At 33.6% G+C, this 120,178-nt stretch overlaps 16 protein-coding genes and 1 pseudogene across 27 annotated transcripts; 10 read left to right on the top strand and 7 right to left on the bottom strand.

Annotated features, from left to right (window-relative positions):
* The first annotated feature begins 5,092 nt into the window (after positions 1-5,092).
* LOC140842377 (uncharacterized) lies at positions 5,093-8,286 on the top strand. Its single transcript, XM_073210230.1, has 3 exons — positions 5,093-6,028; positions 6,140-6,259; positions 6,762-8,286. Exons 1-3 carry the CDS (start codon positions 5,576-5,578, stop codon positions 8,046-8,048), a joined length of 1,860 nt encoding a protein of 619 aa, XP_073066331.1. The 5' UTR covers positions 5,093-5,575; the 3' UTR covers positions 8,049-8,286.
* Positions 8,287-11,649: 3,363 nt separating this feature from the next.
* On the bottom strand, positions 11,650-12,872 carry LOC140803860 (CASP-like protein 4D1). The gene is made up of 3 exons (XM_073159715.1): positions 12,619-12,872; positions 12,402-12,537; positions 11,650-11,924 (listed from the first exon to the last, which is right to left on the bottom strand). The coding sequence occupies exons 1-3, from the start codon at positions 12,765-12,767 to the stop codon at positions 11,709-11,711; spliced, it is 501 nt and encodes a 166-aa protein (XP_073015816.1). The 5' UTR covers positions 12,768-12,872; the 3' UTR covers positions 11,650-11,708.
* Positions 12,873-16,672: 3,800 nt separating this feature from the next.
* LOC140842375 (transcription factor E2FB-like) lies at positions 16,673-20,605 on the bottom strand. 4 transcript variants are annotated; one of them, XM_073210226.1, is made up of 14 exons: positions 20,280-20,605; positions 19,178-19,292; positions 19,007-19,072; positions 18,763-18,848; positions 18,592-18,680; positions 18,412-18,466; positions 18,288-18,340; positions 18,146-18,196; positions 18,027-18,075; positions 17,882-17,947; positions 17,709-17,785; positions 17,340-17,562; positions 17,147-17,213; positions 16,673-17,071 (listed from the first exon to the last, which is right to left on the bottom strand). In XM_073210226.1, the coding sequence occupies exons 1-14, from the start codon at positions 20,451-20,453 to the stop codon at positions 16,929-16,931; spliced, it is 1,314 nt and encodes a 437-aa protein (XP_073066327.1). In that variant the 5' UTR covers positions 20,454-20,605; the 3' UTR covers positions 16,673-16,928. The 4 variants fall into 4 exon arrangements, with proteins under 4 accessions (XP_073066327.1, XP_073066328.1, XP_073066329.1 ...); XM_073210227.1 differs by having other exon boundaries at positions 17,709-17,767; XM_073210228.1 differs by having other exon boundaries at positions 19,205-19,292; positions 20,280-20,604.
* Positions 20,606-25,002: 4,397 nt separating this feature from the next.
* LOC140803551 (probable aspartyl protease At4g16563) lies at positions 25,003-25,849 on the top strand. Its single transcript, XM_073159462.1, has one exon. The coding sequence runs from the start codon at positions 25,132-25,134 to the stop codon at positions 25,747-25,749; it is 618 nt and encodes a 205-aa protein (XP_073015563.1). The 5' UTR covers positions 25,003-25,131; the 3' UTR covers positions 25,750-25,849.
* Positions 25,850-26,626: 777 nt separating this feature from the next.
* Positions 26,627-30,399, top strand: LOC140803658 (internal alternative NAD(P)H-ubiquinone oxidoreductase A2, mitochondrial-like). The gene is given in 10 exon segments (XM_073159559.1): positions 26,627-26,631; positions 26,848-26,998; positions 27,580-27,793; positions 27,885-28,045; positions 28,168-28,233; positions 28,864-29,027; positions 29,444-29,558; positions 29,836-29,926; positions 29,929-30,014; positions 30,104-30,399. Coding segments are annotated over 10 exon segments (1,206 nt in total). The 3' UTR covers positions 30,257-30,399.
* Positions 30,400-31,083: 684 nt separating this feature from the next.
* On the bottom strand, positions 31,084-31,950 carry LOC140803659 (NDR1/HIN1-like protein 1). Its single transcript, XM_073159560.1, has one exon. It carries the CDS (start codon positions 31,892-31,894, stop codon positions 31,268-31,270), a length of 627 nt encoding a protein of 208 aa, XP_073015661.1. The 5' UTR covers positions 31,895-31,950; the 3' UTR covers positions 31,084-31,267.
* Positions 31,951-33,481: 1,531 nt separating this feature from the next.
* LOC140842374 (uncharacterized) lies at positions 33,482-36,205 on the top strand. The gene is made up of 4 exons (XM_073210225.1): positions 33,482-33,757; positions 34,791-35,047; positions 35,204-35,655; positions 35,823-36,205. Exons 1-4 carry the CDS (start codon positions 33,627-33,629, stop codon positions 36,105-36,107), a joined length of 1,125 nt encoding a protein of 374 aa, XP_073066326.1. The 5' UTR covers positions 33,482-33,626; the 3' UTR covers positions 36,108-36,205.
* Positions 36,206-36,614: 409 nt separating this feature from the next.
* Positions 36,615-42,352, bottom strand: LOC140842373 (transcription factor LHW-like). 4 transcript variants are annotated; one of them, XM_073210221.1, is made up of 12 exons: positions 41,728-42,352; positions 41,501-41,604; positions 40,503-40,685; positions 40,342-40,423; positions 40,181-40,222; positions 40,047-40,106; positions 39,748-39,919; positions 38,179-39,647; positions 37,991-38,092; positions 37,696-37,842; positions 37,438-37,563; positions 36,615-37,147 (listed from the first exon to the last, which is right to left on the bottom strand). In XM_073210221.1, exons 2-12 carry the CDS (start codon positions 41,593-41,595, stop codon positions 36,983-36,985), a joined length of 2,643 nt encoding a protein of 880 aa, XP_073066322.1. In that variant the 5' UTR covers positions 41,596-41,604; positions 41,728-42,352; the 3' UTR covers positions 36,615-36,982. The 4 variants fall into 4 exon arrangements, with proteins under 4 accessions (XP_073066322.1, XP_073066324.1, XP_073066325.1 ...); XM_073210223.1 differs by having other exon boundaries at positions 38,179-39,614; positions 41,501-42,351; XM_073210224.1 differs by lacking the exons at positions 41,501-41,604; positions 41,728-42,352 and adding an exon at positions 41,060-41,128 and having other exon boundaries at positions 36,616-37,147.
* Positions 42,353-52,620: 10,268 nt separating this feature from the next.
* On the top strand, positions 52,621-54,038 carry LOC140803647 (E3 ubiquitin-protein ligase PUB23-like). The gene has a single exon (XM_073159549.1). It carries the CDS (start codon positions 52,656-52,658, stop codon positions 53,892-53,894), a length of 1,239 nt encoding a protein of 412 aa, XP_073015650.1. The 5' UTR covers positions 52,621-52,655; the 3' UTR covers positions 53,895-54,038.
* A 2,339-nt stretch (positions 54,039-56,377) lies between these two features.
* On the top strand, positions 56,378-62,410 carry LOC140842378 (protein IQ-DOMAIN 5-like). 2 transcript variants are annotated; one of them, XM_073210231.1, is made up of 7 exons: positions 56,378-56,574; positions 57,294-57,388; positions 57,972-58,220; positions 58,783-59,007; positions 59,886-59,999; positions 60,792-61,308; positions 61,708-62,410. In XM_073210231.1, the coding sequence occupies exons 2-7, from the start codon at positions 57,305-57,307 to the stop codon at positions 61,848-61,850; spliced, it is 1,332 nt and encodes a 443-aa protein (XP_073066332.1). In that variant the 5' UTR covers positions 56,378-56,574; positions 57,294-57,304; the 3' UTR covers positions 61,851-62,410. The 2 variants fall into 2 exon arrangements, with proteins under 2 accessions (XP_073066332.1, XP_073066333.1); XM_073210232.1 differs by lacking the exon at positions 56,378-56,574 and adding an exon at positions 56,683-57,048.
* Positions 62,411-63,658: 1,248 nt separating this feature from the next.
* LOC140842372 (glycosyltransferase BC10-like) lies at positions 63,659-66,312 on the top strand. Of its 3 annotated transcripts, none has more exons than XM_073210219.1 (2): positions 63,659-64,974; positions 65,820-66,312. In XM_073210219.1, exon 1 carries the CDS (start codon positions 63,883-63,885, stop codon positions 64,960-64,962), a length of 1,080 nt encoding a protein of 359 aa, XP_073066320.1. In that variant the 5' UTR covers positions 63,659-63,882; the 3' UTR covers positions 64,963-64,974; positions 65,820-66,312. The 3 variants fall into 3 exon arrangements, with proteins under 3 accessions (XP_073066320.1, XP_073066318.1, XP_073066319.1); XM_073210217.1 differs by having other exon boundaries at positions 65,814-66,312; XM_073210218.1 differs by having other exon boundaries at positions 63,659-64,978; positions 65,817-66,312.
* A 2,944-nt stretch (positions 66,313-69,256) lies between these two features.
* On the bottom strand, positions 69,257-71,390 carry LOC140842370 (protein FAF-like, chloroplastic; annotated as a pseudogene).
* Positions 71,391-83,755: 12,365 nt separating this feature from the next.
* Positions 83,756-92,446, top strand: LOC140842369 (ubiquitin carboxyl-terminal hydrolase 8-like). The gene is made up of 13 exons (XM_073210216.1): positions 83,756-83,981; positions 84,609-84,854; positions 85,220-85,361; positions 86,105-86,164; positions 86,252-86,347; positions 87,039-87,368; positions 87,702-87,842; positions 87,968-88,138; positions 88,607-88,864; positions 88,983-89,131; positions 90,364-90,924; positions 91,381-91,654; positions 91,940-92,446. The coding sequence occupies exons 1-13, from the start codon at positions 83,845-83,847 to the stop codon at positions 92,063-92,065; spliced, it is 2,691 nt and encodes an 896-aa protein (XP_073066317.1). The 5' UTR covers positions 83,756-83,844; the 3' UTR covers positions 92,066-92,446.
* A 3,080-nt stretch (positions 92,447-95,526) lies between these two features.
* LOC140842367 (protein STRICTOSIDINE SYNTHASE-LIKE 3-like) lies at positions 95,527-98,832 on the top strand. The gene is made up of 4 exons (XM_073210212.1): positions 95,527-96,031; positions 97,282-97,557; positions 97,832-97,999; positions 98,242-98,832. Exons 1-4 carry the CDS (start codon positions 95,703-95,705, stop codon positions 98,642-98,644), a joined length of 1,176 nt encoding a protein of 391 aa, XP_073066313.1. The 5' UTR covers positions 95,527-95,702; the 3' UTR covers positions 98,645-98,832.
* Positions 98,833-98,960: 128 nt separating this feature from the next.
* LOC140842368 (E3 ubiquitin-protein ligase RHF2A-like) lies at positions 98,961-103,588 on the bottom strand. Of its 3 annotated transcripts, none has more exons than XM_073210215.1 (9): positions 103,347-103,588; positions 102,272-102,403; positions 102,145-102,191; positions 101,669-101,731; positions 101,464-101,572; positions 100,828-101,210; positions 100,628-100,735; positions 100,034-100,394; positions 98,961-99,298 (listed from the first exon to the last, which is right to left on the bottom strand). In XM_073210215.1, exons 2-8 carry the CDS (start codon positions 102,401-102,403, stop codon positions 100,082-100,084), a joined length of 1,155 nt encoding a protein of 384 aa, XP_073066316.1. In that variant the 5' UTR covers positions 103,347-103,588; the 3' UTR covers positions 98,961-99,298; positions 100,034-100,081. The 3 variants fall into 3 exon arrangements, with proteins under 3 accessions (XP_073066316.1, XP_073066315.1, XP_073066314.1); XM_073210214.1 differs by having other exon boundaries at positions 100,057-100,394; positions 100,628-100,738; positions 103,347-103,587; XM_073210213.1 differs by having other exon boundaries at positions 100,628-100,738; positions 103,347-103,586.
* Positions 103,589-104,631: 1,043 nt separating this feature from the next.
* Positions 104,632-105,255, top strand: LOC140842365 (protein CHLORORESPIRATORY REDUCTION 42, chloroplastic). Its single transcript, XM_073210210.1, has 2 exons — positions 104,632-104,924; positions 105,027-105,255. The coding sequence occupies exons 1-2, from the start codon at positions 104,686-104,688 to the stop codon at positions 105,127-105,129; spliced, it is 342 nt and encodes a 113-aa protein (XP_073066311.1). The 5' UTR covers positions 104,632-104,685; the 3' UTR covers positions 105,130-105,255.
* A 117-nt stretch (positions 105,256-105,372) lies between these two features.
* LOC140842366 (uncharacterized) lies at positions 105,373-108,885 on the bottom strand. The gene is given in 11 exon segments (XM_073210211.1): positions 105,373-105,866; positions 105,950-106,154; positions 106,249-106,266; positions 106,268-106,432; positions 106,524-106,628; positions 107,207-107,450; positions 107,524-107,669; positions 107,750-107,840; positions 107,959-108,163; positions 108,292-108,526; positions 108,678-108,885. Coding segments are annotated over 10 exon segments (1,884 nt in total). The 5' UTR covers positions 108,506-108,526; positions 108,678-108,885; the 3' UTR covers positions 105,373-105,375.
* Between the last annotated feature and the right edge of the window lie 11,293 nt (positions 108,886-120,178).

The following is a 120,178-nucleotide window of genomic DNA, read 5'->3' as shown; positions in this document are numbered from 1 at the left end:
CAATACAAAATAGAAAATTTAATAATAATATATTTCATGGGAACTTATAATACAAAACAAAATCATCGTGATGTTTCATAAAGCAATTGGTGGGCTTGAAAAAATAGAAATCAACTTTATGGGCCTACTATTTGAAGCCCAAATTCAACATAAATCTTCACAATGAATTTGATGCATGTTCAAGGTGTAGTAATGGTCTCATGGCACCTCCATGTCAGGATTAGAGTTAGGATCATACCCACGTAAGACATCGTTTGACTCGTGAGAAAATACGATGATAAAAGATGAAATAATAAATTGAGAGATAAAAATAGAAACATAAACCTAACATCAAGTTCACTACATGTTAAATTAAAAAACTAATATTAAAAGAGAAAACTTTAATATAGTTTTTTTAAAAAAAAAAATCGGTCTTCAAGAATATTCAAGTTGGTGGATTATATGAGTGTTTGGTCAATGATCATTGCCTCTATCAATACTTTTTTAGACGATCATGTTGTACATGATTTGTCATAATGGTTATCTAACTAGGGTTCATTTCACCCTACCTTGTGAGGCACTGTCCTCATGAGATGATCAAAGGCCCAGATTTAAACACACATACACCCCATGAGGTGATCAAAGGCCTAAATTTAATCACTATGTAAAATCAATGGCTGAGATCCTGTGTGGGCACTACCCGCAGGGGTAGGGTCGAGTTAACCAACTAGTGTGATGTGCAAACTATTGCGTCAGTCCAAAATTTTACTCAATGTGTACCTAATAATGACGGTTATGAATTTTATTGTTAAAAAAAAAAAAAAGGATCCCATCATCAATAATAGTCCACCAGTGGTCACAAATCTCATCGGCACACGTCAAAAAGTTAGCCGAAACTCCAACTAGGGTTACTGGAGATTCCAAGATTAAACATAGTATCCGTAAAGTATTAGATAGCTTTACATTTTATTAGAATCTTCATGTTAAGACCTCAGATAATTGATTTTATCGACTCATTCATTCTATATATTGAATTGAATTGCACAATTAGCTCCTCAATTGATTGGTACTCTAATGATTTTGATGGGATGTAACTAAAGTCTCACGTTAGAAGATCTAGAGAAAGATCATAGGTTAATAAAGATGGAATGATATCACTGGGATGAGCCTTTTGGTGGTTCCAAAAACAAAATCATGAGGGTTAAAACTCAAAGTGGACAATATCATACTAGTGTGGAGATATCTGGATTTCATTGGTCCTAAAAGATTTGAATATATATTTTTTTAAAAAAAATTATCGAACAAATATATAATATATGAAACTTACACATCAAATGAAATTCACTTGGTACCCGATAATATCCCTCTAAAGAGACATGGGTACCATTAATATTCAAGAAGCCAGAAATTATATATTATTTTGAATCCACGTGATATTAACGTCATTTTAAATCTTTTACGATTAGTACAATTATTATAGTATAAATAAATATAAGATGTTTTTTTTAAATTTTCTTTGTTTTACCTATGCAAACAATGAAAATAGATTCGAAATCATAGATTTCAAATGATTCGTTGATCTTACCCAACCCACTCCCATTATAAGTTAATTGATTCTAGCGCAAGAAGACAAGTCCCAAGCCACCAAGAATTGATTGGTACGTGCCACTAGAGTAAGATTCCCTCAAATAAATAAAAGTATAAACTTTATAATAACAAATTTTATAAAATTCATAAACCTTATTATGAAAATAATTGAATCATATTATCTTATATTACGGATGTATCAATTGATCAAAATAATAAACAGCAAATATTCGTTACTATCTTTCCAATCATGTAATTCTCATGTGCCATATGTTATTTAAAAATAGGAAAGTATGTATCAATAATTATACTTTCTTAGTGTGGAGGAGCACTATTATCAAAAAATAATGTTACATGTACGGAGGTACCATCAAATTTTGTACATTAACAATTCTTACCACAGAAAAAATCAATACAAAATTTTTATTTATTAAAATCTCGTAATAAATTCAATACTAAATCACATGAGATAATAGTAAAATCTCACGGTTTAATAAAAAAAATTCACGATATAATTGTTGTGAATATTGTTGTGTGATATTTACAATTGTTTTCGACCATGTTTATCTGTCTTAATTAATTGATCACCCCAATTTCAAGATTCATAATCCTACATCAAAAAAAAAAAATCCGACTTTAACAATAGAAAAATCAATCGTTGCCGTGTACCTATTTTATTTAAGGATTGGCGACGGATTATATTCCGACCCGATATCTTTAATTGTAAAGATCTTATTAAAGATGGAGACATAGCTTAGGTTCTTAATCCCCAAACTACAAAAAAAAAACTTCTACCTCAAAATTTTGAACTAAACTCACACCAAATTGTCATATTTATGTCTTAAATCTATGAAATGTGTATATAGTTGATGATTATAAGACAACTTAAAATTTTTAATAATACAGTCATCCAAGTGCTAAATTTTACTTTTCTCCCAAAATATTACGTCATTTTGTAAACTTACGAAGATCAAACATATGGCATTGAGTCAGATATCAATTGTTAGATAAATCGTTTTTCAATATACCAAATACTACAATTATATCAACGAAATAAACTCGTTAGTCATATATACTTAGTTGATTCAACTTATTACCTCCAAGCACGTACGATATAAATTATAAATAATATTCGAACAAGATTGTCGTATTCGTATGAGAAATCTATCATTATACATATATTTTTATACATTTAAAATATATAAATCTCGTGTAAATAATTTAGAAACGCGACAAAATGCGTGTATGAATGGAATTTTGGTGGCTGGTCATGTGGATGGGACCAGATTACATTATCCGTATGTGGGTGTTTTATAGTTTTTTTTTTTAATCCCAAATCAAGAAAATAAAATCCCTACATTTTCTTTTTAATTTTGTATTATTGTCTTGCATCCATTAAGCGTAGGGGCCCCCGACACCTTTTTTGCAGTGAAATTATAGTAACATAGTGGCCAATTATACATGCAGTAGTTGGACAATTTTAAATATTTAAATTCTTATTACGTCATCTTACGAGTAAATTTTGTGAGAAAAATCTCGTACTTTACCAAATTCACCAAAAATATTTTTTTTACTCTATATAAGAATTATGTCGACTCATCTCACGAATATAAATCTACTAGACTGTCTCATAAGATAGTTACTCGAATCTAATAAACACACATTTCTCATGTGCCTAAAATATAATATCAAATCATTTGTTTTACATACTAAATTCATAAATAAATATAATTCTATAGTTGATTAATATTTTTTTAAACTATTAACGATACATAAATTTTCCTCACTCAAAGTCATTTCACTAACACTTAAGAGTGTCAAGATCATACATGATACAATCTGACACGGTTCAACAGAAAAAAATCAGGTTTGGGGTTTCCGGGTTCGGGTTGGACCTGATAGCTGACCCCAAAAAAATGATTAGGTTGGGTTGGGTTCGGATCAACCTAGGTTGACCCGAAAATTTTAATTTTTTTTAAAAAATATATATTCAATAAATATTTCTTATATTTTTATATATTGTATGTCTGAAAAATATTTATTTTATATTTATATCATAAATTGTCATAAATTAATATTTATTTTGAACATTTTTTTAAAAATTTTTAAACAGATTTAATTTAATAAATATATTTTATTTTTCTACAATTAGCTTTTCAAATTTAAATCATAGATATGATAGAGATTTTATTATTATGTTTTAAATTAAAATATTAGTATTATTTTTTTGAAGTTTATTTAATTTTCTTCAAAAAAAATTATAATAAATTTAAAATCAGGTTGATCGGGTTGATTCAGGTTGAAAGTTTTCGGGTTGACTAGAGTTCGGGTTGAACAATTTTTGAATAGTACTATTTATCAACTCAACCCAACCCACCCTCTCGAATTGACACTCCTAATAATACTCATTGCAAATTTTTAGCTCGAAAACATATAGGAAACTAATTTTCCAAAATAAATTTTTATTAAGTAAATTTGTCAAAAAATTGATTTTTACATTTTAAATAATCAAAATATAACCATATTGTACTAAGTATTTTAAGTCCCTTTATAACATTTTTAAGTCCCTTTATAGCCAATGCTGACTTAACGACATTATAGATCCAACGATCGACTTTTCGCCAACGCTCCAAAGCAAAAATATTAAATATGCAAAAAAAACAAATTATTGTAATAAAAGCAAATCAAATATGGTTTGATTTTTCCTGATTTCCGTATAAGACGTACTGTGTCTCGATAAATTTCAATAAATAAAGACAGTAAAAGCTAAGGGGCAATTTTGTAAAATCAAATGCAATGCAAATGCATAGAACCTGGTCAATCGTATTAACTGCCTTTGTTACATACAAACATTATACGTACATTGGATTAGGATTGAATCGACATGTACATGAATATTATTGGTTAATGTGGTTTATATGTTATCGTTAGTTCGATGATTTATCCAGTATATATCTACGGTTAGCTGTCGTGGATTTTTATTATATATTGTATATTTTGGATTGTCATATAAAATATGAAAAATCTAGAAATATTTTAAATGTGAATTTGGATACACGCGTTTTTCTTTTGAAAAATAGGTAAAAAAAAATTTGAATTGGTTGGAAACAAATTAATTCAGTAATATTTTAATATATGTTATATACTTTTAAAAATATGAAATTTATATGTTTCAGAGTAGCAATTACAGAAACAATTAAAACGTATAGTTTGACTGGTAATATAAAAATTAAAATATTTGATTTACATAGTTATCATCAATTGTAATTTTTAACATAATGATAGCCTTCCATGGAATTTTATTTTTTTTACTTCTCATGCTTTTGTTGTAAAATTATCTTTTAAATTTTCACTTTAGACATAAAAAATTTCAAAATTTTTAGTTATAAAAAATATTGTATCTGTGTATTAAAAACATGTTAAAATGTTTTTATTTTTTATTTTCCAAAATAACATCCTAAAATATAGGAAATTTACTTTGTCCTTTTTTAAGGTGATTAAGCTTAAGCCACGTCCCCTCTCTTCCTTTTTATTTCCCTCACTCTCAAGCCATTTCCTTTTCATGGAAAAGGATAGCAGATTCACCTCTTTCTTGATTCTTCAACAACCCATTTGCATCACTTTTTCTAACCAAACTCGAGGATCTTGCTAACTCATTTGCCAGAAAAGTTTCACATGACTCCCTTTTCTTTTCCCTCTCTGCGAGTTTGAATCCCGGCCCGACTTTACAGGGACTCGAATTCTCATGCCATCATTTCCAAATCCAAAAAGAAACTACGTTTCTGAGCCTGTAAGTTTCAAAGATTGCCTCTTCTTTTTGACTGGTTTTTAAAGCATTTTAGAAAAATCTTTGAGTGATACTTAACTTTTTTCATAACTGAAGAATCAGTTCCAAAAGTGCCCCCCCGAAATCAAAGCTGTGTTATCGCGCTGATTTGTGGGTTTCGATTGTTGAAAGTGAGCGATACATTTATAATTGATAAATTGAGTACATATTGAGCGGAGGATAATGCTGGGGAAAAACTTGAATTTGGATATGAGAATTGGTGGGAGGAAATGCAAGGTGAGAAAGAGGGGTTGTTCTTCTTCTTCATCATCATCTTTGGTGCAGAATTACAAGTTAAAGCGTGCGTTTTTGGTTGGGAAAAGAGTGGGATCAAGCACCCCAGTTCCCTTGTGGAAATTGAATGGTTCAAAATCGCCACGTTTGGAATTTGATAATGGATTCAAGTATGTGGCGGCAAAGGGTGGTGAAAATGCTAAAGATTTTTCGGTGTCGGCTAGAAAATTGGCTGCCACTTTGTGGGAGATTAATGGGCTGCTTCCACCCATAACTAAAAGGGAAAATATGGACGACAAGATGAGTGAAGTGGGAATTGTTAGAAAAGAAAGGATTTTCGAGCCAAATATGGACTCGATGGCACTTGCTTTGTCTGATCAATTTCAGGGTCCTGTTTCTGAGGTGGGATTGTCTGTAATTGGCTTTTTAAGTCATTAGATTAAGATATATGTGAGGCAGTAGAATCGAAACTGATCTATGATATTGAAGTTTTTTACTTCTGAAAATTTGCAGGGTATGGCTGCCTCGAAAGCTGGCTGGCATCGAAACCGGGCATCATCCAGTTCTCAAAAGCTTCTGCTACCCGATCATGCTTTTGGACGTGCTAATTCTTTCAGTAATTGCTTGGTGGAGGTATTTTGATGCTTGAACTTTGTTATGAAATGCAAGTAGATTTTTATTGTATTTTAAGAATCTTTTTTGTGGATTTCTGTTTGTTGATTCCATATTTCTTCTCAATGATTTTAGTGATCTTATTGCATGATGGCTTTTGGAGCAGCTGCTGTTAAGAAATGGACAAAATAGGTTGTTAATTAGATAAACAGAGAACATGGTTTGTGCTTCTTATGGGTTCCTCAAAACTAACAATGTCATATATGGTGGGGAACCATGATTTATTTTTTGGGTTTGGGGCAGTTGTTATATATTTTAAATAAAGCAACCGCAAACCTGTTGTTATTTTCATTTCTCCATCCTATTGAGTCCAACTTGTTTCTCACGATTGTCTCCTAGCATATATCAGCACACGCTTCATTTTTTATTTTCATCTGTCTGATTGTGAATGTCTTCTGCGAAAATCCTCGACAAGATTTAACATGAAGGGTCGGATTCTTTTCTTCTCTTTATCATCTAACAGGTTGATCCAAAACAAAACCACATCCACAGTCCATCTAAACACCTAATTGGATCAAAGACTCATCTTAATGATGTATACAATGGTCTTACAACTTCTAAAGAACTGATCAAACTGTTGAGTCGCATTTGGCCTCTTGATCAGAAAAATTCTACAAGCTTATCCCTTGTATCTGCCTTGAAATTAGAGCTCAATCGTACTTGTACCCACTTCAATCAATATATACTAGAGCAAAGGAATAACCAGACTGATGTCGAAAACATGTTGAAGCACTTTTTAGAGGAAAAGGTTGTTTGGAAAATTAAAGAACAAGATAGGATTCAAAGTGCCGTTGCATCCTTATCAGGGGAGCTCAAGGTAGAGAAGAGGCTAAGGAAACAAACTGAGAAATTGAACAAAAAACTCGGGAAAGAATTAGCCGAAACAAAAGCCTCTTTGTCAAGGGCAACCAAAGAACTCGAAAGAGAGAGACGAGCATGTGAGATCATGGAGCAAGCATGTGATGAGCTGGCTCGAGGAATTGGTGAAGACAAGGCGGAAGTTGAAGAATTGAAGAGAGACTCAGCCAAAGTTCGGAAAGAGGTGGAAAAAGAGAGGGAAATGCTTCATTTAGCTGATGTACTACGCGAGGAAAGAGTGCAGATGAAGCTTTTGGAAGCTAAGTATCAATTCGAGGAGAAAAATGCACTTGTTGACAAGTTGAGAAACGAGCTTGAGTCATTTTTGAAATCGAAGAATGGAGAAGAGCAAGAAGATTACGGCTCTCCTAGATATGAAAAAATTAAGGCACTGGAGAGACATTTGAGGGAGACTTTGCCAGGCTCTTATCAATTTCAAGAAGACGAGAATGATCAGGATCAAGAAACCATAGGCAAAGTGGAGGAAAATGAAGATGAAGATGACTCAGATGATAGTGACCTCCACTCGATTGAACTAAGCGTAGATGAGCTCAACAAGACCTTTCACTGGAATGATACTGTAAAAAATGAGGCGAAGAGAAATTCATTCGACAGAAGCAAAGGGACTATGCCAACATCCGAGAATATACAGAAACCAACCATTTCCTCGCAAGCAAAATTTGCAGATGGCATAGAATGGGAACTCACTACCAATAAACAAGGAAATTTTGATGTGTTTGATAAGAATGTATTGTTTGAATTTGCATCAAAATCTTGGAAAAATGATGCCGAGGACGAAATCCAGAGATACAACGTGATTAAAGATCTGAGAGACAACATCGTTTCTGGTACAAGAATGGTTTCTTCTCAAGAATTTTCTGGTCCAAGCTGAAACACAGTCTGTCTTGAATGAGTTCTAATGGGGTGATATATCCCATCCAGCAATCTACGTCGTGCCCTTCTTCGATACATCAAGGAGATAATTTTGTCCATAGCTACTAAATTTTGCTTGGGAGACTAATAGTTTTCTGGAATTTGATTGTAAAATTGAATTTTCCTTTTTCTTTTTCATTATTTTATATCATTTGCATAAAATTATTAGTACAAAGTTTGCTTCTTTGCTAAAAGTTATGCTGCCAAATATATGTTACACTAGATGTGTTTCATGTTAGAAATGACATGTGCATGCATGCTTTATTATTTTTCAGAGAATATTTAGCTATTTAGACTTGGGCAACTTTTTCATAAATAATTAGATATCTTATTTTTTTTCAATTGGAAAGACATCCATAATCATAATTATATATAATGTTTAATATTGAAATAATAACTCTATTATGATAAATTCATTAAAATACAAAATTATCATTCACACTAAAACATGTTAATATATAAGCACGGTACGTGTGCATAGGTGCACAAGTAGTTACGAAAATTCTCCAACCATCATAGAGAAAAACTCAAGATATAACGAAGAATCATGATGGCATCAATCCAATATATGGTAAGATATTTAATCATCTTAATCCCAAAAAAAATTAATTTATTATTAATACATTCATATCGAATCATATACAAAGTAAATATATAATCCGACGGGTTATAATAACCATCCACGACCAACTATATGTGTGTGTGTGTATATATATATATATAGAGGGCTGTTACCCTGCACCCAAGGATGCAGGGTAACCGTGGGCGACAGCTGAGCTGGCGCCCACATGCGTATTTTCTTTTTTTTTTAAACAAAAATTCGCGACGGTTTTTAAAAATCCGTCGCTAATCGCGACGGTGTTTAAACATCCGTGGCTACTAGCAACGGAATTTTACAAACCGTCGCTAAATGTCTAATTTTAAAAATAACCGGACAGAGGGGGACAGAGGGGCGTTCACAAAATCGATTCTCCCATCCAACCTACCGCCCCACAACACAGAAAAGTTTGAGAGAAACACAACACAGAAAAGTGAGGTTCAACTGAAGGCAAATCTGGAGATCTCGTGCAAGGGTTTTCCGTGCGCCTCAAATCCGTAGGTAACTCGATGTTGTCGGAAAATTTCTCACCCCCGGTAGAATTTATGCGTGAATGTGTTAGAAAACCTCGGGTATAAAAATATGTGTGTGAATGTAAATCGAAGTTGTTAGAAATAAAAATTTGGTTCGATGTATGTGTGAATGTAAGTAAGTGCGGCTCAAATAAAAATTTTTCCGTGCGCCTCAAAAGCACAGTTTGCTTGAAACCTCACAATTTTAAAGAATAAAAAGGAATTTAAATATCTAACCAAAATTACTTTTGTTCATTTCAAACTTTTCTGTGTTGTGGGGCGGTAGGTTGGACAGGAGAATCGATTTTGTGAACGTCCCTCTGTCCGTTTTTTTTTAAAATTAGACATTTAGCGACGGATTCTTAAATTTTAGCGACGGTTTGTAAGCATCCGTCGCGATTAGCGACGGATGTTTAAAAACCGTCGCTAATTGTTGTTTTTTTAAAAAATAAAAAATGCACATGTGGGCGCCAGCTCAGCTGTCGCCCACGGTTACCCTGCACCCTTGGGTGTAGGGTAACAGCCCTCTATATATATATATATATATATATATATATATATATATATATATATATAGAATTTATATATATATATATCATATATATATATATTATATACATCTACTATAGAAGCAAAGCATATAACAACGTTGTTGTGTAAGATTGGAACTTGGACCTAACTCAACCCAAAAGCTAGCTCAGGGGGAGGATTGTCCAATTCCATATATACTACCAAAGGTTAATTATCTTAACCCGTGTGGGGCATTTAACACACACCCCTCTCACGTCCAGGAATGAACATCTGGAGCGGTGGAGTTTACAAATGACCCAATTATGGGCAGAACGGGTGGCCTAATTAACCTTTGAGCTAGCTTTTGGGGGTTGAGTTAGGTCCAAGTTCCAAGCTTAACAACAACGTTTCTATGCTTTGTTTAATATAATATATATATATATATATAATATATATAATACTAATTATATAATAACTATAATAGTATATATATACTATATATATATATTATTATCTATATATATATATCTTAGATAATATTATTAAACACATAAACTGTGGAACCCTGGCTCTGATACCATGTTAAGATTGGAACTTGGACCTAACTCAACCCCAAAAGCTAGCTCAAGGGGGAGGATTGTCCAAACCAATATATACAACTCCCAAGTTATTTATTCAACCGATGTAGGACAATTAACAGTTGTCACCTCATTGCTATGTCAGTTTCTAATTGCTAGCAAAATCAAGGAGAAGGAATTGCTGTGTGTTTGTGTCTGAAACCTAAAGAAATGCTGTAGGGGCCATGTCCCAAAACAGAGACCTTGCACTTATATTAAACTAAGTACCAACCACAGCTGGAAGATATGTATTTGTAATGGGATTCCAATGTCCAAAACACGTCAATTCATTCATGCATTAGGTCATGGCTAGCTTTTGTCAACCATGTTACCTTTGTCAGCCTGATTAATTAATCAAGTGTGTGTGTATATATATATATATATTAATAAATATATTTAAAATTAAATGATTTCACATTTTCCGCCTCGAACAAGTGGAAAATGATTGCCCTAAGATAAGAAATGTTTATAAAATTTTGTTATGGACTTTTTGTTTTTTTGGCATATAAATTTTATTCCATAATATTAATTAATTAACACAGCTATAATCAGAATTTTTATGTCGACCCACAATATATAATCACTTATCATTCATATAATATAAATAATTATCACATGTGCATGCACCATTAGCGAGTGGCTCAACATGAAACCTTGATTGTGATATTGAATTATTTTCTTGTCAAGTTTAACGTAGACCACACAACATGGACGAATATCTCACACAAAATTTATAGAGATATTATGTCTTGATAATGCTAGATTACAAGTGGTGGATGCCAAGTGTGTGTGGAAAATATTCCTGTGTTTATTGGTTTTATATTTTAACATATTCTTGATAAACTCATCTTAGATTACCTCACATGTCAATTTGTGAGACGAATCTTATAATTTGATCATTAATGAAAAAATATTACTTATTTATTGCGACAGCTCATTTTGCTTATTTTTGGCAATTTTCTTGGGTAATGAACTATTTGGTTTAGTTAACTGTAAGTTCACTGACATTACCCTTTTATTATTTCTGAATGTCGGCCTTCTGCTATTAATTTCTGAATAATCTTAAATATGTCGATCTAACAAGATTTTTGTCCTAAGTTCACTTGTATGAGGATGAGCTGCCCTGTGCGGTATCCAGAAAAACAAAAAAAAAATTATTCAAGAAGATTTAATATCATTATAAATTCGCTTCATAACCAACGATATGGAGTACATTATTCCTTAACTAAAATCAGTACATCCAGTTATTACTACAACATGGTAACCTGATTCAAGAACTATATATTAGATATAAATTTAAACACAGATCAGTCATCTAATCGCGAAAAAACATCAGAGAAATCGAATAATGGAAGCTTTAATTATTTAATGAAAAAAATGTATTATTTGAAAAACCCTTTATTGGAAGAAGACCAACGAAGCGAAGAAAATATGCAAAGTAGAACCATGGAGACAAATCCGGCGAGGAGGATGCCGGTTGAAATGTTGGCCATGTTTAGGAATTTCTTTCCTTCGTCGCTGAGGGGAAAAGCTCTTTTAAACTCGCACGATATGCCGAAACCAACGCCGACTCCCGTTGCCAACAGAAATGCTGTTACCTGCAAATTATATATAGTTTTTTTTTTTCCGTAATTAATTTGATTATCGTCGAAATGCTGGTACGACTTCATGTGTCACTAATATATGACGACATGTTAGCTCTCGATGAAAATTTCGTTAAACATGCAAATTTAATATCAGATTTGGCGAATAGACTGACGAAAAAACCACTGAGACTAACTTGTAGGATCAAGTTTTTGTAAATTTTCCTACTATTTAAACAAAATCTGTGCAATTTTCCAAAAGCTAGCTAAAGTTTCACACTTCAAAAGTTTCTTCAATCATTTTACATATGGAATAATATAGTTTGTCATCATGTTATGTATATATATATATAATTGGAATTTTCTTTTCTAACTAAACCCAAACATTTTCTTTTTATCATACTAATCTATGCCATAATACTGATGAAAAATAATTTATACATTCAATATTTTATTGATTGCAAAAATTAAAAAAGTTGAAGATTTGTTGACCTTGTCTCCATAAAAATCAAACTCTTGGAGGAATCCGTTGCGTATGAGCCTCTTCTCTTTTGCAACATTATATATTGCAAATGGAATTTGAACGAGTGTATAAATAACTCCTATGCCACCAACTGCGACTATGTACCTATTCAAGTATAAAATCACAATTAATAATCGATTTCTCCATAATACTTTATGTATAAACATGCATTTTTTTTCTAGTTACCTAAAACCGATAAAGTCGTAGAACATAGTTTTAGAGCCATCGTCATCTTTGGCCTTGTTGATGACCATAACCACGATGGAGGCAACCAATGCTAAAAGAGTGAAGATCCTCAGAAAAAGAATCGTGTTCAGCATAGCCCGGCTAGCCATTAGTGCTCGCAAGTCAAAAACTGGTGCGCGCGCGTGTACGTGTGTGTGTTTTTTTTTCCTGAAGTGAGAAATGTAACCTTATTTATAAGAAAATTAATATATGTCGTGATGAATTATAGTTCTTGGATATGCCGATAAAATCGAACGCGTTTAGGGAGATGCTGCTGCAGCTGGCCACGGACAACATTAATATTATTCGGCTAGACAGTTTTAAAAATTCAAATATTGCCCATGAATCAAGATCAAAAGGAGAACAATGAAGTTCTGATGTTTTTTTAATAGTAAAAATGGGGAAAGAAACAAATACCAGATGACACAAAATGAAAGAGGACAATATCACATCCAAATTAGTTGGTCAATAAATAAATACAAGGACAATAAGAAAATAATACAGACTAACATAGTAATTATAGTAGAATATTATATTAACATGTTATTTAGAATAGAAGAGGTGATCAAATGTTGGTTAATTTCTAAGAAACATACTCATGGGCGCGCATTCGGTTACCATGTATACTTTTTAAGTAGTAAAACTTTGACTCAATATTATGATTTTAGAGAATTTTGTTAGTTATATCATGTCGGTTGGATAAAATATCTGAGAGTTGTATATATGGTCTTGGACAATCCTCCTCCCTTGAGCTAACTTTTGGGATTGAGTTAGGTCCAAGTTTCCAACCTTAACATGGTATCAGAGCTCGGGTTCCACCATTGCGTGTTGGACTGCCCATAGCTGGGTCACCCGTTCTGCTCATAATTGGGTCATTTGTAAACTTCACGCTCCAGATGTTCATTCCTGGACGTGAGGCAGGTGTCTTAGTTGTCCCACATCGGTTGGATAAAATACCTGAGAGTTGTATATATGGTCTTGGACAATCCTCCTCCCTTGAGTTAGCTTTGGGGTTGAGTTAGGTTCAAGTTTCAATCTTAACAAAATTAAGTTACATCAGAGGATTAAACATTCTCGAAAGTTTAATCTTGACTTTTGATGAAGATGTCGTCATCGGCTCCGGCGGCGCGGCGCGGTGGCTTCCAAGATATATATTTTATTTATAATTGATTTTTAAAAATACATTAAAAATATTAGATTGCGTTTCTCATTTATTTCCAATCACCTTGATTTATAAGAATAACCCTCTTTTTTTGAAAAGATAATTATTTTTAAAAAAAATTATCGATAACAAAAAGATTGTTAAGTATTAATAAATGGATAAAAACAACAACCGAATCATGGTCTTGAAAATATTACCCAAATAATTTTTTAACTATACATTGTATATAAAAGATATAAGAAGAAAACAAAGTTCAGTAGCGAAAAAATAAAACTCATCCATCTCACAACCCAGGAAGCGGAGAGATTTCTGCGAAGATCTTCGTTATCTTTTCGTGGAAAAACCAAAACAGAAAAATCAGAGAAAAAACATTACAATATAATAAATTAATGGGCAAAAACGTGCAATATACGTACAAATACATCGAACGTGATTGAAATATTGGATACAAATAAATTTATCTTAATCTTATCTACTTTTAAATCATCATATCACTTATCATAAACAACATAATTTTTATAAAAATAATCTTTACATATTTTATTTTAACATAATCTCTAAATTTTATATCATATCTATATGTATAAAGTACGTAATCATTCACATAAGTATACATTATTATTCTTAAAAGTGAGATCTTAGATATTTAACCACCCCTAGAACAACAACAAATGTCAAAGCAAAAACAACAATGATTCTAATATGAAATTAAAAATAAACTAGATAAACTTTATTTAAAATATAAATAAAATTAAAAATTCAGTCAAGTTAAAAGAGACGAAAAATCTATTTAAAAATTGTTTGAGACGGTCTCAGGGTCGTATTTGTGAGAAGGATCTCTTATTTGGGCACCCATAAAAAGTATTACTTTTATGCTAAGAGTATTACTTTTATGGTGAAATGGGTAGGTTGACCCGTTCTCACGGATTATGACCCGTGAGACGGTCTCACATGAGACTCACTCTTTAAAAATATTGTATTTTACATGGTGAAAATATACTAAGAACAAGATCATATTTCTTGATACAAAAATCGACATATTCTTGGCGACCGGTGAAATTCAAAACTTTAGCGAGATGAGTTATCATATCGGTAACAAAAAATATCATACGTAGGCATGATCTCAGATTGGGTTTGTGTAAACTCGAGGACCAAAAACTTGTGTGAGACGGTCTCACGAGCCGTATTTTGTAAGACATGTCTCTTATTTGGGTATCCATAAAAAATATTACTTTTTATGCTAAGAGTATTATTTTTTATTATGAATATCGGTAAGGTTAACTCAGTCTCACAGATAAAGATTCGTGAGACCGTCTCACAACAGACCTACTCAAACTCGAAAAGGTTATTTGTCAACCTCTTATGACTTAGTTATATAAATTTTATTCGGATTTTTCACCAAGAAAAAAGGACGCAACAGGCAAATAAATCAAGATGATTCTGTTTTGAACATCATATAATGCACACACATTCACAATTGCATGCGTAATCCGACCTAAACTATACATACTTTGCATCAAAGCCTACCAATTTGATATAGTAAAATAATTCCATAAAAAAATATCATTCCCTTGTACTTACGTTCATATATGTTCATAATTTCCCCGTCAATGAATCCCATATTAACTCACAAATTCCACAAAGAAGACACCTCTTGGACGGTGGACTTCGCAACCCAGTCGGCCTCATGGGGCGTAAGTATAAAAGAGCTACACGGCTAACGAGTCGATCTTTGCACGGCTCATCGTCGACATCTAAACACGACGTTCTCGGTGTAGTCCACCACATCTCGTAATGATATATAATTTGACGTCGATTCATGATTTTGATTCGAATGTCTATTGCTTTTACGGCTGCATGTTACTGTACTCCTCGAAACTTCGGGCGGGGGCGCAGTTGGTTTTTCTTGGCACATTGTTCTCGAAAGTGGTTTTTTTTTTTAATGAGCCTGGCTTTTTGAGATTTATATTAGCTTTTATAATCTCAGATGTTCTTATTGAACCCGATATAAAGAAAATTTGACGTATTTTACTAGGATTCAATCTGTAGAATTTAACAGTATATTATACCTAAATTCTTTGGATTTGTTAGTATCTTTTTAAGCTTAATCTTGAATTTCAAAGCTTGATAAAATCAAGGATGACTAGAATATAGTTGCCACGATTCTTATAACGCAACAAAACTTAATTTATTTTATGATTTTTTTTCAACAAACCAAATTTAAAATAATTATCTAATATTGATATCAAAATCACTTGTAGATAAAATATTGCTCTCCATATCCGTCCCTTGTTTGAAATAAGATTTTTAAGTTAGAAGAATAATTATAAATATTTTTAAAATAATTTGATGATAATTAAATATTTATAATTATATTTTACATTTATTAAATTAATTTAAATATATTTATTAAAAATATATTTATAAATATACATTTAATTAATAATTAAAATAGTAATAATATTTTAAATATTAATTTTATTGCTATATAAATTTTAGTGATAATTATAATATTATTGTTTTTTTAAAATAATAAAAATATATGAAATTAATTTATAAAAAATATAATAAAAATTTAAATATTATATTAATTATTTAATTTTCATATTATATTATTGAAGATAATTTAAGGATATTATGGTCAATATACAATCTTATTATGATCACTATTCGAGAATTATACATTATGACACGAGAGATATTTAATCACACAAATAACATGATTAGTGAGGACTTTCAATAATAATCAAGAGTTTGAGGACTATAAATAAAAAATGAACCAAACCCAAACATAGCCTTAGAAGTAAATTTAGTGCCTACTTTATCCCATCATTCTCTACTTATTACGAAAAATTTCAAATGACAGTGAAATTTATTATACTTATTCAACGTAAACCAGGTCACATGATACGCGTATATTACATAAACGAGTAATGTACATACACTGCTATTGAGGGAACATCGTCTGTTTCCGTGGCGACACCTGCACTCTGTGAAACAGGTTACTTTAAACGTACTGAAAATAATTTAGATACCTGCATTCTCGTATTGTAGACTAGTTTGGTTATGTAAATGCTAGACAATTTAAGGGTTCCTTGGTTCAACAAGATCAAGTATCCAGTTGTGTTTTATTCATCATGGCGTCGACTACAGAAGTACTTGGTGGTGGAGTTTGGGCTTGCAGAATACTGCTGCTGGTCATGGTATCATAATCTTCATGTAACGTGTTCAAACTGTTCCAGTCGATTTCAGCTAATATTCAGAAGTCATGGAATGCAAGGAAAAATGAGGAAAAGAAAGAAGAAATAAACAGATGACTAAGGATACGTTCTGTCCTCCACATGTCGGTGATGCTCACATCCGCATCAGACAACAGCCAATAATCAGCAATACTCTACGAAAACATGAAACAGAAGCTCAAGAAAGTCAATATTTCATGCTATTAATGAAAGATAGGTGGATCTTGTGCGATGATATTTTAATATAATAAATTAATATGGTTAATTTTCATTGGACTTACGTCGATATATGGCACGACATTTATGATTCCACTCACGAAATCATGTGATGTACTTGCATCTGAGCATATTCTTGGAGCTTCAATTCCCTGCAATTCAACATTGTTTCCTATGTTCTCCTCCATGGGAGGTTGTGTAGATGCATTCTCATTAACATTTGAAGTTTCAAGGATGTTCGGCTGGGGCTCGACAGTATTTATCACCTCAAAATTCTCCTCGAATTGACTAAACTCGAAATTAAGAACAAAACAGAAGGCAACCAAAAAAAAAAAAAAAAACTTGCTTCAGAACAGATGCCAGAATATCAAATTTCATCTATGAAACCGTGAGCAGATATTAAGATAGCAAAAAAGTATAAAAATGAAACATACCTGACAAGGTAAACATCTATGCGCCCCATTGTGCTTCGAAGAACTATTCTGTATCTCCCCTGTGGATAATCAACAGCCTATGACGAGTGAATCAGTACTAAGTTACATGCACAATTACAGTAAACTATCTCATATCTGGGTTACAATTAGCAGAGGAAAGGAAGTAAAATAACCTCATCTGGATCAGGGACTTCTAATGTGGTTCCATGTGGAGCTTTAATGGCTATAAGAGTTTGATTCTAACGACAAAAAATTAACCATGTGTCAGTATTAATGGACTGTCAAATACATCTGGTTCAACCAATATAATAGCTATACCTGGAAGCAAGGTAAGTTTTTTATGTCATCTTCTGTGACAAAAAGCCACCTAGAGTGATGGTAAAATAAAGGAAATCAAAGTAATTTATTTTTTGTGGAATATTAGAATGGAGTTTTACCTCTGATTGTTTTCATCTTCACTGAGGCCCCTCAATCTCTCCTGTGTTTCTCTGAATCAAGATAATTTATCAGAGAGGATGATTAACCACAATTAGAAAAATCTTGTTGATGCCATAGAACTATAGACGCATAGGGTATCACCTTATCCGTTCATCTAGTGTGCTGTCTTCAAGTTTTAGATTTTCTACTTCTTTCTGAAACAAAGTAATTCAAATAATAAAAAGGAATGCAGAAAAAATATATAAAGTATATTTTTATGTACTACCTGTAAACCAGAAAGACTCTCGTCATCTTCTCCAGGTCTCGAGCCGTCTAATCCCCTATTCGACAACAATACTCATAAGCAACGCTGATTATCATAATGGTGGTACTCAAGGGTAAACATGACGTTAAACTGAAAAACACTTCAACCAAATAAATAAATATTTGATGGTTGCTTCCATACTTCCACTTGATTCTGTTTTTGAGTTTCTTTTCTATGAGATCAATGCCTTCGAGAACATTAGTTATATCATAAATACGCCTCTTCTGTACCTGTTGAAACATAAGAAACTTTCAAACACTGTGACTTATGGCATGGTAAAAAATGTAGCATCGATTTCAATAATATATTCACCTCTAACATCCCTGCAGCATTATTCAAATCAAGAATACCATTTTCTGCATGCTTAATAAGATTAATGAACTTCTTTGTTAAAAGACCTGAAAGGAAAAAGTTATTTTTTTTAGATTTGACCATTGATTAAACAGAGGATTAAGCAAAGATTTTTAATAAATCAAATAATTACTAGATGCAAATACATACATCTGAAAGGATTGAGGAGAAATATTTCTGAAATTGACTGAAAAAATTCTATTACCTAATGAGCTATCATAACGGCATGGACCAACAGGTGTGAGATTGTTATTTCCCAGTGATGGAGAACCTGCGTAAAGATGTGATCAGAAACTACAAACTATCTTCCTCGTTATTTATTTGGACAAAATTCAGAGTGCCAAACATCACATGAGATTAAAATAGTAAAATTCACCAATAATTAACAATGGAGTTTGAGAACCTGCTTTGCTAGACTTCGTTGTCCTTGGAACCTTTTGGGCCCTTCCTGCTTTTCCAGATACAGCCATTCCACTCTTCCGCTTCAATGACTTGAGCAGACGCAAAAACATGTCACAGACTCACAAACACCAACATTTACCAAATCGAGAAAACAAGTAGCAAGTGCAATAATTACAGAACCACCGTGGATGATACTACATCATGTGCTTTCTGTGCAACCTCATATGATATTTAGGACAACTAGAGCTGAAGAATCAGAAGAACTTAACTCAGTCAAGCTTTTCAAGTGGTGAAGCTAAAAAGAATTTTTGCCATAACTTTAAGGCTATCAAAAATTAAAGCTTAAAAGCAACACTAGCAGGATCACATTAAGAGACATCACTACATACAGATTAAGTGAGGAAAAACAGTTAATGAACTTTTTTGTTAAAATCATCATAACTGAAATTTTATCCATTCAGTTGCGTTTTACAACACGAAGATAATGACTAATCCAAGGTCATTTGTAACACAACCAAAGCAACTCTATACAATTTATTTCAAGTAATGATGGAAATGGACAGTTAACATCCATGAGGGAGGATGTAAAACATGTGGCAACATTAAACCTGAAATAAAACGAAAACCTTTTGTGATGAAATCAGGTAAACAATCGGTCGAATCCAGTTGGTGAGAGAAAGAGAGAGAAATAGTCATCGATAGAGCTTCAGAACACAGATATTATCCAGTAAAACCAAAGAAAGCAACTTCAGTTAGCTTACAAATCAAATAATTAATTCACCACAGACACCGAGATTTCCTTGAATAACAAAATTCACTTTGCAGTACGCAAAAATCAACAATCAGTGAACATTCAACTCGCCTAAAGATTTACACCCAAAGTTCAACATCATTCATTCATCTGGAACCACTCAATTCATAAAATCTAAGCACACAAAAAACAAATCAAGAAACAAAGTTAATGACAGCCGCAATTCAACCTCAGTTTTCCTTTTTAACTACACGAGTAATATCAAGGACAAGCATGCTCACACAACCGTAATTATGAGATTCGAAACAAAAACCGGAACACTCACAGGCGGCGTATTTACGACGACAACCTCATCAAGTTCCTGATTATCCCCGAGGCGCGAAGAATTTTCAGCCGCGAAGTGCTGGTAATCGCCGCCCCTTCCAAACGGAGGCTTTACGGAAGTAAAAGGCAACTGTTTTCTAGAAGACTTCTGCTCCGATTGCCGCTCTTCCTCCATGATTAGATCTTTTCTCCAGGTGACAAATGGAAGTGGGAATTGAAGTAGATCTGTTTCGGGTGAGAAGGAACAAAAATGGAAGGGGAAAAGAAAAGGAGGGAAGAAACGAGCTGTGGGAAGAACTTGCCATTTATTTTATTTTTATTATTGCAAACTACTCGATCATTACTATTTACATTTCTCTGTATTATAAGTTTTGATTAGTTTAAATTGAAAATTAATTACCACATTAAATTCTAAATTGGACTTAAGCTCGTGTGTGATGAGGTTAATGTCACATGTGATAATACATTCATATTGTTTCGGAAAGAAAATAACTTTTGAATGAGATCTTCTGATTTCACAAAATATTAAAAAGTACGTTCTTTTTTAAAAAAATATTGAATTAGATTCTAAATTGACGGATTATATGATCTACATAGTTATACACTGTTTACAAATTATTATACGTGGGCAATGTCTTAAAATTAATTACACGTGGGCAATGTCTTAAAATGGCAAACACAACTTCTTTGGGCACAAGCTATTATTAATGAGTGGGTCTCATGTGAGACCGTCTCACGGATACTAATCTGTGAAACGGGTCAACCCTACCCATATTCACAATAAAAAGTAATACTCTTAGCATAAAAAATTATACTATTTCATGGATGATCCAAATAAGAGATACGTCTCACAAATTCGACCCGTGAGACCGTATCACACAAGTTTTTGCCATTATTAATTAACCTTTTATTATGCGTGCATTTTTTTTATACCTGTACGGAATGTGGTTTGGCGCCTTTCATTTGTGTCGTTAAGCTGGCCTTCTGTTGGGCCACGTTGGCCTTCATGATTTCCCAGGAAACTTGGCTTCTATTCAAGCCCGGTAAAAACCTTTTGGTATTGGGCCTGTTATTTTTTTATGGACTCACCAATGAGATTACTGGCCAAACCTTTGTAGGTAATTATTATATTAGTATGCTTATTGTGAAATGGTTTCATGGTTATTTTTCTGTGAGACAAGTAAGTGGTTTATATTTAAATTGAAAATTAATAATTTTAGAATTAAAAAAATATTTTTTCGATAATTTGATGTGGTTAGAGATTTGTTTCATAAAACTAATATACGAGATTATTTTACATGAGTTTTTATGATATGTTTATGAACAACTAATAATATATTACGTCATTTAAGATTGGAGTAGGTATGCTGTGAGACGGTCTCACGAATCTTTATTTATGAGACGGGTCAACCCTACCAATATTCACAATAAAAAGTAATACTCTTAGCATAAAAGTAATATTTTTTCATGGATGACTCAAATAAGAGATCCGTCCCATAAAATATGACATGTGAGACCGTCTCATACAAATTTTTACCTTATAATTGTTAATATCCACATTGTTCGGGATAAATAAAATAAATAAAATAAAAAGATATATAAAGATATGTAGCCAAATCAAGTCGACTCAAATATTGCTTTTGTATTTAAATTATTTAAATTGAATTAAGTTCATATATGTGTGTACATACATATATATATATATATATATATATATATATATATGTGTGTGTGTGTGTGTGTGTGTGTGTGTGTGTGTGTGTGTGTCTATTTATACCGATATTTACGTAGAAAATCTCTAAAAAATATTATGACTAGTAATATGAAAAATACTCTACTATAATATTTTATGATACATAATCATTCGCTGTATTTCAAAAAAGAACACAAATTATTTTAATATATTAAAACGAACATCTCACAAATATTATATATCTGAGCACCCAAATTTTATAAAATAAGAAAGAACTCGATAAAGAGCTCTGAATAAAATAAAAGGATGAGAGCTCTGTTTATGAAGTTTCTTCAACGCGTATTGTGATCACATTTTTTCAGTAGCGTTCGTGCTCAAATAGTAAAGTCGAATGGTTTCGTTTCAAATCCACCGTATGATTAGCCTTCATTAAATGATATTGAATTTGACTATGAATTTCGAGTTAAGAAGAGTATTCGAGTCGGTGAAATATGTAAAAGTTTTATTAATGATTAGAGGAATTTGATTTTGCATACCAATATTTTTTTAGACGAACATGAAACACTCTATTTTTCCAGTGCAATTTAATGACTAATATGGTATATAGACTATTACGATAAACAAGATGTTTATCCAATGCTCATCGAAGAACAGAGGTTATCGTTTTCATAATCATAACATCTCAAAACTATTCTCATGTCGATTCTAAATCTAATATTTATGGTATTTTGGTATATAAGTAGAAATTATATTAATTTGTTTTTCGATGAATGAATAATCTATAAATTTCAATTATATTTTTATATAACCAATGAAATAATAGATGAAATCTTAAATTCTAATTGTACTTATTTAAACAATTGTTACACAAATTAGAATGTATTTCAATTATATTCATTGTTGTATGAACTTGAATTCTACCATAACTAACATAGAACATTAAATAAACAAAGAAGACAGTGAATTTGAAGTTTATGACATGTTTTCTCTAAATTACATAAGTACATTTAAATTTATTTGAGATCTATCGATTAAAAATCATCCATCCAAACACAATTTTAGATACTTTACTCCAAATATTTGTGTATAAATTCAAAATTATCATTTGATATTCATTCAAATAAACGAAAAAAGAGATATGCTCTTTAGTTGTTATTTATTTAAAAAAAACTAGTATGAGAACTGTATTTTTATCAAAGAATCTACCTTAAAAGTTGTGATTTTTCACTTTTATTTTCAAAATTCAGAACATAATTTTTTTTCCAAACACTCGATTAATAAGTTTAATCAGAAAACGCTTTACTGAGTACATATACCATATGTGAGCAGCGAAAATAGAAGGATGTTGATCATGTTATATGTAAAATCAAGAGCCACGACTATAGATGTAGTTTGCATTTGTATCCCACTTGTGTTGTTAAATAAATTATTCTGTATTTTCAATTGGGAGTTTGCATTTCTTGCTTCATTGAAGAATGGAAGCTTTTGTCCGGACGCCGCTGCATTCAAAGACAGCCTCTGAATTTGGAAACGGTCCGTCCCAATCGTAGATGCACGCTACAACGCTTCACGCTGTCCAAGAACCTCAATTAAGACCCACCATTTCTATCAGATTACAGCGACAGCTGTTGCTACCTAAGCTTCACGAATATGGCCACTTTGTGTACCCCACATTACCAACTTTTACACCCACTTTTTGCTTAGGCACCCATGGTATGTAAGTTTATATAACACCCTACATTAAAGCACCAATGGGTGAGGTGTATTATTTTTGTTTAATCGAATTGCGACTGTTTTCAAAACCGTCGCAAATTCAGCGCCCATCTTTCATTTCTTTAAAAAAAATTCAATCGGCGACGGTTTTAAAAACCGTCGCAAAAAGCGACGATTTTAAAAACCGTCGCATTTGCGACGTTTTCAAAACCGTCGCTAATTATCACCCAAGCTATTCACACGGCAGAATATGCACCAACTATTCGAAATTAATACACCCACATCTACTAATTTATTCACTTATATACTAACCAATTTCTCATTCATCCCCAAACATTATCTGTCATATTTTAGCCACAATGGTGACAATGTCAAACTCACAAATGACCCATTGTTTCTCACCCCTATATCCAAATTGGCCGTTTGTTTCAAATTTCCAAGGTTATGAAAATCCTTCGAATCATCCAAATTACACCTCCCGAGCTCCGTATCCACCGCCTACACACTGAATATTGGCAAAGTATAGGCAACCCAGATTTCATGCCGCCTTATTTTTATGGATTACATAATCCACAATCCACCAATATGCCAATCGAGAACGAGCCGCCAACTCCTACGTTTGTCCCAGAGACTCAGTTCTCCGACCGTGAAACACGAGTTGATCTCGAAAATGTGCAAAATGCTGATGTAGATGTTGAGGGTACGAAGAAGCGAATAATATGGAAAAAGGAGGAAGACGAGCTACTAGCGAGATCGTATGTCACAATGAGTGATGACCCGGTCATCGGCAATGATCAGAAGGGGAATGATTTCTGGAGACGTGTTGCGGACTACTACAATAACAATCGTCCCGCTGGTTCATCTCGGAGAGCTTTAAACGTGATTCGATCTCATTGGCACAATACCGTCCAAAAAAAGGTAAATCGCTTCAACGCAAATTAATAATAGTGTTTACAATACTATACCGAATCGGCCATAGTGACGAATACATATTGCGTTATTGCATATGAAAAATACCGTGATGAAAAATAATGGGAGTTGCATTTAATCTGGAGCATGTGGGGAGAATCATGAAAACACGGTCCACCTTGTCACATCACAGTCCGATGAGCACTTGGTTGGTAACAAAGAAAGCGAGAATCTCAGAGTCGGGGGCTAGCAACAACCTCATCGCACCAAGATGTCAGTATTGATTTAGATATAGATAGAAGAGATGATTATTCTCACAATTGGTCAAAAGCCGTCAAAAAAGAAAAGTAAAACAAAGCAAAATCATCGATGGAGGATTTGACAACAAGATACGACAGTATGTTCGAATCAGCCTGCCGGAGTCGCCGGATTCGGCCGCGGAGTTTCCTCTCTGCCCAACCAATTAGGCCTCAAGAAATTCTCATACTGCCTGGTCTCGCACAAATTCGACAACACCCCGACAAACAGCGTCCTAATCATGGATAACAAATATGATTCTGGTAAAAAGACAGCAAGATTCAGCTACACACCGCTGCTGAAAAACCCTGACAGCAGCAAAAATGTTGCCTTGGGAGATTACTACTACGTCGGCCTGAGAAAAATCATAGTTGGACGGAAGAAAGTTAAGCTTCCACACGAATTCTTGGCTCCTGATTCTGATGGAAATGGCGGGACTATCGTGGATTCCGGCTCGACTTTCACTTACATGAATCCGGCGGCGTTTAAAGCAGTAACCGATTCATTTGCAGAGCAGGTTAAAGACTATAAAAGGGCTAAAAATGTGGAGAATTCAACAGGGTTGCGGCCTTGTTTCGATGTGACAGGGCACGAAGCCATTAAATTTCCGGAACTGAAGCTCCATTTCAAGGGCGGAGCAGAGATGGTACTGCCATTGGAGAACTATTTCTTTGTTGTGAAAGATGATCAGAAGGTCGTTGTTTGTCTGACTATGGTGACCGATAACACGTTACTCGGGCCGGAACTCGTGAGCGGGCCGTCGATTATTCTGGGCAATTTCTTGATGCAGAATTTTCACGTGGAGTTCGATTTGAGGAACGGAAGATTTGGATTCGTTCAACAGTCGTGCTCTGGGTAGGGAAGAAGATGGATGGATTAACAGATTTATTTGGTTTTCTTGATCAAGATTATATATAATGCCAATTTATATAGGATTATAGCTTGATTATTCTTTCTAATGCTGTGTTGTAAGAAATTTGAGGCGATACACTGGATTTCGTCATTTGAAATATGAATAATTTTGTTTCATTGAATTCATATGCATAGCTCGTGAAGTTCTTGATTAGTCGAGAGGCGAACTATTTTGGAAGACAGCTGAGATTGTCACACAGATTACAATTTGAATTATTTAATAGATTATGTGATTAAATAATATAATATTTTTGGATAAATTCGATATTTTTCACATAAAATAATATCTTTTTTATTTTAATTCAATTGATCACACAAAATTGTATGTTAAAAAGAATTTCACAATGATTTTTATGATATTTTTAAAAATATATTATTACATTATTTAAGTGACAGAGATTTAAAATTTATTTCACCACATGACATACATAAAAGTCTACCGTTCATTTACTGAGGACAGCGATTTGAACATGCATTCATCACTAAATGCATTATTAAATTATACTAAAAAAATGCATTAAATTATGTGACTTCACTACATTTCAACGTCTCGTTGATTATTAAATTAAAAAGTGGACACATTAAGGCTTTATAAAATTCATTTTCCTGTTGAATATCTGATTAAGATCGAGGCTGGAAAAGGTAAAATTTTGTTTTTTTTTTTTTTTTTTAAATTCTGAGTGAGCATTTATAAAGATCTTTATGACACATCTACAATTCATGGACCTATGGACCAACGGAACTTGATAGTTGGATATACTGATCGATTGAGAAGTAATAATTTTAGGAATGTACAAAAATTATATGCCTGGAATTTATGTTACATGGGGTTAAATAAAATCGATGGTGCTGAAATCAGCATTCTCCCTAGTATTTTTATACCATATCCTATGGACCATTGGCGCTTATACACATGAGTAAATCCTGATATAAGAATCTTAGATATGAAAAATGTCTTATTCTCAAGAGTTCCTCTTCTTTCTTTCAATGTAAAACTCGTTTTTTTCTGCTGTACTTTCCTTTCAATGTAAAACTTATTCTCAAGAGTTCCTCTTCTTTCTTCCACTTGTGTCGGCACACTTGAGTTCAGGTCCGTGGCGGAGCCCATTGGGAGGATCCAACCCGTAATTTCTCGTGAACCCGGTTCTTATTTCTTCCTCGCTAATTCCACCGGTGTCGATTTCCAGAACCATCAGGTTTTGAGCTTTTGCTCGTGTTGCCACCCTGTAGTTTTTAAGAACTTAGAATTTGAACACCGTTACTGTGTTACATACAAACTGCTACTTTCTTAGAGTTGAGGCAAATAGTTCTATGTGAAGTTGGGAAATTTGCATGTCTTTTGATTTATTATTTTTACTTCTTTGGCTCTTGGATGTTTATTCTGCGAGGCATTTATTCTCTCTCTGAGCTAAGGAATGCATGGTGAGTGAATCGAACTGGAAAAATTGCCGCAGCAGTGTGACTGTTTAGAAATTTAGAGTTGTATGGAATCTCAGTAGATTAACATTTATCCCAAATCCTGAAATCTTCTTGATTTTCAGATATCACGTTTATAATAGATTTTGGTTCATGTACCTAATTACTGGCAAGCATGGAATCTCAGTATATTATGAAGAAAAAGGGATCATAAATTTATTTATGATATGTCGTGACTCGTGATCATTGTACCAGCCAGGAGTTGACTTCTGTTATTTTTAGTCGTATATTGACTTTTATTACAATTGATTTAGGTGATGTTTTGAGTAATTTGTAGAAGGAAAATAATCTTTCTTTCTAGGTTCACTGTCAAACGATCACTGATGGGACCCGTACGTTAGATCCCAGGAACTTCAGCATCTCATATGACAAGCTAGTTATTGCTTCAGGAGCAGAAGCTTCTACATTTGGTATTATAGGTGCAAGAGAACACGCGATTTTTCTTCGTGAAGTTCACCATGCTCAAGAAATAAGGAGGAAACTGCTTCTAAATCTGATGCTGTCAGATGTTCCAGGTAAGAGAAATCTAGTAGTTAAATGGTTAAGTGGGATAATAGGTGAAGCATGATAGTTAGGCTCATCCACTGTTCACTGTGGGTTGAGCAGGTGTCACCGATGAAGAAAAGCGTCGGCTTCTGCACTGCGTTGTTGTTGGAGGTGGTCCCACTGGAGTCGAATTCAGTGGAGAACTCAGTGACTTTATAATGAAGGATGTACATCAAAGATACGCACATGTGAAAGATTATATTCATGTTACATTAGTTGAGGTTAGGCTATGACTACACCCCATCGAAGTCCTTCCTCTCACCTATTCTACTAAATTTTATCTGAATCAAGCTCATTTATAATGCAATTTTAATTTGTTACCCTGTTGCTTGCCACCTTGCAGGCAAATGAGATATTGTCATCATTTGATGACCGTCTACGAAAATATGCTATTAAGCAATTGACTAAGGTAAGGGTGTTTGCAAACCATAATGTCGTGCTATTTTTCAATTTTTTTCCCATGAAGCGTTCATGACTCCTTTCTTCTCATATGCTAACATGGATGCATATATACATTGGCTTCTGACTGAAATCAAGCATAACAGCGTTCAATTTTGACAAACAATGTGGCTGTCATTGTAGACTTTGTCTGCAGATGATGGATATCCCTGACTTACAAATTAATTAAGTTTAACACTACATCTCAATTTGTAATATATACAAAAATTTTGAATTGTTCCAATGAATTCGATGATACTGGTTTCGAAAGTGGGTCTGCTACTTTTTCTTCGGTGTTATTTTTTATTGTCAACTCACTATCTCCATCGTTGACTAGATTTCCCATATTTGAAGTTAATATGTTCTGCATCACAAAATGAAGTTTTCTTGTCAAATGCCCTTGCACAGTCCTGAAGCCCTGCAAAAACGGACATTTACGCGCATTTTCTTAGGGCTTATTTGTGTCCGAGAAAGGTGGGGATTGGGAAGTTTTAACAGTGTTCCCTTGGTATCCTTATTCTGTTACACTTGTGGAGTTGTTGTACATGTTGAATCGGTTTTCTTTTAATTTATGGATCGATTTGAAAAATCATTTTCTCAGTCAGGAGTTCGTCTTGTTCATGGAATTGTGAAGGACGTCCAATCTCAAAAGATAATTCTGAGCGATGACACAGATATTCCTTATGGTCTTTTAGTGTGGTCTACTGGGGTCGGTCCCTCACCATTTGTGAAGTCCTTGGAAGTACCTAAAGCACCTGGTGGAAGGTATGTATTCATTCGGCAATAAAAAACTTATCCATGCCACTTTCTTTCATCGAGTTGTACAGCTATAGACTTTATCATTTTAGACTCTGATACGCTGTTAGATGGAAATTGTTTGAAGGTTTGATATTAATGTAGGGATTAAATTTTTTTGGCTTTCTTTCTTACTTTTTACTCTAGAATCCTATTTGTTTAAGGGATGACTGTTTTTTTTACATCATATTTCTATAATACTTGGCTTTGTGGGCAACCTCAATCCCTATTATGTAGGTGCCCTTGCAATTTGACTCTTACTTATCTGCCATTCTTTGCTATATTTCATAATTTCCTGAAGCAATCTTCTTTTTCACTTTGATTTGCGTCATGTTTTATCATCCAAACTGCTTTTCACGTGGTAACTATGCATCATGCCACTGTAGGATTGGTATTGATGATTGGCTTCGAGTCCCTTCTGTGCCGGATGTGTTTGCCGTTGGTGACTGCAGTGGCTTTCTTGAAAGCACAGGCAAGCCGGTTCTTCCCGCCCTGGCCCAAGTAAGCTATTGGATAATCCGAATCTGATTTTTCTTTTTCCTTTTTTTTTTACCTCAAATTTTTTTTTTACACTCAGTCACATCATTCATTGTTCTTCTGTATGATACTGTTCCATTAGCATTTTAAAATTCAAGTATTTATGCTGAAAGATCAAAAAGTCCTCTATAAGACAACGTTTTTGTACACCATTCATCCTCCCTTATGAAGCCAAAAGTTTAAATATTCCACAAGTTTTACGACTTCAGCAGTCGAATACGTTGAGAACATTTTCTGTTAGGTGGCAGAGCGGCAGGGAAAATATCTAGCCAAGTTGTTAAATAATATAGGCAAGTCTGGTGGAGGACGTGCCAATGCTGTAAAAGAACTGGACTTGGGGAAATCTTTGTTTATAGGCATTTGGGGAGCATGGCTACCATTGGGAGACACAAGGCACTCGTGGACCTTAGGCAGAGCAAGGTTAACTTTTAAATACTTCTGTCAAATTTCATTAGCTGCCTAAAACCTGTTAGATTTGACTTAACCTAGTTATAAATATTCCTGCCCAGGAAGCAAAAGGTATATCGATGGCAGGATTTCCAAGCTGGTTTGTTTGGCGCTCAGCTTATCTTACCCGGGTCATTAGCTGGAGAAACAGGTTTTATGTGGCAGTCAATTGGTTGACAACTTTGGTGTTTGGTCGCGATATTAGCCGGATATAGACACGGAAACAGAAGATGACCTGTTAAAGAAAGTCGATCATTCTCCACGGCGGTAGATATATACGATCTCTTCCGCAGTTCACTTGGTTGGTATATGTTATTCGATCAATGGTTATGGCCATGGTTGTATATAACAATATATACATTTTTCCGGCAGATTCAAGAATTTAATCAACGGACGATTTTACTAATTTTGCAGTGTAAAATTTGTTATATATATATTTTTTTTGTTTTTCTAAAGAAAAATTACCATTAACGGATGGTTAGGTAAATTGATCAAGTCACACTTCGTGTGATGATTTTGAAAAGGGCAATCTTCAAAACAAAGAGGAATGGAGGATGACAAATATGATAAAGACAGTTTCAATGTGATCACCTAATGTATTGTTGCATGCTCACGCATGGTGGGTAGAAATTTGGTTGACCGGTTGGTAACCAAAAGAGATCACGCACTCGAATATGATAATTGTTTCTCAACTTGTAAATCTTCTCAAAATAATTACACCAACTGTTTATTTTCACATATCTTTTAGTAAACTACTACCCAACAAAATTCATGTTATGCACTCTACAGATATTGGACGAATCAAAAGAATTAAAGATCCATTACATTGTTTAGTTTAGTAACAAATTCATATTAAAAAATTTGCATATATTATTTATAAGAACAAAATTTTCATGCATTAATTAAAATTCTTGCGTCCATAGCTAACTTTTGTGTTGAATTCATTTCTATATATCTTCCAGCTGGTTTTAATAATAATAAAAAAGATCGATGATGGAAAGCAATTATAGCTCGTCTTCCTCGTCAATATGATATCACCATGAGACCCAATAAATATATTTATTATACGGCAAAAAAGCTAATGAAATATTAGAATTTTACGTGCATGAATATCAAAACTAAGTCAAATTGAAACGTTACATAAATACAACGATAAAAAAACTAAATCTTGATAATATCTAAAAAAGAAATTACTGCCATTAACGGATATGTTGCAGAAGCTCAACTCAAACATCAACAAGGCAGTCCATAATCAACTGATACCTAACAGCCGATCCCACAGAAATGCCATTGTTTTTCTTACCAAAATTTATATAAGCCGGACAATTCACATTCAGACGATATTTCCCAGAGATAAAAGTTCCAACTTTCCATCTAATTCTTCCATCAACTCTGATATTAATCAGCACGGTTCCTGTAAACTGATCCTGGTTGAGTGAATCCACCAAGTAGGGCGCCACCGGGACGGTGTCTCCATAAAGAAACGGCGACCAAACGGTGATTTCTTTGTGGCCTTGGTACGTGGCAGGAAGCAGCGTCGGAAGGGTTACTTGCTGGTTGTGGTACGAGGCGTAAACATCGACTCTATCATAGTAAATGCCGATTCTTTCATTAGGGTTTCGGGTGGAGAGGGTCACTTGGAGGGTGGTGGTCAGGGTGGCGGGGGAGGTGAGGTTGAAGGCGTAAACAGTGGCGTCTTGAAGGATGAAATGTGGTTTCGTGGGGCGAAGTATGAGCCATATTAGGAGGATTAGGAAGAGGATGAGGATGATGAAGGAGACAAGGGCAGCCCAGAGGCGGCGGTGGAACGCTTTGCGGTCGTCGTCGTGGTGGCCGCAGTCCTTGGCCGACATGTCGGGGCGGCGTCGGTGTTAGGAGTTTATTTGTTGATGATATTATCAGTTGTGGGGAGAGCTTTTGCGTAGCATAGCATATATATACTTATTTCAGTAAATTATTTAAGGAATGAAATTTACATATTTGTATAAAACAAAAGGAAACAAATTTTAATAAAGCTAAAATAAACATTATTTACTTAATTTAACACCAATATAATCTCAATATAAATTTCCTTACATAACTTTCCAAAATCTACAATATTTTATATTTCGAAATATGACAAGATCGAAGTGAACGATACAAAATTTTCCCTTTTGAAACATTATTTTATTTTTCATTCGTATATTTTGAAATATTATTTGTCTTTTAAAAATAAAGAACAATAGTGTTAATTATTTAAATAAAAGGCAAAGTATAGTTTTTCTCAATTCTATAATTTCTTTTGTAGACATGCATCGATTTTTCCCCCTAATAAATAAGTACCTTTTATGTAATCATAAGAAAAATATGGGCATTTGGTGAACGAGAAAAATAAAATAATGGGAGAAATATATTTTTGATAGAAAAAATTAAAATTGTCAAAAACAACAAATATAACAAAGTAAAATTTAAATTTAATCATATATAAAATAAAAATCGCAAAAAAAAAAAAAACAAACATAACAACCAAAAAAGCTATTTTCCCTAAAATAAATGAACTAAAAGCATTAATGTTGTTTCAAAAAACGTTATGCATATATTATTATAAAATTAAATGGACAGTGGTTGCTACAGATTTGGATATTCTATTGTGTTGAAAACACAGCACCAATTGTTGTGTACTTTTTACACGAGATGATCACACGATGATCTCGTTTAATCTGACAAATTTTTCAATTTACCTCATATGGTGTGATGTCCACAAGATGATCACGTGATCATCTCGTATAAAAAATGCACAACACATTACTGTGTTTTCAACACAATAGAGAATCCAAATTTCATTATTACGTGTAAATAACATTCACCAAAATCAATATATGCATATATATTTTTCTCTAAAATAATTTTTTTTTGGAAATAATATAATTTTTTTAACTTCTTTGAAGGAAAATTTTTTAAATAATTTTGAATAAGAGAAAATAGAAGGGTCCACAGAAAGCTAGTTGTTTGCAGGTGCAACCATACCTTGTCCGATTTTATTTTTATTTTATTTTTCCCCTTACCTTAGAAGGGAAACAATGAAATATGATTGGCTCTCCACCTTAGCCACACTGCATGGTCTTTTAACATCAATGCAAGCAAAAACCACTTTTCTAAATATTCATGTAATTTTATTTTATTTCATTTTATGTTATTTATTCATACAGCAGAGAAGAGTATAGTTAATATTATATTTTTCATTATATTATATATAATATATAATATCGGAATAGTAATTTGGTTCACTGGGAGAAGATACAGAGTTGTTGACGTTGACATTTATGAAGTTGACTTGGTAATTTACTCACAGGGTGGCGTTTACTATTCTCCACCCCGTAATTCTTTGATATACTTGTTCTTTTCCTATATTACTTACTCCAATCTAAATACCATAAAGACCAGGTAATACACCAACAGCCTTCTTGATTCTTTCCGTGTTTTTTCCTTCAACTTTGTCCCAATTTCTTGATCAATTCTTCAGTATAAATTAACACACATTTTTCATGATTAGCTGTATTTATATGCAGGGGAAGAGGGGGGTTGACAGGAGCAATATTGTGGGATATGGAGGAGATCAAGACGCCGGAACATTGGCAAGGTGTGTGGAAGCGGGTGGTGGTCGTAGGCGGCGGCGTGGCAGGTTCTCTTGTTGCTAAATCCCTTCAGTTTCACGCAGATGTCACCCTCATTGACCCGTAAGAATCTGGGACAAATTAACTTTTTTACCTGTTTTCTTTAATTGTATTTTAGTTACTCAAGGTCTTTTATCTTTGCTTCAAGTAGCTGGAATATTATTATTTGATCAGGGGCTTAAATTCCATCTCTGAATTCGAATCGAATACTGGGGGTATCATTATTTTGCTTTAATATCGATTGCACCACTAGATAGAAGACTGATTATTCTTGAAACAGATATGCTTCTAGAATTTAATCCGGCTACAGTGGGATCATGTCGGGATTTAACCGACGCTACTCTTTCTAGCTGATCGAAAGTCCGCTTATTACCGACATTAACGTCCCTCGTTTTGTTTATGCGGATGAGTACTTCATTATTTTTCCCAATGGGAATATCGAAGGAGTTGAGAAAATCAGAGCCTTTCTTACTCATGAGTCTTGCTCTGTCCAGTTGATTAATGAAGCTAAGAGTTGGGGTTCCATTAGATGCCATGCTACTCGTGTGGGTCGACGTGGCCTCATGGGATTATGTCTGAGATTTAATTGTTGGGGTATTTGGTATTTAGAATAATACCACTGCTCTTAGTTTCTATCTTTGGTTCTCCCGTTCAGGAAATGAGCTTAAGTATCCTTGTTTTGCTTTCATATTAATTGCACGATCTGAGGTTACATTGTAGGAGCAAATCTATATCAAGAATATTCAGTCCTCATTGCTAGTATATTGGGTTATATGTGAATGGTTTTTTTTTTTTACCAAATCATGTTATGCAAAATCTATATACGAGAGATTCCTACAAATTTTAAGTTCATTTCCCCTTTAAGCTTGATTCTGTTTCTGGGTTGTTTCTGTTTCATCGTATCTCGAGAAGCATATATATTTACAAGTATATATACATGATACATTAGTTACACATGTATGTCGCATTCTTGGTTCCTCTTAAATATAAGAAATTGCTTGCTGTAAATTCATGGCTCTGTCATCTATGCTTCTTCTATGATTAGTATATAAATATTTAATTTCTTCCTAAACATGTAAACTGTACCGTTAAATAGGAAGGATTATTTTGAGATCCCATGGGCGAGCTTAAGGTCAATGGTGGAGCCATCTTTTGCCGAAAGATCGGTGATATATCACAGAGATTATCTAACCAATGGGCGTGTCGTTGTATCCAAAGCCATAAACATTTTGAACTCTCAAGTATTGACAGCAGACGGCCGCCTCATTGCCTATGACTACCTTGTCATAGCCACTGGACACGATGATCGCTTGCCACAAACACGATCTGAAAGACTTGAACAATACAAATCAGGTACCACAAGTACATTATGCTGTGAGATTGAAATATGGTGTTTAGGTTGCTAGAAGTTCAAAAATATTAACGTTGCCATCGATTATAATATTTAGTGCAATGCATTATTTAGGCAGCAAATAAATGGTTTCTTAAAATTTTTCTATCTGCATGTAGAAAATGAAGAAATAAAGGCTTCTAGTTCAATTCTGATCGTGGGAGGTGGCCCAACGGGAGTTGAACTAGCTTCAGAAATCGCTGTAGATTTCCCGGAGAAAAGGGTTACCTTGGTTCATGATGGATCGAGGTTGCTCGAGTTCATTGGCCCGAAAGCTGCCAGCAAGACATTAGAGTGGCTCAAGTCGAAGAAAGTTGAAGTGAAACTGCAACAATCAATCGATTTAGACAACATTTCGGTGGGAAGCAAAAGTTACTTAACTTCGCGTGGAGAAACTATCAAAGCGGACTGTGTACTTCTGTGCACGGGTAAGCAGCCTGGTTCAGCCTGGCTGAGTGAGACTATGTTGAAAGGGAGTATAGACGGATTTGGACGATTGAAGGTTGATGAGAATTTGAGAGTCAAAGGGTTCAAGAATATATTCGCCATCGGGGATATAACAGACATTAAGGTGAGTCTTCGATTTTCTCAATTCTTATTGTTTCGATCGAGGGTGAGAATTTCTGTATGATCATCATGCTGCGTGCATATATATGAATCGTCAACCTTCCGAAACTCGTAAGAATGTGAACAACTTTAGATCCCTCGTATCTGATCATATCGAATCTTGCTTTCCAGGAACTGAAGCAAGGTTACTTGGGACAGAAACATGCTCTAGTTGTAGCAAAAAATTTGAAACTCTTGCTTACCGCGGGGAGAAAAGAAAGCAAGATGTTGGTCTACAAGCCGAAATCGGTTAAGGTTATTGTATCACTGGGAAGAAATGATGCAGTGGCACAGCATCCGTTGACAACCTTAATCGGACTTGTTCCAGGTTTGATCAAATCCAAAGATTTGTACGTGGGAAAAACAAGGAAGCAGTTGGGTCTCGACCCACGACAGGTCGATTCAAGAGTGATTTAATTCAATTTTTTTTACTTGATTTCTGCCTTCATGAGATGTGCATTTTATTCGTGGTGTTTGAATACATAATTTTTTTAAAAAAACTTTATTTCAGTTCATTTTGTTCTATATATTATGTTCATTATAATTTATTATATAACATAAAATCAACTGCTTGAATTTTAATTTGGAAAACAATTTGAAAGTAAGTTATATAAATTCTTAAAAATCGTCTAATATGATAAGAAATTAAGCACATATAAATAATTAAATGATTCAAATTTTTTTAAAAAAATCAAAATTTTTATAATATAATTGATATTACGTGCAACGCACGTGCATGATGCTAGTACATGTAAAAGGGACATTAATTTTACATCAGAGACCAAACAGCAAATTAATAATTTGAACAATGTCATGCAAAACTCGAGGTACGTAAAATAGATGCATGAAAGAAACCTTGAGATAGGTCATGAAGAAGATGAGACTGAATCCATGCTGCTGTTTTCATGAAGTCACAAATGACCACTTCAATTTAGAGACAGCATCAGAAATTTTTACTTTTCTGTTTAAAGGAAAAAATAAGGAATCTGATCCAATAAAAATCCTAAAAAGTGTAAAATGAACCACCAGTTTCCCCGTATTATCTCTTTCATCATCATTACTATACATTAGAAAACTAAGAACATCACTGCAAATACATTAACAAACCATTTCCTTCTAACTGGCCTTCTGTTCCACGGTCGAAACCCCCCAACTATTATGCATTCCAGCTTCAAAGAAAACATTGGTGTGATTTGATCAGAAGAAATGTTAGTCATTGCGAGCTTCCAAGGTTGCTCACTCTTAACATATGCAAACTGAATGTCTGGTGATCTTGAATGGATCAGTGGAAGTTATGGGACACCAGTCACTGGAAGAGATGCGGCATGGTTGGTTTGTTGGACGGTTGTTTTGTCACAGCTGGCGTTTTTGGCTTGCGGAATGCAAATTTTCGAACTTTGCTCCAGAAAGTGGACTAATGAGAGAAAGATTTCCATCCTCGTAACATCTCTATTGGCCTGGCAAAACAAATGCACATTAGATTTTTATTTAAGAGTGCAGGTGTTAGATTGTTCGTGCTCCAAAAACTATAGTCCGCAGTGATTTTGGAACTCGAGAACTTTAAATCATACAACATCTTCTAAGTCACTTTTCTATCACTATGCCACGTAGATAGCCTCCTCGAGACGTCAACAATGCCAATTTGAAACTCTTGAGAACCGAACACACAAACAGCTTTTATCCGGCTGGAGGCATTCAACCAATATAAATCGTATTAAGGAAAGGTAAATCAGAAAATTCACAGTACCTCTACAGCAAAGCGTGCCCATATCTTGCCATTCCGAGTTTCCATAACCCCTTTTAATATGGTTAACCCCAGGCCTCTAATTATGTCAGCTATTTCTAGAAAGAAACCTCTTTCTTCACAGAGCATCTGTCACAGAGTCAAAGAGGGAAGAACAAAGATTTTTGAGATTGTGATAACAGATGAGTTTTACTAAAACTCCGTAACTAGGGGTCAGAAAATGATTCCAGGACTCGTGACTTGAAAATTTACAAGAATTACCTCCACAAGCATTTGACGGGGTTGATTCAGATCTTCAACTATGAGAGGACAGACCATAGATTGAGAGCCTACTTCATAGGCCCATGTTGCTCCCCCTTCGAAGTTATTTTTCAACAGCAAACTGCCATCTGTGTTAGTAATCTGCAACTTAAACAAAGGATAAAAATCAGAATTTTTGCACTTTTCCAAAACACAAGATGCAACACCAGTTTTGCCACTGTGATCGACCATGCACAGGAGTTTATACCATTCACTATAATGATATGTAAATACAGTTTGAAATGTTATTGCACACCTTGGGCTCTCCAGCTTGCTTTAGCTTATCAGAATGTTTTGTAACACTTTGTAAAAAAAGCATATGTTTGATTGTACGTTCCAAAAGAGCATCCATGCTACACTGTTAAACAAAATAAGAATAATAAGCACCGGTTAATCACCACAAAAAGAAAAGTAAAAATAGGAGACTCAAGCAAAAAGTATCACCTTTGCTCCATTTGGAACAATTTGCCTCAACTCCTTGAAGCGATCTTGGATCATTTGCCGATCTTTTGGCCTAGGTCTTGGATTTTCCCCAGGTTTAAGCCTCTTGCGATTTAGTGTGGAAGTTTCATCAGGTTGCTTAGAGCATCCATTAGACACGCTATTATTTGGATTCATGTCATGACCCTTTCCAATCCATGAACTTATTTGTGATCCGTAAATGGAACTAAGCTGAGAACAGGTTCCTGAATCTTCCTTGGAAGAAGCATTTCTCAACGAACAAGAACTCATCATTCCTGCTGTTGCAATGTATTTTGGAACACCAAGTAACTCTCCCTTCGTCTGGTTAGAAACCCCACACCGACTATATGAAATTCCAGTCTTAGGTAGCAAGGAGCTGCTAGCATTGGTCAACGTTGTCCCACAAGAAACACTATCGTCCAGGACCGACTTTACAGCAGAGTAAACGTTAGATACTACTGCATCCAAGAGATGGTTAGGGCCAGATGAGATGATCCCACTATCCAGGTTTCCTTGGCTAGCAGCATATATTTCTGAAGACGCCAGACTCTTCTTAGAAGGAATATTCATATTTGAGTGCAAGTTTGGGGGTGATTTACTACTCTTCCAGCGACTGCTAAATATCTTGTTCTTAAATTCTGCTCCCAAAATATCGAACAAATCATCTCCAGACTGAGATTGAACGTACGATTCGTCATACTTGGTATCACTCATCGTATGACTCTGATCTTTCAATTTTTGTTTGTTGTCGTCTTCAACTAAACTAGGAATCGAATGTGCGACTGTATTTTGACGTTCGTTGTGTCCAGACATAGAAATCTCATGGGTAATTATATCGAGTTCTTTGTTAGACTTACAGAAGTAATTTTCCGCCAACTGTTTCTCCATGTGATAATGTTGGATGCCAGAGCTATTACCTAGCAAGGAATTTGTCCTCAAATGGTCGACAGAATCCGAGAAATAGGCCTCTCTTTTCAGTAAATTCACATTTTTAATCCCAATAGAAGCTGAACTCTTAGAAGTAATGCTTTCATTAACCGTCCTGCTCGCATTTGAGCAAGAGTCTATCCTTGACAAAGTTTCCACATTATGGGGCGTGGACACACCTTCAATGGAACAAGAAGTCGAGGTAGAAGTTTTACTCAGAGTAGGCAGAGGAATGCCACAGAGGCTATTAAAAGGGCCTTCACAGCCACTATCCGATTGTTCAATGCAACTTATACTGCCACGATTCAACAAACATGTGCTAGATGGGAAATCAAGAGTAGACCTTGGGACATTGACAGGAGTATGCTGGTTCATCCATATTTCCGAAATTGAGGGATAAACTTCAGTTTTTTCTGTCGGAGCAATCGTTGCTATATGATTGTAATCATGTAGTTTCATACAACTCGGACTTGAGTTTAAGACTTGAATTGCTGCAACAGTAGATTGCAAATCATTTCGAATTTCTGTAGTAAATGGATAAGAGGTTTGAGTGTGAAGAACTGAAGTTTGAACCGAGCATTCAACATGGTTGAGACTGTCAGCAATGAAAGAAGAAGCACTTACCGAACTCAAGAGACGAGTCAACATGAGCATAACTTCCAAGACATACTGGAGCCCCAAATCTTCGAGCAGGTTCTTTCGACATATAATTATCAGATAGCAAGACACCAGGTACCTCTCCCAGTTGAAATACTAATGTTAACACATCATGTACGAATCCCAAGTTCTCTCCTATCTGAGACAGAAACAATTTAATTACCGATTAAATTATAGCAGTATAAATGTGTTAAAAGATACTATGTTCTGTCATTGGATATTGGCTTTTTTAAGTTCTAGGGAAATAATGAAAAGAAGGTGCATACTGTCAAGTATGAACCAAATTGGACAACACCATGAGGAAGAACGGGAATAACTGCAACCGTCTGTTTAGGGAAAAAATAGCATTAGTTTAACAATTAAAGCATGGTGACATGAAACTAAATAAAAATATATATACCTTCATGCCAGCTGAAAATTGCTGGCATACCTCGTTTAGAACCTACAAGACCAACAAAAGACTACAAGTTAGCAAGCAAACACTCAGAGTCATTTTCACATCGATTGGAAATCTCGCAAAGTATCACATATTCATGATTTCTCCAGCATTCTATTTCATACCTCTGGCGGGTGGGCTTCTCCACGAAAATTCTCAGAAAGTATCCATTGATGGTTACCAGTGAAAGCAACTCTTCCAACTAATCTGAGAAACAAAATAAAAAACAATAAATTATATTTAATGAATCTTAGTACAATACGTGGTTAAGAGTAAATTGCTTTACCCTTCTCCCACAATATTAACTTGATTGTCCATCATCATCTTGTTTATGAGCAAAGACACTTTCTCTCCAGTATTATACTGGGACTGGAAATTGCTGGCGACGGTCGCACCCCATGAAGCATTGAAATCTTGATGTGTCGGATATGAGTTCAAATCGTAATAACATTCTTCCCAAACTAAAAGGCTGCCAAAGAAAATTTCAGCTCGATATTAACAAGACTCTCTTATAACTTAACATAGAGACCATTTGAATTCATGGAGAAAAGGTTCAGAAATGGAAACAAAGTTCAAGAAACAAGAAATTGTTGAAGACAAAACGAGTAAGAACACACATAGATGCAAACAAGAACATATTCAGAAATGAACAAATTCTTGAAAAGGAAATCATAACAGTTCAAAACAAATCTGTTTTCCCTCCACTGAGATTCTCCAGGACAAATTGATTCAGCCAAGCACAAAATTACAAAATCAAAAAAGGAAAGTTACTAGATCACGAAGAGAAAAAAACGACAAGCATATCCAAAAAATCTGTAGCACGTCAAATCATGTTATGGTTACCTAAAATTATTCACTGATCAAACAAAATACAACCTCTTATCTGAGGATGGTTTTTGGGTTAAATTTGGATATTTGTGTAGGCATAAGAAAAATAAATTAATTAAAATGTACCAGAAATTTATCATTATTCTCCTATGTGCTCGTCATTATCAGTACTTGGCACAAAATTTCAAGAAAAAAAGAGAATGATTGCACGTAAATTAATCAAAACTATTGAAAAAAGGTACACAACATACTGTAATATTTTACCAAAAATTGACCCCAAAAAAACAAAAACAAAAATCGAAGCGCCCACGCTTGAAGCAAAAAGGAATATAAGCAGCAATAAAAATTGAAGACCGAAATCCAATTTCCAAAAAAAGAACAAGAAACCACAAAGGTTGGAATTGTTATTATTTTTTTACTTTAAATTCCACAAAGCTGTGATTTTTGCAAACTTACTTGGGGTTTTGGTATCCAATCTTCCAGAGAACAGCATATGACCACTGATCGAAACCGCAAAGAGTCTTCAAAGCCTCTTTCAACAAGTACCCCATTTCTTTCAACTACTTAATATAGTAGTAACAGTGCCAACGAATGCACCAATGAACAGCAGAATATGAATATTCTCGTATATATATATATACACACTAAAAAAGCAGCACCCAGATATTCAGTTCAAAGCTTACAGAACAATGGACTAAAGTAGTATTCCTCTTAGAAGGAACCACTTTTCTCTTCTCCTTCTTTTCTTTCTCCTCAAAATGTAAAATGGGTCGCAGGCGTAGGCTAACTCCCTCTGCAAGAAGCACGGCCCGCCTGTTTCGTTCTCAAACCTCCGCTCCTCTTCCTCTCTGGACCCAAATCGCCTGTTAGCTTCCTCTTGCAATCCATTCTCCGGAGAAAATAAGAACAAAAGAGAAACGAAATGAAGCTGAGAAAAGCCCCAGAGCTTGAAGAAGACACTTCGAAGTATTCTACACTACCCCACAAGTTTTAAGCTCGCAGTTAACTACGAGAATCACTTTCTCCATCCTCAAACGTGAATTTCTCGGTTAATATTGCAGATGTGGGATAAAGATCAGAGCTTTAAGTGGTTTGGAGATGAAATAGCATGCGGGACGCGACTGTGTTATTGTGTTTCCGACGCTTTTGTCTTCTCGGCTCTCTATTTTTTTCCTTATTTTCCTCGCTGCGGTGAAATATGAATGAATGATGCTCTCTGTACCGCCACTCTTTTTTCTTTTCTTTTTTTACTCCACTTGACAACTGCGGAAGATGATGGGATTCGATGGATGGGGAAATGTGCTAAAATGCGCCATGATTAATCAATTAGAAGTGGGTGGGTCTTGGAAACGAGCCTGACTTTGGGTAAAATTACAATATCTGCCATTATTTTTTGAGTAAGTCTCATGTGAGACCAGTCTCACGGATTGTGAGACCGTCTCACACAAGTTTTTGCTTTATTTTTTTTAATACGAACTCGCTCTATCTTTTGATCTAAATGGAGTTTAAATAAATCATGGAGTTAATACGATAATCTGTAAATTATATTAATTAAATAAACTGTATTAATCAAATTATGTGCGACATATTTATCCAATATAAGATATTGATAACATAAATCAAACTCAATTCATCCAGTATTTTGTTGTTCTTATGAACGGTGGGTCAGAGCAAATATCATTGAAATTTAATTAATGATTAATTGATTATTATAATTTTGTCAATTTGATTTAAATTTAGTTTCTTAATATTTTATATTTGATAATTTAAAAAAATATATATTATTATTATATTTAAAATTTTAGAATTATCTTTTTTAAAAAATATTACATGGTTCAGACTAGTTGATGCTAGTTGTGAATATACTGATTTAAAAATGTTAATTCGTTAATTAATAAAAATATATAGATTTCATATTTTTTAAATTTTTTTTATTACATTAGTATTTTCAGTATGTCTTCTACTAGACAAATATATATTACTAGGCAATCAACTCAGTTCATATATATAATGACATTGAAAGTAATCATTTTAACGAGTCACATCAAAATTTTATTTCACAAAATTTATATATAAGACAGTCTTTTAAGAATTTTTGTATTAATTTTTTTATATATAACAACATACATGTGTGAGTTTTTTTTTTCACTTAAATTTAAACCTAGATATCACATTTATTGGGGAAAAAAAATTGGTGTTGTCCTAATGTTTTAATTTTTAGGAACACATGGCATGACAAATTCTTGTTATATATTTAGAAGAAGGATATTTTGTCGGCCTTTTCTCTTATTTTTTTCACGTAATTCCATAGAAGAATCTTTGGAATCGGTTCAGTCAAAAACTGTTCCCTTCAAATTATCACCCAAAAAAAGCTGAAATGTTACTTAAAAAGAAAAAGCAAAATCTGAAAATAGGGATATTTAAAATATTAATTTAATGGGGGTAAATAAAAAATAATATGAAGATTTTATTTCACACCAATAAATTTTATTTTTTTTTTTTGGAACATTGTTTTACAAATGAAAAAGACATTAAAACCACCTTATATCTTAATTTTACCAAATTAAGATTGCACACTAGAAATACAGATTAAAAGTGTTTAATATAATTGCACTATAATTTTTTTCAAAAATCACACGTTATCAAAATAATAATCACATATTAAAGACTACAAAATAATTCTAAACATTCTGAGGCATAGCTTGGTACACATGATATGATAAACATATGATATATAATATAAGGATGTGTTAAGGATAAATAAGATGTAGGATATTATATTTAATGTTTGTTATGATTTTGATAAGAGTGATTAAATTTATATATTAGATTGTAATGACAAAATTAATCTTATCATAATAAAATTTATAATTTCAAAATTGTTGGTTGAGTTCATATTTTTTATTTGTTCATGCGCTAATAGTGGTTGCATGATTTATTTATTTTTACCTAATTTCATATATTATATAATATGATAATTGAACTCTTGATTTGTGAGTCAAGTCAAATATCAATTTTTAAGGTTCATCGTGTGATACTAATAATTTTATTGAGATTTATAAAAAGTATTTATATAATTATTCTGAATTCATTTATATAATTATCATACTGTATAATATATAAAAATAAATAAAATATTTATTTGATTTATTTTCTACCTACTACGTAGATTTATAAAAATCATTTATAAATTGAGAGTAATTAAGTCATTTGTAATATATTTTATATTTAAATTAAAATTATCACACATAATAGAAAGAACATTTATCCTTCTAAAAAATTATTTATCAAGAGAATATCATGAACATTTTAAAAAAATACCAAACATAAGATAAAGAAAAATTATTTATCGATCTTTCTCTTTATCTTTCGTAATAATTATCCCCATTTTCTGTCCAAACAGATGCTAAGAATTTTGGTTGTAGCTTTCGCCTGGGTGGAGACGGTCAGACTCAAGAGGATGTACTTCAATTGGTGTCTCCTGTTGAAATTCCATCGTTGACCTCATTATCTGGAAGAAACTACGAGAAAGGGATTTTAGGGGTAAAAAACGGGGAGTCTCTCTCGACCGCAGGATCTCTGTCGGGTGAGGACCACGATCCACCGGAGAATGACGCAATTCTTACTCACCTCGTTTACTTCTTGATTTGTACCGTTTTATTATAAATTTTAAAATGACGTTGACGGGAAAATATTTTTTTTTAAGGATACCACTTTAATTTTGAAACTGAAACAGAGGAAATTACGATCTATGTTTCGCGGTCATTATCATCTTCATCCAATAATTATCCTGAAAAAAGCGACATGAAAGACGGAGTTGTTCATGGTACCATATAGATAATATCTCGTGTTATTTCGTTACTAATACAAGATATATATTTTTTAATAATAAAATATATAAAAATGATTAATATAATGCTTGATTTGATTGATTAATTTGCTTAAATTTAAGATAATGTGATATTATCATTTTTTTTGAAAATATTAGTAAAATATTTATAATATCATTTATTAAGGATAATATTGTAATTTCAATTCAACGATCTGATTGCTTTGAGATAGATGATTGATGATTTGATTGATGTAAGATAAATAATTGATAAATGGATAAATAAATTGATGTATCAAACATGAGATTAGATTTGATAATATAGATAAAAATATGAATAAATAATATAACGAATCAAACGGTACTAAGTGTTAAATCGAAGATAAATTATTATTATTATTATTATTAGTTGGTTTGTAAAAATTGACCTTCTTTACTTAAAAATGGAATAAATAGGTACAGTTGGGCAAATTCATGCACTTGTGCAGTTATACGTGTGAGTTTAGTTGGATGGATACATATATTATTGTGAAATCGAACAATAAATAGGACAAAAAGAGATGAAGGAATCATCTATTTAAAATTTTAATCATATTATACCGATTAGTTAACTTTTCTTTAGTACTAAAAAAGAAGGGACTTGAACCCTCGGCTAGGCTAGGGGTGAGACCAACTGGGCTACAATTCCGATCTCGATTAATTAACTTTAATCCAAAGGGTCTTAGATAGATAATTGGGAACAAATATGGTGCATGTTAATTCCTTATTAAATCAATGTCTTAAAAAATTCCTAGTCTATTTTGTTAAATAGTTATATAATCAAATAAAAATAGTTAATGTTTGGGGTTCTTTAATTAAAATGAATAATCAACACAAATTGTTGATACTATATCATATTTCATTTGAGAGTAGGTCTCATGTGAGACCGTCTCACGGATATCAATCTGTGAGACGGGTCAACCCTACCCATATTCACAAAAAAAAGTAGTACTCTTAGCATAAAAAGCAATACTATTTCATGGATTACCCAAATAAAGATCCGTCTCACAAAATTTGATCCGTGAGACCGTCTCACACAAATTTTTGCCTTCATTTGAATCCATGGAGTTGGATGATGCTAGGAATATAGTCCATTTAATATTTATTATTAATATCTGATTTAATTGGGACAATTTTTTTATCGCCTTAATGCAAATCAAGTAGCTAGATTTAAAGATAAATTATAAAAATATAAATAACTTGTTTTGTATGGAGAATATTTTATTATATATTATTATTGTATTATGAACTCCACCCCAGCCGTTCGATGTCGGGAACTACGGACCCAGGCGAAATCAACGGCTTAGATGACCTATATATGGAAGAATCGAAATTAAATTTATTTAATATAATTAAATATTAATATACAATCACTGGGAATAATAAAAAACTGTGGGGAGGCGTAAAAAGATGGGTCAATAGTTAGTTGGTTGCACATGATTTGGTGAACTTTTACCTTTTTTCATATGTAATATATTAGATTTATTTTTTAGAAATTTAAATTATCATTCCCCTACCATTTTCTTATTAGAATAATTGGTTAAAATGTGTGCTTTTAACGCACTATGATCTAATTTATACGTCGCATTTATTTATTTACTATCGAGACAGCTGTAATTAGTTTAAGTGAAGTAGTTCTTATATCTATAACATTTTGTCACGCATAACACTTATCTATCTATGTTATATCGACGATCGTTTCTAATATCATTTGACATAATTAATTTCTAAACTTATGTGAACCCAACTGCAAAATAAGATCAGCTGACTAGTATTTTGTTGTTGCTTCAGACATAACTAATTCAAGTTGTAATAGAAAACCTATCATAATCTCTTATTCTTATATTCAAACTTTTTATTACTAATAATTAATGAGTGACGTGTATATTACATCTCGTTATCCATCTAATCCACGATTTTTTTTTTTAATGAAAAAATTTATATTTTAAGCTATTTTATTGCCCCACACAACATGATAATTATAATTTTATTTTCATTGAAAATATATGTATATACGTAAACCTCGTGATCGAATTCACGCCGAAAACTAAAAAAGGACCATATTACATAGCTCAGGCTAGTAGGACCCAAGACAACTTTTTTCTTTTTTTTTTTTTCTTTTTTTGAGAATCCAAGAAAACTTTTATATATGCATAATTAGAAAGAGTGAGTCACTAAACATTTATATTATTATTATCCTCACGAGAAAGAAAAATCCTCATTAAATTTCATCATAATTAATTGGAAACTCCCACGTTTATTGATGTAAATAAGTGGACCACCAAAATCATATTGCATATCGTCCGAATTCAAAAGAAAAGATTCGACGTAAAGACATGAAATTTAGAATTTACTTATTATACTAGGGAGATATGCCACGATGCGACAAGGAGCTTGAGAATATTGACCCTTTGATTTGCACTAATCCTCCACAAAAAATCGTGAGCTTTTCTATACATCCGTAAAATAACATCAAGAAATGTTAGCTTGAATCCAACTGAACAAACAATAAGCCAATTTTATCGCCCACTAAAAAAAAAAAACTTGGGATGGGTCGATATTAATCCATTGATGTCTTCTCCGATTAATTTGTTCAAATGACGTTCTAATCGGATTAATTTTATGATCATGACGATTAATTTGATATGATATTATTTGTTCAATAAAGTGAAAAAAAAAACAAGAAAGTTATTGAAAATTCTTGGCCTTAAAAGGGCAATCGATATAGATTTGGTTGAGCTTTTTGAAGTATAAAGTTTGAAAAGGAATATAATTTTGTAAGATTATAAGATGCTGAGATCTATGGCATTGACATTGTATGGTACCTTTTCTTGTGTTTTAAAAGGAGTAGTTCCTCTGTTGATGTCACTATTTTCTAAGTTGCACAATTTATGGGTCAGTTAATAATTTTCATAAAACGAGAACAAAAATAAATTGTCGGTAATATACAGTATTTTTCATCAAAATTATGTGTGGATCGAGTTTGAATATTTGTCAATGACATAATACTTTTATATGTTTTAGATTTAAAATACTAAATGAGATGAGCAATTATATGTTTGAACTTGTTTTATTTTAGAATTTCAGGCATGAATTCAAATTATATAGTTGACTTGGTCAAAATAATTAGCATATTTTGAATTTTGGGATTGACCCTAGTTTGAGAAAATGGTGAATGTTTTGAGTCCGTAACATGGGTAGGCCATTAGGCATGGGAATGCGTCGGACCAAATTATGCCTAATTAATTACTAAGCATTTCCCCTCTTTTGCATCGAAATTGCAATGATACGATACATTCTTTTCGTTTTGTGGAAATGTTTTTGAAAAATATTATTCCTTGCAGTTCACCAAAATGGAAATTGGAATAAAATTATTTAAATTAGTATCTCTCTTTCTAATTAAATACACACTATTATTTATTTTTATTCAACACCTGGGTTCGTATTCTGACATCTCTCCCATCGGAAGAGTTTTATTATATCAGTATACCAAAAATAGGATCACCCATTATTAATATGACAAAAACTTACGTGATACGGTATCATATGTCGTATTTTGAGAGACGAATCTCTTGTTTGTGTCTTTCATAAAAAAAATATTACTTTTTATTATGAATATCAGTATGATTGACATATTTCATAGATAAAGATTCTTCAGATCGTCTCACAAGAAACATATTCTATTATTATTATTTGTTTGCATGCCATTGTGTAGCTCTAAAATGTGGGTAGCAACACAATGTTGTACCGATACTAAATCTACGCTAAAATAGTGGCTCGTAAATAGTCTAGATAACCTTTGATCACATACAAAAACTCATACAAGTAAATTTAATGAGAATGATATCCTATCTGACCTGACCAATAAAAATAGAATTAATTTTTTTTTCTAAAAAAAATATTTTTCATTCTAAATATGAGTCAGAGAGACTCGTCTCACGAATTTAGATTTGTGATAACATCTCACATAAGTTCTACTTTTAATCACATTTAATATTAGTAAGGCGGAGGATGGTGTTTATGAAAAATAGCTTCATTTTTTTTTTTTGAAATCGAAATAAACTTCATTTTGGATATTTCCATTTGTAACTAATTATGTAACAGTTTCATTCTTGGTTGATTTAGGCCAAAGCTTGATGTTTTTAGTTAATTATTTAGTATTCTGAATGTAGGATGGACTTAAATGAAAACCATCTTAATTTGTGGATATAATGTATAAATTTCCGATTTATTGAGTGAAAAAAGTTTCCCATGAATTTTTTTTAGTATCTTCTTTAAAAAAATAAAGAAGGCTTTCCAGTTGCGTGCTGGAATTTGATTTTTCATAGATTCGGGCTGTGGTGTTGAGGCCTTATAATATAATAGATTTAGTTAGGGCCGGGCTCATATTTGGGCTCTTAGAGTCAATCATCGGCCCACAACTAACTAATCCAAGGAATAACTTCGGTCCAAATCATCGGCCCACAACTTACTATCAAACATGTTTGCGAGATCACGAGCCGAATATCCTTAGACTTGAGTTTGGTTTGATTAAATTTTTGAGCTCGAAATCGAGCTCGAGTTTGGTTTGATATGAATAACAAATGAACTCAAACTAGCTTTTTATCGAACCAAACTTCGAATAGCTAGTAAACGATTTGATCATTTTGATCTCTAGGTCCAATGAATAACGTGTATAACCAACATTTTTCTCTTTCTCTATTTTTAAGAATATACCATTTCCATTGATTATCCCAAAAGATCTTGCTTTACTTATAGTGAAGTACACTTTTTTTTTTTTCAAAATAATGACTTAAATAAAAAAAACATAATTACTGTTCTCAAAATGAAAAGGCCATTTCCCTTAAAACAGAAAAAGGCTTATATAAATATATATTATATACCAATTAAGGACACGCGAAGTTAAAGTCAAAATCATACGAGATTGTTAAGAGAGTGTTTGAGAGAGTTTATAATAAGCATTTCATATACTAGCTAGGTGAAAGTGTTTTGGAGTATTTGTGAAAATTAGCTTCTGATTCAATTTCTATAAATTGTAACCAAAAACTAAAAATAAGATTGAATTTTTTTTTTGCTCCTGTATTTTTTATGGTTTAAGGTCACAATTTGAATCCTTAAAAAATTAATCATATTCCACAATTACTCTAAATTTTTAAAAATATTTTGGAGGTTGTTGAAAATATTAAATTTATTTATATATGAGTTGTTAAGCATTTCTAATTAAATTCATAAAATTTAAAATAATGTTTTATTACAAGCATTTTATATTTTAAAAATCAATTTTTTGTAACCTACATTTCTAGGTTTATTTATTAATTTACATATTTTGTGCATTTATAAAAAAATTTATTTGTTTTTTCATTAAGTCTTATATAAATTTTTTTATTTTCATGTTATAAAAATATAAATAAATTTTAATACAAAATTTCAAAATTTAATAGTATTATATAAATATATTGTTGATCAATGTAAGTATCAAAGTTTAGATAATTAAAAAAACAAATTATGTAAGTTCAAGATAATTTTGTAATTTTCAAAAACAAAATTTGAAATACTAAAATATTAACTTGTACTAACTTTAACATTTTTTTTTCCAAATACTTTCTTTCTTTAACTTTTTACCTACTTTCAAAAAATATTTAGAAAAAATTATATTTCAAACAAACAAAACTCTCCCACACACTATAATTTTAGTCAAATTATAAAGCGGCAGGCTTCTTAAGCCGTAAGGACAACAATACTATTTTATTTTACCATGTCACTATCTGGCCAATCAACTTATGGCACGTGTATGTTTGAAAGTCAACCTTTACATCGACCATCGAATAATTCCATTTTGTCGCATAAAAAAAGGTATATCTATACATCGATCCATAATTTATATAATTTTATAAAAAAACATAAATAAGATTTGCATATAAAATGATATGTTTCTCTCATCATACATAAAATAACTGATGAGATGCATCGGCTCGATCTACAAAAATAATGAAAAGTAATATTTTTGAAATAAAAAATCATATTTTTTTATGAATTGAGTCGGATAGTGTTAAGATTGGACTTGGACCTAACTCAACCCCAAAAGCTAGCTCAAGGGAGGAGGATTATCCAAGCCAATATATACAACTCCCAAGTTATTTATTCCACTGATGTGAGACAATTAACACACCCCTCTCACGTCCAGGAATGAACATCTGGAGCGTGGATTTTACAAATGACCCAATTATGGACAGAACGGGTGGCATAATTATAGGCAGTCCAACACATAACGGTGGAACCCGGGCTCTGATGCCATGTTAAGATTGGCACTTGGACCTAACTCAACCCCAAAATCTAGCTCAAGAGGAGAGGATTGTCCAAGCTCATATATGCAACTCCAAGATTATTTATCCAGCCGATGTGGGGCAATTAACAGATAGAAGATACATCTCACAAAATTTATATATGGGACAGTCTTGTAAAACTTTTTGTTATAAAATAAAACTTTCGAATAAATAAAATAATTGATTTTCAGAAAATTAAAATATCGAACAACAAGCTACATAATATTTTTTGAATTATGTAAATTTTAAATTAGTCGGAAATATAAAGTTCGGAAACATTAATGTCCTATGTACTAAAAGTCAATTTTATGAAAGTTGCTAAAAATTTTCAAGTCCGCAAAATTTAATTTAATATTTTAAAATCCGTCGTTTTATCTAGAAAACCTGTTCCACTAGATTTTCCAACCTTATAGGTCTATTTGATCAAATTTATCTTTTTATAAAAATCTTATACCTATATTACCCTTCATTGATAAGCATGGAATTAATCACTTTGACTAAGCGTTGTCGATGTGACCAAAGGTTCCTATCCTTGTAAGAATGCTTTAAAATAATTAATACACATTATTATAATATAAGATTTTAATTTATAATTTTATTAAATTTAAACGGATTTAATATAAATCTACCTTGTAAGAAATAAAATTACTTTTTTAACTTTTATGATTTTTTAATATATTAATTTAAGTATTAGAGATATTTTTAAATAGTAGGTCTCTTGTAAGACGGTATCACTGATCTTCATCAGCGTGTTCATATTTACACTAATAAGTAATATTTTTGACATAAAAAATAATATTTTTATGAGTTATCCAAATAGAAGAACCGTATCATAAAATTGACTAAAGAAACCGTCTCATAAAAGTTATTGTGATTTTGAAATTAAAAATAATATTTAGTATTTAATATATGCTTATCAATATTCATATGCAATGGCCTCACAAGTTTTATATTGTGTATAGTAACCAAAATTGCGCTATATTTAAATGATAAGAAACAAAATTTATTTCAAAATTTTAGACAAGTTTCCTCTATAACTTATATATATATATATATATATATATATATATATATATTACAATATAATATCTATTTACTACATTAAATAATTATTAGTGAATTTTCTCTATAGTTTGAAGTTGAACAATTAGGTTTTTTGGTATTAAAATTTCATAAAACGGATTCTTATATGAATTAAATTGGATGTTTCTTTAAATTATGTTGGCTTATTCTCCTTTTTCTCTCGTTCAATTCAAAGCCAAAGCCATAAATATGCCGCTATTTCTTACCACTTGACTTGGAAAATTCCCATTTATTTCAACTTATTTTGAACATTCTGTAAAATATAATTTGACACTTAATTCTATCGGCTCAAATCCATACAAATCATTCAAAGTTTTGAATAATTTCCAATCTTGAAATGGATGAACTCGATATACCCCAATATTTCATCTGCCCCATATCCCTCCAAATCATGAAGGATCCTGTCACCGTCATCTCCGGCATCACCTACGACCGTGAAAGCATCGAGCGATGGCTTCTCACCGCCGCGGCGGAAGGCCACTCCTCCGCCGTGTGTCCTGTCTCAAAGCAGATCCTGCCTCTGATGAGCTCGGACTTGACTCCGAACCACATGCTCAGAAGATTGATCCAAGCCTGGTGCATTGCCAATGCTAAAAGTGGGATCGAACGAATTCCGACTCCGAAATCTCCCGTTCACAAATCTGTTGTATTCAAACTCATCCGCGATATGAAAAGCGGGAACCCTTTGTTGCATTTGAATGCTATTAAGAAGTTGGATGAGTTTTCCAAAGATAAAGAAAAGAACCAGAAAGCCATGGCGGAAGCCGGAGTACCGAGAGCGATGATTTTTCTGATCCTGAAGAGATTTAAAGAAGGTAAAACCCTATTTCTTGAAGAAGCTTTGAGGATCCTGAAACTAACATGGATTCCCACAGAGGAAAACAAGAAGATTGTTGAGGAAAACTTTGACTTTATCCATTCTCTTTTGTGGGTTTTGAGCAGTAATGAACTAGAAAATACTTCCAAGATTCATGCTCTTAAAATGTTGAAAAATGTGACAGAAGTTGCGAAGATCAGTCTCCTGGAAAGATTAAAGCTCAATTTCTTCAAAGAAATGGCGAGTATCCTTCACAAGAACATATCTCCTCAAGACAACAAATCTGTTCTCCATGTTCTCATACAAACTTCCCCTTTCGGAATGAACAGGATGAAAATAGTGGAAGCCGGCGCCATATTCGAAGTTATGGAACTCGAGCTTAACAATTCCGATAAAAAAACCACAGAGCTTATCTTCTGTCTGTTGGCAAACTTGTGTTCCTGTGCAGAAGGCCGGCAGCAGTTTTTAAAGCACGCCGGTGGGATTGCCTTGGCCGCAAAACGGTTGCTGAGGATTTCTCCGACAACTGATGATCGAGCACTTTGCATAATCGAATCAATTGCTCGATTTGCAGCCACTCAAGAGGTGGTTTTGGAGATGTTAAGGGTGAGTGCTGTGTCGAAATTGTGCATGGTTCTTCAGGCGGATTGTGCGGGTTATTTGAAGAATAAAGCCAAGAATATTCTGAGGTTGCATAATTATGCTTGGAGTAACTCGCCTTGCATTCAAGTTTATCTTTTAACTTGGTATACCCGATGAAAAAGGGCAAGTCAAAAAATTATATATATGCATGCATGGATGTTTTTGTGTACGTTAATGTTGTCTTAAATCCCATTTATAATAATAGGAAATTGGTAAAATTAAAATTTAGGAACAAGTGCAGTTCCTAGTTAAAATTTATAATCTGGTCTTTCAATTAAGAATCATAACACATAGCTCAAGTGTTTCATGAAAACCTATTAATCTCAAACAAAATTTAACATCAAACAGTGCAAGATCGAACGATGGTTACTTCGCTGGTTAATTTGTAGATTATTATTTCCTGCAGGGTTCCAGGATTTGAATTGTATTTTTCTTGCTTCTCTAGCTTCACCTTGTCTCTAATATTTCCTATGTCACTGTGAGTTTTTCCTTACACATTCGGTCCAACATCCTTCAACCGTTGATTGTATTACTATTATTCCTTGTGAATATAAATTCCTTATACATTGTCGGTCTAATAATGATAAATAATTAAACATGACCAAATATCCTTAGATAACCTGTTGTGTAAATTTATTATCTTTTTAAATAAAATCACTAAAAACGAAGACCACAAACTGTTATAAATCAAAGAAAAAATAATGAGTAAGTCTTTTGTGAGACGGTCTCACGAATCTTTATCCGTGAGACGAGTCAACCCTATCGATATTTACAATAAAAAGTAATACTCTTAGCATAAAAAGTAATATTTTTTCATGGATTACCCAAAGAAGATAACCGTCTCACAAAATATGACCCGTGAGACCGTCTCACATAAGTTTTTGCCAAAAATAATAGATTCAAGTGTTGATATTTGAAAATATAAATAAAATTGTATTTAATTTAAATCAAAAACTGTTAGTGATAAATTAGTGATTTGGGATTAACTTAACTTTTAATCTTAAAGTAATTAAAATAAATTGTATACTCGAAATTGACAATAACATCCTTTAATTGATCGTATTTATTTTTGGTAAATTCTTCTGTACTCTCAATTCGTAGAATAAGTTACAAAAAAATATAGTTAAATTTTTTAATAATATTAAATATAGAAAGATACAAAAAAAAAAATGTTAAAAACTATTACTTTTATTTCATCCTAATATACATTGTCATTAATAAAGCGAAGTGTATGAACAATAAATAAAGTGCAAACTACATTCGCTTTGATTAATCATAATATCAAATAAAATCTTGTTAATAGTCGTTAGAGGATCGGATATATAAAAAATATAAAATGAAAAAATATTAACCATTCGAAAGTACTAAATATATTTGTATTTTATCCCAAACTAATTAATAAAATTTTGGTACATAAATTTTTTATTTACGTCCCAATAATTTATACATTTTTATAAAAAAATATTATTTTTGTTTACATTTACTAATTTAATTTGTCGATTTATTATTCGATTAAAAAAATTGTTTGACCCACTGGTGTTTAAGTGTATCTGCAAACGTGCAACCTGATCATGTCAAAAATGGTTGACTTGTCGCTTATTCGAATTAGTTTGTTACAAAGAGAGCTTGATTCATTCGTGGAGGCAAACACCAGCTTCCTTCTTCACCCCTTGGCTTGTTTCCTCATCTCCCAGTAATTTGATACATTTTTTTTTTTTTGGATCGGTCGACTGTTTTCGTTTGTGGGACGTTCGATTTATCTAAAACGACGAGGTATGTTTGTTCTCGGCTTCATCGGATTTCGATTCCTTCGACTCATTCATTTCGTTTCGTTTTCATTTAGTGTCTTAATGAATTGTTCTTCTCAATAGTCACAGTTTGAAAGTATATAAATGGTTACCTTAGCACTTGAAATAGTTATAAAAATTGCAAAAGGAAAATGAAGAAGAAATACTTGCACATATGCAGATGCAATCAATTTGGAACCGTATGATATGGCAAAAACTTGAGTGAGACGGTCTTACGGGTCGTATTTTGTGAGACAAATATCTTATTTGGGTCATCTATGAAAAAATATTACTTTTTATGCTAAGAGTATTACTTTTTATTGTGAATATCGATAGAGTTGATCCGTCTTATAGATAAAGATTCGTGAGACCGTCTCACAAGAGACCTACTCCCGTATGATATTCAGTTAGGTTTAATATATTTGGATCCCAAATGAATTAAATATAATATCAATATTGAATCAACCTGAAAACAGATTCAAAAACAATTTTAAACATATCCGGTTCGAAGATAGTAAATAATATATTTGATTAATTATAAATGATATTTACTATTTTTTCTAAATTTTTTTGAGTCATTTTATTATTTGTTAATTGTACTTTTAATTTAGTAAATTAAGTATTTATTTTGTGAGGTACCGTGTTCGATAAGTAACTTCATATTCGAATCCGAGCGGGTTTTATCCAATTCTATTCGGTTTTATTTTCCTGTCCGGTCCAGTAACAAGGAGTGCACATGGTAGCTCAATTTTTATTATTATTTAATGTTATTTTATAATAATAAATAATATAAAAATGTATGCGTCCAAGGAACCAAAATTGTGAAGCCCGGCCCAAAATTCTCTGGCAATCATTGACAGAATACGGTGCACAGTACACTCTGTAGCTGTTTCCCCCTGCCTTCCACCGCCGCGGAGCCCGATAATTCCGTAACTTGATTTCAGATCCGTCGAATTCTCCTTGATTTTCTTACTTTTAAACTCGAGATGCTCCGTATCAAACTTGTAGAGGTGTGGATTAGAGATTTTTCTTTTTTATGAATGGGTTAGAGAATTCGAAATGGTAGATTTCGATGCTGTAAATTGTAATGCAGTTGTTTTTATGTTCGTAAATTGGAGAGCCATTATTGTTTTTTTTTATTTCCTACATTGTGAGAATGTAGGCTGATGGTAGGAAAACGTCGAACTAGAATATAACATGTCGTTTGTTTTTTGTCCCGGAATGTATTTATGTTCGGTAGTTGATTTTTTTGGGGTCTTGAAATAACGATTCACACCGTTGTTTCAGCTCTTAGTTTTTTTGTTTGTATGTTCATCTTCACGGAGTTTGCTTTTGCCCACCTCCTTGTCTTGTTTCTATCATAGTTATTTGAGCAGTTTTCTCTTTTTAAGGGCACTGCTTTATGCTTCTGCTTTCTATGGTGACTGTTTGACTAATGTTAAGATAACCTGTTAGTAAAATGGAAAGTGAATCATGATTATATGGTAATCTTTCTGCTTCCTTCTGTGGTTAATGGTATTTGTTCAATCATTTTATAGCTCATCCGTCTCCGGCCCAGAAGGCCAGGTTATCGTTGGTAACTAACTAAGCAATGAGCTTAAACTTACCTTTACTTGTTTGTTGAATCCGAAGCCGGTCATGGTGATTTTTTTTTAAAAAATAACTTTTTCTAGAGTAAAGAACACCGGATAGTATTAATCTATAATTGATATTTGTATTTGTGTGGCAGGTCTGACTGAAATGGGTGTCTCAAAAAAATGGGTCAAGGCTTTACTGGGCTTAAGGAGATCCGATAAATCGACAAATTCAGAGAAGGATGACAATGTAGGTGCCATATCCTTGTATCTATACTTGTTGACCTCTTATCCCTCCTCTCCTTTTTCATACGTTCTTGTAGAGAATTTGTAAATGTTTATTCCAGGCAACAGATGATTGCAAAGGGAAGACAATTTATTTCACGTGTCTATAGAGCATGGTGGAAGTAGTATCAATTGATTAGTTTAACTTAAACGATGTTGCTTTTTCTCCTTTCATTGTCATCATTTCTCTTATACATTGCAAAACCACCTGCTCTCCAGCACAAAATCCACTAAATCATTTCTGTTTCCAGCTTTTCACTCTTTTGGTGGCTTACACCAATCATTGCTTGGAATCTCCATTTAGTTCTATACTTCTATTTAGATGTATACTCTTAATATTTGGTGGTGGTTATTGGTGCAAACTGCCATTTTTGCTTGAGGATGTGTGGAAATCGAACTGTTACATGACCTGTAATAAGTGGAATCTTTCAATCTGAGCTCTTAGAACTCCTTTGACTGTTAAAATGATGGATACCTCTCTATCTTGTTCCAAATATTATTTGATGGAATAGGCATTAAGAAGGTTGCCTCTTATTTTTTAAACACAGAAATCAGGGAGCACCGGCAAGTATTGGCACCAAAGAAAGCAGTCGGTTAAGATTGATAACAGTATACCTGTAGATGAGTTGGACCAAACTATTGCTGTGGATATTGAAGGAGCTAACCACCAATCAATTTCTGATTCAACCAGCTCCGCGTCTAATTCCCTTCAGGTTAAAAATGCAGCTCAACTTCGACAGAACGAGATAGAAGAATGGGCAGCTATTTGCATCCAAACAGCCTTTAGAGGGTTCCTGGTATTAAACTGATTAACGTTCTAAATTTCGTGGATCATGGATACTTCCTGAACTTGCAATAGTTCCATCATTGTTGTTTTCAAACGCTAGGGCTGTCGGCACCGTTCATCTTCAATCTACTCCTTTTCTTACTTTCTTCCTCATAATTTGATTCTGAATGCAAAGAGGAATTTTCTTCTCTGCAAGTGTGACAATGATCTAGATATTGCTTGTTATTTGTATGAACTATGAATGAGGATGCAAACTTATAAGAAGCAGCACAAATACTTTCAGTGCTTCATACTTTTGCTCATTTTTCAAAAACAATATTTGTGCTTTATATTTGTATAATATGTTTAAATAAAACAATTGTGTATTGTGGTGCCTTTCAAGTTTAAAAAGTTAAATTAAATTTAATGGTTCCTTCAATGTTTATTCATTATACTTTTTGTTGTGATAGCATGGTATAGATGATTATCATAGGCATATACATACCTTGTAAGGTTTCTGTAAGAGGACATTAAAAGAAGGGTTCTTGGTTGCTCGTTATTCATGTATTTTTTTTAATGCTTTTGTTTATCAGGCTAAACGAGCTTTGCGTGCTTTAAAAGGATTGGTGAGACTTCAAGCTCTTGTCAGGGGTCATGCTGTCAGAAAGCAAGCTGCTATTACACTCCGTTGTATGCAAGCTTTAGTAAGAGTTCAGGCTCGTGTTCGTGCAAGGCGTGTCCGAATGGCATTAGAGAGTCAGTCTGCACAACAGAAACTACAACAACTTGAACATGATGCTCGTGTTAAGGAAATTGAAGTAAGCAACCTATGGAAATGAAATTTTTACGTGAAACGACGATATCACTACATTTGATTATTATTATGTCAAATGGGTGTTCCAAAAGTCGAGGGTATATGAACAGGGAAAGACCTAGGGCTGAGTTTGTAGTTGGCCAAATTTCTATTACTAGTGAAATATTTTAGGCTAAATGAATAACTAATGATTTTCGATCTTTGGGTGCTAATTCATGAACTTGATAAGTTGATCATTCCATATTGACGTATTGGTATGCATTTTATGCATGAAATTGAATGCACAAGGACTAGGAGCTTAAGAGAATGCGAGCACAGAATTCTAATCTTCTTTAATTCTGTAATCTTATATAAATGTACAAAAAAAATTCATTCCTGTACCATGAAATACATTGGCTTCTCTTCAACAGTCAAGGACAAAAACTATTTAAGATTGGTGCAAGTTTTCTTTCGTATCACCATGCTAGTCTATGATCAAATCCACTCAGAAATCTGTTCTTGTATTGTATAGCTTTATGTGAGAGCCCGTGAAACTTTCTCACGACCATTAACCTGGCTTTATATATTTAATTGTCAATCACTATCCATTCATAAATTCAGATTAATCTGGGGCTCACTCCATTTGCTAAGATAAGACATACACGTCCTTCTGGTTAATTTATTTTTGTACCTAGGAGAAAGCAATAAGTTGTTGCTGACATATTGTTACTAGATCCGTTATCATTCTATTTTGGTTGTGGCCTTACTTGTTTTTGAGTATGGCTGATCATGTTACTTGATTAGATGCTATCCAGCGATTCGAGCATCTGTAGTAGTGATATTATATTCTCTTTTGTTGGGTGTTGTGCACTGTCTTTGATATTATGACAATGGTTAACCCAGGACGGATGGTGTGACGGGGTTGGATCTTTTGAAGAAATTCAGACCAAATTGTTGAAAAGGAAGGAGGCAGCTGCTAAGCGTGAAAGAGCAATGGCATATGCTTTAGCTAATCAGGTATGTGCTGTATTGTCTCTAGTTGTATCATGATTTAGCCTTTCTTTTAGTTGCCTCAAATCGTATGGCTTTTTGCAGCTGATGCCTGGTAAATAAAATATTCAACTGAGAGTCTTTCTTCTTCATGTGTATCAAATGATAGTACTGCTTCATGTCTGTCAAATTCCTGTTTATATACATTTCATGCCTACAAGTAAAAGATTGACTATCGATAAGGCTTAATTAAAACGGTCCTGTGCTGGTTGCCTCAAAGGGAACCAGTTCTGGGTTTACAAAGTTGGACCTAGATTGAGTTTATAGTAGGCAAGTGGATGCAATCTTATTTTCTTTTCATCTAAATATAATACTTCTCATTACTTGTAAAGTTATGTTGTCGCATATGCTTATAGCAATAAATAATTTGAAATTGGTGTAAAGATTATTGCTTCAAGTAACTTCTATATTTTGTTGAATTGGTGGGATCTGGTATGTTAAAAGCAACTCTTTTGTATGTTGGTTTGATGCGACTTCTAGGATTTGGTGGAAAATTAATGGCTAAATAATTTAAACTGTAAAAGGGGTTGATTTGATTAGTTTGTAAACCAAAATATATGGAGAGATGTTTGTTAGAAAAGTGAATGAGGAACTTAACATGGATCTTAAAGAACTTAGAATTTTGCTTTCTCATATAGAATACCTTCTGAATTTAACATTAAAAAAACTTAAGAATTTTGCTTTCTCATAATTATTTTGATTTTTGAGGAAGTATGCGTATCAATCGTCTATGTTTCTCATATAGAATACCTTCTGCAGTGGCAGGCAAATTCAAGACAGCAGGCAGCATCTTCTGGTTTTGAACCAGATAAAAACAACTGGAGTTGGAATTGGTTGGAAAGATGGATGGCTGTTCGGCCATGGGAGAATCGGTTCTTAAATATTAATATGAAAGATGGAGGGAATACTAGTGATGATGATCCAGCTGATGCCAAAAATGTGCTCACAACTCGGTTAAATTCCTCTAACAAGAAACTCACAACAGATATGGGAAATGTGAAACCTGGCACTCGTTTAAGCAATAATTCAAATTCCTTGCATGAAAAAAAGGCTTCTCATCCTAATGGCTGTAGTTCTTCACCAAACAATCCAGAAAGCATGCTGCAAAAACCAGTTCTATTTTCTTCCAGTAAATCATGTAAGGCTGTTCTTGAGGATGTAGTTGAGGAAGCTTCCTCAAGATCCAATGTTGGTCTGAGGTCACAAAGCAATCCTAAAGAGCGATCTAGCCTCAACAAAAAACAAGGAAACAAGCGACTTTCTTTGCCTGCTGGTGGTCAGTCTCTCTCTCTCTCTCTCTCTCTCTCTCTCTCTCTCTCTCTCTCTCTCTCTCTCTGTGTGTGTGTGTGTGTGTGTGTATGTCTTCTACCTTGGTTTTGGTTATGCTGCTGTATGTATGTGATTGTGTTCTTTCCTGGGTGTGTGGAACGTCCCCATTGTGGGCAAAGCCAACTTTATGGTCCTCTTCTCAGAGATCTCTTGTTTACTTTTTACCATGCTTTTATTGGAATCCATGTCTTATTTATTTCATAAATCTAACCTACACTAAAGTTAACACTAGATTCTTACCATGCTGAACATCCATAATTATCTGTTCTTCAAAAAGTTCATTTGAAACTCTTACCATAATTATCTGTTCTTCAAAAAGTTACTTTGAAACTCTTACCGGTTGCAGGTAACGTGGCTCGACCGACCAAGCAATTGAGTAAAACTGCTGTTAAAAGGTCTCCTACTGCTCCGAAGCCTGTAAAGGGCGGAACCAAATCGAACGCTATTGATGTAAAGCACTCAAATTGTAGTCCTCAGGATGATCATTAGCTGCTGAAAAACAGCATGGGATTTGCGACTTATCTGGCACCAATTATAGTCTTCTGTTCATAAATGATGAATGTGCGCAATTAGGTTCTGTCACTGTATGCATTCCCGATAATTCATAAATATCTCGCGCCTCCATGACTGAGTTACATGAGACATATGTTTCTTATTGCGGCAACATGAATGACGGGTTCAAAACTAAGATCGTGTTGTGGAAATTATCATAGTTTCAATGGTTTCGTCCTTGTTTCCCGATTCTTTAGTCGAGCTTGCCATGGCAGGATACAGCAACATGTACGTGAGTGTTACTTTGTTCTGTCGTCTGTGAGTGAACACCGGAGAACTGTGGTAAGTTTGAAGAGTTTATGTATTTATTTTATCAATTTTATGTTGTGGAAGCAGTTTTCATGCATGAGATTTGTTGTCGGATTCTCCGTCTATTGTGATAAAAAGTGTCTGCGCTCAATTCTGTAATTTTGTTTCACAAATGTAAGGCCTTACATTGTGGTCTGGTGTTAATTTATCATCATTATCATCATTTTATTATCTATACAATTTTTTCATTTACTTCGAGTGACCTCCTTTGCATCTTCAACAACATTTTTTATATAAATTCTGCTGATCAAATATATATAAAAAAATATCTGATACATTCGTGAAAATTTAATTAGATATGCAAAAAGAAAACAATTTATTGGAATAAGATCAAATTTTAACCAATTAAAAAATAAAGTTTATAGTATTGATCATGTCTTGTATTATGTCATGCGTGTGAAATTATTGTTGATAGGATGATCTATGTCATTATTACTCGAATGTAATAAATGTATTATCATTACACACAAAATATCAATCAATTAATAAATCATGTGCTCGTGCAGATCTTGCTGGAAGCTTTGGCTTCATAAAATATGAATACATTGGAACGTGAATTAAGAAAATACATGATTTGTCGATATATATGATCATGCTTTAGTGATGTCTCATATAAAAATACTTTAAATACAATGCGATTTCAGATCATAAAGTTTGAATATTTCTTATGTTTTTAATACAAATTAGATTATCAAATTATTATACAAAGGCCTATTCTTGATTAATTAGATTATCAAAATCCAAATCAAAATAAATTATAAGATTAATTTTGTAGTGGTAAAAACTTATGTGAGACGGTCTCACGGGTCATATTTTGTGAGACTTGTCTTTATTTGGGTAATTTATGAAAATGTATTGCTTTTTATGCTAAGAGAATTACTTTTTATGGTGAATATGGGTAGGGTTGACCCGTCTCACAGATTGAGAGACGTGAGACGGTCTCACATGAGACCTACTCTTTTGTAGTAATAAAAATTAACATTTATTAAATGTTACACTATATTTTAGCTCATAAAATTTTATTTTTCAAGTGGAAAATGGTTCTTAGTATCTTACCTTTCAAAATGGTAAGAAATTACTCGAATTGTCACGAAATTTGTGCTGCTCTATTTGGCCTGAAGTGCACGAAACCTATACCCTGCTGTAAATTAAATTTAGCTTGTCTTTTAATTTTTTTCCCTGTTAAAATAATATTTTCTCCATTTTTATTTTATTTTATTTTGTCCATATTACAAATACTACTGTAAAGTAACCATATTGATCTTTCATCTATTTTTCTTAAAAATATATGCAAATAATAAATTTGTATTCTAGTATTTTTTTTTCCAATTTTCGAAAATTTATTTTTCATCTAATCAATAATAAATAATATATAATATTAATTTTAACAATAAAAAAATATAATAACTGAGCACAACAATGCAACATCTCATCCATGATCTCTCCGTTGTATATGTAACTTCTTCAACATTCATAATCGCCTCTCCTTCCCCGTTGCTTCACTCTCTCGTACAACCCCAAATTCCCGCCCTTCCTCCGCCGATCCCCGCCGTTTTCAATACAATCTACGCCGGAATGCAGTCCGGGACCCATACCCCGTAAAACCCAGAAATTTTTCCCATCAATCAACCCGGAAACCGCAGAAAAATCACCCTCATCCATGGTTTCACCGCCTTCTTCCCCCTTAATCCCAACCCTGATTCTCCTTCTCTCTTTGCCAATTCTGTTTTTCTTCTTGGCCCCTCGATTCCTACCTCCACGACAAATCTCTATCTCCCTTCCTGATGAGCTTGATGATTTGTCCTTGTTTCACAAAGTTATAGCCATGGATTCTGCTAACTTCTCCCGCCGCCACACCCGGCTTCCCTCAGCCAAATCCCACCTCTCTTCCACCCTCCGTCGTCCCAAAATCGCCTTTCTCTTCCTGACCAACTCTGATCTCCATTTTGCCCCACTTTGGGAACGCTTCTTCGCTAATGTTACTCGTAAACAGTATAATATATATATACACGCCGACCCCTTGGTGAAAATCAGTCCGTTGACCGATGTTTTTAAGGACAAAGTTATCCCTTCTAAGAGAACTCAGAGATCTTCGCCTACCCTCATCTCCGCCGAGCGCCGTCTCCTCGCCACTGCGATGCTCGACGACCCTTCTAACGCGTACCTCGCGCTAATCTCGCAGCATTGCATCCCGCTTCACTCGTTCAATTATTTTTACAATTTTCTGTTTGATCTAGGTAGGTTGTCCAGGGATTTGGAGTTTTCTAGTTACATAGAGATTCTTGATAATGAGCCCACTTTATGGGATAGGTATAATGCCCGGGGAAATAATGTGATGCTCCCTGAAGTGCATTTTGATGAATTCCGAGTGGGCTCACAGTTTTTTGTGCTCACCAGAAAGCACGCTTTGACGGTGATTAAGGATAGGAAGTTGTGGAAAAAGTTTAAGTTGCCCTGTTTGAATGTTCATTCTTGTTATCCGGAGGAGCATTATTTCCCTACTATGTTATCGATGCAGGATCCAAATCGGTGTAGTCATTATACATTAACGAGGGTGAATTGGACTGAAAGCGTGGATGGGCATCCGCATACATACCACCCTCCTGAAGTGTCCCCTGGGCTGATTCACACGCTCAGAGAATCAAATTCGAGTTATTCATACATGTTTGCACGAAAATTTTCTCCTGATTGCTTGAATCCTTTGATGCAAATGGCGGATTCTGTTATTTTCAAGGACTGATCTTTGCCTCTGGTGAGTAAAGATGGTTGCTTTTTGTGCATTTCTTTTGGTTTTAAATGATGTTTGTTATGTTTATTGGTTCGGTATTTTCTTAGATGAGTTAGCAGTTACGTTAATGGCTTTCTTGGATAGTAGATGAGTGGCTGATGTTTGGATTGCGTGATGAACAATTTCATCTAGTGATATTTTTTACTTGTTGAATTGTGGCTTTTTGGTGGGGTGATTTTGATATAAGATGGTGAGAATCCGATGTCGATATTTTTCAGCCCAAATTTTGTGGAAATGCTTGTTTCAATTAAGATGAAGTATTTTCTTACTGCAAATTCATGGGCACGTTGAAAACCTCACGACTGAAGTGACCAAATTACCCTTTCTTGAGGTTTGGTTAGAAGTCACTATTGTTTATAATTTTTTTCTTGGTCAAATTCTTCTAGATGCCTCTTTAAGAACCTGTAGTTGGAGATTAGTTAAATTTCCTTTTCTTACAATAAGCTCCTTGGAGCTTTAGGTGGATTATGCTAGTTTCTTAACCAAGATTAGATTTTGATAATCCAAAGATCAGTTCTAAAATATTCAAAAGTATTCCCTTGGGCGTGTTATGATGACTTTATAATTTGCCTTATTTAAAAGAATGGGATAATCTAAAGTAGAAGCTAAAGCAATTTGTCATTTCTTGTGGCCAACCAAATACTCCTCGTGGCTGTGTTTTGGTAAACAAGCCTTGATTTTGAGTTGCGTATTATACATGACCTTGAAGTTTACTTTTTCAAAGAATGTGTGGTATCACTTGTGATCTTGATTAAAATATATTAGATGTATTATAACCTTGTAATTTATCATTGTTCTTGCAGAAGTAGAGAACACAGAGGAAAACTTGAGGCTTTTGCAAGGTTGGTTCGCCAATATGGGATTAGGCATTTGACTGGCTATTAAAAATAAGGTGCCCTCAACCTAAGTAACCCAAAGGAGTCCAACTTAAGCAATGAATTAATAGTCAAAGTCATGTTCTTATAATGTAATCTTGTAGTGGTTGAGTTTGGTTTATTCACCCAAAAAATCAGGGTGATTAAATTGCAAGTAGGACTTTTGCTCCTTTTTTGTTGTTATTTTTGTACATATGTATGAATATGAATATATGGATGGGTCTTCATGTTTGAGATTGAACTATTCTCGGCTTAAGAGTATAATAGAGAATCTATAAATGGCATTCCTCTTGCCTTCATGTTTGAGATTGAACTAGTCTTGGCTTGAGAGTATAAATAGACAATCAAGAAATGGCATTCCTCTTACCTTTCTTTTGAAGATATGCATTGATGCATTTATAATTATTAAATATTCAAGGCATCGACATCTCCTTTTGACCCCTTTTTGTTTCCCTTTTCTATTATCTCCCTCTACCTTTAATTAAAAAAAAATTGCGAGATCCTTTGCTTCGCCGTGGGATGATCACACACACATGTATGTATATATTTGTGTGTGCTCATCTACGTACAAAATATGGAACAATCCAAATACAAAGCAAGCAATCGTGGGGTATTTTGTTTGTTCATGTACATACGCTTCATATATATATATATACTCATCGGCATCGTGAAGCAAAATCCTTGAATCGACTTATTCGATTTAATATGAAATTTTAGATTGATATTTGTTGAATAATGCAACGATATATGCTTCTTCGACAGAAGGAAGGAAGGTAGGCCAGGTATTATTTAAATAACTGATCACATAAGTCAAGACGCTATAATATATGAGTTGGTGGGGTTGTGCGTTGCATTAATTTGAACCACTTTTATCATTTGTCAACGGATGTAATTATTCGTGGCATAAGCTATAGAGCAAAAGGACCCCCACTATTTTGTGCAGTCTAAGAATAGAAACTATTTGGAGAGAAGATAATCAAATTCACAAGACCCTAGCTACAATATCTATCGATTATTGGACTTGTGATTTCAGAAGTTGAAATTAAACCTTTTTTTTCTTGCATTGGACCGATAAAGATGCTTTGAAGCCCCTATATTAGTATTAGTAGGGTTTGATTTAGGGATACCACGGATTTGGGGATCCGATGGAAAAACCTGAAATGGAGATGGAGTTCCTCGATTTTTTCGTATGGGAATATTATCTCCATATCCGAACTCGTCCACGAAAATAATATCATTAATAAAAAATAATATCAGTATTAATAATATTTTTTAATATATTATTAATAGTATTAATATTATCACTAATAATAATAAGTTTGGTTCGGCGAATCTCCGTACACGTCCCGTCTTATCCAATTAATATTTCTGAAATGGAGATGGGGGCAAGAATAGAGATTTGATCCCCCGCTTTCGAACCCGAAAAAAGGAGATCAAGACATGTACCGCGGTAGAGGTGAAATTCTAGGACAAAGATGAGAATGACAAATCCGCTCCCGTCCCATCCTATTCTCATCCCTAGATTTGATATCTTTACATTTATGTTGAAATGAATTCTATGATAAAGTAGAATTTATAAATTTATTCTCAATCAATTTTTAATTTTTTTATTAAAGAAATTCATTCTTTCAGACAACTGTATAGATTTATAAATCCAACAATTGCTGGGCTAGTTAACTAAGTTAACAATAAAAAATAAAAAATAAAAAATAAAAAAATCACAAGACAGCCCCATAACAGGCCTAATATGCGCAATGAAGTACACTTCAATCGCCACAGGATACTTGTCCATTTTGTATATATTGCAGGGTCTTGAAATTCTAAGAGATAGTTCATATGTTTCCAATCTGCATAAAAATATTTACGCTATATATGTTTGGATGAATGAAAAATGGGATTTTTTGAATTTGGATTTGGATTTGGGATTGAGATTGGATTTCAAATTCAATGATTTAGAATTCTATTTTGGTGTTTCACAGAAAACTTAAAATGTTATTTAAGAATTGGATTTGACAGCTACTAATAATATTATTTGACATTAAAAATCATTTATCACTTATTTTTTAAAATTTCTGATTTATTAATACCATTTATGTAAAATAATCACATATTATTTAAAGGAAAAAGTATTTTATAAAATTGCAAGAAAAAACTATATTGTTATTACTTTTAAAAAATTTAAAAATAAATAAACTTCATCAAAGAAATTTTTATGTAAATATATATAAATATATATATATATATATATATATATATATATATTTACATATTTTCTATATATATTATTAAGTTTGAAGAAATAACATAATTTTATGAGGTAAATATATGAAGTTAATATTATAAATAATTTTTATTTCCTCTATAGCTCAAATCCCATAAAATCTCTTTATTTTTTAAGGATTTCAGTTAGTTAAACCAAATCCCATCAAATATCAAATCCGGTTTGAAATTCCGTCATTCCAAACACTTAATTAAAATTGTTTTTGAATTTGAGGAAATGTTTGAGAGGAAAATATGCAACGACTCAATGTTGATATAACTATTTGAGATTTGTGTTTATCCAAGTAAACCAATGAATTTATTTTGTTTGTAGAAATTTGAAATTTCTAACTTAATGTTGTGCTTGGATTGATGTATTTGAGCGGATGAACTTCAAATTCATTGATTTTTAAATAAATTGACTTATTTGGATCAACAAAATCGAATTGAATTAAAAATCCACTTCCTACGAAGTTATGCGATCGATTTCACTAATAACTGTGATTTATTTGATAGATGTCATTTGAAATCCGTCCCTCAAATCGCTACTGAAACTAAATCGATCTATACAAGGGCAACGCATGGGACTTATTTAAATAATTGCTTCTTAGCAAGCTCATTTTGGGTCAACAAAATCACAATGGTAAGATCTATCCTCGAACCAAGAACTAGTAAGTGCGTTCGAATAGAATCGAGTGCCCTTCATTGCTTCTCTCATTCGAAACAAAAAAGGTAAAACTTTATGCGTTAATGTCAAAATATTCAAGCTACACTATAAAATGCGTTAGATCATCTCCCTCTTAATCTTGGGGAAAATCAAATCATCTTTGGGCGATATATGAGGAAGAAGTCGTGTCGGCCTGTCGAGAAACTGGTTTTATGATAAAAAAAAATAACTCAAATTCAAATGGAAAAGAGAGCATCTATCCGTACCCAGTCTCTTTTGAAACCTGGATACAACGGGTCCCCAGCAAATCAAGAATCTTGGATATTGTGTCCCCAAGGTGATGATCAAGTGGACAGAAAATGACCCATACCACAATCTCGTTGGTGGAAAATAGGGAAAAGGCTGATGCAAAAGGAAAAGTAACTTCCACTATGACGAAGAAACAGACGAGTCAAACATGGTGCTGGTATATTAATCTTGTGATTGTAAATAACAGACAGAAACAGAAGCTGACACATTGGTAATATGAGGAAATTAGGTAACACTGTTCCTAAAAGTGCTCTATTCATTTTAGCTGCACAAATCTTTTTAGACACGTGGTTTTGCATAAAGGGTTGTCATTAATACGTGAAGATAAATAATATTAATGGATCGAACAACATATTTAGCTATTCAGTAAATAGTTATTAATCATTAGGATGTGGCAATCCAGTGTGCCTCAGCTTATCGGTAGAGATCTTCTCGGCTCCTTATTGCAACCCCTGAAATAAGGAACAAAGTACTCTATGTTGTGTCCTTTCATGTGTGGTGTCATTTCTTGATTTTGATCAAATGCCTTTGCTGCATCAATCTTGCTGTTTTTGAAGAATGCAGCTTGTGGGGTTGAAGGGATCTTCGGATTAATGAAACGGCCAGCAGCAGTGCTCTTGCTTCGCCAGAAGTACTCGTAAGCCTTGAACGAGGTGGCAGCAGATGGTGGTGGCAACAGCAGCGGCGGCGGCGAGATGAGCTGAGTCATGCGTGAAAGTGGTGGAAGTGAGTGCGAGATTGGTACAACGTCCGAAACATCCTTTTTTGCCGTAATTTCTTCTGCAGCTGGGAAGTCGACGACTTTGTTGAACTTGTGAGACCAAGTTGGATTCTTAGTGCCCAACCCCGTTAGATTTTTCATCGTGAAGGCTGATTTATCCACGCTCATAATTTGATTTGGTAATGATTTTGAGTTCTGCTCCTTGAAAAATTCAGTGTCTTCCTCTTCATTATCATCATAGTCAACCATGTCTACCGCCTCCTTGATATTGTCATCAACTTCTTCCATATGAACAAAAACTTTTTCAAATTCGTAAACTTTATTTCCCTCCATTTCATTTTCTAGCTGTGTAGTAGGAGAATTGATCAAACTCAAAACAAGCCTTCCATCTCCACGTTGAGCGTGGAAATACTTTCTTGGAGGAACAGCAACAGCTTCAAGAACAAGCCTACCTTTTTTCCGGTGGGAACGAATGTGGAGTGAAACACCATCGCCACCAGAAATGGACGAAAGTGGCGGTGGAATAGGTCGAGAGGGGACAACTTTTATACTTGACAACATGAAAATCCTCGAAGAGATTCGGCTCTTTGGTACATTCTTTTCCTACTCTTGTCCTCTCTTCCTTATCTTCATCTCCATCACCCAAAACTTCTGAATTCAGGCACGTCGAGAACCCATCAGACCCTGTCTCTGATCCCAGACTCTCTGTGCAAATCTCAAGACTCTTGTCACTCATAGCACTTGCTGATCTTTTAACGAGGGGATGCACATAAGGTGGTGGCGGCAGATTGCATACTGCACTTTCACTCTTTTGAGTAAGAATTGTACCCCAATTAACATTCAATTTTGCTGGTTTCTGCACCTCTTTGTGAGACAGAATCATCCTCCAAACATCGTCTCGTCCTGGATTATTATTAATCCTTTCACATTCTTCTTCACCTTCAGATGAAAATGATGAAGAATCATGATCCTGGGTAAGAGGAACTGCTTCTTCCGAAGAAGCCATCTTTTTCACCGGGGAGAAGAACTCATTTTGCTCCAGCCATTTCTTGGAAGACATATCAGCTGAGATATTTCTTCTGATGGAGGCTGCAATGTTTTTTTCACAATCCGAGCCAAGAATTGTAACAATTCCCTGTTTCATTGACATATCTTCACAAGGACAGATATAGCAAAGAGCACTTGATTTATCTGCAAGAAACAGTTCAATTATCGGTACAGAAAACCAAGCTGATCAAAGAACAGATCATTCCCCATGACAAATTCATATACACAGTATACATACATATATATATATATATATATATATATATATATATATACACACACATACATACATCAAGATTTTGATGCCATGCATGATCTATTCGCTTGCAATATTTATTACATAGCAAGAATGTATATGAGATTCTTACCTTGATCAAGCAAGAAGTACTATATATACAAGGAAGGATGGTGGCTCGTTTGAGTTCGAAATAGTTTAGAACATAAGATGTAACGAATGAAGATGAGTTTTGGTGTCTATTTTGGTTGAATGCAAATGGAAGAGTGGGAGTGTGCGGTATTTGTAGGAGAACCCAAAGCTTCAGGACTTAGTGTTAAATGGGACCCTCTCCCTACGACACCACGAAAAATACCAACAGTTTTTTATAAGAAAAAATACAATTAAAGATGATAGTTTTATTTAAAACCGTTGTTTAAAGAGAAAAAACAACGGTTTTATGACCGTTATCTTTTGAATGTGGATGTTTCAAGATTTTCTTATATAGGAGGCTATGAGATAAACACCCATAATCAACTTAATAAATTTTATGAAATTTTGTACGTAAAAACCATGTATATATCATTGTTGAATAATTGAATTCACATATCTATAATTGTATTATATTGTTCACTTTTGTTCTAAATTAACCCTCATAGATTTGTTTTTGGACTTTATCCAAAATGCATCATACCAATGAAGATATCATTCCATCTTATTAAATCATGATCTTCCTTGTGTATTTTCAATGTGAGACTTTTTTGAATTCCCAATAATCTTTGCCTCAAACGAAGGACTACCATTCTTCTCATGGTCTGAGCAATTCTCAAGGTCAATCATCTCCGCGGCGTTTGGAGCGCTTGCCTTACATGAAATATTGGAGCACTATCTGTACGATCTCATCGCGGATTTACTAAAAGCCCCCACCTCATTTGTGTTGTTATCTGAGGATTCCACCTACATGGCTCGTACTCGACCATAGCTCTGATACCAGCTGTTGTACGATGGAACTCACATATCTTCATAATTATATGATATTGCTCACTGTGGGCATAAACTCTCATGAATTTTTTATTGGTCTTTATCTGAAAAGCCTCATACCAATAGATATATTTTTCCATCTTATTAACTTATGACATTTCTCATGTATTAATATCATGAAAACCTCATCATGATTGTTTTGTATCTTACCAAAAACCACGTAACAAATGTGAACAAACACCCAATATAAATTTTTCCCTGAAAGGTTTCGAACGTGATATCGAAAAATTTGGGTTTTTTTACATGAAATTTTCACATGTTATATGTGATATTTAATTTCATATTCTCAATGTTTTTTTTACCCTGTCTTGTCTCACCACAAAGTTGTAGTGAAAGGGAAATGTTTATAAGATAAGGTTTCGTGCATCAGCAGAATATTAAAGCATATAATAGTGATGATGAATAGATATATGAACATGGCTTAAGAAGGAAGCTAAGGAAGGCCACCATGCATGCAGATTGGCAGGACCAAATCACTTTATTTACATTTGCCATTAAAGAATCATATATCTCTTATTCTGTACAGATAACAAGTAACTCTGTACAGATTAAAAACTCATACAGTATCACATTAAAACACACAAAAAAAAAAAAATCCTAAAACCTTAACAAATCAATATAATTATTATTTGCTAAAAAGCCAAGCATTTGAGTTAAACCTATAGTTTATTTAATTTTTGAAATTTATAATAGTTAAAAAGTATAAAGTATGTCAACATGCATGAGTAGTTTTTTTTTTTTTTTTGAAAGAACATGCATGAGTAGTTGAGTACGACGTAAAGTAAAAATATTGAACCGACACAAATTTCTTGAGATGGATTTGATTGGATCCATGATTTAATGGGTATAGATTTTGTGTCAATGCAAAATCCAGGTTATTGCTTTGCCACATGAGACCAATAATAATAATAAATAAATAAAATATAACAAAATTAATTAAGAAAATATATGGTGCTGCTTGTCTACCTCCCAATAAAGCTTGCAAAAACCTCACTAAATGTTCCCACTTATCTATTGGCTATTTTCGTTTTTCTTTTATTTTATTTTATTTTTTTCTTGTTGATTGATCAATACGCTACTTCAAAGTTATTCTTTTTTGGAAATTAAAATTTAGACAAAAAAAAAACTATGAATTTTCTTTTCTTAATTTTTTTTATTTCTTTTTTCCAATAAACTCGAAGTATTATAATATATGTGGATTTTTGTTAAAGAAAATTATAACTCTGGAAGGATTTAATTTTTTATTAATTGGATTTGGGAAAATGATTTAAGAGATAAATTTTCAAATGAATTAATTTAATGATAATCTAAAATATTTATCCTCTTATGATATGAGCAAATGTTAGTATTTGGATCATCAACATATATGTCAACTTTCATAAAAATATTAGAGATCTACACGATCTAATGATATTAGAATAAGGAAAAAAAACACTAATGACGACGTAGCATAAATTAACTAACCCGAAAAACTGAGGATGGAATTACGTTGGCTCAATTGTGTTCATCGATACAGGGAATCATGCTATAATTGCTAGAATTAAATCCATCCATGATTAACTTAAAATGCAGTTAAAACTCAATATTCATTTATTATCTTAATAATCCATATGATTAATATTTAAGTACGTTATTAAGTGCATTACCCAACCATTTCATCAATTTTAAACCTGTCATCGTCTAGTAAAGTATTCAACATGAAAGTGATATTTATATTATGAGAAAAAAATTACTTTGAAAAACCCAAACAACACGTGGACTATGGTGGCTCTTACACCACCCCAATTCCGACTTTCGAAATTTTCCGCAAACTTTTTAAATGTATTTTTAGCCTTTCAGAAAAGTTTCAGGACATTTTGACGTGTGTTAGTGTGTACGTATTGATTTGTGTGACATATTAGTCACGTATAATCGAACAAAAAAAACATAGTTACATGACTATAATTGATCTAAATGAACATATAATTAGAGTAGAAATGTCATATAACATTAATACATATTTGACTAAAATTAAACTTTTGTCTTTAATTTATTATGAATTTTTAAAAATCATATACCTCAAAAGATCGAAAAATTCTTTTGCGTCGAGGTGTCATTCGATGATTAAAATCCATTGATTTAAATTTTGAAGTGAGTCGCATATATTGCACTTATTCCTTATTTTATATGTATGCATCATGCATGTGCGGAGCTGCAAAGTATATGATTGAGAAAATTGGAATTTTGGTTATATGTATTTGATTCGCTGCCATTTTGATCTTTTACTCGATCAAATTTTATTTTAGTCTTTTTTATATTTTGATTTTGGACGTTGTTGGTTATTTTTCATTAGCAGGATGTCAAAAAACACTAAAATTTTACCAAAAACCAAATATAAACGGACAGAAATTGGATAAATTAGAGTGTGAAAACCCAAAAAAAATCATCAACACATGCAAAGAAACTTCTATGCAAGGACATATTTTGAGAATTTTGATAGGAAAACAAAGAATGAATATGCATCCAATTCTGATATAAAAGATTCATAATTCATTTCAGTCATTGATACCCTTGAGATAACTTGGGTCATAGATGCTAAATGAATAGTCCAAATCTGGGTTAATCTGCAGGATGGATTCTTTAGAAATCGGGCAGGTGAATGCCGGGTAAATATTCTCCCCGAGCAAGCAGATGTCCGGGCTATCGAGCCATCTCCCGAGAAGCTTATCACCCGGGCCATAAACACTGAAATCGAGATACATACCTTATTTTCTACTATAAATAGCATATATACTTCTCATTTAATGATTCTGAAATCCTTGAACTCTCAAGCACTTACATATATTCTCTCATATATTTGTTGGTGTTCATCCTCAACCTGCTAACTTAAGCATCTGAGTGTCTACGCCGGATATCCCTCCGACGCCCATTCACGAGTTCTTTTTCTTGTTTGCAGGTGCTATCACAGTCATTATCTCCACTCAAATTCCCGAACACTATAAAATATTGATTTGATTCGTTGGAGTCTCTTACCCGGCTCATCCATTTCAGCGAGATCACATCAATCATCATATTAATATATATTATTCATATTTTCAACACAAAATTGCCCAAAAATGCGAAAATTTATATGGAGGGTCTCAAGCAACTGAATTATCATGGACTTATAACATACATTAAATTGGAATTATAGTCATTAATGATTGTTTTCGAAATTGGGATGACTATTTTCTCGATTTGTTTAATGACGATCATATCACTTATCAGCTCCAAACTCTTCTCATATAAGAATGAGAATAAGATTGAGGATGAAGAACTGATCCAGTGTTGTGGTTGACAAAAAAAAAATAAGACTTTTGTCGTTGTTTATTTTCGTTTTCATTAGATTATGTTTCACTTTATGTTCTCGTAAAACATTATGTTATTTTAGAGATGTAAAGACAATATTCCGTTTTCTGAAATAAGTAGAATGCTCTAAAAATTTTCTATTTCTGAGATGTATTGTTTTGTATCGATATGACTCAGTCTCAAAGTGTGACATAGAGGACTAAAAAAAATAAATTACGACCAAATAAGCACTTTTACCTACATAATACTTATTTTACTCGAGTGTTTGAAATAGTCCCTCCATTCTAGAGGGAATCGCGAGAAAGGATAAGAGACGAAGAAAAAAATAATAATTTGGTCAAAAAACAAAAGAACGAAGAAATACCCTCGACGTAGACAAGTAGACAACAATTCACATACCGACAAAACAAAACGTGCGCCCTTAGCACATGGACACGTGACAGAATCTATTTTCATGGCTCCAAATGAGTATATATTAAAATTTTAATATCTGTGTTTATTATATTATTAAACTTAACAATCTAATACTAATTAAGTTTAGTATATTAATATGACACAACATTTTTTTTCAGTTTTATCTTTGATAATATTTGTTAGTTTATTTATATGAGTTTATTAATAATTTTCGTCATCATTCTTTTTTTTTCGATTTTTTCTACAACTTATCTCTAATTTAATTTATATAAAAGTTAAATTATCTTATTAAATCATATTTAATCCGTAATCTATAAATACTATATTATAATAAATTTTATATATATATATTTAGTACACAAAAATTATCAAAAAAAATAATATGTGTACTTAGTTATTACTAATTTTTATAATATAAGAAAAAGATGATATATGCTAACATATTCTGATTTCTGACATTGCGCGCGCACACACACACACACACACATATATATATATATATATAGCTTTTTTCCTTTTGTCTTTCTTTTTGTGCCGATAAATAAATTATAAAATTCATCATCCAATCAATCTAATAATGGCAAATTGAAAGCGACCAAAGAATAACAAAGGTAAGTGCTCAATACTTTCTTGAAAAAGCTTTGCAAAAGCTACTGGACTCGAATATCTTTCTTTCTTGTAAACCTTTGGTATTTATTTTTTTTAGATTATACAAGTTTGGTAAGAAAAAAACTTTACAAAATATTTACAATGAGGGAGTGATGATTATTCTGGCTCGGAATATAATGCTTGAATTATTATAAAATCCAGAAGATTTGAGTTGTATAGATTGTTACACATGCATGAACTATAACTATTATTAAATATTAAACACTGAATCGTATCATACCCTGGCAAAAAAACTTATTAGTTTTTTCAATTCTTTGAATCAGCTATTAAAATGATATAATCAACTTTATCTTATAATAATGTTTAAAACTATTATATGTAGAAGGGTTTAATAGATTGGATTTCAAATGTTACTCCATTGTTTTCATTGTTGGTTTAGCTTGAAAACGCACACTCTCACTCTGCCGCACATGCTCCAATGTATCCTAGATTTTCTCTATTGGTAGTGGCTGTTTATACTGTCAAAAATAAATATGTTGCAGTCTGCACATCTCTAAGATTATTTTCGTTAATTTGTCGTAGATCCTCTTAATTTCCAAGAGTTGATTTGTTTTCAAATCTACCGATTTTTAATTCATTCAGCTTCAATTTTAAGTTTTTTTTCCAACCAAACCAATGTTTTAAGATTCGTGAGACGGTCTTACATGAGACTCACTCGTTAAAATATGATTAATTTCACTATCCTAAAATTTTCGAGTTTTTTTATTGATTCTCAACTTTCCTTTTCTTGATGTTTTCCTTTCAATTGGAACCAAATCCCTCTAAAAGTTTTGGCTTTCTACTAATGGGACAAAGGGTAATGAGATGGATGATGTTCTTTGATTCTATGTCCACACCCCAACTAAATTTTCGGGTGTAATGTGAATTGATTTAATTTAAATTTATCATTCTTGGATCATTAATTCCTTTCTATCACAAAAAATTATTTTTCATGTGCTCAATATGAACCTTTTTATAATTATTGGGTCTCTCAATAAATTTATTATTTTTAGGTGGATTGATAAATTTTTTTCCCAATATAAGTTTGTTTTTTCTCGGCCAATATAAACAAAAAAAATTTATTCCATAAATTTATTACGTAGTAGTGTAAATGGACTAATATAAAAATTTATTCGATCTCGGACTCATAGGAGTTTTATAGTAAATTAATTGAAGAAATAGATGAATATTTCTCAACTGCTCACATTGATAGTAGATTTTTGTTGGTTATTCTTGATCTTTTGATTACAGTAGTTAGTGCAAAACGAAGTTTTTCCAAAGTTAAAGTTTATCAAAACTTTTATCTCTAAACAATAATACTACAAGAAAATGCTGAATGAATAGGTAATGCTATTAATTTAGAAAAAAATTATTGAAAATTACGAATTGGTTTTTATTGATCCTTTTGTACATATTTGATCTCATTACTCAATTATAATATATATATATATATATATATATATATATATATATATGTGTGTGTGTGTGCATGTATTTTGATTATTGTATATTTTTTTATTTTTTATATTGTTTTTAAGATAGTGATTAAAATAAAAAAAAATGTTAAGAGTATAAAATAATATGAACGAACAATATGATTTAAGTGTCTCTTTTTAAAGTTATACTCGGGTCTAAAAGTTATTAGCATCAACCCTGCGCTTTGCACATGCATTCTTTATATTTTTTAAGCTTCATGTTTTTAAATATTTACTTTCTAATTAGTGAAAATTCATTATTGTTCTTAATTATATATAACTGAGAATAAACGTGCTAAAATTGTTGGAGATAAATTTTTAAATGTTTCCAATTTTTCTTACTGAACTTAATAGAAAGAAGAGCGAACACCCCACCCCCCTAGGCCGTGTTAATCAATTACCCCATAACCTAATTCGACTAAGACAGCAGTAGAGTAAAAAAAAAAAAAAAATAGGGAAAAAATCGAACAAAAAAATTAAAAGAATATGGAAAATAGTCAAAACTATTTCTCATAAGTTCGTCTATTTTGTGTTTGGTTCTTTACAAGTACTCAAATTTGAATTTTAGTCCTATAAATTATTTTATGTTTTGAATTTTTGTCTTTACTTGACGAAGTACTGACGTGACGTTAGAAAATACTAACTTAATACAATGTAGTATTAAAAAATATCAATATGACTAACGTGACGTTAGAAAATACTAATTTAATATAATGTAGTATTAAAAAATATCAATATGACTGACGTCGTGTCAACATTTAATAACAAAAGAAGCAAACCTCAAATCAGACAAAGTTAGACAATTATCTTGACTAAAGAATAAATTCCACATGATTATATATTGTGCGAGCCACACAAGGCCAACAACAATATCGACCGGTGATGTCTTATCTCACAATATTGTCACTCGTATTACATGAAGACATTGGATCATGGAACTTAAATTTTACAAAATCGATCATTATATGTTGCAACTTGTCCAAATCACGTCCTCCACTCCAAAAATTTTGCCTTGTCTCATGGAATCTTGCCTCCTCAACTGAAAATTTACGTACAAATATATATTATTTACGTGCTGAGTTGATGTTGCCAATTTGTTACGTTACCAACTCGATAGAGACTCGATCGACTTAGATTATTATACAAAAAAATCTAACCGTGTGTATAAAATTTCTCAAATATATAAGTTTTATAACATGATTTTATTAATTGTTTTAAATTCTAATATTAGATATTAATTAATCTCGTAAAAATTTTAAGTTCGATTCCGATTTATAATAAACGATGATGGTATATTCCTTTTATATATAAAAAAGGAAGAAGATAATACTACCTTGTCAAGATTTAATAGAACATTTATTGCCATGCTTTAGATATATTTTTTATCCCGTAAAATTAATTAATAATTATTAGATGATCACATATTTAGCCTTAAAAATGTGGATTTTTATACATGCATGACATAATATTTATGTATTAGAATATATATATATATATATATATATATATATATATATATATATATATATATATATATATATATATATTACTACTGCCCACATTTTGTTGGGTACTCTATAGAAGCTGCGAGATATTCGCGTGAATATTTTGAGATAATTTAATATTAAACATTTCTCGAAATTTGGAAATATGTGAAAGAATAATCGATGTGACGTTCCACGAAATATTTGAGATATATATAAATATATATGCTTTATATTTAGGGTCAAAACAATAATGGCATTTTAAAATTGATCTTCTATTATTTTGGGTGCTCAACATTGTAAAGAGATTAAGTGATTCACAATTTTGAGAATGTGGAATGCTTGCTGTACCCACCACCATTCCCATTTCACGTGGTCAAACCGACCGAATTTTGAAAAGAAAACCGAGGAAATCTAACTGGTAAAAATTCAGTTATTTTTTTTACATTAATGGGAAAAAAAAATAGTGTTGGCTTCAAAATCTGAGATATGCACGTGCCAGGTGTAAATAAACAAATAAAATAAGTGTAAACTCCTGAAAAGCATGCGGAGTTGGATGGTTAGAGTATTTAAATGAAATTTATCAATTTATTATGTTGAAATGACATGATAAAAAATAAGATGAAAAGAGACATGTGGAATACAAGATTTGGATGGTTAATGTATATTTTCATAATTTTTAAAAATATTTAGTTAACATACTAAAAATTTAGTTACTCTAAGATATGTATCGTTTGGTGCATTTGATGAATGTGTGATGCAACATGATATCTTATTCATCCCATGTTTCGTCACGTTTTTTAATAATCTCAATTTCATGATCAATTGGCATGTGATGACACTGTATTTGGGTTGCATTTTACATATATCATTCTCCACCTATACCATGGATATATGATAAATTTTATATAAATGAACTTTGACAATCATCATATTTGACAATCATTATTGATTTATATTTTACGAGAACAATTAAAATATTATAAGATAGTAAACACAATAATCGTGTAATTTTAAAGCATACCAAAGAATATATTACTCATCGTTATACATTATTCATCTCTATTTTATTCATATTTTATAAAATGTAATCGTGTTTTTTTTAACGTAAGATAAAAATAATTAACTTAGAAAGGAGAGATATTTTGTATAATAATTCCAAGAATATTCCCATGAATAAATAAATAAATAAATAAGTAAAATGAATGGTTTTGAATTGAATTTCATCGTTTTCGAAAGTGAGCTTTATGCCCATCACTTGGTGCACAAATTGTTTATGCCACAAATAGCATTCATAAAGCCGTGGTTTTGATGATTTTCACTCATTTAGGCCAACCAAAATATCATGTCCCAAAATCCACAAGGAATAAAATTTTAATCTTAAATATTCTATATATATATATATATAGTTTTGATATCCTGCACACCTACCGTGCACACCTTGGTGAGCACCAATGAGGTGTCACTCACCTATTGGATGTGATGAAATATAGAAAAATTGTGCATCCAATGGGTGAGTGACACCTCATTGGTGCTCACCAAGGTGTGCACGGTAGGTGTGCAGGATATCAAAACTGTATATATATATCTGCGGTGTTATAAATTTTTTGAATGAATAAATTTTTGAAAATAAAAATTTTCATTAATAAAGTTGATTTGTGTGTCATATATCCTTATTATACTAAGCGTATCTTTAAAACAATCAAATTTTTTGTATTTTGTTAAGCATTTTTCGATTTCAAAGAAAATCGTTTGTAATAGCTAATTATTATTATTTTTTCCTCTTTTCAAAAAAAAAAAAAATTATTATTTTTTCCTTTTTTTATAATTTTTTTTTTCAGATTTTTAATTGATTATTTAAATTGTAATATTAAAAAAAGATAAGCCCAATATAATTATAAGCAAAAACTTGTGTAAAACGGTCTCACGGGTCGTATTTGTGAGACGGATCTCTTATTTGGATCATCCATGAAAAAGTATTACTTTTTATGCTAAAAGTATTACTTTTTATTGTGAATATTCGTAGGGTTGACCCGTCTCACAGAAAGATCCGTGAGACGGTCTCACATGAGACCTACTCATAATTATATACTAGTGCATCGAAGACATTGCATATAATATGTTTTTGTAAATTTGAATTTATTTATAATCTTTTCTTCCACGTGAGGATATTAAGATAATGATAATTATGACTTGAGATGTGAGAGTGGGAAGATAATGTGAACTTTTTTTGAGTTATCAATTTATTTTTTTGTCCCTTAATTATTAAATATATAAGACAAAAACTTGTGTGAGCCGGTCTCACGAGTTGTATTTGTGAGACGGATCTCTTATTTGAGTCATCCATGAAAAAGTATTACTTTTTATGCTAAGAGTATTACTTTTAGAGTGGGTCTTATTAGAGACCGTTTCACGAATCCTAATCTGTGAGACGAGTCAACCCTACCCATATTCACAATAAAAAGTAATACTCTTAGCATAAAATATAATATTTTTTCATGGATGATCCAAAATAAGAGATCTGTCTCACAAATATGACCCGTGAGACCGTTTCACACAAGTTTTTGCCTAATTTTTATTGTGAAGATGAGTAGGGTTGACCCGTCTCATCGATTAAGATCCGTGAGACAGTTTTACATGAGACTCACTCTAAATATAGAGTAAGTCTCATGTGAGACCGTCTCACAGATCATAATCTGTGAGACGGGTCAATCCTACCCATATTCACAATAAAAAGTAAAACTCTTAGTATAAAAAGTGATACTTTTTCATGGGTGACCGAAATAAGAGATCCGTCTCACAAATACGACCCGTGAGACCGTCTCACATAAATTTTTGCCCTAAATATAATAGAAAATAGTAAATCCATTAAAAATTATCAAATAAAAAAAGACGTTGACTAACTATAATATAGTAACAATGTATCTATAATACCAATATAATATTATAGATCTATCGTATCTATAATATTATTATTGTTAATAATATTGGTATAATAATAATATATATAGTACAATGTATCGATAATATTATACCAAGTTATATATATATATATATCTTATGCTAAGAATTATATGAAAATTTCTATATGTTTTCATATATAAATTTGAGAAATTCGATTTGATATTATTTATTTAGACAGTAATATCAGAGCGTCGATATCACCGACAAGTATTTATATATGATAAACTTTATTTCATAAATAATCTATTTCACGATGCCAGGAACGAAAATTGACCAACAAAGAAAGAACATAATAATTATAAGCTATGCAAAGCAATCCACCAGTGGCGTACAATGAATTATACCACACAAAATTGTGTACCATCAAGGGAAGAGGAATTTTTTTTGCGTGATTTCTATGGGCTTTTTGACCCAATTTAACTGCGATGGGCCTTCGGTTTTATTAAATAGGGGCCCTTTTGATTTTGGGCTATTTTATACCTTAATGACTAATGAGTTATATTTTGATGAACAATTTAATAATTATTTGATGGCCTGTTCACGCAAAATAACTTAATTTAAAATATATCAGACTTTTCGTTACTCAATTTCTAATTAAAATTATTATATATTCAGCATGATTTGAGAAATATATGGAGATTTCTTTTATTATGATATCGATAAATTATATACAAAATTTTTTTGTGAGATGATATTACAAGTCAATTTTGTGAGATAAATCTCTTAGTTGATTACCAATAAAAAGTGCATAAAAATAATGTGAGGCGATATGACAGATCAATTTTGTGATATATATATATTCTATTTACGTCACTCACGATTTATGTCAAATTTTTTTTATTATAAATATAAACATGATTAATCTATATCACGAATTGTGAGACCGTCTTTACAAAGACAAACTCGCAAAAATATAAATGAATTGTTGTGTTGAAAAAAATCATTCAAGAATTCTTATTGATTATAAATTAAAATTTTTCTAGATCTCTACCGCGAAAATATCAAGCCTACTTTATCCACGAGGAGCAGCTTAGTGAAATTTGAGTAAATTCGATAATTTTTAATCTTAAATTATTAACAGTGAAATCTCACAGATCAGATCCAACGTTAATATTAAAGACAGAGCAGCGCTGGTAAAGCACCTTTTCCCGCATATCCCTCTGTGCTCTCTCTCTAAACCTGCCTTAATTTTTCTTTCCAGAAATACAATTCAAGAATTTGATACAAAATTCATATAGATACAAAATCTGGAAATCCCAGAATAGTAAAATTCTTCTTTTCTCTGAAAATCCGTGAATCTCTCGCTTGATGTGCAATTTTGCAAATCGCTTCCGCCATTTCTGAACCCGAGTCTTCCTCGTTCTATGTATACATATAGACACAAGAGAAATGGGGAACGATGGTAATAATAATGGGCCAGCAGCAGTTTCCTTGAATAGTTTGAATACCGAGCTGCATTTGGCGCAAGAAGAAGGAGAGCCCTTGTCTTTAGATCAAGACCAAAGAGTATATTTAGTCCCATTCAGGTATATACGTTAAATGTGTTTTTTCAAAATTGATTTAGTATTTTTTTGGAGGAATTTTGCGGTGGTTAATCTGATTCGGAGGAGGGAAAAAGTGAAATGATTTTTGAATTTTTTTGAAAGAATGTGACTGGTTATTGTTACTAATCAGCAAGAATTTGGGACAGTTTAAGCACATATCCTGAAGAAACTTGAAAGGACGAGAAGTAAAAGAAAAGAAGTGGTTTCTTGAATTTATTTGTTTGTTCTCAATAAAGGGTTTGATTTTTTTCTGGGATTTCAGTTTGATGGTTGGATTAATCGTCTTGCGAGTACTGTTTGGATTAGTTATTTTGATTTATAATTTACTTTTTCGTTGTTAATCCTTTTTCCGTTGATTTAATTGCACTACTGAGAATACTATGATGTTATTCGTGCTTCGGGTTGATGATAGAGCACGCGTCTAGTTGACACAGCTGATCCATGTACGTGAAATTTTTAAAGAAACCTAGAATGTGTTGGCTCTCGATTTTTCTGTCATCGAATGTGGTCGTATGGTGACTATGAACTGATTGTTTTACAAAAACACGGTCTTGAGGTTTCTTAATTGATTTTCTGTTGTTTTCTTGACTACATTTGGGTTTGTTTCAGATGGTGGAAGGAGGCACAAGACTCTTCTTCATCAGTTTTAAAAATGGGAATCCCGTATATAGCATCCCCTGCTTCGTCTTATGGTGGTGCAATGAAGATATTGAACAATATATTTTATTCAGATATAGCATTTAACCTTAAAGAGGACCCTTCATTGTTGCGCAGTGGGGAAAATGGTGAAGTTGGGGTATCTGGCAGGGACTATGCTTTGGTACCTGGCGAAATGTGGCTACAGACACTTAAATGGTCAGTAAGTTTCCAGAAATACTCCTAGGTTTATACGTTCCGTTGTTTGACTTTCTTAATGTGAATCCAGTTGTGCACGAGACATGCTTGAATCTGCCATTCATTTTGATTAAGTTTTGCTGTTTCGAGTTTGTATAGGGTTTCTACATTAATAAAGTGCTCTCTTGCCTAACGTTCTTTCTTGGCATAAGATCATTAATTAATAATTTCCATACTAATGCACATGGAAATAATTGCGGTTTCACTTCTTCATGCGGGTTGAGGTTTATATTTAATAAAATTTTCCTTGGTCGGCGTGATTTCTTAATTTTATTGGAATTAAACGAAGTTACTTTATTTCATTGACCTTTTTCTTCCCTGTACAGGCATAGTGATTCGAGAAGTTCATCAAAGAACATCAAATACTCATCAGCTGTGGACGAAGATATGTCAGATATTTATCCTCTACAACTAAGGCTTTCTGTTCAGAGAGAATCCAATGCATTTTCTGTCAAAATAAGCAAAAAGGTTTCTAAAAATTTGCACGATACACTTGTAAGAAAAGTATGATGAAGAGAGCTTCACACTAACGGCAAATCTAGTTACAACAATTGTAAAAATATTCACTATGAAGGAAATCACATTTTTGAGTGATCTTGCTTGAACTTAAAATGAATCAAGCTTCTATTTGAATCTATGAACCTGGGTGAATTTTTGTCTGGAACCGATTACTGAAATGAAAAAAATGATTAAAAAAATAGAACAGGAAGGAATAGAGAAAGAATGAATGATTTTCTATATTCCATATTTATGAATTGTTAACCATGGCCATAATCTCAATTAAACATTTCCATAATTGCAGCATGATCATGCAACAAGCATTCGGAAGTATAGTGATTACTCTGTTTTATCTTTTTTTTATTTATTAAATAAGAGAAGATTCTGGATAAGATTCTGAGATTTAATATTCTCAGTTATCCTTCTGTTTTTTCCGTATGCGGTTAATGTGAAATTATTCGTTTTGTATAACTGTTTACATGTTAACGGAGTTAAAAGAATGATTTGTCTATCTCATTGGCATAATCTTACCCTGATGCTGCATTAATTTGTCTAGATAAATGAGACTTATTATTTGCAGCCCACGTGTATGGCAATCCATTTCTATCAACTACCGGAGATTTGAAATTAAAATTCCCTAATTAATATTCATTTTCTTTTAATGTTAAGTTTCCCTTATGCGTTAATTAGTTTCCCTTTTGCCTTAATTTCAGGATAATTTGGTTGAATGCTTCAGAAGAGCCTGCAAGATATTCAATGTAGATACTGATCCTGTAAGTGCATTTTATTGCCTTTCAAATTTCTCGTCGATGGGTATAGCCATACATTTTCTCGGGTTAAAGTTTGGCCCCTATGTGCAGTTATGGGTTTGGGATTTTTCAGGGCAGACAACACTGCTTTTCCTGTACGACAAAAACAAGATCTCGAAAGAGTCTCAGAAGCAGACAGACCAGGATGTGAGTAGCGGATCTTGCTTACTTTTGTAATCTGAGATGAAAGAGAATATATTTGTCGGACTCTAAATTTTTCTTTGATGTGACATTTTTCGCATTCAACATCATGCAAATAGTTCGCGACTTTTGTATATGACCAGTACTTAACCCCCCAAAAAAACTAGGAAAAAAGGGAACATGAATGAGGACATATTATATTATCTGTAATTGGATTCCCTCTCGCTTCAGTATCTATCAGGTAGACAATAATTTATGGTGCACTTATTATCGGTGAGGCATCTTATATTTTTTCACCTATACGCACCCTTTTATTTTGTTTTTCTTGTTTTCACTTTTCTTGTGGGTTGATCAGTGATGGTTATTATACAATACTGGATATATAAGCAGTGCTTGCAAATTTAAAAGTTAATCATACTCTAGCATGCAACTTTAATCTCAGTTTATCCTTTTTTGTTGATGTACCTGTTACCTTTACAGTCTGTTGTGTCTCCTTCTATTTTGGGTGGGGGTGGGGGTAGATTGAGTGCAGCTGGGTTGAAGGAATATTATTTGACTTTACAGTCAAACTGATGTGGTATGGTGTCAGTGAATACATTTGAAACCTGATTTCTTGAATTTTCCATCTAGATCTCGATGCTTTACTCCTGTTACTTTCTCACGTTCATTAACTTCTTTTTTCCGTTGATTTATGCAGCTTCTCCTTGAGTTACAGGTTTATGGTCTGTCAGATTCTGTTAGAAATAGAGTTAAAAAAGAAGAGTTGGCACCATATGCTAACGGTACTTCGAATTTGATGAATGGGAGTGCGATCAACAACAGTTCTAGTTCTACCCGCAATTCCTCTACTATTTTCGGAAGTTCCTTTGAAGCTGGTTCTTTGGGATTAACTGGATTGCAAAACCTGGGGAATACTTGTTTCATGAACAGTGCTCTTCAGTGTCTAGCACACACACCAAAACTTGTTGACTACTTTCTCGGGGATTATAGGAGAGAAATAAACTCAGAGAACCCATTGGGCATGAATGTATGTTCTTTTTGGTGTTAGAACTTCATCATATTCATACTATTGAACACATTTGTTTCTTTTTCCAATTAATATTTATTGTTAAATTAAACATTATTATCTGTCAGTCAATGACATTTCCGGATAAAATATTCTTACACGATCATCCTTTGAATTTTCATTTCCTGAGTTTCAGAATTATTTAAGTTGGTGATTCTACAGTTGTAATAGTTGTGTGATAGGTCTTTTTTACGTGTATGTGATGATGAAACTGTGGGTTCTTTCCATATTTGCATGACTTGTGATAAATAAATCTATGTCTATTAAAACTTTAATATAATTGCTTTCGAACAGGGTGAGATTGCTTCAGCTTTTGGGGATCTGCTGAAGAAATTGTGGACTCCTGGAGCAACACCTGTGACTCCAAGAACATTTAAATTGAAGCTTGCTCATTTTGCTCCTCAATTTAGTGGTTTTAATCAGCATGATTCTCAAGTTTGTATTATTCTCCTGTTATGATTTAAAATTATATTCTTATTCCTGTTGTCTGAACTATCTCAAGCTCGCATTCCATTAAAGTGGGAGGAATATAATATTTTCACTTCACTTGGTTACTGTAGGAGCTCCTAGCATTTCTTTTGGATGGACTCCATGAAGATTTGAATCGTGTGAAGTCCAAACCCTATGTTGAAGCTAAGGATTCTGTTGGCCGACCAGATGAAGAAGTGGCTGATGAATTTTGGAAGAATCATCTGGCTCGCAATGATTCTATAATTGTTGATTTGTGCCAAGTATGTGTCTTTAATTCAGTGGTTTTAATTTTCAGACTTGCTTTCACTTTTTTATTTTTATTATTTATATTTATTTTTTTACTTTTCTCTTTTTTGACCATTTCCTTTTCATTTGAAAAGTGAGGAAACTGAATATTTTTTACGCTGAGTATTCATTAATAATCTCTTATTTGTGAAGGACTGTTACCTGAACGATATTATGATCTTGAGCTGAAATTATATTCCTGTTCTTTTTGGGTCTCAGTAATCATAAATCCAGTTGATTGTCATTAAAGATTAATATCCTAATATTCAAATCACGCTACATTTTTGGGATTCTTTTTCTAACCTTGAAAACGATATTTTTCACCGCACTGCTTTTGACCTTCTCTTCTTAGAGATGGACAGAGGAATGTCTGGTAACAGTTTGGTCTTTTAGGTTGCCTTCTCTAGTCTTGATTAACTCCCCACTGATTGATGCCATTTCAGGGTCAATATCGATCAACATTAGTATGTCCAGTTTGTAGAAAGGTTTCTGTTACTTTTGATCCATTCATGTATCTATCGTTACCACTGCCATCAACAACAATTCGGACAATGACATTGACGATTGTAAAAACTGATGGCAGTACTCTGCCATCCTCATTTACTGTGTCTGTACCCAAGAATGGAAAGCTTGAAGATTTAATTCAGTCTTTAAGTGCAGCATGTTCATTGGGGGTCGACGAGACACTTTTGATTGCTGAGGTAACATCAATTATCACACTAATTTAGATTTATTTTCACCTTCAGGCGATTTTATTATTATTTCTCCTTTTTATACTTCTTATATTTCAAGATCTAAGACTAATAAACTGTTTCACAGATATATAACAACCGTATAATACGATTTCTAGAGGAGCCAACTGATTCATTATCTTTAATTAGAGATGGTGATCAACTAATAGCTTATAGACTGCGAAAAGATGCTAATGAAGCTCCTCTGATTGTGTTTATGCACCAGAAAATAGAAGAGTAAGTCCATAACTGCATGATTCTTTGTCCATATTTTTGCCACGTATAGTATATTACATGCTTCCGCCAAAGGTTTGTGCTTTATTTAGTGGAATCAACAAAACGGAATAGTTCTGATTCAGCCATTAAACACCATCTTCTGCTGGTAACTAGCCAATCTAATATTTGTATCATTTTGTGATTTCTATGATAATGATTTGCTTAGCATCTACATAGCATTTTCCATTTCACCAATTGATGAATAAAAAGAGGTCATAAGTTTACTTTAAGATAAATAAATTTGCGAGGGCCATACTGACACGCTGAGCTTGAAATGAAGATTGATATTGTATGCAGATCTTAATTTGGTTAGCAACTACCATGGACATCAGAGCGTTGTTTAACTGAGATGACTTATGTTTTTTTGGTTTACAGCGGTTGTTCAATATGGTGGAAATGGTGGATGGGATATCTTCTAAAATAGCATTAGCCAGGAAAATCTTGTTACATGTATTCTTTTCCCCAGTAATTTTTGTTAAGATAATTGATGACAAGCATAGAAGCTTCAAATTACAATATTGTTTTTTTAATTTATTGTTCATTTAATTCTGCACTACATCCCATCATTATTTTTGAACGTGCAACAGAAACTGAGAAAGTGAATGAATACTTTCACCAGTGGCTTTAATTGTCAAGGTATCCTCATTTTGTAGTGTAGCAAATAGTAATACTAATACACATATCCAAGCACGTTGCATGTATGTGTACAGTTGGACATACTTGTATTTTGGTTTGCGAACTTTATGACCATCTATTGGCAAAGACGAGTTATTATTCTTTAGCTTCTAGATCGATGGTGCTAATGAGTTTTTAATAATCCATGTGCTAATTTTTCTTCTTGTTCGGAATTTGAACACTCAGAGGAGTCTAAATGCAAACTTAGCTGAGTCCACCTGGCCATGCGGTTTTCGAATTTTTTTTGGAAGCCAATAATTCATCTGGACATTGCACAACAATGTCTAGACGAACCTTACGTGTCTCAGTTAATTTATGACGTCATACATGGAGATTATCGTCATTGTTAGGCTTCGACCTGGCTGCATAATCCCTTGCAATGAATGTGTTTTGTGGATTTTCTTATACTTTTACTTGGTACAGTTGTTTGCCATGGAAAAAGAGTTGCTTCTGCGATATTTATCGTCTGGCTGTACTTTACTTTATAATTTAAGCTTTTTAATTAATATTTGTTGCAGGAAATTTGTTTTTGGGAAAGTGTCCACAAGTTGGAGGGCATTTGGGTTCCCTCTTGTAGTACGCCAAGCCATCACCACTGGATCTGAAATCTTCGAAGTGTATACGAAGTTACTTGCTCCATTCTTGGTCCCTGATGAAGAATCTAGTGATAATTATGGCAGCACAGACAATAATGCTGCCGAGGTGGAAGTGGAGGATAATAAAATTCCTAGGCTAACTGAACCCCCTGTGACAAGTAGTACAGAGGAGCCTGATTCAATGTGTGCTACCAAGTTTCAATTTTACTTAACGGATGAAAAAGGAATAGGAAGAGACTCTGAGATTACGATGGAAGAGCCGGTAAATTTGAAGGCCATGACCACACGATTGAATGTGCTTGCATGTTGGTCAGAGTCAATGGCCAAGCCCAAGCACAAACATTATGATGTTCAGCCTCTTAGCTTGTTGCCTGAAGTTTTCAAGTCTGGTTTCTTTACAAAAAGACCACAAGAGTCTATCTCTCTGTTTAAATGTCTAGAAGCATTTCTCAAGGAGGAGCCTCTAGGACCTGAAGATATGTGGTCAGTAAGCTATTCTGGTTTCCTTTTTTTTATCTATCACTTTACTCGATAGATTACATTGTGAGCATATCTTGTTAATAAGGTGAATATAGATTATATCACTTGGAATATATCTTTCTGCAAATTCTACCCTGTTGGTTTGAGTTATCATTGCAACTCTTAGCTGGTAGTGGCTCTGTGTGTTGGCTACATCAAGGAAGCAGATATAAGAAACTAGAGATATGTTGGCATGTCTGGTGGATTTTTGCGAAGGTCCGTAAATAGTTCTTCAGGACCTGTTTAAGGTAGATCAGTTGGTGTGATATAAGTTGATCTTTCTTGTCCACGTTAATTGATATATGACATTCTTGTATCCATATATTTTCTTCTCTCTAATTTATGCCAGCTTTGTAAGTATTTGTGTCTGTTACTTATTATTCACTCGTTATTTTTCTAATCTGCCATTTGCCCTTTTAGGTACTGCCCGGTGTGTAAAAAACATTGTCAAGCTAGTAAAAAATTAGATCTCTGGAGACTGCCAGAAATTTTGGTGATTCATTTGAAAAGATTCTCCTACAGCCGGTATCTGAAGAACAAATTGGAAACCTTTGTCGATTTCCCAATCCATGACCTTGATATTTCTGCTTATATAGATCAGAAGGGTGGGCAATCCTCAAACCGTTACATTCTCTACGCTATTAGCAATCATTATGGAAGCATGGGAGGTGGTCACTACACCGCGTTTGTTCATGTGAGTACCTTCATTGTTTGACTTTTTTATTTTTGTTTTGTTTTTGCACTGTATCTCACAAAAAAAGGGTTACTTTTAGTTTGTTTTCGGGAAATAAGAAATCAGTCTAGAAAATGAGTCCAAACATAGTATCTTCAAAAGTACCAGATTTAGCAATATTTTGTGCACATTATCTGTTTGATTTGCATTCATCAGCACTTATCATGTTATCATGTTGTGGCAGTGCATATATGCTAGTTTCATCCATTTTTTCTGAACTTGTTCTAACTATCCTGTAAATATCAGCATGGTGGTGATCGTTGGTATGACTTTGATGATAGCCATGTGTCTTCCATCTCCGAGGCCAAGATCAAGACTTCGGCAGCCTATGTGTTATTTTACCGAAGGGTCGAAGAAGATATTTTAACTTGAGAGGACCATGACTTACTAACTTTAAGTGGATTGATTCACATCGAAACTACAACCATCCATGGTTTTTCATTCTTTTGTTCTTGAATCTCATTCATTTTTGTTGTATTTGGTAGTGTTTTTCAAGAATTGGAAAAGGGAGGTTAGTGTAGAGTGAAATAGGTGGCGAAGGACACCATATAATAGTGAAACACACATTGGGTTGCAATAATCTTCTGCAGTGAAAAAGACAGAAGAAAGATAGGAATGATTGGTTGGTTGGGAGTTCCTTCCGACATTATTACAACCAATTGTTAGATATAGCCTTTGAAATTATTGTCGTAACATGTAAAATGGACAATTTTGATGCTTATTTAATCTTAAACTATCTTGGATTTTATTTTAGTGGGATTTAATTTACATCTATCGCTATCTCCTCTTAAAGATACATCAAAATCACATAGCCTATCCTCTTTTCCTATATCCTCGGGAGCATGTTACAGTAGAGTAGGTTTTTGTGAGACGGTTTCACAAATTTTTATCTGTGAGACCGGTCAATTTTATCGATATTCATAATAAAAAGTAATACTATTAGCATAAAAAGTAATACTATTAGCATAAAAAGTAATATTTTTCATGGATGACCTAAATAAGAGCTCCGCAAAATACGATCTGTGAGATCATCTAACACAAGTATACAAACACACACACACACACACACACATATATATATATATATATATATATATATATATATATATATATTATACAGTTTTGATATCCTGCACACCTACTATGTACACCTATGTGAGCATCGATGAGGTGTCACTCACCTATTGGATGTGATGAAATATAGAAAAATTATGCATCCAATGGGTAAGTGACACCTCATCGGTGCTCACAAAAGTGTGCACGGTATGTGTGCAGGATATCAAAACTATATATATATATATATATATATATATATATATATATATATATATATATTTAACTAGTCATTTTTAAATATATTTTAAATACTTGAAAATAAAACTATTAATTTAGGTAATCTGTTTAACTGCTAATAATATATTGTGGGTGCATTTACAATCTAACAAAATCCAGGGTCGTAGCGCAAAACCACAAAACTTCAGGGTCGTAAACGAAATTTCACGTGAAACCCTAACTATAAATATAATTCATCCCTAAGTAACGTAAAAATTTTGGGGGGAAATTCGTTCGGAGCATATGGGTTTCTCCGGTGAGATGAGATTTGGGAAGAGAGAGCTTGAAGCGGCAACGGATGGACCGAAATATGTGGAAGAAACAAGATCTGATAAAAGCAATTTCACGGGGTTCTGAGATTCTGCGATAAAATGATGCTTTAATCTTAGTTTTCAATCTGAAGTTCGTGGCACCTCTGCTGCTCGCTCTTTCTTCCTATTCCTCCATCTCTCTTTCTCAGATCCCTAGCGCCCCCTCCTGGCCTGATGATGATGTTGTTCTGAAGGTTCGTTGATTTTTTTTTGTGGCTCTTCAAATTTTATTTATTTTTTTCGGAAGAACATCGTGATTCAATCCGAGGTTTTTTGCTGATTAATTTGTTCAATTTTTCTTGAATTTCATTTCAAATTGAGATTATCGATGAAATGTTTACCTATGAAGCTTGAAAAAAAAGTATAAAATCCACCATTAACGCATAAGAATCGAATCAAGGCAACCGAGAAAGAATTGCGAGATGGATGAGCTCGACATTATCCCAAAGCTAAAAGATAAAGTTCTAGTTCTTCGACAAGGGTGCGGATTTAATAAAAACAAAAGCCATCCGAAAACTCATTATCATGCATGAAAGTACACAGTACACACAGTATGTAAACAATTAGAATAGCAACAAGAGTCATGTTATCTGCAACAACCCAATCGTCAAAGAAATAAAAAAAAAGTGCCTATTTAAATGAAGAGTTTTAACTCATTCAAGCAAAAAATATGTTGTTAGCTAAAGCTTCATCTTCAAAGATTTTGATTATATGGAGAAAAATTTATGGTAAGTTTCAATTAGAATTCTCGCGGTTTCACGTGGTTATGGAGGTAAACAAACTAAGACGTTCGCGAGTTGTTCGGAGTTTGGTTCGGTAAAAAACTCGTGTGAGATCGTTCGTTAAGCTTATCGAGTTGAGCTTGAGCTTTAATGATGTTCGGCTTGTAAGCTCATGAATCATAAGTTTGCGAGCTTATTCTCGAGCTAGAACTCGGTTAGTTTGTTGGACTATATTTGTTGGGCCGTGAGTGTAGTTATCTGACATTGCTAGATTAATTTAATTGAAAGAATTGAGAAACTATAAAATGAGAGCATGATTTTTTACATCTTTATATTTTGACTAAAAAAATTCCAAGAGCTCGAAAAATAGCTTCTTTAACGAGATCGAAAATAAGCTTGTTTAACGATGTCGATTGACGAACCGATCTCGAACTATTAGTGCGTTACATAATTTCAAAACGAGGTAAGCTCGATTCTTGTAATAAAAATCGAATCGAGTTCCATAATATATATAACTTAAACTGGTCTAACTTGAGTGGGTCTCATGTGAGATCGATCTGTCAATCCTACTCATATTCACAATAAAAAGTAATACTTTTTCATGAATAACCCAAATAAGAGATCTGTCTCACGAATACGACCCGTGAGACCGTCTCATACAAGTTTTTGCCAACTTGATATTGTTACATCCCTACATGTGGTGGATAAATTATCGTATTCTACTGAGAGAGAACCATTTCGAAAGAATGAACTAGTGTAGTCATCAACACCATGTTAGTTCGTAAGAAAACCCAACGTGAAGTTCAATGGACAATGCAAGAAACACAAATGCTTGTTTTACAAAAATAATATTGGAGAGACTGAGACATAGTGTAGTAATCAATTCTCTTTGCTATTATTGAGCAACGCATGATTCGCGACCTCTATTATTAATTGGCTAACCAGTTAGGATGTTGATTTTTAACTACCTTATTAATATATAGGTTGATAGAAATTATCATTATTTTTTATTTTTTATTTTTTTTATCAAAGTTGTATCCCGAATTCCCCGATATGCGCCAAATTTCTCTTTTGAGAAATATTTGGTACCATATATGAGAAATATCTAACACAAAGCATATTTATTACCGAGCTATCATAAACTAATAATTGGTGACATAGTACATATCGATCGATAGGTAGGAAACTTCCGAACATCCAGATACTGTGTGTTGTCTGGGGCCACTTCATTGCTATATATTATCAAACTCTAATTTTAATCAACATGTGTATTATTTATTTATTTTTTAAAAAAACTGTATTTAAATTTTAATATTTACATCCAAGAATAACAAACAAAGTTATCGATAAAATTGTACAGTCCGTAAAATCTATTTAAGATTATAATATATGTATAAAAGAAATATATTCTTTGTTTTTATTTTATTTATTTTGAATATTTTTTGGGAGTTTTTGTAAATAAGTGAAGTGGACAAAAGGATGCTGGATTGGAGTGGCAGGCAGATGGTGGTTGGATCAAAATTTATGCCTAAATTAATACGCCAGAGTATCACAAGTTCTACTCTTTTAGGAAGTAGGTAGCACACCCTTCGTTGCACTTCCCGCAACCGAATCCTCTGGAAATAATCTTTGAATTTGTCGGTGATGAATCGGGCCGGAGTATTCGCGGTTGTATGCCTCCTGTTGGCGGTGTACTGTGCGGTGGACCCGTTTGATCACTGTGCGATTTCGGGTTTTCCGGAGTTCAAGGCGTTTAAGGTGGAAATGCCGGCGTGGTCCGAAATCCCAGTTGAGAAGGACACGGAGAACTTGCTGCAGAAGTCGGAAATCAAGTTCTTGAACCAGGTGCAGGGGCCGGAGAGCGTGGCATTTGATCCGATGGGACGCGGCCCGTACACTGGGGTTGCTGATGGGAGGATTGTTTTCTGGGATGGAGAAAAGTGGAATGATTTTGCCTATACTTCTGCTAATCGGTGAGTTTTGAATGATTGATGGGTTTTTTTTACTGGGACATTTAAATTTTTGCTCTTTGAGATTTTCAGACTTGGAGATGGGAGTGTGAGAGGTTTTGTTGCCTGGAGTTTTGTGTGATAACGTTGAAAAAATTATGGCTGAGTTTGTTTGTTTAGATTAGTATGAGGTTTATGCTTTCGTATTTGTATTGAACAATTAGCTTTCATGAATTGTTTAAGATGTAGATTTTTCTGAAAGCAAAAAAAAAAAAAAAAATTCTTAGGTCTAGCTATTATTTTTTGAAGACTGGTCTAGATTTATTACAACACCAATTTGTTGAAGTGCACAACGAATTCGTATTTGAATAAGTGAGTCTGCTAAAGTTTAAAACCACAGGATCATATATACATTACTGTACTGATGTATTTATCTATTAACCATTGCATAATGTGCGATAATGTCATTTATTTGAGCATTTACTTCTTGGCCAAAAGTCCCAAGATTCAAGACTGAGCGAGATTATGTTGTGGGACCTTCTCATAGGCTCAATCATTATTCTGTGAGCATTGAAGGATAAAGAATAATATAGGTGTAAAATATATAACCATGCGGACTAGTAAATTAATATCGAATCAGGTTGAAGCTTTTTCTAATGAGGCTATTCTTATTTGTGTGTTTCTTGTTTGCTCTGTGCTTCTCATTCTGTGGAGATATTTCTTTCAACGGTAAACACAAAATCATCAAAGTGGTAATGAATGCTACCCCTTATAATTGATTGCTCGAATTGCCATTTCAAGATTCCATTGATCAATTGTCCTGCCATAGTGAAGGTATTTACAAGTTTGTGGTGCAAACCATAATTTGTTTGCTGTTTATTATTTTCTCAAACTTTGTTACTTTGCGACCAACCATGCTAGTCTATAGTAATGCCATTACGGCTAAGAATTATCTACTTGTAGATATAAATCTTTTAGATATTATTGTGCCTGGTAAATGTCATATATATTTACCGATTAAACAAGTAAATATTACATTTGTGTTTTCATATCATTAGTTTCTTGTGCTTCTGTCACAGTTTCGTATAGATCGTCCTCTCAGCGATGATTGTATTTTCCCCGTCTACCCGTGTTATGAAAGTTTAGGGCGACTTTTTGAGCTTCTACATACTGACTCCTAATCAAGTTATTCATCTTGATCATGGTTTACGGGGGAAAATAATGGGATGACATTGTTTTACAGAGTCCCTCTCATATTAGTGAAATTATTTCAGGTCAGCACTATGCGATACAAAACCATCACTATTTAGCTATTTGAAGAACGAGCACATCTGTGGAAGACCATTGGGTCTAAGATTTCACAAACAGACAGGTGATTTGTACATCGCAGATGCATATCTTGGGTTGATGAAGGTTGGGCGTAAAGGTGGTTTGGCAACATCTCTAGCCACCGAGGCTGAAGGAGTTCCTTTTGGGTTTACAAATGACTTAGACATCGATGACGATGGGATTGTATATTTCACCGATAGCAGCACAACATACCGAAGAAGGTGGGGTTAAATTTTTATATTAATGCCACTCAGTATTTAGAGTTTTCCGATGAAACAACGAGAGAAGGAAGAGTGGTAGACTGGCATGATTTGTCGAGAGTTTTAAGAGAAAAAGTACAATAAAAAATATCTTCTTCAAGATAAGGTGGTCAACCCTTGTAGTAATTTATTCCCACGTTTTGTAGTTCTGTTTACGTAAACTTTTGCTGCTTGGTATTTTGCTGGATACTATTGCATATCAGCATCCATAGTTCTCACATGGTACTTGTTTCAGAAATTTTTTGCTGTTAGTATTCTCTGGAGAAAATAGTGGAAGAGTGCTGAAATATGATCCAAGCACAAAATCAACCACTGTTCTTGTTCGAAATCTTCAATTTCCAAATGGTCTTTCCCTGAGTAAAGATAAATCATTCTTTGTGTTCTGCGAGGGTTCAATCGGCAGGTATGCCCCTATCTTCTTCCTTATTTTCTTGATTTACTCGTACTTTCTTGGAAAGTGGCAATTTTTAAATGCATCGGATGTTCACTGGATGGTTTTTGGTCTATCGTTTTCGGGCAAGTCTTCCTATGAGAGATGTTTTAGGAGGTCAAGAAACTATGTTATGAATGCTTGTCCAAATTTATCCATCTAATGTTTATTTACTTGTTTTTGACTTATTTTAACTCAGCCCTCACATTATTTAGGTTGAGAAAGTACTGGATAAAAGGTGAAAAAGCAGGCACCTCTGAGGTTATGGCTGTGCTGCCTGGATTTCCAGACAACGTTCGAACAAACGAGAAGGGCGAGTTTTGGGTAGCAATCCATTGTCGCCGAACCATATATGCTTACTTCTCAGCAATGTACCCAAAATTACGTCATTTGTGTCTCAAACTTCCCATTTCTGCCAAGATTCACTATCTGATGCAAATCGGAGGTCATATGCATGGAGCAATCGTGAAATACAGCCCTGAAGGTAAGCTTTTAAAAATTTTGGAAGATAGACAAGGAAAAGTAGTTAAAGCAGTTAGCGAAGTCGAAGAGAAAGATGGGAAACTTTGGATGGGAAGCGTCCTGTTGCCATTTGTCGCCGTTTACCAGTTAGAATGAGTAGGAAGGTTATTGATTTTAGATTCTTTTCCCACACTTTTCAACTTTTTTTAGGCCGAAGACTTGGTATTTCATAAATGTCATAGAACTTGTGTGGCTTCTCCGTCATGGATTGGTGATTCAAAACAATCTTAAAACTTAATCTGGTACCAGTCTTATTATCATAAGATTGCTTTTTGTTTCGTGCATCGAATTCTACTCTGAATCGTTCTGTTTCACGATGGTTTCAACGGTTGCTATCTATCAAACATTTTATGATAGCACCAGATGTCCATCATCTTTAGACATGAAACAGAAAGATTGGAACAAAAAGTCAGAAAGTGAAAATCTGGAATCAATAAGTGAAAATAAATCCGAACATAAATTACCAAATACTAGAGGAAATGACACAAAGGCAGGTCACTCATAGCTCTATTTATAAGTAACAGATAATCAAAGACACGTGATAATACCATAGGACCACATGAAGGAATGACTCAAAATGACAACAAAATATACAACTAATTAATGTATCATTTGTACACCTGTTTCAAGGTCCATGGAGGAAATGCTTTATTGCACCAAACTGTAAGACTTCTTGTAAATTAAAGGTTGCTGTATTCGTTACCAGATAGATAGCATCAACAACAGCAGAATCAGCGAGGTAAAATTTACCTGACAATCGAATGATTGCACAAGATCAACAATAGCAGAAAAAATAGACCGCCTTAAGCAAGAATAATATCAACAGCAAGTAACTTCGAAACTAAGATTGGCAGCATCTCAAAAAACAAACTACACAGGCTCGGTACATAGCCAAGTATCTGAGTATCACAGACATAATTATCCTACATTAGCTTTACACGAACTTTATGAAATGTACAGTATTTTGAAGAGGAAACACAAGTATCCTGCATTAGCTTTTTTGCAAATACATAATGCCAATGACCATTCGTAAGAGGTAAATTCAAAATTTAGAAAATTTGTTTTCTCTATAAAAATGAACAGTGTTTAGCTATGCGCACAATTTTCTGCGTATGAATCTACAGTTCCACAGAGTTCATGCATGATGTTAATGAATCTTCGGCATCTTCAATTAACCTGCTAGGTAATAATGCAAATTCAAACCAGTTGATCGTTTCTCTAGAGCAACCATACAAATGTAACTTACATGCAACGGTCCTGATCCAAAACAATTGGAGGGGCACTCAAAAAATGCAGCAACATGGGGATAAAGCAATTTCATTCAAGGTCAAACAAAAGTAAATTTTTTCTCACAACCTTAAAACTAAACCAGTACTGATATTTAATTCCATTAAATTGCATCCCAAGTATTCAAAGAAAGCATTAAACAGCGTAGTGACACCATTCAGCATAACAAGCCAAAGAAGATAACAAAGCAAGACTTACCGGAAAAAAAACAGCACTATTACTTTGATGCAGATGCTGAATCGAGATTTAGTTTGATGCACTAGCAGCACATGGAGCCTGAGTGTTATCCTCGTTCAACGAAGAGCTGCCACCCATCTCTGTGCTATGCCGCTGTTCGGTAGGACCTGAACTTGAGCTATCCAAATTACTGTTTGATACAGTGGCTATGTTGGTTCTAGCGACTTCCGATATTTCAAGATGATCCATCAGTCGAGATACGGGAGCAATAACTTGGTCAACCTCTCTATGAACTTCAGGGCTGGGTTCAGGAATTGAACTGTTGCGATTGAACAGTTTCTCCTTCCAACCTCTCGTGCTCTTAGCAATTGACTCCTTGCATCTGAAAAACGCAGAACAAAAGCGTTAATTACATGTAATCATATTGTCATTCTTGAGCTTGAGTTGAGGTCTCTTCTAAAGCACTTTTATTAAACTCATGTGCCGTATTCTCCCTTCACCATTACTTTCTATCTGCATTTAGCTATGTTTGGTAGAAACAAGGGAAAATCAAAAGTTTTTCATAATTAGGACGGGATGAAATGAAATGCAGCACTATTTCTGAATTCCACATACTTCATTGACCATGCACCAACACGGGTTTTTAAAGACTCTGAAAAAGACTGGAAATCTGATGATCCAGCTCTATCTTGACTGCTAGTTTGAGAAGTCTGGGCAGGAGACCTTCTGCAACAAGCAATTAACTTCTGATGAACAACTAAAACTCTGACCCCTCTAACGGTAAAAGAGTTTAAAATGATCGACAAAGCATATACCTATTGGTCAAGAATGTTCCCTGCTGATCTGCACCTGCACTTGATGCTGAAGTCAAAAGCTGGTCAGCTTGGGCAGATGAGGGTCGTGCAATGACCGATGCAGAGTCTTCTCCTACAGTCATGAAAGGAGAATTTGGGCCAGCGATCATGAAAGTAGGAGCTGGATCATTGACATCTCTTTGATCAACTGAAGAAGTGGCTGAACTTGCGGGAGATGCTTCAGGGCTCGAAAATACCAAAAAATGGGGACGTCCTTGAGCAGAGGCCCTACTCCTCTGACCTTCTCTCCTAGCAAGCTGACGAGCCCTTCCCATGGCAGCAACGGCTGCTAAGTGCTGAATAATTCGCTCTTCAAGCTCGGATTCACTAGCTGTGACAGGAAACTGAACCAGATGTTCAAGGAATTATTATGTAAACATGACTACGAGTAGAATGTACTCAAACTAAGCCATTACCAAAGGTGGGCCCAAGGTTTTATTTGAGGGAGGCGAGATTGGTTCATTTGATTTGGGAAACAAAACTCGCCTTTTCAGAAAAAAATTAACGAAATTTCATTTTTTCTTCGAGGCTCACAGGTACGCCCCTGCCCTTAACTAAAACAGTGAATGCGAGAATACAGAAACAAGAGTATCCTACATGCTGCAACTCAAAATCTCCAAGGGTTGGATGACGAAATATAGTAGTAGTTTTTGGTGGGTTCATCCGCATATTCCTCTCATGCTCCACAGCATCAAGCAATTCTTGGCTGCCAAATAAACATAAAATGAGATTCATAGCAGATTAATACTTCCAAGAAGAACAGAAGCATAAAGGAGAAGCAGCTGAGCAAAAATTAGTACACCTGCCAGGATCCTTCAAGCTGATGGGTTGCCAACACATTGGGCACTGGGAGCTTCTCTGGCACCTAAAGATTATGATATGAACTGATTAACACTGTGCACCTAGATGATGAATGGTGAAATCTCTGTAGAACTTTACTATTATGTCATTGCCAGCCTCCTTACAGAATAGAGTTCCTACATCTACTCCCTTTGATTATAAATTCTGTTTGGATAAGAGATACAGTCGAATGATCCAAATGATGGTAGACTAAACAAACATTCAGCCCACCCTATCTTTCCCCTCTCCAGTTCAGGATAAGAACGCACAAACTTGTTGAACCTTTATAGAGACAAACTTTAAGAGAAACAGAGATTACAACTCAATTTAGAAGAGTAAAGAAGGTCATGGAAATAGCAAAAACCATAATCATAAGAACAAATTAAGACACTGATTGCCCGGTAAACTTTTATTAGCGGAAATGAGTAAGTTTTGTACCATTCAAGAATGCACTGAAGATGAAACTCATGCTTGCAACTGGTCACCTGAAAAATAAAAAAGTAAATTAATCCACAGCAGGCCAATCTTGATTCACAGTCGTGGGATTTATAAGCTTTAACCATACTGTTGAAGGATTGCCATCAGAAAAATCTTCAAGGCATATGCTGCAAGCATCATCACATGCTTCTTGGATTCCGCCTTCCACGAAAGCTGCAGCTGATGTCAGATGGTTCTCAGACGTTTTTTCCTCTTCCATCTATAACAGAAAGTGGAATCTTCGTTACAAAAGAAAAACCATATATACAAGAAAAAAACGATTTTGCAACAATCATGCGTCTAGAATAAACAAGAACTGTGTCCGAGCATGAATATCGGAAAAAGCAAGCCACGATATGCACCTCACTGTTTAGCAGAATATACAACATTGAATTCTCAAATGACACCATTGAGTTGGATAAATAACATTCATTTATGATTCAATAAAAAAGATCTGTGTTCAATCAAATTGAATAACGTAGTTGCATATTTCTTTGAGAGCTGATATTCATTATCTTTGCCATATCCTTAACAGAAATCAAGCATCAAATCATAAATGGGTGATCAAACAAAGCACGTAAATTTAAAATCTACAATAAGACTCCAGATTAGCGGAGCGGACGTTTCAATATATTTTATATTAGTAAAATTCATGCCTCGGAAAAGTTTCGATTAAAATTTTGAGGGTTTTTAATCGAAGTAAACCAGCAAAAAGGAAAAATGCCACTGTATCAGCTGAAAACAATCACTATCCACAAAACGCTAGAAAATAATATAAAAATTTACTAATCAAACTTCGTCACATATCCAGAGAGTCCAAGCATCTGGTAACACAGAATAAACGAAAGACGCGAAGAATTAAAAAGTCAAAACATTAAATTAAAGAACTGCAATATCAGCAAGTAACCAAGCCTTTGGAATTACTAAAAATAACCCAAAAATTAACGTAATTTCATAAATCATTCATTTCAACGATTCCCAGCATCCCAAATCACAACAAAATTAAATAAAAACCCACAAAAAATCAACAATAACAAAAATACCAAAAAAGGCTTGAGCTTCATATACAATCCACAATAAAATTTACAACAAAATTTAAACAATACACAGTATCTTCTACGACCCGTCAATTACAGATGGCCAAGAACATGAATATAAATTACCTCAAAGAAAAGACTCCTCTTTTCGCAGTGTAATAATAAAACTATTAGATTTAAGCCCAGATCAAAGCTCGAAGTAATCGAAGAACTGATTCATATACATAGACAATCAGAGGATAGGAGAACTGGGCCGGAGAAAAGATTAAATCTTGATGAGAGGATTTGGGTCAACAAAAGTGAGAATGAGAAGGAGTCCTGCGGACTTTTCATTTGTTGGTTTCTGGAGAATTATTCTTTTTTTTTTTTACTTCTATTTTTCTTTGATTTAATTAAACCAACCTCTCCACTAACCAAAGTTGGAAAGCTAACACGTACCATGGTTCAGATATATGTAGATTCTTTGAATTAATGTATTTTAATTTCGGTCATATCAATTGATATTTATTGGTCTGATTCTAACGAATTATTCATTCTTACAAATTACGAGATAAATAGCGCGAGAATCATGTGTAATAATTATTTTCATTCGATTCAAACATAATGCTACGTTGTTTTATAATTTAAAAATCCGAATTGAACTGCTTACAATTCAACTATCATGTAGCTCAATATGCGTCTTTAACATTCACACCGCTTACAATTCAACTAGAATAAAGGAGTGGACCCCAAAAGTAGCCCAAAAAACCCAATAACATATCTCATATATAAATATATGATATCGTCTCACAAAAGATTTCCTTTTAAAAATAAGTGAAATACCTTATATTTTTCAAGACAAAATGTTTGGCCAACATTGGAGATAGAATTTGATTATGTATTGTGAAATGTAAATCAATATGATGAGTAAATTTGGATGAACGATAAAATATAGAAGCATCTAAGGAAAGAGTGAGTCTCATGTGAGCCGTCTCACGGATCATAATCCGTGAGACGGGTTAACCCTATCCATATTCACAATAAAAAGTAATACTCTTAACATAAAAAATCATACTTTTTCATGGGTGATCCAAATAAGAGATCCGTATCACAAATACTACCCGTGAGACCGTCTCACACAAGTTTTTGCCCTAATGAAAATTTCTATTGATTTATTATAACAAGTAAATTGGAACGATTTGGATTAAATTAAGTAACAGAAGAAACATAAAAACTTTTATGAAATTGTCTTACATGTCGATTTTGTGAGATATATATTTAACATCACCTGGTTTATAAAAATATTATGTTTTATGTAAAAAAATATTTTTTTTTGTTTGTTTATATAGATCAAGTTGACCAATCACGAAATATTTGGTCAAAAAGAAATAAAATTGAATTATAAAACAAAAAAGAAAATTAACCGTTTTGTAGAGGTCCTTGGTTTGATCAAAACTATTGAGAGCCGCAAGCAGTTAATCCATTCATGGCGCTCAATTTATCCTTCATGCTCACTCGTGGCTCCCCAAACATCAACAGTTTGAAATCTCACAGCCTTAAGAGACAATTCGTCACAAATTGTGAATTGAATGAATCCAAATCATGGAAACTAGAAATTGGGTCTCCAATAATTGTGATCGAGGCTCCACAATTGCTTAAAACTGCAGCTTCTGTCCCTTGTTTACGCGCTAATTCCGGCTTAATTAAGCCCGGCGACGTCGGAAGGTGAGCGCAAATTTAATATTCGTGTTTTAATGCTCTATCTGAGTTAGTTTCTACATAGAATTTTGATTGATATATGTGGGTGGTGGGATGAAATGGCTGCAGGATTGTGTCGAGGAAACCTAAGGATGTGTGGGCAGTTCGTCTCAGCGTAGGTACTTATCTTATAGATGGAAAGTATTTCAAGCCCTTGGAACTTCCTGAATGACAGTGAATTGCTATGTTTTGAGGATAACAAAGATGAGATGTAAAGCATTATGTTGTATTGGATGAATAATGGAAGATTGAAGGAAATTCGATGAAGCTTATGTGATGCACAAAATTTGTTTGTCAATATTTCAAGCAGAACGGCATATTTTATTGAACTACACAAAATCTGTCCTTTTCCAAACCTTAATAGATAAAAACTTGTCAAAACATTAGCTAGAGGTGCCAACAATGTCACCACTACCTATCATGACAACTCTTTTCTAGGCTGAGTAGTGAGACCAAATCCAAATGGAAATAGGGGATCATACTTCGGATCACCGACATTCATTGGTAGCTGATCCACAGATTTGAACCAAGTGCGAGCCAGCTTCCCAGTAAAACCATAGTCCCCAAATAGAACATCAGCCACACCTTGCCCCTCGGTTCCCGGTAGCCAAGCAGCCACAAGTGCATCTATCCCTCCAACATATGGCTCCATTACGACCGGGCGCCCAGAAACAATCACCACTACGCATTTTACCACTCCACAGACGTTCTCAATTGTAGTAGGACCAGGCTCAACTATACTCAAATTTGTACTGTCGCCGAACATCTCTGCGTAGGGGACCTCCCCTACAACAACTATAGCATAATCGAATTTGTTACTTTTCACAAAGTTCATGTCAGAATTCTCATTGTAGACGACTTGTGTAGAGGGGTCAACAGTTTTCTTCACAGCGGCCAAGATTGTAGTACCTGCAAGGTTCACGTAAAACATGTTCAGTATTTGTTTTAGGTCAGGAAATTTCTTCTTGGTTAAAGTTATATTCATAACATACCAACTGTAAAGTTATTGCCATTAACCCCCTGCCATTCTATCGTCCAGCCTCCACATTGGTACCCCAAGTTATCTGCGTGACTTCCTGCCACTAATATTTTTGGCACTTTCTTTGGAAGAGGAAGTAATGGCTGATCAGGGCTTTTACCGTTCTTCAAAAGAACCAGCGATTTTCTAACTGCTTCTCTTGCTAATAATCGATGTTCCTGTCAAAAGGGATGTCATTTTATACAGAAGAACTTTTACAGCACGATGAAGATAGGGGTGGTTTTTGGCAATGAAACTGGAAAGAAAGTTGACCTGGCTACCGAGTTGGTTCACTTAAGCTGAAATCAGCTAAAGGCTTTTCGAAAAGGCCCATAACAAACTTCACTCTTAGTATCCTCCGTACAGCATCATCAATTCTGCTCATAGGGATGATCTTGTTTTTCACATGTGAAGTTAGAATGGAAATGAATTCTGAATAATTGTTGGGCACCATAATCTGGAAATGTTGAACTATATCAGACAAAGAATACAGCTTTCAAGTTGTTGATTATTGTGTAATAATGACGAATTTTGAACAACACTCTCACCATATCAATTCCTGCAAGAACTCCAGCCTGAACAGAATAAGAATAGTTTGAATGGGGTGGATATGTAATCCTGTCAAGTCCTTCCCAATCTGATATGACGAAACCCTGAAATATAGGTCCAAACTACACTGTAGATTCAAGTTTTCCTTTAACTGATGATATTTGGTACACCAGGCATGCTTATACATTATTAAAATTTAATATGAAGGGTAATTTATGGACAATAATTTTGTCTACAAAGTATATATGCTGATGTAAGTTTTAAACTACTAAAATTTTTATTTGAGTTTTAGTTGATGTGTTTTAGAAAATTGAATTGGAAAAAAAAATCAAATAACAAAAAAATAGTTATTCATATATAGGAAGAAGAATACATAAAAATACACCAAAAGAAATACTCTCCTTAATAATACTGGCTACCTAAGCACACACATTGCCTGTGCATAGTCTTTTTAATCGAAGGAAAATAGAAGATTAAGTCCATTTGTACAAATAAAGAGAACGTGGCAATAGACGAGATGATGGCATGAGAAAACCACCACGATGAAAAGGTGAGGTGCTGTTGTTCAAGTCAGAAGTAAAACAGATTATTATTACACTAATTTGTACTTGTAAATAAAACTGAGGGTGTTTAAGTCCACCTAATAAAGATATTCATGAAAAAATGATCAAAGTATCTTTACCTTGAAATTCAACTTGTTCTTGAGATACTCAGTAACAAGATCAACATTTCCGTGCATCTTCTTTCCATTCCAGCTAGAATAAGATACCATGACCGTGGCAACACCCTTTTTGATCGAGTCGAGATATGCAGGCATGTGAATGTTAAGCAACTCTTGATAGTCTATAATAGTGTCATTTTCATCAATTCCCTTAATCGTGCCACCATCTCCAACAAAGTGCTTTGCACAAGCCGCGACTTTTGTCCTTCTCAACACAACAAAATATATCAGGCAATCTGAAAGACTGAAGATGATGTCTTAGTGCAAGAGATTCATACTTTCCAGAAACAAAAGGAAATCCTAGAGGGTAGTTAGCTGGCTGATCGCCCTGCAAACCAGGTATAATCTCAGTCATTGCTTGAACAATCTTGTGATCTTCGCTGTAGCTTTCGTAGCAACGGCCCCATCTTGGATCCCTGCAGACCTATATAAATTAAATGATCAGCATCATAGAACAGAGAGGGGTGGTTGGATTGGTCTGATCGAGTTCATCGATTTGCTTACTGCAATGCAAGGTGCAAAGGCATAGGGAATTCCGGTGGCCCTAACTTCAAGTGCAGTTGCATCTCCAATTCTCTTCACTAGGTCAGGATCTCTGTTTATACGACTCATTACGGTCACATCCACTTTCATACAAGAAATTTTATAACGAAAAATACTGCCTGCACAAAGTTTTTCACATTGTACATCAGATTACATTGAATTATACTTGCCTGGTGACTCCCAGCCCAATATTGTGAGGGAAAATAGTGGCATTGTACACATTGTTGTGGCCATGAATAGCATCAATTCCATATATCATAGGAATTCCGAGTCGGGTCGAAAGGGCTCCTTTTTGAATCTCGTTTATCATGTTCACCCATTCCTTAGCCGAGGCGTTTGGTCCTGGACCACTCCCTCCCCCACTCAACACACTCCCTGCACAAAAAGGTAAAATCCTGGAACATGAAATACTTCGATTTTAACACCATGTGTATACTGCATAGATTTCCTGTGAGTTTAATCCATTATCGACATACATAACTAGGTTGGAATAATAAATGTACCTATGAAATATTTGTTCATGACATTAGGGGCAGCAACTTTCCTCTCAATCTGTGTCATCTGCCCGATCTTTTCTTCAAGAGTCATTCTTTGCAACAAGTCCCCGACTCGATCTTCCAATGGCTGCTTAGGATCTTTATATATCAAATTATCGGCATCATACAAAACAGCTGACAAGCACAACACCAAAAAACAAATGGACAGCTCCAACTTCATCTCAACTTCTGCTTGAAAAATCTGGTACAAAACATTACCAACTCAACGATAATCAATATATTGTATTAAAAAAAACACACATAAAGACTAAACAACTCCTCTAATCCAGGGGAGCACATCGAGCAGGGCAAAGGGATCGTAGCCCCTTAATCTCAAGAAGTTTTGTTTTTACAATCTTTTCGAAGTTTAGATCCCCGCCGCCTTTATAAAAAGTTTGGAAAAATGCACGTTATTTTGACACAAAGTTGGCAGATGATGGAAGAAGGATACTGAACGGTTACCGAGTACAGGAGACGAAAGAAGAAGAAACAGTTTGAAGTTTCAGATATATCAATGGGACATGCACGTATGTCTATTTATTTTAATGTTTGATTATTTGGTGACCGTAGTAGTAACTGCGTCTGGTACCAACTTCTTTAAAGTCGTTTGGCTTTGTGATACATTTGTCAATTATAAGTCGTTGAATATCCAAAAAACTATGTCAAAGTTAAGAGTGGAAACATTTACTTACTGAATGGAATGATATTTTTTTTTTATGTATACAACAATATATTGTTAAATGTAAGGTCTTCAAAATAAAATATGCCTTTTCATATTACCATTAATTTTATGAACAATCAAATATATGGAAATAAAACCTCAACATAAATAATATTTTGAGGAAAATATATATTCTAAACATAATTATACTTGTACAAAAGTTAGTGTACTTGCATCATTTGACTTGTGGGATGAGAGAACAAAAAATGAATAATATTAGGAGTCCGAGCCCACTAAAGTGGTCGGGAAGTGTGATCTCTAACACGATTAGGGAATATGGAGACATTTTCGTCGGTAAAGAAGAAACTCCGATAAATATTATATTCGATCACATATTATTGAAATAATAAGGTGGAGTCTTATCTGCCATCAAGAATCCTAACCGTCATGGTGAGAGTGTACTACCATATGATGTTTCTTATCTCAAGTAGGATTCTACCCTAGCAAGAATCTTAGTACAACAAGGTAACAAGCATCTTTTGCTTCTATAAATACCAGGTATTGCTCATGGTTTTAGAATACTCACATTCTCTTGCTCACTTAGCATTACTCTATCTCACTCTTATGTTTGCTCTCTAGACTGACTTAAGTATCGGAAAAATCATGTTGGAAACTCTATTTTTTTATCTTTGCAGAACCCAGAGCCCCGACCCGACCCACTCAGCCGCGAAGACTTGAAGTCCCGCTCTCCGGACCGAACTCAAGATAAAATTTTGGTATCATCATATTTAATTTGCATAGTTAGTATATGAAAAATAAATCATGCAATCTTTCTTATTCACAACCATAGTCATTTCATTTCTATTGTTTACGATGTTCCAAAAGGCGGAAAGGTCTCCCGGCTGATGCATTTTAGACGCTTTTGTGCTCCTGTTTTAATCAATAATTGAGAGTAACAAAATTTCAGTCAAACTAAGTTTTTGAAACTAAGGCGAGCTGGAAAATTTTAAAATATAATTTTAATCAAACTAAGTTTTTGAAAATTATCTCTCTCCAAGTATGTTTGAGTGCATGCAAATACACTTGAGAGTCGATAACTTATAATTCAAATGACATCAAATATGTCAAATTTGATAGCAGGCTTCGGTGTAGATATTCAATTGTAACTAACCTCCTACCTAAGATCTCAAGTTTGATACGAAACTTCGAGTTAGATACATAATTGTAACAAATCTCCTACCCAATCTCGAGAAAAAAAACAGTTGAGATGATTAGTTTTTTTTTTTTCTAAAAAAAATTGACGAAAGTTATTTTGCTAACTATCCCAACATAAACATACATACACCATTTCTTTCAGTTCCTATGAAAAATCAACATTGAATACGGAATGTATCGATGAACCTATTTATTATTATGTTTTAGCACATTACATTGCAAACACGAAGATAAAAAATGTGAATATTTTTTCATGAAACAAGACTTTTATGTGCATTCTAAAATATTCCAAATATGATGCTCTATAAAGGCTCAATCACTTCTAGAATATTTTTCATCTTTCTACAATTTTATAGAATTTTCTTTAATTCTCTTGTATATAGAATAATTATCTAGAATAGTGTATAGTTTCGTGAAACTATCTATATTAATATAGATTATGGAACCTTGTGGAGACTAAATATCCATCTTTAGATCAAATAGATTTTAGGCGTCTATCGTAGAGCTCCACAAGTATAAATAGGGGTAAAGACTTCATTTGTCAACCACCAAGTTTGATCGAAACCTGAAATAGTACTTGGCTAAATAGTTTTGTTGTAGCAACTATTTCTTTGGAAATAATATGATAATGGGGGATTTCATTTAATCTATTATCATGGTATTATCGTTATGGTGTTTCCAATAAAAAAATTATGTAGAGCCAACAAGTGAATATGTAGTGTTGATAATAATAATCATAACATGAGCCATGACTAGGTCGAAGAGTCACGAGCTCAGTGTCAATGTTTTTTTTTATGTTCTTGCATATAACAGTAAAACAAAAAGAACGACACTAGTGTTGTTGTCGAATCCCTCATGCATCTTCAATTTTCTAAATTACATAGAATTGGAAAAAATTCATCTCTACGGCCTCTATGGTACATTTATATCATATTTCTCTTTAAAATACCGAAGTTGTCTCATGTCATCTCTACTTCTCTTTAAAATTCTCGTGGAAGCTATAAGAGACTGGAAAAAGGCAGGTTTCCCAGCTCTCATCAAATTTAAATGTGAGAAAGTAGGGGATAAGTTCAGCATCTATTGAACGGTATCTGCTAGTCTTCAGGTTTGCTTTTGACATCAATATTTTACTTGTGTGATTGATTACAAAAGAGTTTATTTGAGAGCTAAAAAAAAAAGATTTGCGGCCTTCACCGTTCCGGAACAGGCGTTCTGGCCGCACCACGACCGTTTCGGCAAACCATGATTGAAAGGGAACCATCGTTGTTCTTCCCTTGATTCGTTCTTTGTCTCCACTCGAAGCGATTTGGAAAACTTAATTCGTTATTCTTCAAGGTACACGTAATGGGTTATTCTTCACAACCTATTTTTTACATTGGAATGGCTACGGTTCGAGAGGCACGAACATACAAATCTGAAATAGTTTGTAACCCAAATATTTTGGGAGTTGTAAAATTTTATTTATTTACATACATGTATATGATAGTGTTTTCGAAATTTTAAATAATAGAAATTTTTAGAATAATGAATAATAGTATAATACATAGAAATCAAAATCTAGTGCAAGATACACAGTAAATTAAGGCTGGATATCCACCTAATTTGGAAGGAAATATTACATACAATGCTGCTTTTCTCAATAATGAAGTATATCAATATTTATAGAAGGAATATCTCGAAATTTTGGAAAGAATATGAATCGAATTATGGTAAGATTTTCACATCATTCTTATAAATATTAGGACCCTCCCATTCAGAATTTGCATTGAAATTTTTGAGTTTCCTCCCCAATTTTCAAAATTTCCTCCCAAAAATTATGCTCGAGTCATCAAAATTATTTCGAAGTTCAGAAATTCGTTTCTCTCGCTCGGGTAATCAGAATCCGATAACTACCATTCATAATATTATTTCATATGTTTTGAATAACCTATCCAAAATTCAATCAACTCCAACGGTTAGTTTTTAAGATATAGTAATTTCAAAAATACTGCTCAAATTCTATGTCGGAACACTTGTAAAAAGGAAGTTCGAACACAATCTCCACCGTTTATATTTTAAATAACATATTTCAGAACATGTTTTACAAGTTCGAGCTTGATCCAACGGTTCATTAAGTTGCAATGTGTCTGCACACTTGTCCTTTATAAGTGCGTTTTGTTATGTATATATTCTTTCGTAAGTGAATTTTTGTTTGGTACACTTGTTTTTTTGAAGTGGGCTTGCGTTTTAAAAAAATTATAATTTTTGTACGAATCTCCCTTCAGTTTTTGAAAGTTCGTTCGAACATAATTCCTTGTTCGTGATATATTTTCTACAAAATTTGTCAAATTATATGTTCAAAGCACTGTCAGGATTCGATTGGATATATGAAAGGATTCCCGTACTATGACCCTTATATGGTGGGATGTAACCATTGAACGGCCTCACTCCATAGAGTATTAACATATTGGACATGGCCTCACCCCTTAGATAATTAACATATAGGATACTTATATCAGGAACCACGAAAATGAGATGAATTTTAGTGCTAAACGAGTCTGCCATACGAGTATGATATGTGTATGATTATGAAGTATGAATATTCAGTATGATATGCTATGTAAAATTTGAATTCAAGTATATGTATATGTTTAGGAATGTTAATGAGCCGAACTGTTCGCGAGTTTTTCGGATCTCGGCTTGTTAAAAAGCTCGTTCGGGCTCGTTCGTTAAGCTTATCGAGCCGAGCCCGAGCCTTATTTTGGGCTCGACAATTTTGTTGAGCTGAGCTTGAGATTAATGATGTTCGGCTCGTTAGCTCGTGCACATGTTCGATAACTGGCTCGTGAGCTCGAGCTCGAGCTCGGCTCGTTATGCTGGCTCGTGAGCTCGAGCTCGGCTCGTTTAAGTGGTTCACGGGAGTGGTATAAAAAAAAGGAATATCGGTGAAGGTTTTTACTAAACCGTCGCTATATAGCGACGGTTTTCATTAAAACCGTCGCATATTAAATTAAGCGACGGTTTCTTAATACCCGTCGCTATTATAGCGACGGTTTACATAAAATCGTCGCTATAATAGCGACTGTTATGAATAAACCGTCGTCGATTAATATCAGCGACGGTTTTAGCAAACCGTCGCTAATAGCAACGGTTTTGCGGTTTAGGGTTTAGGGTTTAGCGATGTCCTTAAAATCGAAAAAAAATGTCAGAACAAACCATATTTAGACGAAATTACAAACCATTTGTGTTTTCTAATAAAAATTACAAAATTGTGAATGTCAATCGAAAAAAGAGTCTTGGATACTACGAACCATTTGTGTTTCCTACGCAAGCCTCGCAAGTTGTGTATTTGACTTATCCAACAACAAAGAGAGCAGAATCAGATTGGATGCATGAGAGTACTCTACGTAGGCGAGCTTATGTCACTGATGTTGAGCTAAATACTGAGCATAATCAAATTGATGTGAACGATGCATTTCAAAACAACGAAAGTGGACCTCATGACATCTCAACTCAATTTTTTTATCGTCTCAAAATCTAGTCGATGTTAATGTTATGTACGACAACGAAATTGATTTGAACTGAAAGTGAAATAGAAGAGGTTCAATATTCAAGCGACGATGTTCGTGACATTTATTGAATTGTACTTTGGAAAAAAAATATATTTCATTAATTATAAATGTTAATGTTTTACAATTATTGAATTTATTTTAGCGAGCACGACATGACAGAGATCTAACGTCATGGGAGCTATACGTTCACACACATCGATATGCAGATGGATCTTTCGTTGACACGCGATTCGCCTGCTCCACGTAAGTTTATTAAATTTCGTTATTCTCATCAACGTTACATTAAGAAAATTCAATTTGATTCATTTTAAATCAACATCGCAGGAGGAGATGTAGCGCTACATGGCTGATTCATTTTGTATGAAACACTTGTATTATTATTTGCAGATTAATAATATGATTACATTTCTCAAACTTTGTTAATTTTTTTTTCGATTATACAACACAATATATTTTTATTTCAGATTTAAATAATTATAACATTTAAAAAAAACAATTAGCGACGGTTTTTTGTTCAAACCGTCGCGACATTAGCGACAGTTGTAGAAAAACGTCGCCGATTAGATCGACGACGGTTATGGTAACCGTCGCTGTTGGCGACGGTTTAATGTAAATACCCGTCGTTATTAGCGACGGTTTTGTCAATACCCGTCGCTATTAGCGACGCTTTTACTCAAAACCCGTCGCTATTAGCGAACCCGAGCCAGACTCATTAAACAAGATAAACGAGTCATTAATGAGCCGAGCTCGAGCTTCATAAATTCCGAACGAGCCGAGCCCGAGCTTCAAACCCGAGGCTCGTAACGAGCTCGAGCCGAGCCGAGAAAAAAGTGAAACGAGCCGAGCCCGAGCCAGCTACTGCTCGGCTCGGCTCTTTACATCCCTATATATGTTGTTATGTGTCGAATGACTTCCACTTGGTGAGTATTTCCCAAAATACTCACCCCCTTACTTTACCCTCCCAGATAAGTCCGAGGAGCAATTGGATGAGGAAGAACAAAACCAATTTTGGGGATGATGATGATGAAGTATCGCAGAAGTTTAATATTAATTTTACGTTTTAATTTATTTTAAGTTGTAAAAACGTTTCCGCATATTTTTATTTATGTTGTAAAGACAATGATTTTTATGGTTTATGAATAATAGACTGGTTTTGATTTATAATGTGCTACGAGGTTGTTGTTTGATGATTATGTGATTGTTGAACAACACCGGTTTCGACTAACCCCGGTCCTAGGGTGTGACATAGTGGCCCTTGTCGACTTTACGAGAACGGGTGACCAGGACACAAAGAGCATTGTGCGGCACTTTTGCCAGAGTTCGAACAAGGTGACTCTGCGTACGACACCAAACAATGACGACGGAGGAAACGTGAATGGCATATGGATCAAAGCACTTGTCGGAGCCGGTCTCTTTATTGGAGGTGTGGTAGGCTTGTATTTCGTATATAAAACCGGTCAAGCTATTGAGAGAGAAGTCGTGGGAGCTATAAGAGACTGGAAAGCTATTGAGAGAGAAGTCGTGGAAGCTATAAGAGACTGGAAAGAGACAGGATTCCCTGCTCTAATCAAATTTAAATGTGAGAAAATAGGAGATAAGTTCAGCATCTATTGAACGGTATCTGCCAGTCTTCAGGTTTGTAACTAACCTCCTACCCAAGATCTCAAGTTTGATACGAGACTTCGAGTTAGATACATAATTGTAACAAACCTCCTACCCAATCTCGAGAAAAAAAAAACAGTTGAGATTATTAGTTTTTTTTTTCCTAAAAAAAATTTGACGAAAGTTATTTTGCTAACTATCCCAACATAAACATACATACACCATTTCATTCAGTTCCTATGAAAAATCAACAAGCACATTACATTGCAAACATGAAGATAAAAAATGTGAATATTTTTTCATGAAACAAGACTCTTATGTGCATTCTAAAATATTCCAAGTATAATGCTCTATAAAGGTTCAATCACTTCTAGAATATTTTTCATCTTTCTACACTTTTATAGAATTTTCTTTAATTCTCTTGTATAGAATAATTATCTAGAATAGTGTATAGTTTCGTGAAACTATCTATATTAATGTAGATTATAGAACCTTGTGGAGACTAAATATCCACCTTTAGATCAAATAGATTTTAGGCGTCTATCGTAGAGCTCCACAAGTATAAATAGGGTAAAGACTTCATTTGTCAACCACCAAGTTTGATCGAAACTTGAAATAGTACTTGGCTAAATGGTTTTGTTGTCGCAACTATTTCTTTGGAAATAATATGTTAATGGGGGATTTCATTTAATCTATTATCATGGTATTACCGTTACGGTGTTTCAAAACCATTGAATATGTAGTGTTGATAATAACAATCATAACATGAGCCATGACTAGGCTGACGAGTCACGAGCTCCGTGTCAATGTTTTTTTTATGTTCTTGCATATAACGGTAAAACAGAAAGAACGACACTAGCGTTGTTGTCGAATACCTCGTGCATCTTCAATTTACTAAATTACATAGAATTGGAAAAAATTCATCTCTACGGCCTCTATGGTACATGTATATCATATTTCTCTTTAAAATATCGAAGTTGTCTCATGTCATCTCTACTTCTCTTCTGACATAAAAAATTAAAACTTAAGCTTTAAAAATTATTATTACCTTTTCATAATGTATTAGGAGGTCTCCATGATTTGATTGAATTTTTATATTCTATCTTGGAAATAATATGTCTGAAATAAGTTTATAGGCGTATTGTATAATCAATTTCGATCGCCTACTGTTTACACTGACAGGGGTCGGGATTCTTAGTCACAAAACTTCGAACCTGAAACAGTGGCCTATGTCGACTTTATGAGAACGACTGGCTTGGAGACAAAGAAAACCGTGAGACACTTTTGTGAGACATCGAATAAGGTGACTCTATGTGAGTCAAAAAACAAAGACAACGACAAAAGAATAGGTGGAGAAGGGAATGATATATGAATCAGAACACTTGTCGGAGTTGGTCTTGTTTTCGGAGGTGTGGTAGGCTTGTATTTTGTGTGTGAAACTGGCCAAGCTATCGAGAGAGAAATCGTGGGAGCTAAAAAAGACTAGAAAGAGACATGATTCCCAACTCCATTGAAAATTAAATTGAGAAAATAAACGATAAATTCAACATCTATTGAATAATATTTGTTACTCTTTTTTGAATTTGGTTATACAAAATTTTTAGAATAATTTACTTTTACTCTTTAGGTTTGATTTTGACATCAAAATTTTATGCCAATTAATCCTAGATTTGTACTTGTCACTTTATTTCAAGTAGATTTTTATCGAGATAATATTATATTTCAAAATTGAAATAAAAAATAGAACGAATGACTCATATTTTTCATATCAACGTTAACATATATATATTCATAAAAAACTGAATAGTGTTATGATAAGAAATGATATTATTTATGTCGTCTCGATGTTAAATAATATTTTGACTTTATAAATCAAACAATGCTAACTGCATCCAATGATATAACACAAATTTATTTAAAACGTATTGTATTGAAAGAATCTTTATCATCAATTTTAAATGACCAAACGCTCAGTAAACAACAATAATGTTGACAATCAAACCTCAATTTTTAATATTTTACACCAACCATTATATTATTTTCAAACATGTAGGCTAGCCACCCTTGAAGATCATTAAGCTCAATGGTACACATTTCACCTCCCTCAAAATATTTGCCTATAAATAAACTCATTTTGCACTGTTTTAAAATCATCATAAGAAATCAAGAGATGCATATATATATATATATATATATATATATATATATATATATATATATATAATATATATATATATATATATATATATTGAGTGTTGTATATTCTATCCTTTACATAAATTTTAGTATGTTATATGGTTTCGACACTATCTGATCTTTAGGATCGGAAAAAATTCTCTATAGTGTTTAGAGTTGTATGATTTTCACTTAAACAGTGAGATTGAGTGTGTCATCCAAGAATTATTATTTTTGAAGTTCTTAGTATCATTAAATTGCTCTAGAGAGAGTTATTGTTATTTCATATTATTGTAATAATAATTTGTACTTCTTTGGATTTTCAAACTCTTTATTCATATTTATCATGGTTAATATTGTGAAAAGAGTAGGTGTCTTATGAGACGGTCTTACAAATCTTTATCTGTGAGACGAGTCAACCCTACCGATATTCACAATAAAAAGTAATACTTTTTTTTATCTAAATAAGATATCCGTCTCACAAAATACGATCCGTGAGATCGTCTCACACAAGTTTTTACCTTGTGAAAATACTTCGATTTAAAATTAAGGTAAAAAGTAAAAGAATCAAAGTTTCCATCTAACAAAGAAGACCATTTAATAATTGAGGAATCAGAAAATCCCTCCCCAGCTGTTGCTACTCTTCCAAAAGTCGATTCTTCTTATCCCTTACGTGTCATTTTTCTCGAGAAATCAATTAGTGACCTTAATGATCCGTCTTGGGCTACTATTTTTGCCAGAGCTAGTAAGCACAAAACCTCTTCGGGTACCCGCTTATGAAAACGGAAAAATTTGTGAGTCGACTTGTTATTCCTCCCGAGGCGGTATACAATATTGAAAAAGAATGAGGCTATTTCCTTATTGGGTTCTTTCCATCCCACTTTCCTGGTAAGGATGCTCCTTTGTGTGTTTGTGATAAATGGAAGGTACCATAGGAATTTCGCCAACATCAAAATGGTTGGCTTGTTTTCAAGTTTGACAACGAAGATGATAAGAACCATGCTTTGCATGATGGTCTGTATTCTGTGTATGGCCGCCCCGCCCTCGCCTTTTGAAGATAATGCCACCACATTTTAGCTTTAATGCGATGGAGTTGAAGAAATATCCGGCCGGTTTGGGTAAGCTTTCCCGAATTGTCACTCTCGTGTTGGAAGCCTCTCTATATTAGCTACATTGCATCCAAAGAATTCAAACCTATGATCTAACTAATAATCACCCGTTGTTCCTTTGATAGAGTTTTAATGGAAGAGGATACCACGGTACCATTGGTGAGATGCATTAATTCATCTCACCGCTCCAGATGGTATGAATTTTGAGGTTAAGTTGATGCTATCTAAGGGGCACTGCCTCCACATGATTTGGATGGACAAGATTCACACACATATGTGATTTAAAAAAAATTAGTGGACCCCGTGTATGTGTGGCTAAATTTAGACCCTTGATTCTATCATGTGGATAGTGCCCCTACATGTAGGATGGAATCAACCGAATTTTGATCAAGTCGTATGGTATGATCATGAACTAAAAGAATTGTTCCATTTATAATGGATTTGGACACAACGATGAGTTTTGTCGATTTACTATGAGGAATAACCCCACGTCTCACCCACCACTTTGTTGTACTTGATGTGTGATGACCATGCAACATGCAATATGGGAGTGCACCAATTGTGGAAGAAATTCATGTAGAAATTCATCAATCCCCAATTGCAATTTAAAGACAACCGAAATCACTCCATTATAGCATGAATCTCGAGTATGTACCTTGAACCAAGAAGAGACCACGTTCATCCGGGAGAGATTAGTGCAATCATCCATTTGATTAGCCATCAGCGTCATTCGTGGAGCGACTTCAGAGCTTATCTTGTAAGCTGATTTTTCGTGCCTATAAATAGGAGGACTCCTCATTCAGAACTTGCACTCCCAAATCTCGAAATCCTCTCTAGCATCACTGTATTCTCGAAGCTTTTTGCCGTCTAGTAACAAAGCTCTGCCGCAATCTCACCATTCACGTTTCCTTGAGCAGTCAGAATACGGTAAGTGGGCTTTTGCTATGTATTTCTTTGTAACTTAAACTTTGTATAAATATTTCATGACATGCGTCAATGTGTGTCAAATCATTTTCGAAAAATGCTATTATATATTTTATAAAACCTCGATCGATGTACGATATGTTCTTCTACTTCCGATGTTCTTTGATTCTGCTGAGTTCATTCAAAAATTCCGATAAGTGTTGTTTGATACATCTGATTCTGTGGTGCACTGTTATGATTCGAGTGGGATATGGAACGACGATTGTAAATTTATATGGCCCCCATCAGTGGGTATAAAACTGTGTTTCGGCCCTCATCAGTGGGTATAAAACTGTGTTCCGGCCCCCATCAGTGGGTATAAAACTGTGTTTTGGCCTCACCCCTTAGAGGACTAACATATTGGGGACAATTTGACCATGGATAACGAGATGAATAACAGTGTTTTCGTTTGTTCTGATTCGTTATGTTCTGAATTGTCTGATAATCTTTGTTTCACATTTCAATTCCGATTCTGATCTGATATTAGATACTACGTTTTGAAAATCAGTTGCAATATGGGTTTTAAATTATATTTATATTTATTTGTGGTAATCGATCGGCCCCCACTTACTGAGTGT

The sequence above is a fragment of the Primulina eburnea genome, chromosome 10, assembly GCF_022965805.1.
Source record: "Primulina eburnea isolate SZY01 chromosome 10, ASM2296580v1, whole genome shotgun sequence".
Lineage (NCBI taxonomy): Eukaryota > Viridiplantae > Streptophyta > Magnoliopsida > Lamiales > Gesneriaceae > Primulina > Primulina eburnea.
The sequence above is the reverse complement of the archived record's forward strand: the minus strand, read 5'-3'. Positions and strand labels throughout refer to the sequence as shown.

Bases quoted from the DNA above. Each gene is read 5' to 3' on its own strand.
- LOC140842378 (XM_073210231.1), top strand. From the start codon at position 57,305: ATGGGTGTCTCAAAAAAATGGGTCAAGGCTTTACTGGGCTTAAGGAGA. The intron at 57,389-57,971 runs GTAGGTGCCATA...TTTTAAACACAG, and splicing joins ATTCAGAGAAGGATGACAAT to AAATCAGGGAGCACCGGCAA. The intron at 60,000-60,791 runs GTATGTGCTGTA...TACCTTCTGCAG, and splicing joins CATATGCTTTAGCTAATCAG to TGGCAGGCAAATTCAAGACA.
- LOC140842365 (XM_073210210.1), top strand. From the start codon at position 104,686: ATGGCGCTCAATTTATCCTTCATGCTCACTCGTGGCTCCCCAAACATC. The intron at 104,925-105,026 runs GTGAGCGCAAAT...AAATGGCTGCAG, and splicing joins AAGCCCGGCGACGTCGGAAG to GATTGTGTCGAGGAAACCTA.
- LOC140803551 (XM_073159462.1), top strand. From the start codon at position 25,132: ATGGATAACAAATATGATTCTGGTAAAAAGACAGCAAGATTCAGCTAC.
- LOC140842373 (XM_073210221.1), bottom strand. From the start codon at position 41,595: ATGGGGTACTTGTTGAAAGAGGCTTTGAAGACTCTTTGCGGTTTCGAT. The intron at 40,107-40,180 runs GTATATATATTT...TTCCCTAAACAG, and splicing joins AATTTTCAGCTGGCATGAAG to ACGGTTGCAGTTATTCCCGT. The intron at 37,148-37,437 runs GTACTGTGAATT...TTGTTTTGCCAG, and splicing joins GGGCACGCTTTGCTGTAGAG to GCCAATAGAGATGTTACGAG.
- LOC140842368 (XM_073210214.1), bottom strand. From the start codon at position 102,403: ATGGAAGAGGAAAAAACGTCTGAGAACCATCTGACATCAGCTGCAGCT. The intron at 100,739-100,827 runs GTATATGCTTTG...TGCTTGTTGCAG, and splicing joins GGAACATTCTTGACCAATAG to AAGGTCTCCTGCCCAGACTT. The intron at 100,395-100,627 runs GTATGTGGAATT...TGCGTTTTTCAG, and splicing joins GTTGGTGCATGGTCAATGAA to ATGCAAGGAGTCAATTGCTA.
- LOC140842372 (XM_073210219.1), top strand. From the start codon at position 63,883: ATGGTTTCACCGCCTTCTTCCCCCTTAATCCCAACCCTGATTCTCCTT.
- LOC140842367 (XM_073210212.1), top strand. From the start codon at position 95,703: ATGAATCGGGCCGGAGTATTCGCGGTTGTATGCCTCCTGTTGGCGGTG. The intron at 96,032-97,281 runs GTGAGTTTTGAA...AAATTATTTCAG, and splicing joins GCCTATACTTCTGCTAATCG to GTCAGCACTATGCGATACAA. The intron at 98,000-98,241 runs GTATGCCCCTAT...CACATTATTTAG, and splicing joins TGCGAGGGTTCAATCGGCAG to GTTGAGAAAGTACTGGATAA.
- LOC140803647 (XM_073159549.1), top strand. From the start codon at position 52,656: ATGGATGAACTCGATATACCCCAATATTTCATCTGCCCCATATCCCTC.
- LOC140842375 (XM_073210226.1), bottom strand. From the start codon at position 20,453: ATGGAGGAAGAGCGGCAATCGGAGCAGAAGTCTTCTAGAAAACAGTTG. The intron at 19,293-20,279 runs GTGAGTGTTCCG...CGTCTGCTCAAG, and splicing joins TCGTCGTAAATACGCCGCCT to TCATTGAAGCGGAAGAGTGG. The intron at 17,072-17,146 runs GTATCCTTAGTC...TCTGAATATTAG, and splicing joins CGACATGTGGAGGACAGAAC to CTGAAATCGACTGGAACAGT.
- LOC140803860 (XM_073159715.1), bottom strand. From the start codon at position 12,767: ATGGCTAGCCGGGCTATGCTGAACACGATTCTTTTTCTGAGGATCTTC. The intron at 12,538-12,618 runs GTAACTAGAAAA...ATACTTGAATAG, and splicing joins TACGACTTTATCGGTTTTAG to GTACATAGTCGCAGTTGGTG. The intron at 11,925-12,401 runs GTCAACAAATCT...TATAATTTGCAG, and splicing joins TTGATTTTTATGGAGACAAG to GTAACAGCATTTCTGTTGGC.
- LOC140803659 (XM_073159560.1), bottom strand. From the start codon at position 31,894: ATGTCGGCCAAGGACTGCGGCCACCACGACGACGACCGCAAAGCGTTC.
- LOC140842377 (XM_073210230.1), top strand. From the start codon at position 5,576: ATGCTGGGGAAAAACTTGAATTTGGATATGAGAATTGGTGGGAGGAAA. The intron at 6,029-6,139 runs GTGGGATTGTCT...GAAAATTTGCAG, and splicing joins TTCAGGGTCCTGTTTCTGAG to GGTATGGCTGCCTCGAAAGC. The intron at 6,260-6,761 runs GTATTTTGATGC...ATCATCTAACAG, and splicing joins TCAGTAATTGCTTGGTGGAG to GTTGATCCAAAACAAAACCA.
- LOC140842369 (XM_073210216.1), top strand. From the start codon at position 83,845: ATGGGGAACGATGGTAATAATAATGGGCCAGCAGCAGTTTCCTTGAAT. The intron at 83,982-84,608 runs GTATATACGTTA...GGTTTGTTTCAG, and splicing joins GTATATTTAGTCCCATTCAG to ATGGTGGAAGGAGGCACAAG. The intron at 87,843-87,967 runs GTTTGTATTATT...TGGTTACTGTAG, and splicing joins TTAATCAGCATGATTCTCAA to GAGCTCCTAGCATTTCTTTT.
- LOC140842374 (XM_073210225.1), top strand. From the start codon at position 33,627: ATGGAGGAGATCAAGACGCCGGAACATTGGCAAGGTGTGTGGAAGCGG. The intron at 33,758-34,790 runs GTAAGAATCTGG...ACCGTTAAATAG, and splicing joins GATGTCACCCTCATTGACCC to GAAGGATTATTTTGAGATCC. The intron at 35,048-35,203 runs GTACCACAAGTA...ATCTGCATGTAG, and splicing joins ACTTGAACAATACAAATCAG to AAAATGAAGAAATAAAGGCT.